Source organism: Mytilus galloprovincialis, chromosome 2, assembly GCF_965363235.1.
Source record: "Mytilus galloprovincialis chromosome 2, xbMytGall1.hap1.1, whole genome shotgun sequence".
NCBI lineage: Eukaryota > Metazoa > Mollusca > Bivalvia > Mytilida > Mytilidae > Mytilus > Mytilus galloprovincialis.
This window is the reverse complement of record NC_134839.1, coordinates 27113107-27221734: the sequence shown is the minus strand read 5'-3', so window position 1 is coordinate 27221734 and position 108628 is coordinate 27113107. Positions and strand designations below refer to the sequence as shown.

Sequence of the window (108628 nt, the reverse complement as noted above, 5' to 3'; positions counted from 1 at the left end):
GCTGTTGTACATGTATTAGTTCTTTGACCCGCAATTGAATAATCATTCAAACTCAATCCAATCCGCATTCATTCATGTGAACTTTAACAACATGAATTGAAATCAACTTGACTGAACAGACCTATAAATAGTCAATTGCACGTGCTCGATATCTATCTATATTTATGTTTATATCGATTGTGTGAGCCATTGGCAGTCTCCGGAGGTAATCTCGGGGGTTAATTAGATAGCGCCTAGAGTTAAATGCACACGCAATACTGATACATATGGGTCATTTTCAAAAAATGTCGAATTTTGAAATTGAAAAAAATATTAAAAGTTACTTATTCAAACAACCCTCTACATAAGCAAATCAAAACAAACAGTACTTTAAGAACAACATATTAAAAGATGCAATCTTAATGATGTCATACAAAAATATGTTGAAACATTTTTTGATCGGTGGTACATTATTTTGTCTATCCTGTTACCATTTTCAAAGAAATTTTGGGTTATTAAGAAAAGGTTTAGATAAAATGTTAAGCTTGTTTTACGTAGACAATTAGATGGTTTTCAAGAGAATAAACTTCCATATATATTCATTCTGTAATATAACAGATTATTTGCCAATTTAACAGGTTGTACTGAAAAATGCCTCTAAAAATTTGTTTTCAAAGGTTGTAAAAATTACCACTAGTAATGCAAGTCTAAGATAGCAATTTATATTGTTCGGCATTTTTTCACCCTTTCAAATAAACCCAACATCAAGTAAATCCCTCATAAGTTAGTTTACTTTTCTCTATATTTCATTGGTAACAGGAACGTACGTTTCTGATATATTACTATATAAAAGTCTATCCTGTTACCTTTTTGTCTATCCTGTTACCGATATCAGTATTGCACCTGCGAATGCTTAATTGGAAAGATTAATACGTTATAACCTTAAGATGACTTCAAACAACGAAATATTTCATTCGTTTTGCACCTATATGTTAAGATAAAAAAAATTAACGACGTTTTTGTCTACAATTGTCTATCCTGTTACTGTAACCATAGCAACCATAGCAACAGGATAGACATAACAGGATAGACAAATTTCTTCGTTTTTGATTGCTGTTGTGAAATAACTACTCCCTTTGGTGAAGTGATTATGTTTTTCTATTGTGAATTTGGTTTCCAACACGTTATTGCACGTTTTACAAGTATACTGTTGGTGTATTTAATCAAAATTGGTGGTAACAGCATAGACATGAAAAAAAGTACGCTATATTTTTTTTCACTAAATGTCTTGAAATTTATTTTCTCTACACTTTCGTTCAAGAAACGAGGCGTTTTAAATGTAAAGATTACTTTGCACTTTTGAGATCAACACTGACTGATTCAATATTCATAGGGAGAATAATTTCACGGCTGATTTAAGTAGCGGTAACAGGAAAGACATGAACCTCCTGTACGCAGATTCAATTTAGTTTGTAGATAATATGTTACATACAATGATATAGAAGCTACGATTTTTCGTTAGAGTAATATTAAACGTTCTTAAAAAGTCCCTTTTGCAGATATCAAGGCGATCAGAAAATCGCAAAAAAATCATTTGAAATGTGTTTTTCTGACACTGTACGCAGACAAATACCCCCAAAATGGGTCTTAAATGCAGTTTAATCTTATCAAAATAGATGTAAGGTGTGTTTATTATTAATGTTCTGAATCACAAATCCGACAAGCTTTCATTTAAACCATTACAACTGAAATTTCCATTAGAAATAGAAAAGTTAGCATGGGTGTACTGAAAATTCGACATTTTTTGAAAACGACCCATATAATGGAGTACATGCATTGCTTGTCAGTTTAGTTTTCGTTTTATTATCTTATAAATCAAATACAAGTCAACTCAAATAGTAATTTTCTTAGTTTCTTAGTGGAACATTATACTCATTTATGTATTGTTTGTCTGCTCCAAAGGTGCGTAGGTATAGAAATTTAAATATTTCCCCAATGTTTGCGCTCACTATCCAATTTCATATTTCTATATCACATACTTATCACGGCTACTATGCTTTTCTCTCCTTGTTTCGGGTAAATTTATTTGCATCAACGAAACATCAAAGAAATTTGCAGTAAGATAACAACATATTTGAGTCTAGATATAACAAGCGACAAGTATTAAATCAATGTCATGAATTTCGTATCATGTTAATACACACAAAATAAATTACTTTTGCTACGGACATTGACAAGATTGTTTAAACGACAAAACATACCGAGATATAATCAAGACAACCGTTCACTGAATCGGTATATAGAAATCGACCGACTGTACATACAACCGTGTTATTAAACTAGTTTTGTTAAGTTAAGTTTTGTCTGTTATATGGCTTGCCTTGACTGTTGAGTATAGTTAGACTCAACAGAATGGATTCCATCGGTCTTTTGTTCGTCTCATTGTCACTTAAACATATCCACGAGTTGTCAGCTGTGCAGACTTTATTGTAATCAGTGTGTTCAGATATTTTAATGAACATAGTTGTGCTAAACCAAAGAAAAAAATGTTTAAAAAAGACAAAATATGTCCTTTCTTACTACTTTTCCAAATCATTTCACATATGGCATATAAAGGGATGTTCCTGCAACTACAAATAACTCATGATCAAAAGTCATTTTATATTCGATTGATATTTATTTACATATGGCTTTTACCTGTACTAAATCTGGAATATGACAGTTGTTATCTATTCTTTTGAAGTGTTTGAGCTTTAGATTTTGCCATTTGATATTGGAATTTCCGTTTTGAATTTTCCTCGGATTTGTTAATTTTGTGATTTTACTTTTCAGTGATCAATTTGCTGAGTTATTTATCGTTAAATTACACATATATTAGATCATTAATGGCACCACAACATCATATACCTTTTTTAACTGTGTTTGTAGATAGATGTTTTTGTGTTCTGTTAAATTGTTCCTTTTAAAATTGTTACACGATGATGACTGCTGTACCCATATTTTGACTATTTTATTTATTATAAAATTGAGAATGGAAATGGGGAATGTGTCAAAGAGACAACAACCCGACCAAATAAAAAACAACAGCAGAGGGTCACCAACAGGTCTTCAATGCAGCGAGAAACTCCCGCACCCGGAGGCGTCCTTCAGCTGGCCCCTAAACAAATATATACTAGTCCAGTGATAATGAACGCCATACTAATTTCCAAATTGTACACAAGAAACTAAAATTAAAATAATACAAGACTAACAAAGGCCAGAGGCTCCTGACTTGGGACAGGCGCAAAAATGCGGCGGGGTTAAACATGTTTGTGAGATCTCAACCCTCCCCCTATACCTCTAACCAATGTAGTAAAGTAAACGCATAACAATACGCACATTAAAATTCAGTTCAAGAGAAATCCGAGTCTGATGTCAGAAGATGTAACCAAAGAAAGTAAACAAAATGACAATAATACATAAATAACAACAGACTACTAGCAGTTAACTGACATGCCAGCTCCAGACTTCAATTAAACTGACTGAAAGATTATGATTTCATCATATGAACATCAGGCACAATCCTTCCCGTTAGGGGTTTAGTATCATACCATCATAACATATATGAGAAGAACATAACCCGTGTCATGCCAACAACTGTTTTTAGAATAAATGTGTTTAGTTCCGATGCAAAGACCTTATCAGTGACTCAATATTAACGCCAAAATATGCAATCTTTAATGACTTGACAACAGTATCGTAATTATATCCCTTCTTAATAAGTCTATTCAAAGGTTTTGTAAGTTTCTGAGGTGAATACTGACACCTTTGTGCTTTATAAAGAATATTACCATAAAAAATTGGATGTGAAATACCTGAACGTATTAGAAGTCTGCATGTTGAGCTATATTTACGAATGATGTCTTTATACCGATGATAAAATTTAGTAAATGTTTTGACTAGTTTGTGATATCGAAAACCCTGGTGTAATAATTTTTCAGTAATACATAAATTTCTCTCGTTAAAATCGAAAACATTGTTACATACACGAGCGAATCGTACAAGTTGAGATATATAAACACCGTAAGATGGTGACAAGGGAACGTCACCATCTAAAAACGGATAAATAACGATAGGAAATGAAAAATCATCCCTTTTATCATAAATTTTAGTATTCAGCTTTATGATTTCATCATATGAACATCAGGCACAATCCTTCCCGTTAGGGGTTTAGTATCATACCATCATAACTATGTCTGTTTAGTTCACGCATCATTGTAAATATAAAGGAATTTGATTAGACTGTCATCAAAGTGAGAGGTGTAGCGCTTTAAAACCAGGTTTAATCCACTATTTTCTACATTTGAAAATGCCTGTCCTAAGTCAGGAATATGACAAGTCTTGTCCATTCGCTTTTTATGTGTTTTGTCATTTGATTTTGCCATGTGATTATGGACTTTCCAATTAGATTTTCCTCTGAGTTCAGTATTTTTGTGATTTTACTTTTTAATACGCCAGACGCGCGTTTCGTCTACATAAGACGCATCAGTGACGCTCAGTTCAAAATAGTTATAAAGCCAAACAAGTACAAAGTTGAAGGGCATTAAAGAAAATAAAATCCTAAAAGTTTTGCAAAATACTGCTTAAATAATCTATGCCTGGGATAAGAAAGTCCTTAATTTTTCAAAAATTCACATTTTTGTAAACAGGAAATCTATAAAAATGACCATATAATTGATATTCATGTCAAGTGCTGACTACGTGGCTGGTGATACCCTCGCGGACGAAACGTTCACCAGCAGTGGCATCGACCCAGTGGTGTAAATAGTATTCAAAGGTACCAGGATTATAATTTAATACGCCAGACGCACGTTTCGTCTACACAACACTCATAAGTGACGATCAGTTCGAAATAGTTATAAAGCCAAACAAGTACAAAATTGAAGAGCATTAAAGACTATATAACGAATGATATGATACAGCTTTTTGGTTTATCACAGTATACAAGCTATTTGTATGCCAAACTGTTCTATTGATTTCATAAATTTGTACTTTTAAGTTCTTAAAATTATATACATATTTGAAAAATTCGATGATTATAGGTTGAGTTTCAACCGGGCAAATATTTTCAAATTTCAATAGGTCATAACTCTAAAAACCTCAATCGACTAGAATATCCCACTTCATAAGCATACCTAACAATGTTCCAACTGTCATATGGATAATGATAAAACATAAAATTTGATTTTCGATGACAAGTTAGGTGTTAGACATAACAAAAGCTTACAGAGGCAAGCTTCAGGCATATTTCTAAAAATAATCAATCGACTGGAACATACTAGTAGTACCATAAAGCACATCTGCATATCTAGATCTCACAATGCACCAAGCTTCATGTAGATACGATAAATCATGTAGGAGGAGTTGTGATGACAAGATCGGCTCTGAAAAGGCTAAATATTCCTAAGTGAAATGGGCATTGGGCACTTAAGTATCATTCTAGATAAACGGAACAGAATCATTAAACCTTGACAAGGAGATGTTTGCAAAGCATTATTAATTATTCTACAAAGTTCCAAGCTAATAAATAATTTTAAAAAAAACAACGTAAAAGCAAAGTGTGTTTTTATTTATATTTTAATATACAGTAAACTTGAAATTCAAGATTATTTTGGAAAAAGCGAATGTTCCTTGCGTTAAAAGTCAAATATTTAAATATTATTAAATTAGTTGTTAGGCTATTTCATAAAAAAGACGAATATCATAATCTGTTTCATTAGTTATAAGCATTTTCTAGGTTACGACTCAGTGGGTACTAAAAAAAGTCTTTTTGTAAGAGTGCTCCATGTACAGGGCATTTGTACATGCCTTTTTGTTTTGTCAGCAGAGCATTTCGCAAGGGCTGCTTTGACATCAATCATAATTTCTTCTAGATGCGTCTTAGTATATTGTTCCTTGAACTTTTTTATACATTCATAGATAAACATAGATCCAAAATTCTTGTGTCGAAAAGCTTTATAACCTGAAATCATATGACAAAAGAAGTAAAATTGTAAGAAAGTTATAACAAACTTAGCGTGATGAGCTTTTTAAAAAAAATCTCTGTATCCGTATTCAATCGATTTCCAAAACAGAAATAGCAGATGTACTCAAATACGCTTGAAGTTGAATATGCCACAATAGCAACTAAAATGTGAATTAAGCGAACCAACAAAATAATGCAACATACATTGTAAGCTTGTGTTTTTCAAAATGATTTAAGAAAAACAATCGACGCACATATCCCCAAGATGACATACTAGTAATAGAGATTCAAGATTAATGATGTTTAATCTAATTTCCCGGTATAACAGGTCCGGAATAAATAAGTTCACCCTTATAAATATCGTAGCGTTGGTGTTGCTTTTGCTTCGGATTTTGTTGTTGTATGTTGTTATATTTTATTTTGTAATGTTTGCTGTACATGGATTTCCATACGTAACATACTTGTTATATAATTTGCTTATTATATTGATGTTTTGGGAGGCGACTTTCCTGATATGGAACTTGCGCTTAGAAAAAAAAGTTTTCATTTAAAGCATTCATAAATTGGTCATGCATAAACGTTAGGCAATTGCTATGTTTCATTGGTCTATTGACATTTTTCGATTATATTGCAGAGTAATAACGACAGAATATATAATTATAAAATAACTTTGTACCTTCAGTAGTTGCATAAGCAATAAGAATGTCTGCATCAGTGGGTGCTGATATTCTCTCTAAAGTGTCATCTTCGTCATCGTCTGGCTGAACAAAAGTATCTTGGATTGATTTCCCTCTACAGCTTTGGATGAAGAACATTTTCGGCTTACCTATAAAAGCATGATACATATAGTTCTTATGTCTATAAACGCTTGATTGCGATTGTTCTGATGTCATTTGTTTATACTTATTTTTCTCTACCATAATTTCACTTTATATGCCCAATTGACTTTAACTATATGGATGATCTGTGTCAGAACTGTACCAGTATTATAGAAATTGTCCGGGAATGAATTAAACCCAATATAAATAAAACATAAGCTACTGATTTATCAATACCCTCGGAGGGTGTAGTCCAATAGCAGTCTCATGTATTATTACTAAAATTAGGAGATATCGTCGTGTTTTCTTACTTACCTACAAAATTTGGTATCTTATCATTTTTAAACAATTCCATTATTTCATCCACAGAAATTGTTATCTTCTTTTTACCTTTATCAGCAGTTATGACTCCAAACTAATGTAAATAAAGGATATTGATATTACTTAACAGAGACGGTAACTTCTGATTTCATACATTTTTTCCTACATTTCTTACGAAAAAATGCTATTTCAGAGGTAGAATATCCCAAGATGGTAACCAAACACCTACTGTCTAATAAATTAAGCTCTTGTTCTACTACACATTTAAATTCCGACTACGACAAGTGGGACATATTCAAACAGCGGTAATGTTGCCTTTATTCATCATGCATTGTCGTAATGTTTTGTTTTTAACCGAAGTTCATTGTGATATTGTACATAATTGACATTATCTGTTTCTCAAGTTTTATAGGATATTTCCGATTAACATTGCCACGAAACTGTGAATTATTCAGTTGATAGACATTTTTTTTAAATAATAATTTAATATGTAGGTAGTTGTGTACAAAAAGCTCATATATGACGTCCCTATGCTTAGAGCACTCAGACTAAGTTTATATTTTTATATCATTAAAACACATGATACGAGCTATCTTCTCATTTTTTTATTTCAGAATTCTTTTATTTTGTTTTCTAGTTGTATACACAATAGTGTCTTTTCCGTGTATTTTCTTTTCTTAATTTTACAATTTTACACAACTTATAGCTTAGTACAGATCTATGTGACCCATATGTTGTACGATATTTAAACAACATATTACTACATTATTGTAAATATAATTATATTTTTCTATATCAGACCCCATCTACCTTAGACCAATGCTAGTCTCATTTGCCCATTTGCCCATATACAAGTGTTCATTTACATGCTAGTTAATAGAAATGTTTATCAAGAAAAAAAAAGTAAAAAATCATACCTGACTACCATGAGCCATTAGAAATACCATAAAACAATAATATGATTTATAATTCCGATTTAGATTCCTTGAAATATTTTCTAGAGTATCAACCAGCTCCGCTTTTGTTGGGTCTGCCATAACTAAATATTCAAATTTTAATATACCGCTCATTAATTCAATAATATTTTTTTCGTCTTTGTCTGCCCCTAAAAATATAAAAAAAAGTCTTTTGGTTAACACTTAGGGTTAAAAGAAATTGTCTGCTTGAAATCTATTTGAAAAACATGGTGGTTTATTCCGTTATACAACGTCGTATAATGCATATATAAAGTAGTACACACTTTAATATAGCTGTGGAGCAAATTTAATGCCACATTACGAACAGTAGAGATAATTCTTTAGAACATTGTTTTAAAGATAGAAGACCGAACGCGAACACATATTTTGGCACTAGAAGGTTATTGTGTAAAGTTTTGGTTATTCTATTGTTTGTTTTTCGCTTTACATTACGATGCGGAGCTTTTAGTTTCAGTCATGAAATAAATTACTTATCACAGATAAATTCTGATTGGTTGCTTTACGATGCGGCTGAGATACATGATCAGCATTTAAAACTTCATTGTAAATCAACAACCACATGTACACATATTACCTTAAATAATGACAAATTGATTGAAGCAGTCCACAGCTTTTAAGAAAGCTCAAACTTGTTCGATGTTTACTTTTAGGAAATGGTGTTGCCTGTTTTTATTTCCTTTGCGGTTTTTGATAGTACTCTTTATATCTTTATCTTTTTGTTAAAGATACTATTAAGATGTAGAAGTCAGTGGTAACTCAGACAAAGGACATAGAAATACCATGGGAAAGAATTACTGAGTTGATTAATCATTGAAAAGGTTTGTCATAGCAAGTTATCATTTTATAAAAGTTTGGATTTCATGCACACACATATTTAAAGCAAAATGAGAGTCTTCTGCTGTCTTTGATCGTGTTTTTTAAAGGGTTTTTGATGAACATAGCATATGGTGAGGAAGCAATGCAAATTAATATAAAATACTTTCTCATTTAAAATGAAACATATTATGTGATTTTAACCTATGGTTACGACTGTTTTTACAAATAAAGAATATAATGTATTAAGATCGTTTCTTTTTCTGTTATACTATTTCACTGTATAATCCTTGCAGACTGTGTAAATTGTTGTCTGTAGCTTCAAAATCGATCAACTATACATTTAAATTGCATTTTTGGAATATAACATGATATAAACTACATTTTTTAAACAACAAAATATAAACTACATTTTTGTGAATAGCATAAATATTTTTTAAATAGCATGATAGAAACAACGCTTTTCTCAATGATTATAAATTTGTATGTTTGTGTTAACCCTCATACTGACTTAACTTACAATCTCTATCTTTCCTAAAGTTTATTATAAGAACATAACCAGTCTGGTTTCCTATACATGCATATGATCCATCTGCAGAAGCTATATCTGGAAAAAAATAATATTTGAAAGACAACTAAACCAATAGTATAGTCATCAAAATTGCAAGTCAGAAAAGGTACAATATTTATTACTAGAAATAAAACGGTGCATCATATAGATGTAACAAGAAATGTTCAGGGAAATGTACGGTCAAAACGGAAAAAAACAGTAGTATACCGCTGTTCAAAAACAGACAATGCTATATGACCAAAAAGTCATACACTAGTAAACCTATTTTGGTCTAAGACAGTCATTTTGATCTAATTTGTTCGTAAAATGATGTGCTATAAATTATTAAATAATTTTCAGTCGTTCAGTGTATTTTAGATTTATCCACTGTGGTAAAGTCAGTACTGTTCAAATAATTAGCTTGTAGTCAAGTGAGATCTGTTAAGTCTTTTTTCTGACTATCAATATTTGATATTTACCTGTACATATGAAAAACATGCTAAATCGTCTGAAAGACTAACCATGATATAATGATGTATTTTTCAGACGTTTCAGATTTTGTCAAGATCAAAACAACTGTTTAAGATTGAAATCATTTACTAGTGAAATGACGAAAAGTCAAATAAGTCCACAAAACACTAGTTCACAGAAAAGTACAGATTGAACAACACGAAACCTTACAAACAACTAGAGTTAAATGAGGTGATGAAAATAAACTGATTATAGATACCAGGATTAAATTTTGTATTTACGCCAGATATAACAGTTCTTGTCTTTATAATGGAACCTTATCATGCTAATGGTCGATAAGTCAATTTGAAGACTTTACAATCGATGAAAAACGTTTAACAAGATCAGTATATCATTTCACAGTTTACCATTTCAACCAAAGGTACCAACATGATAGTAGCTGTCCATTAGTTCCGTTGGTTGAAATCGTTCAACATTTAATTGTGTCAGATCCTTTTTGAAATAACCTAATTGTTGGTTATTGTTGTTAATATTTTTGTCAATAGACCTATTCCTTCGTTCACAAATAAAACATACCTGAAAAGGGATAGAATATACAACTATTTCCCCCATTCATTAATAATTATTATGAAATTATCTTCCTGTCATAAGATATACATGTATAAAAGAGAGAAAAGAAACCAAAGGGAAATTCAAACGTATATGTCGAAAATGAAGTGACAACGCCATGGCTAAAAATGAAAAACACAAATAGACACATTACAGCACAAATTACAAAATAGAAAACTAAATACTGAGCAACACGCTACCCAACAAAATTTTCGTTGCTCCGGAAAGGTAATCATATACATTTATGTAGGATCAGTTACCTTTGGCAGCAGATTCAGGAAGAATGGTACTTTTTCTAAGAGCTCGGGAAGCAGCATCTTGTTTTGCATCTTTCTTTGATTTTGCCTTTCCTATATGCTCTTCCTCTTTCACAATACCATCATTTTCATGAGTAATTATCAATTTACAGACGAATTCATCCTCTTCTTTGTAAATGTCCTCATAGGTATGGTTTATCTACAAAATTAAAAGATTGATACAAAGATTAATCAAATTATGCATTCAAGCAGTATCTCCTTTGTATATCTAGTTCAGTTTTAAACCCCAATAATCAACCTTTAGCCTTATAACCAGTGACATATATTCGTTGACATGCATCTATTTTCTAACATCTTTCCTTAATCAATGATCGTAGTTATCCTCTCATATTTGATGTGATTCCTTCAGTTTTAGTTTGTAACCCGAATTTGTTTTTTCTCAAGCGACTTAATCAGATCTACAGTGTAACTCTTTTACACAATCTAAATACTTTAAAGGAATGTCGTGTCTTGATATTTTCGTTCTACAAATTAATAAAACAAATATTTATTTTTAGGTAAAGATTGCATGAGATGCAATCAAAACCTGATGGGACTGACTTGATATATAAATCTTCCAAGACTAACACGACCTTTTTTCTATACAACATATAGTGCATTGATCATAACATTCTATAATCCTATCCATGAAGATTTCCAGTAATTTATCAATGTAATATATGCTCAGATATTCAAGGTACAAAATGGTGATACACTTATCAAGAAAACTACATAACTTTTGCAAGGTGCAAGAATCTAACAATATAAATGAAGTCATTGTTCAAGCTTTCTTCCTTTGTCTAGAATTGCTGTTTAATCAACTAAAACCAATGCAATATTTAATTTCACTCTCCGCTGATAAATTGAAAATCTTTACCCTCAGTGCTTACAAGCACTTTGATTACCTTTCTGTTTCTAAAAATGGTAAACATGTTTATCGATGCAAAATAATAAAAAAAATATCAGGGAAATGGAAGACAATACATTACAGATGCAATATCATTTAAATGATGAAATGTTTGTTCTTTTAATGTATACTGACCTTATAAAAAATTCTTACCTGCATGTTATTTTGACAAAATTCGCTTAATTTAGAAACTGGTGTCTTATCAATATTTGTTGTTTTGCTATGATATTTTGTATTCATTAAGGCATCATTACAGGCATTATCTCTTGCAGATTTCTTAGTTGCTCCACATCCAGAGTATTCTTCATCTTCAAGGATAACATTGGCAACAAATCCATCTTCTTGTAGATTGATGTCGCACTGCATCTGAACAGTTATAAAAATCAATATAGGGAATTCAGACAATTGTATAGTTTGCAAAAAAAAAAAGGATATGATTGTGCACGTCTTAATAATTTATGATTAGACATTGCATGAAATTTTATATTTCCCTGACACAAAACAACACGACAGCCATGTTCTCTCTTCCTTGTCGAAATGAAAATAACGTTATATAAATGTCGTGCCTTCGAAGAGTTTTCTTAATTCACATTAACGTTCAAACCTAATCATTGAAAGAACTTGTTCAACTAGCTGAATGTGTAAATGGCTATTATAATAAAACAGAGTTTAACTAAATAGAATAACTAATTTAATTCAATCACTTCTTTGTGTTGGAAGCTTATATTTTAGATAATGTCTAAAAACCAATGGATAATTTAAGATAAGCGTGTCATCAATCATGTCAATACCTAAGTACTGAATACTGAGAAAATGAAATAACTGTTTCAAAATTATTAAGTATTTTCATGAGTGCATGACAGATGCAACTAGCTTAAAGAGCAGCAACAGTGTGAACCTGACCTGTCGCCTTTAATCGAATCCAGTGTACATTGATAATCATATGTTTTTAATGCTTAAATTATTTCCTTTTTTGTACTTCAGACAGCTTATGGAAGACAGAATAATTGATTGAATGATTAATCTTAAAATGTAAAATTACTGAAGTAAGTTATTTGTAGTAGATTTTAACGTCGAATTATGTTTTTTTAGATGTATAATTGTTGATATCATGAAATTGTAATTCCTAGAAAAAGAAAAAAATACAAGAATCTGCTGCAGATATAAAATATAAAATTGAGAATGGAAATGGGGACTGTGTCAAAGAGACAACAACGCGACTACAGAACAAACAACAGCAGAAGGTCACCAACAGGTCTTCAATGCAGCGTGAAATTCCCGCACCCGGAAGCTGCCCCTAAACACATATATATACTAGTTCATGTAATCCATGGAAACATGCAATCTTCAACGCTTCGGGACATATACAATCAATAGCAAGATCACCAAATAATGGACTCTGAGGGAAATTAAAAACTGGAAGCCGTTAGTTAAATGGCAAAATCAAAAGCTCAAACATAGCAAACGAATTGATAGGACCTTATCTAAACAGCCAAAACTTTTGAGTCAAAATATAACATTCACACTTTTGATATGTAGTCTTGTAAACATCCCTTGTTATTATTCGACGAAATGAAGCACTATTTACGTTTTACTCTCAATTACAGTTTTCAATAAAATAATTCGTCTTTAATTAAATTCCACGATTTGCTTAGTTTTATTTACCTTTAAGCCATTTTTCGCAACAAGTTCCTCTAGTTGTTTGTAAGGTCCTTTCGGTGATTTAGTTAAAACTGTTGCTTTATCTGCCATCTGCATAAAATAAACACAAAGTGACATTGTTGGAAGCTCGCGGCTACACAAAAGAACTTATAAACAAGGTTATCAATGAGCTTGTTTGGAGTTGATTCTAATTATGAATTATACTGAATGTAGAGTTTCTATTTAGTGTTTAGTTGACGGTTTTAGTCTGTTCGTGGTTTTCCCCTATATTTCATTTGTGAACTTTACATTATTGTCTGGCAGCATTCTCACAGTAGCTGTATCACCAAGTTGTGAAGATCTTATATGTCTTTTCATATAATAATTTACTTGATAAGGCGACGCTGCTTAAAACTCAGCTACTATGCTACTAAACCAAGGGTTCTTCATGATAAAGTTGAAGTCGTATATAGGATATTTTATGAAAGCCGTCAAGGATCAGTAAACTACAATTTTGATGAATAATTAGTATATTCCAGGGGCACAAGTCCATCTTTCCTTTTTCTATTTAATTACACGACTTGTTTTACTTAACATGCAAAGAACAATAGGTTCCCCTTTTTGAAACAGGAAATGCTAGTCATTTTTCTTATGAAGCACATAATTTCGATGGGGTTCCGCTGTTGTGTCATTTTAAAATTGCTATTTTATGTTTTTTATCCTATTGTTTAATTTGGTTTTTTATGACATATATTGACAATTGGAACATAAAAAGAATTCACAAATAATTCATCTCACGTTAACTTTGGCTTTGAGAGTTGTTAATTTTGTCCAGAAATTATTTCTGAATTTGGGAACAGAAAATTCAAGCATGGTTATTTTATCATTTGTATCTGATTCAGTATCGACGCAACCACGATAATGATGTCCTCAGGGACCTACATTCCACCAGCAGTGGTACCAACCCTCTTCTACTGTGAGAAAATAAAACTTTAAATTTGGTTTGAAAAGTGTAGGAACCGGTTGTGACAGACAGGGATTATAATAAAACATTCTTTATTCAGCATTTGACAATGCAAAAATGGGCGAATACTCCATCAACTATTAAAGGAGTGTTTACATTATTGATACATTATATAAAAAAAAGTTGAAATATGGTACATTTAGAACAGGCATATCAGTGGACATTTTCTTAGTTCATGCATTCTTATTTAAAATTTTAGTAGTTTGAAGGCTTGAAACAACATGGAATGTAAACTTTAACCGAGACTTTAACATACATAATGATATATTTTAAGGACTAATATCTCAACGGTATTATTTGGCAGATTCATTTTAATACTTTGTAAATTTTAATTCTCTTGGACAAAAATGGACTTCCCATACCTTATCTATCAACAAAGATGTGGTTGACTGTATAAAGTAAGTCATTAATAGATTTCCAGAAGTCTTATTCGACGGCGAAATAGATAAACAGTCATTCCCAAAAAATGGGTACAATTCGAATGTAGACACTGTTAAAAAATAAATTTCAACTGAGCAGAGAGAGAGTGTTGTTTTCTTCTTTGTCTATATCTAGTCTGTCATTTTTTAAATTTTTACTTACACCATTTTAGTTGTTTTCTAGTTTTAGCATTTTTTGTAAGACAAGGTAAGTATGAACGTATCGGAGGTTAATGTTGTATAAAGTCATCTTAAAAATTGCATTAGAGAAAAACACAAGATTTAAATCCAGGCTCATGTGAAATGGGTTACATTTACCACCATAGCAAACTGATTTATACGTATTATTCTGTATATATTGAAAGCAAATACCAATTTTAAGGTCTGAATTAATATAGTGTTTAAAAAATAATTCAAATAAGTAGTTTTCACAACTTATTTAGTAATAAATTTAAACTAATGAAATGTTATGCTGTATAATATTTTAGTTTTATAATACAGCTTTCCAGGAAAAACCCTATTATTTATGTTTTTAATCACTTGTATGTATTTTTTATGCTTGTATTAATCCACACCCCCATCTTTGTTACGGAGGTTGATATCAAACCAGTATCTGAATGCTGATACATAATAACACTTAACTCTTTAATGCTAGCTTTTCTAAACAATTTAATGACATTACAAACTAAAAAACTGTTTTCTATCAAGTTATATGTTTCTTTTAGTCAAATGGACTTGTTCTTGTCAAAATCTCCGTAACGATTCATAAACTTTCACTCAAAAATATGTTTTACCTAAACCGAATACTGTTCAACTTAATTTGATTAGCTCTATACAGATAATGTCATCTTCCTTCACACCATAATGTATGTATTATACTCAACTATGAAGTTTTGGAGTCAAAATAGTTTCATTTCGAAAATTTCTATCCTCCGTAACGACATTTAAAACCTCCATAACGGACAATTCCAGTTCTTACCAACAGCAAACATATAAATGAATGTAAATATTAGAATTAAATGACAAACAAGACAACAGAATTAAACATTTTTCTTAGTAAATCGTTATCTAAAAAGAGTAAAGTCCTGTTAGAGAAAAAAAACTTTTTTTCCTCAAATTTCTTTCCTCCGTTACGTAAATCAATGATGTCGTCTATGATTGACATCACCTTTTGATTTTTATTAGTGATAATTGATGAACTGATTTGGTATCTATAACAATGTACAAGAATTTCAATTGGTATGATCGTGTTTACATGCATCTTTAGATTTTTTTTATTTGCATAACCTCCGTTACATTGATGAGTCCTAAATAATCTTGAAAATGTTTGCCATAAACCGCAGTTAAAGTTATGATTGTCGTCGTAATTACACTATTTTAAATCTAAGAAAATGGCTGATATAACGTTTATTAAACGTTATAATGTTGCTCACATAATAGGGAAAAAACAAGTTAACCTACCTTTCTCAAAACAACATTTTTTTTCTTAAAATCTGTATTTTGTTTGTCTGTTTTCTTTATAATAAATGATGTCTGCTAAAAAAATTACTTTCGGCAGTGTCGGCAGCCGCTGATACTGATAGAAAAGTCTGACAACTTAACTGTAAATAACTGCGTCACGGAGGTTATTTAAACGGAGGTTAGGTTTATTTACATTATACATGGAAATATGTAACAATATTGTTGAGTTGCTTTCTCAAAACTGATTATTGAGAAGCTTTATGGGTGCTTTCAATGAAATAATCATCATTTTGATTTGTTATTGGTTAGTGCGTTCCAAAATACGCGTTACGTAGGTTGGATTCTTATATGCGACAATCGAAAAAAAGAGAAAGAGAAGATTTTTTTTTATTTTTCGTTTCATTGCAATAAAAGTTAAAGGCAGGATTTTAAAATTTGATGTATCAACTTTGCTTAAAGTCACTTTGGGCATGATTTCCAATCATATAAATATGTTTTGACTGTACCTAAAGATACGTTACGGTAGGTTATACGTTTATCGGCGACATTGGTTTAATGGGCAAATCAAAGTGTATATTATAACTTTTGATTCTAAAATATTTTTGTGGATAAAAATCAATATTGTGTCAAATAAAAAAAGCAAATCTAATCCTGATTTAGATGAAATAAAGTATTTTAATTCACACCGATATTTGGAGTTTTTCTTGGCGACATTCGGAATTCGTGTGATTTCCGTATATTGAATAGAAAATCACAGAAATATATTTACGATATACATCACAAAAGAATATAATTTTATTTTAGTATACATATTAATCACTTAGAACACGAAAAAGATTATCTGTGACATATGTTAAGCTTGCATTTTGTGGTTATTTGCCGGCGACACTGAAATTTTGTAATTGTACCCATTTTTTGGGAATGACTGAAAATCTATTTATAGAAAAGGTATTTTCCTTGATACAATTCTGATTACATGTTAAAAATATCACTGATAATGATGTATAAATATTTTACTTGATCTGTGACTGATACGTGAATCTTTTTATCCTTGGTATGATAAAACAAATGGAGTGGATTAATTAGTGTTATAAGAATCACATAAAATGATGTACTCGTCAGGTGAATATAAGTGTTAAGAGATGCACACACAATGAAAAAGTCCTTTTTGAAACATGAATGTATTAACCATAGTATCATGAGTATCTTATAACATGTATAATAAAATGTGTGTATCAATTGAGGAAAAATATACATACCTCTGTACAATACCATTTAAACTTTTACAAGTTAAAATCTTCCGGTCAATAAAATATTGATCCGAAATTTTCTAAAATTATATGACTGCTTCCTCTTCCGGTTTATAACGTTTATTATAATGTTTGTAAAATTTTGTGGTGTATGACAGATCATGACAATATATAAAAAATATAAACTTCAAGCATTTGATCATAAATAATTTTAAATAGTTACTTCAACTTATAAGGATTAAGATGTTAATTAATACTCAACGCTGAAAGCGAAAACTTCTGTCAGAACGGTCAGAATAAAATTCCGAAGTTTAAAAAAGAGTCATAAAATTGTATTTAATTTTTATTTCATGAAATCAAGGTTCATTAACAAGGATGAGCTCCTGGCACCAAAACTACTGCTCTAGCAGAAATATAGTTACAAACGAACTGGTGAACCGATACAATAAGAGTGTTAAGTGCAGGGGCGGATCCAGCCATTTTGAAAAGGGGGGTTCTAAACCAGAACAAAGGGGGGGGGTCCAATTACATGTCCCCATTCAAATGCATTGATCGTCCAAAAAAAGGGGGGTTCCAACCCCCGGAACCCCCCCTCTGGATCCGCGCCTGAAGTGAGGGGGTGTGTGTGGTAACTAGCGGTTTGCTTTCAGATTTCTTAGATCTGAGGATTATGGTTTCGTCCTATTCCCAATTGTTACATTTTTTAGTATTGATTGACATGCATAGCAGAAAATGTTTAACCTCTCGACGTATCTTGTCTGTGTCCTTTACAAGTGTGTGCGATAACCTCGGTTTTTGTTTTTAACATTGTTTATATCTTAAAATTGAGAAAGGAAATGGGGAATGTGTCAAATTTACTTATTAAATTTGAATTTCGGTAAACCAATGCAGCCTTATTTTCATGTAAACAAAACCTCTTTAAGGAAAAACAAATCTACAGCAGCCATCATATAAAAACTATAAGACTTAGTTCTTTTTACTTTCGACAAAAAAGATATTATAAATTAACTGTTTACAAAACTTAAACTTTTTGAACACTAATTAAGGCTTTTCTACCTCAGGTATAGATTATCTTAACCCAAATTGGCAAAACTTTTAGGAATTTTTGGTCCTCAATGCTCTTCAACTTCGTACTTTATTTGGCCTATTTTTATTTTTTTTTATTCGAGGGCCACTGATGAGTCTTTTGTATACAAAACGAGCATCTGGCGCAAATAAAATTTCAATTCTGGTATCAATGATAAGTGCATTTAAATCAAAATGAAAGCAAATTATCCTCTACCGCTCATTTAAACATCAATAATAGCTAGCTTCAACAGACAGATTTCTTTATAAAAGGGAACAATATGAACCTGGCATGGCCTTATTTGTTGTCACTACATTTTACATTAACAGTCACTGAAGAATCTATGATGAGCTCGTTAAGGAAAATGACATTGGAGATAGATCTCTTTTTCAACAGATTTGATTTATAAACTGATTGAATTAAAACACAAAACTAGATTACTTAAATCAATTCTCATTTTCTACTTTGCTGACGTGAAATTTTCTAGCAATTTTAAAATTGTTTGCATAAACATTGAACAACAAAAAATGTGACGTATAAAGTTTTCTGCCGTCAGACACACGAAGCAATAAATGTGTTTGTAAATAGATGTTTTGTGTTCTGTTGAATTGCTCTTTTTAAAGTTGTTACACGATGATGACTGCTGTACCCATAGTTTGACTATTTTATTTATTGTGTCTGTTTAGTTCACGTATCATTGTAAATATAACGGAATTTGATGAGACTGTCAACAAAGTGAGAGGTTTCGCGCTTTAAACCAGGTTTAATCCACCATTTTCAACATTTGAAAATGCCTGTACCAAGTCAGGAATATGACATTTCTTGTCCATTCGTTTTTTATGTGTTTTGTGATTTGATTTTGCCATGTGATTAGGGACTTTCCGATTTGATTTTCCTCTGAGTTTAGTATTTTTGTGATTTTTTTTTTCTCACATTTACCTACCTGCAATATTCTTACTGTCTGATTGAGATATTTTTTGCCCAGTCCCGGCAATATTGAGATGCAATATATTTTTACTTTTATAAGTATGGGAAGGGATTAAAAAGAATTCACGTGGAGAAAACTTTTTTTAAAAATCATTCATGGATTTCAAATATCGCTTAAGAGTTTTAGTTGTAAAACAAAACTATTTGATTCATATGAAATCACTCGAAAAACTGACATTATCAAGACATTTTGATTTTTTAAACAACAAATTTGTTACGGTTTTGTCGATATGTTTTTCATCATTTATATTTTATTTGCAATAAGTACAAAAAATGTAAAAAGCAAATTGTTTCGACGTTATTATTTCATCTAGTGATAAATTACATCGATAAAGTAAAATGAATTTACCATTTTACAATTCAAATTATCATAATCTTATTATGTAACGTATTTGAAATACGAGTAAAATGCAACAACGTTAACTTCTCGTTGCTGCTTCTTGTTGCTCTTTTGTTAGGCTTGGACGACTAGTTTGGGATTGACTTGGATGCACAAAACCCATCTGTGAAAGATCAAGAGAGTAGTTCTCACATTCCTTTATAGCAGCATCTGGAACCTGTAGGTAGATTGGTGTAGATGTTATTAAAAGGAAAACTCTGTCGCATATAATCAAATTCATGGAAATTAAGTAATACAAATATTTCCGTATTCCATTACTGTATACCTTACAAGAAAATTATTTTCATTTACCCGTGTACATTATTTTATTTGTCAGCATTTTGTCCAAGGTTATGGCTGTCTTTCTGATATTGTTCAACATCTCAGCCCTTATTTTAATGATTTTGTATTTATAGTATCTTGCATAGATAAAATGTATTCGTTCAGTACAAGTTCACTTTTGTTAATATGTCTTTTTTAATTGAATTTGGTCATTCAATTGATATTTTATTGTGTGTCTGACTATGTTGTGATATATATACACTATTTTATCAGATTAGGGTGAAAGTTGTTACCCGCTGCATTTGTTTGGACCTGTCCTAAGTCAGAAGCCTGATGATCGGTAGTTGTCGTTTGTTGGTGTGATTCATAAGTGCTTCTCGTTTCTCATTTTTTTATATAGATTAAACCTTTGGTTTTCCTGTTTGAATGTTTTTTACTAGTTCTTTTTTGGGGCCCTTTACAGTTTACTGTTCGGTGTGAGCCAAGGCTCCGTGTTAAAGACCTACTTTGAACTTATTGGCACTCACACTACAAACCAATAAAGTCTGAAATGGCCTATTTCTATACTCGACTGTACTGATTTTTACTCGACTAGTCTGAATTGGTCTGAATCGTGTTAAAGACCTACTTTGAACTTATTGGCACTGATCATAACACATCTTCTTATATTTATATACCTATCACATTATTGAATAGTAATGCAGCACCACTGAAGATATGAATGAATTTGGTCAAGTAAAATAAATGTCATTGTTACAGACAATGAAATTATTATTTTCGTATTGAGCTACGTGTATATCTGAGATTGCCAATAAACATGTGTTTAGTTGAACAAGCACTTTTGTCGAACATAACGTTGGCGTAAATGAGTCGGTCAAATATTATAAGTTCCAGCATTAATGATATATCCTCCCACTTGGTGCGTTGATTATGTTAACAACCACCCGAAGTTTACAATTCTTTTATTTTTCTGAGTTGTATTTTGTTAAACATTAATTTGTCGTCAGTTTTCTATACATAATGTGTTTATGCTTTGTCTTGAAAACTTTTTTAGTTTTCAAATACGGTATTAAAACAAAATTCATAAACCACTACAAAAACTAAATACTGAGTTCGACAAACCCAATCTAAAACTGTAATGATTTAAAGTACTTCGGAATAGTAGGCAAATTGTTTAGACATTTTATGTGAACACTGTTTAATAGACATTTAGCCAATATGTCATTTTGTTAAGTAACTTCATTTTACACTAGTACTACCTTGGTCAGTGGTGTGTAACATGGATGATGATGCTCCTTGGTTGGATTGTTTGACTTCGTATTGAAAGCCGTCAGGAGAGCCCATCTTCTATTTGGACTACTGTTCTGACCACTTGTATGCATCATATTGGAGTGAAAAAATAAAGCATCTCCTAATAACGAAATGAATACATTAGAGTTCACATTGTTAAAAATTTTCCTATTTATTCATGATTTAAAACCATGATCAGTTCGAGAACACATTTCGAAACATATAGACTTCATTAACGGTTATTTGTGTTGACTAGTAAATTTTCAATGACGTTTAACCAATATCTTCCTACATTTAACTTCAAGATATTATGTCATTGTGTGATTACTGTTAAAGATCCAATGGTATTTTGTTAATGTAATAATCGATTTACGCATTTTATATAAATAATAAGATGGTGCCACTAAACATATAATATTATTCACCATGACTACGTATCTTTCCAAAGGATTCGAGTTCAAAGTGATTTTTGATAATTAATCTTTATTTTTATACACGTTGTATGTTAAACACGGAGCACCTGAGATCAACACCAGTTTTTGGTGGGGTTCTTGGTGCTTAGTCTGTAGTTTTCTATGTTGTGTCTTCTGAACTAGTATTTAAAAAAGAAGATGTGGTATGATTGCCAATGAGACAACTATCCACAAAAGACCAAAATAACACAGACATTAACAACTATAGGTCACCGTACGGCCTTCAACAATGAGCAAAGCCCATACCGCATAGTGAGCTATAAAAGGCCCCGATAAGACAATGTAAAACAATTCAAACAAGAAAACTAACGGCCTTATTTATGTAAAAAAAATGAACGAAAAACAAATATGTAACACATAAACAAACGACAACCACTGAATTACAGGCTCCTGACTTGGAACAGGCACATACATAAATAATGTGGCGGGGTTAAACATGTTAGCGGGATCCCAACCCTCCCCCTAACCTCGGACAGTGGTATAACAGTACAACATAAGAACGAACTATAAAAATCAGTTGAAAAAAGCTTAACTCATCAGATGGACAAAAATACAGTGGACGTGGCCCGGTACTTATACATCCCGACACAAAAAGACACAATGAACAGATCTGAGAGTACTCGCAGTTATCTGACAGCAAGTTCAAAGCCACTAACAACTAATAAAAAAAAAGCATGCAACTAAGACTAAACTATCAATCCGTACACATCCAACATCCAATGGATTTAGTGTAAAGACGTCATAAACAGCCAGAGAAAAACATAAGCTTGTGCAATGCCAAGTTACAGGTATCGACAGATTGTAGTTCCATGAATATGTATATTTAGTTAACTTTTAATTTACTGATAACAAAATCAATATTTATACCAATAAAAACAATATTCAATTATCTTATTACAGTATTGAATAGGTCACCTTTTAGAATAAGTTTACATGGATCATTTCTAAATTTCCGGGCACGGTTAACAACATTTCCGTAAAAATAAGGATTTGTCCGTTTTTCTTCTTATTTTTAGCCATGGCGTTGTCAATTTATTCTCAATCAATGAGTTTGACTGTCCCTCTGGTATCTTTCGTCCCTATTTTTGAAGAACATTCTTTCTTTCAGTCTCTTTTGTGCAACTGTGTTCACGTTGTCCTTCAGTCATCATTAGTTTTGAATGCCTCCTTAATATCATACCCCTTGACATATATTAAGTCTTTTGTGATTAAGATTGTGTTTGTTTGTATAGTTTACACATATTGTCAATATGGTAGCATTTTGTGATACTTATACAATTGCGAGGTTAGCTAGTTTTAATGCCAGTTAAATCCACGATAATTAAATGTACCAAGTCATGAATATGACAGTTGATTTTTTGCATCACATAAGACATAATACTGGTCGTAAGCAAATGCCATATCATATTAACTGAGTATTAAGTAATCGAACCTGGATTCATTTCACACCATACGAGCGGACAACGTTCTTTTATCTGTTCAACTCTTTTAATGTCTGGTATCGCTTGTTGTCCGTGCATCAATTCATGATCGAGTCTGCCACATGTGTGCGAACCTTCCAATATCTTTAAGGTAGCAAATTGTCATATTCAATATTATGAACTAGCAATATAAGATATAAAAAAATAAAACGAAAAAATTATAAGAAATTCACAATGAAGAATATTTTTTTTTTTTAAATCGAAGTAACAATAGTCAAATGTCAATAAATTAAATGTTTCTTATTTATTCACTTGAGTGGATGTATATGAAAAATAAATTCTTATTTTACCTGCAGGCAACCATTTCCTTTTGTGCATTTATCAAGAGCAATAAAAACAGTCATCATATTAGGTAGCAGGCAACCATTCTTATACCAATATCTAAAATATGAAAATAACATGATTATCGTTTGCGTGTTAAGCTGGGAATGGTTTACATTCTGGTTGCTGGACTTTTCGCTGTACATTATGTACTTCGTTTTATAATGCTACTGTGCAGATAGATGGGTGTTATTTACCCTATGTCGGCTTACATTTTATCATTTAGGGTTTATACTCATAAAGTTTGTTTCCTTGTATGAAACCTGTTCGGGATAAGTTTTCCCCTCGCTGCGTGCAAATGTTAGCATCTTAAGGATGTACTTAGGTGAGGTTTTGGAATTTGCGTCAAATGTTCGGACTCCTTGGGTTTTTTCAATACAATACAATGTAAAATATTTTGCCCCATAACACCAATTTATATTTTTATATCAGACTTAATACATGTAGGTCATAAAGAGTCATTTGCCAAAATTTGAGCAGATTTTTTATTTTTTTCCCTATGATTTGAGAACCTAATAAAACCAATACAAAAAAAAAGGTAAAAGTCAGAGTCAGCTTTTTCCCGTCATATTTTAAAAACCAAATATCTCGAAAATGAGCGCCATGACCTATTATTATTTTTAGCTTATTTTGTTCCTTTACTAATGCTCTTCTGACTTATAGCATTAATTTTAAATTCTTGGTTTTTTTAATTTCACAAACCCTCACCTAAGTACATCCTTAAGTTATGATATATTTTTATTGGACTTATCAAAATATGTAATGCGTTATTTGGTTCGTTATTGAATGTTCAAAGGTCAGACAATGTCACTCAGCTCTAAAATAAATTAAACATAGGAAAATGCCTGTACCAAGTCATGAATATGACAGTTGTTATCCATTCGTTTAATATGTTTGAGCTTTTGATTTTACCATTTGATTAGGAACATTCCTTTTTGAATTCAGCACTTTTGTGATTTACCTTTTTAATTGTATAGCGATGGTATCATATCTTACATAATCATAGTGGATCAGGATCTGTTTTCTATTCCAGAGTACATATAATCACCCCTACATTTTAGTGTATTTTGAGTTGCTCTGTTTTTAAAATTCTCTGTAGTGATTTGTAGACTTACTTCTCGTTTTTGTTGTCCTCTCAGGTTTGTTCATTTCGTCGTGTTATCAATTTATCTCAACTTATATGTTTTGAATGTCTTTTTGATATATTTGTTAAATCTGTCATGATGAAATGTTTTTAACTGTTTATATAATGGTAAAATTACCCGTAATCCTGATGCCACAAATGAGAGCCACCAGTAAAAGCCTCTTTACTCACTAATTTTCCATGATAATGGTAGACCTCCTCTCCCATGAGCTGAAATGAGAAAATATAGTTATTGTAAAGTAATTTGTTAAGTTGATAAATCTACTATGAGTAAACTGTTTTCAGCATGTTGTTTTTATAGAATGACATACGCTGTGCGTTCATGAAATAAGTCTTTCCACAATTAAATAGTGTAAGCATTTGTATATTGTTGGTAATGGCCTTAGTGAAAGATTTTGAGATTGCTGATGTATTGTATAGCTGTAAGTACACAAGGCAAACTAACCTTTTCACAGGTTCCTGCTACTTTTTGCGACCTACTAACCATCCCGCTGACATCATTTCCAGGGTGTGACCATACTATTAACTTGGCCTCTCTTCCTTGACCATCAGAAACCTTCAAGGATAGATAAATATTGATGATATTTTTATGTTTAATTACCAATTCAAACTTGAGAAAAACGTGTGAACATTTCAAACATTTATGTCGAATGAATAAGTTATCACCAGGATTGTAAAACGTGAAAGAATAATGGTGACTATTCTCCTTCTTGACGTGAAATCATTCTACTACGATCCTTTACCATTTGTTTTAATGTCGGAGTGGATGAAGATATGTTACATTTTCTTTAAGATTTTGACTAGTTGTAAAATGTTTATTTCCATTTCCATAAAACTGTTTACAAAAACCTTTTATTTACCACGTGAATACTAACATCAGCATAAACATTGATGAATTTTCTACAGAAATTAAAACTGTCGATTTTAAGCTTCCTTTAACTTGTATTCAACTTTTCTAAAGGCTTACGTGAATTGGTGCTATTTTTGGTATGTACAGTATAAACATTCATCAATTAGGTGAATGAGACACAAATAAATCCATTATCAATCACGAGTACAATGTATTACAAAGTGGTGATATCAGGCCAATTGAGGAATGTATATGTATGGCTACAATGGTTGGGTTTTTTTTCGTATAATAGCGATAGAAAGAACGGCTTTAAGGATTTACAAAATTTTATGTATTTCCAAACTTTTAATATTCTAAATGACATTTCATATTTAAACCAGGTTTTATCAACAATATTCTACATGAGAAAATGCCTGTACCAAGCCATGGATATGACGGTTGTTTTAATATTCGTTTGGTGTTTTGATTTTGCCATTTGATAAGGGACTTTCCGTTTTCAATTGTCCTTATAGGTCAATCTTTTTGTTATTTTACTTTCACCCCTCTATATAATTTACAAGATGCATAAACAAATCTGTCAGTTAAATGTTTTAAAAGAAAAATAACAATACATTATTTAAATAAAGCAAACAAAGGGATCATGTTAGATATTACAAGTATTCAAGACGTCAAAGCACAAAATATAATAGATAATGAACAATAAAGACAAGGAAAACATAGTTGTTTAGTCGTCAGTTTTGTATGTTGTGTCTTCTGTACTATTATTTGTCTGTTTGTCTTATTCGTTTTTAGCCATGGTGTTGTCAGTTTATTTTCGATCTAGTATGAGTTTGACTGTCCCTTTAGTATCTTTTGTCCCTCTTTTTTCTACACCACAGTCAATATTGCTATCAATGTTCCTTTAACTTAATTTCTAACATTAATTTATTACCCTCATTTTATTGTCTTCCAGGATCTGTTCTGATGTGGCATTTTCAAATACTTTCTTTACTTTTTCAACCTCTTCATTGTCAAGTAGTCCCCTAACAATAAAAAAATATATTCAAATGATTTTAAAAAAAAATTTACCTTTTCACTTTTGAAATAAAATTAACTGTATTAATTTTACTGTACCAGATGCGTATTCAAACAATCAGTTTCCTATCAATTGTGCCCGAGGTCAAAACTCGTTGACAACCCAAATCTATGTAAAAAAAAAATGAACAGCTGATAATATAAGTTATTTGGTTCGCTACTGACCCCTTACGGATCCATAGAGGGTTAGTAAAATTCATAGGGGGTGAGGCCGGAGGCCGAGTCCCCTATGAATTTTATTCACCCTCTATGGATCCGTAGGGGGTCAGTAGTTAACCGTATAACGAATTTATCGGACGCTGGTCTTTTTCTGCGGCGTTTTGTTGAAAAATAAACAAAGAAACACAACAACATTAATAGATGACGTCGCCATTAACGCGTCATGAACCCCATATGAAACTTACTAACCCCATACGGTCTCATAGGGGGTCACCACGTGACGGCATTTAACCAATCACAACGTGATAATTCATCTGTGGTCCGATAAAATCGAATAGTTTTCAAGTTCAACTACGTTCTTAAGCAAATGATATATTTTTTCATTTTTTTACATCCAGCCTTACGCTGTAAAATAATTCCCTAAACAAATGCTGGCTATAACGATTTATCTAATCACTATATACGTAATTCATCACTATATGACGATTTATATTACATACCTTAAAAAAAATAAAAATAGACATTGCAAATTAAATAGGTTCGAATCGCAAAACCCTTGCTTTGGATATATAAAAACGACTTTGGAATGAACCAACAGAATATATCTAAATTTAATATGTTTATGTAATCAATGTATTTTGTGTTTTGTTACTTAGTATGTTGTTGTCTTTCATTCATGGTTTTATTCCATACTCGCCTATATCTTTTCGTTCATAAAGCACGTACCGTACTAAAATGTAACCATATTTGTCAAAGCTTTGTTTCATCTTTGGTGTAACTTGGAAGTCATCACGGTTAAATAGGTATTCTGCAAAATTAATATACATTTATAGTTTGTGGTGAGAAATACAAGCAGGACCGCAACAAATTACTAAGGAATGAGCCCATATTATATTGAATGTATCTGCGAAAAACTAAACATTCACGAAATTGACCTAATTAACATGATCTAGATATAAAGAGATATTTCCCCAATACTATAGACTTCAGATATATGTTTGAGTATTGTAATGCATCAATTTTTAATTTATATTTGAAAACAAAATTGGGCTTAACATTTATACAAATACTTATTGTTAAGGACACAAACCGGAGTTCAGCTTTGTACTTTCTTTAGCCATTGCTGGAAAGACACTATAAGTAAATAAAAAAAAGTTAAATCTTTTGTTTAATTAAAATGCACAGGAAACAAACATAAAAACTCTATATAAAAAACTTATTCAGTTATCTCATGTAAATAGTTTTCGCTTTTTTTAATATCCGCCTACTCACATATGCAATTCTTTTTTTTTTTTATTTCAGTTCTTGTTCATGCATTTTGTACGCGATTTTCAGATACATAAAACTCATCAATGAGGTCAAACCAAAACAGTAAAAAAGGCCAAGTGCAGAACGAAGTTGATGAGCTTTAAGGAATCATAATTCTGAGAAATATTTGACTGATCCCAAATGTAGCTGATTATTCTCTGTGTTAGTTACTCTTAGACCGTCGATATCTAAACTGATACCTTAAAAAAGTAAAACAAAAATACCGAACTCCAAGGCAAATTCAAAAAGTGATAAGACCTGGGATATCTTTACAAATACTATATTGTTTTCCTAAGCAGCGATTTTAAAAAAAAAAGGAATGATTTCAATCGAGTCGTCGTGAAGTAAACAAGCGCAATAAAGAATTGATTCGTTAGCGTTGGCTTTCAAGTAATCGGTTTTAAGAGTTCCTGATGAAGATAAATCAAGAGAATTGATACGGTCTCATGAAATTTAGAAATTGATGTTTTAATTTTTAATAACTTTAAGTTAATAAAATGCAAGTAGTTATCAAAGGTACCAGGATTATAATCTTGTACACCAGACGCGCGTTTCGTCCACATAAGACTCATCAGTGACGCTCATATCAAAATATTTATAAAGCCAAGCAAGAACAAAGTTGAAGAGCATTAGGATCCAAAATTCCAAAAAGTTGAGCCATATAATGCTAAGGTAATATATGCCTGGGATAAAAAAAAATCCTTAGTTTTTCCAAAAGTTCAAAGTTTTGTAAGCAGGAAATTTATAAAATGACCACATTATTGATATTCAAGTCAACACCGAAGTGTTAACTACTGGGCTGGTGATACCCTCGGGGACGAAACGTCCACCAGCAGTGGCATCGACCCAGTGGTGTAAATAGTTATCAAAGGTACCAGGATTATAATTTAGTACGCCAGACGCGCGTTTCGTCTGCATAAGACTCATCAGTGACGCTCATATCAAAATATTTATATAGCCAAACAAGAACAAAGTTGAAGAGCATTAGGATCCAAAATTCCAAAATAATGTGCCAAATAATGCTAAGGTAATCTATGCCTGGGAAAGTAATGCTATTTATATTAAAGGAAAATGACCTACACCAACTTACCGAGAGGGAAACTCTTACCTTTAAATGTTGTTAATAATGTTTACTTTGATAAATGTAATAAATTCATACACACATTCGTATATGCCTGATAACCTATTAACTTATGACGACAATTATCTCTGTACAAATAGGGCATAACTACGTAGCAAAATCTTTTATCATTCCTACAAAATTTCAACATCGAAAATTATATTTTTGATCTATAAAGCGCGTGCTGTTATATTGGTACTTATTTCCAAAGTAAGAAGATATCATTCCTATCATGATTATTTTGTTAAGAACATTTTTTCTCGGAATGGAAAGGAAAGAAAGGGTTAAATAAATTTGTATTCACCTAAGCGAAACATTAAGTTCATTTTACCATTTCACTGCCAAGATGAACAGCCTTTTCCCCCTGAATGTGTTTAACTCCATGGCAATTTTCAACTTCAACTCTTTACTTTAGTTTAATAAGTTAATAATAGAAGTAATGTGTATGTATTTTGAGTCTCTTCCAACATTATAAACGTGTTTCTGCACATATAAAAGATTTTTTTATAGATAGCTTTATAATACACCTTAAGTATCTTTCACTACTTTTTATTGTAGATTTTTGACGATTCCTTATTAATAATTCTCAGAACCTTAAGTTTCCTTTGAACATCATCAATAATGATCCGTTTGTATATTTTCATTTAGACTTGGGATACATTTGTAAACAAAAAAACTTTTTGATGATACTCTGTAAGTATGTTTTCTAGAAATTTCACACTGGTTTATCACCAAAGATACAACTCAAATATTAGTTTCCCTTCCGCACGAAATTCTTAATGTGTCATAGAAAAAAATTAAAATGAATGCTCTCTTCCATCTGCGTGCAATACCTTACGCACATCACCATTATATTTGCGCGCTAAAAAGTCATTTTATTTGGTGCAGCCTTTGATTATAATTGCGCGTATTCATTTTAAAGGTAAACTCTGGAAAACACAGGTAGAAAGAAAGATAACAAAAATACCATACTCTAAGAAAAATTCAAAACAAAAGTCTCTTAACAAATGGCAAAATCAAATATTTCAAACGAATGGAAACAATTGTCATATCCTGACATGGTGCAGGCATTTTCTTATACGGAAACCATATATCGTATTTATTTATTTCACTGTCATTCATTTAGTTAACTATTTACAAGTACCACTTCCGTAGGTTTAAGTCACTTGTTAATCAACGAAGATAATGAAGAGGGTTTTAGAGCAGGATAAGTTCGTTTTATAATGCAGGAACATCAAGTCCTGGAAATGCATACCGGTGAGAATTTAATTTTAAAATCATCGAAAATTCGAAGAGAAGTCCTGAACACAGAATACATGTATAATAACTTAATATATCGTTTCTAAAGAATAAACGTGTTCAAAATTAATAACTTTCTACATTTTTTGTTATAAATTATATTTATATTTATCTGTGTTACCGGTTAAATGAATGCGCACAAACGTAAACAACACCTGTGCACTAGAGTTAAAATGAATAATCCACATATGAGCACAATTGTAACCCCCTACATCCAAAATGTAAACAACAAATATCTCACATGGTTTAACTTATGAATTCATTTTGGTCTTTGTATGATCTTGTGTCTATGGAAGAATTAAGTCAAGGTATTAAGTAGTATTATTGCCAAAGAGGCAAACATTCTCAACAAGAAAACAAATGGCATAGACGTTACTGATTATAGGTCACCTTATGCCTTTACCACAGAGGAAAATTCATAGAAGCATAGTGAACTAAAAAAGGGCATTACATATTTTTAAATTGATGATTCGTTTGCCTACTTTAGGTAAAATCTTTGAGTTATATTATTATTATCATATGCAATAGTAAAAGGCATCCAAAACATAAATTTAGTATAAAAATGAACGTGCATATCCCCATACGAAATTTTAAATATTGGTTATATATAATATTTAACGGTGTTTTTCTAGAATCTTTAGGAATCATACATTCTCATCAGTTAAACACAGTTACTGCAACAATTTCCAGTATATTTTTATATATATAACAGACATTCTCAACGCACAAGAAGTGGTTAATATACAAGACTACCACCAAAATATAATATATAAATAATTCGTCTCAAAACAGTGTTATATCTTCAAATGTGCGTAAGCAAGTTTTTTATCTTCTCTCAGCGAGATTCAGCCTCTTACATTTTTGACATCGAGGCAATACCGCCTCTACCGTGTCCAACGCCCTAAAACCACTCACCCATCCAGTCTATATCAAAATATAAATTTTGATCGAGCATGACTTTTTCTCATTGGCTTTATGCAGGGTTGTAAAGTATAATAATGTTACTTCTCATGCTGCCTCATCAAATTTGATGTTGATTGCAAGACTAGAGCGATTGCTGTGTATCTTCTACAGTTTAAATGTGATTGACAGTATGTTGGTGAACATTTCACAAACGTATGAACAACAAATCCACATGGCTCACTGGTATTAAAGAGATAATCGTAACTGGAATTACGACTATCCCAATATGGCGACGGCAAACATAGGTAAAATCTTTACAGTCATTTTTCTCAAATGTAGCATGTTTTTGTTTATAGTTACTCAACTGCAAGGTATTTCTATAGCATTACATCATATTTGAATCGTAACGGTACACTGAAATTGTCTGAACGTTTTGAAAATTGCCGTTGAAAAATTCGGGATGATAATCGTAACTCGGAAAAAAAGATAATCGTAATTATGGTATTAAAAAATGAGAAGATAATCAATAATCGTTATCCTTGATTTCATTTTCAAATAGATAATGGAACGTAAATAAAATAAATCAATATCAACTATTTTTTATTTATTTTTAAAAAATTCTTTTAAAACTGACTTAATATAAAAGTTAAGTCTGTAAATGTTAAATTGTGGTGGCTGCTTCTTGTTGCTCTTTGGACAGATTCGGACGAACAGTTTGTGATTTACTTGGATGTAAAAATTCCATCTGTGAAAGATCAAAAGTGTAGTTTTCACATTCTTTGATGGCGGCGTCTGGAACCTGTAGGTAGATTGGTGTAGATTATCATTTATACACGTACGATAATAAAGAAATTTTAATGATGTAAATCAAGTCATTGATAGAGGGCATTATGTTAATATTATTTTTCGGATAACGTACACAGAGAGGCATTTTTTATTTTCATTTTGAAGTAGATAACTCAAATCATTTTATTTAATTTTTGGTTGAACGGGAAATGGTCTTACTTTGATACGCATCAAAACAAAACAGATTGATGACCCAATACTTGAAATAATGAAATCTTCTTCTAGTCTGTTATTGTAAAATTAAAATATTTACTTTTCCGTACATGTGTGTATGTTTATTTTAGTAGTAAAATATATTCTTAAGGAATTTTCGCAACCTGAAATTTAAAACCATATATTTGATATATACGTATATCTTTTGTTAAATAAGACGATAATTTTCGTTTGATAGCAATTTTTGAAGTTTGTGACAGTTTCTAAAATTATCAATTCAGTAGATTTACTTTCCGTCATATCAAATCAATACTTTTACAGGCAGATGACATATATTTTGATTAGGTTCCCATTGATTTGTTTACCTTACAGGGTACGAATAATATTTCGGGCTGCTGCACACTGCAATTTCTACCAATATCGGTATACCACGATCAATAATATTTGCATAGTCATTATGAAAATGTTTAATTCGTGAACATTTTAGAAATAGTACAAAGATGTAATGTTACAGTCCGGTAGTCCGTTAATATGTGTTTTTGTGAATAAACAAATAGTGAAGAATATAAAAACAACATATACCAATGATTGTTTCATATAGTTAGTCTGTGCATAATTTGATATAATTGTAATACGCTGTCTCGATGACTTATAGCATACTTGTCCCAAATATTCTATATTCATATTTCCATTTTGAAATGATAACTGACTTTGACTACCTTGGTGAGTGGTGTATAACATGGATGATGATGCTCTTTGGTTGGATTGTTTGACTTTGTATTGAAAGCCGTCAGGAGAGCCCATCTTCTATTTGGACTACTGTTCTGACCACTTGTATGCATCATATTGGAGTGAAAGTATAACGCATCACCTATTTTAAACAAAAGTCTTGTAATAAATCGTATACATTGAACTTTCTAAATTAACTGAAATCAAGGGTATCTGTTATATTCCCCCGCCATGATGAGGGGATCATTAAAGTTTAAACTTGTCTGCCCGTACGTTCGACTTAAAACAATTGTTTCCGCTCTCAAACTTTAGTTCGTCTCAATCAAATGTTATGAAACTTATACACGATGCTCATTACAACAATACTCAGTTCAAGTTCGATTTTTGGTGTACTCGCTAATACCAAATTAGAGCTATTTCCCTTCATAACATTACATGCAAGCGGGGCATCATCAGTATCCCATGGACAAATTCCTCATTTCCATTATTTGTGTTGATAGGTAATTGTTAAATTGAATAATAATTAATCGCTTTCTGTCATCATTATGATTTATTTTGATTTGTTGTCTGATAACAAATCTAGCAGCCAACGGTGAGTCTAACAATTAATGTGTGTGACTTTCTGTGAACAAGACTACGGGTTGAGTGAAGTTTTTTTTAACTATGACATGTTTTCTAGGCACCAGCGTGTAATATTGTTTTTTTAAGATATGTTATCAATCTTTTGTTTTATGTGTTATATCGACTAACGGTCTATAAGTTTTAGCTCCGGTCTCTGCGTTGTTAGTTCTTAATTTTGAATATCTCTTCAATGTCTTTCTTAGTTTGGTATTTTTATTATTTTACTTTTACCTTGACATATTTAAGTTTTATATATATATATATATGTGATTACCATATTGACGTTAGACATTGATATATCATGTAAACCCAGAAATTGAGTAATCGAACCTGGATTCATTTCACACCATATCAGTGGACAACGTTCTTTTATCTGGTCAACTCTTTTAGTGTCTGGTATCGTTTGTTGTCCATGCACCAGTTCATGATCGACTCTTCCACATTTATGCGAACCTTCCAATATCTACTTACGCAAAATGTGAACATCATTTGAATACAATAATGTAACAATTTTCAGTTTCATTTTGTTTTGGTCGGGGAATGATATTCAGTGTAAAGCTTTTTGTTTGATTTGATGAGAACATTTTAAATACGATGGCGTCTGCTTTTTAAGTTTGAAAAGATTGCAATTTTTTGGAAATATACTATATAATGAATATCACAACAACATTGAGGCTTACAGTGACAAAACATCAAAACATAACTAGCGAGCAGTTTATGTTTTACATTATGAAGAGGATGCGTATGACATATTTATATATACAATATTTCAAATATCATCTAGAACTTAAAGAAGATTGTTGAATTGGAAATATGCACTCCGAAATCTACAAAATTAGTAAAACAACAACTGTATAATTAGCATTATTTGGTTTTTATAAATCGTTATAGATTGGAGGTGTTAGCCAAGAAAAGACCAAAGAAATAGCAAAAATTGACTCTAAATGAAATATACATTTGTGTGTATTTTCGTTGGCGTTGGCTATTTGTTTAGTTTCAAAATGAATGATTTAAGTTGCTTGTCGCAAATAACTGTATAGACTAAACACCAATTGTTCTTATTTTTATAATGGATGACATATAATGATATAGCCTTGCTGTACATTCTGGAAATGCAAAAATGGAACAATTCTATAATCTGTTTAAATGGATGTTAATATCGATGATAACTAGAGAATAAAACATGGAAAAATCTGTATGATATGCCGTATCATCCCGAGATACCAATATCAGCCAGAGGGGCTTTAGGCCCGAGGGATGATATTGGTCGAGGGTGATACGGCATTTGATCCGGATTTGCCATGTTTTATACGCTTTATCATATATTTCAAGAGGAGAGTATATATGAACTGCTATATGATCCCTAGCACCTGGGTTACCTTCATTTCTTCTTTTGTCTTGTTCTTAAAGATTTAAAAGAACTGCTCAACTACTCATTCGAAGTACATGGAATACCTTACAATTTGCGTGCTGTTGTTTTAGAAATATTTTGTTTGTTGTATTATTTTGTGTGTTTTGTATGGTATGTCATTGATTTCTTTTTATAGTTGCATTTCGTGTGTCAGAAATATGAAAACTCGACGTTTCTGACGTCACATTCCAAACAATGACGTCATTCAATAAATTGCGTCACGCCCGAATGACCTTTCATTTAGGATCCAGTATGAGGGGAAAAAATCTGAAGAAGCTTGCATAAATTAAAACGGACTTTATGTTAAAATGAAAAAAAAATGAGTAGGGGTGTGATAAAGGGTATGATAAAGGGTGCGCATCAAAGTTGCGCGATATGGATTACACAGCAGGCTATTTATAAAATATTCAAAACTACTGTATTTACTACTAAATGTATGATAAATGATTTTAATGATTGAGTATACTGAAAATGAGTCATATTATTATTGATTTGAGGCAATAAACAAATGACATGACTGAGACAAATGGTATGGTTTCCATAGAGAAAAAATGCAATAAATGAATTGCTATCGTTTTCTTTTTTACTATTCCTTAAATGTGTGAGGCATTTGAAACACATATCATTTGAGTGTATTTACCTGAAGGCAACCATTTTCTTTCGTGCATTTATCAAGAGCAATAAAAACTGTCATCATATTAGGTAGCAGGCAACCATTTTGATACCAATATCTGGAAAATGACACGATCAATAAGGGGACTGTTTATATTCTGATTGTTTGCCATCCAGCAAATACATTGTGTATTTCAATTCATGCATATCATATAGAATAATACTAGTGAATATGCGTCTACAAATTAAACACGATGACGGCTTCATTTTTGTAATCATTCATAAAATATAATTTTCTTGTGGTATTATATGTTTATGATTGGACTCACTCGCAAATGTGTAACTTTTATAAATACATTATTGAATGTTTAGTAGCGAGATAAAATCATTCACTTTTAGAGGACAAAAACCTGATAACAATAGTTTTGGTATTAGGCCTATATCTAAACTTCGTACTTTATTTTAATTTTATTTTTTACTTTTTTTATTCGAGCGTCACTGATGAGTCTTTTGTAGACGAAACGCACGTCTGGCGCAAACACAAAAAAGTCAATCCTGGTATATATGACAAGTTTATTAACATCTGTTGTATTTAAGTGTGTTTTATCATCATAATAATAATACCCATAATCCTGATGCCATAAGAATGAGCCCCCAGTATTTGCCTCTTTACTCACTAATTTACCATGATAATGATATACCTCTTCTCCCATCAGCTGAAAAGTGGAACTATAGCTAATATTTTGTTAATGAATATTTTTTGAAAGAATTCGCAAATTATGACTGCAAGAGAAAGAAGATACAAAATATATAAGTAATTCATGAATGATATTAGGATACAAGAGCAATGCTCTTATAAAACTCATTTACCATTGATTTATTCATTTAAAAAGATAAATGATTTAACTTCGAGTTGTTAATTGTTTTAGTCAGCGCTAAGACAGAATTTCATGCTGTTTATGTTCCTTAAATGAGACTTTCGACAAATGTTTAATATAAGCATTGTGTTATTTTTGGTAATGGTCTCAGTGATAGATTTTATTGATTGCTGATACATAAAAAAAAAAAGTAAAATCACAAAAATACTGAACTAAGAGGAAAATCAATATTCGGAAAGTCCATAATCACATGACAAAATCAAATAACAAAACGCATCAAAAACGAATGGACAAGAACTGTCATATTCCTGACTTGGTGCAGGCATTTTCAAATGTAGAAAATGGTGGATTAAACCTGGTTCTATAGCGCTCACCCTCTCACTTTAATGACAGTCTCATCAAATTCCGTTATATTTACATTGATGCGTTAAATAAACAGACACAATAAATAAAATAGTCAAAATATGGGTACATATTGTTTAACTGTAAGTACCCAAAGCAAACTCACCTTTTCACATGTTCCTGCTACTTTTTGTGACCTACTAACAATTCCACTGACATCATTTCCAGGGTGTGACCATACTATTAACTTGGCCTCTCGTCCTTGACCATCGGATATCTTCAAATATAGAGAATTAATACTTGGTTATTTATTTAAATAATCAATACGTGAACACATGAAAACACCAAACAACTGCGTTGTGAAATATTTATTCAATACATTAGCCTTAAACTGTTTAAATAACTTTTTTTGCCCCAAGAATTTGTTCAAAGAAGGTGAAAAAAAATAAAAATTTAATCACAGCAATACTGAACTCTGAGGAAAACAGAAAGTACCTAATCAAATGTCAAAATCAAAAGCTCAAACACATCAAACGAATTGATAACAAATGTCATATTCCTGACTTTTCCTATGGAGAAAATGGTGGATTGGACCTGGTTTTATAGCTAGTTTAATCTCGCACTTGTATGACAGTCGTATCAAATTCCATTATAAGGACAACGATGCGTGAACAAAACAAACAGACATGAAAGGAAAAAATGTCAAAATTAGGGGTACATGTACAGCAGTCAACACTGTGTCTAAACCAAAAACGGATGTCAGCACAAACGTGTATGATTATCCCAAACAAATTCATATTGATGATAAAAACCTTATATGATATGATTTCTTAAGTAAATATTAAAACTTCGTGGACGGTATATGGGACAGAAAGCAATTTCTAATAAAAAAAATTGTAGATATTGATTTTTTCGTCATCGTGGCCGGGGGGGGGGGGGGGGGGGGGGGAATGCAATAACAATTTTAAGTTTTTTTTAGATTTTTAAAAACTTTGACTATTCTGTAATTTTTGATTGTAAAAATACCGAATTCCGTGTAAAATTTGGAACGGAAAGCTAGGTTGCATTTCTGATAATATTGACAATGCAATTTCCCATAGGAACTGTACCACTTTTACTATGAAGTTTTGAAAAAAATCTTATCCTAGAATTGAAAGTTCATTTGCACTACAATTTTTTTCAAAGGTCAAAATATAGGGCTGTGCGGCATATTTTCAACGTGTATATGCCCTGAACTTTTCAGAGTTTAAACTAACACTAATTTTCTTAACAACCTCTTCCTCGAATGAAGGGTTACCACAGATTTCAATGTAAACAATATGCACATGTATATTTACTGGTAACATTCCCAAGTTATGTCTCTATGAGATGGTACACAGAGAGCATAACTGGGAACCAGTATGTAAACAAAATTAATTTTCTATGAATATTCTAAATCTCCCCAAAGGAGGGGTGGTTTGAGAAATAGCTGTAGTGCAACCTATAGAGGTTGTATAGCTAGCTACACCTCTCACTTGTTAAAATGATGATATTGTTTATTTTATAATTACCCCACAATTCTTAATTGATGCATACCCAAATATTGTCTGTGAATCGATTTTGAAGGAAAAACAATGATATTCTAATCAAGTAGATAAAGTGGTTCAGTTACAAATTCTAACATTCAAAACCACAAAGGACAAAATAGCTAGTAGAAACTATTACTTACACAAACAACAAAAAATATTACCGCAGTTTTTTCCATATCATTCTTAAATCAATATTACCCTCATTTCATTGTCTTCAAGAATCTGTTCTGATGTGGCATTTTCGAATACTTTCTTTACTTTTTCAACCTCTTCGTTATCAAGTAGACTCCTGCAAATCAAAAAGTTGAAAATTTATATCCCGAAGATGTTATGTTCAACCATTTTTACCTTACACCATCATCATAACACCGTTTTTTGTGTTTTATCTTTTATTTTCTAATCGCAGCCTATATATTGTGTAGCGGTTTATATAGCTTTGTCTTTCACGACTGTTGTTTTTGTGATGATTACATTAAAACCTCTTGGAATGCACTAATAAATGAAATCAAATATTGAATATTTTGTTTGAAGTTTGTGTTTCGATATCGTTTAATTTATCATGTTTATAATCCATTGTTCCAATGTATATATTCGCTCATAAAAAAACCGTTTACCTCACTAAAATGTAACCATATTTGTTAAAGTTTTGTTGAATCTTTGGTGTTACTTGGAAGTCATCACGATGAAAAAGATATTCTGCAAAATAAAAGTTTGATGTCATGCAAAATATAGCAATACAGTCCGGACAGCAATTTGTGAAAAATAGCAAAAATACATAACTCCAAGAAACGTTCACTACGGAAAAACCTTTATCAAGTGGCAAAATTAAAAGATCAAACACACCAAACAAATGGAAAATAACTGTTGTATTCGTGACTTGATACAGGCAAGTAATGAATAAGCGTCTCTTAAATCAAATTGATCAACAAAACCAAGCATTTGTGTTTTTTAAAGAGCGTTCCATGATTTTTCATGATCATTTAGAAATTTGAAATATGTCTACATAAACAAATTCAAACACGGATTTTCGTTGCAAAATTTTGTCATATTCTGTGACATTAAACCACAAGACACAAGTCTTAAATCGAAAAACGATGAATGCGTGCTTAGCAAAAGACGTTTCCCCGGTAGATGTCATTGTTTTCACTCTAATATCTAGTCTGTCTTTAATTAAATAAGGTCAATTATGCCTCGTTATTCTACCTTGAACATTGCAGTTTCGTCGCGTACGTTGCAACGTTTAAATATATATGATAGTGTTTTGTTTGCTAAACGTCCGGTAGCTAATATTTCATTATTATTCGATACTTTCAATCATGAATACATATATCAGTTAATATCAATAGTTTTATTGTAAGAGTAACATCAATATTTTAATAACCAATAGTTTTGTCATAGTTGGATAAAGATTCAATGATTTGAATTGGCTATACGTTTTACTACCACTATGGTTAAGATCACAAACCTGAGTTAAGTTTAGTGCTCTCTGTGATCATTGTGGTAGTAAGACACTCCTGCACTACAATTAAAATCGAATGTGAAATTTGACCAAATATGAAATTCACAGAAAAAACTTGAAAACAATATGATAACAAATATTGCCCAAGGCTCATTTTTTAATAGATTCAACTTGTTAAACATCATCCTGTTGACTTTTTCGCACAGGTTTTGTTAAGTTCCTAGTCAGGACAATGCTACGGAGACAAATAATAACATTAGAAATGCTTAATGAGTGATGCATGCACAATACGGTACAACTTCTAAGTGTATAATTTAAAACATTTAAGAACTGTTTTATGATATATATTCTGACAGTCCTACATGGGGTTATGATTGAAACCGACTGTAGATGATTATATTATGTTGGAGGTCATGTGATCACTCCAAGCTATTATCGCCCTACGACCTATGATATCTATGGTTTGTGGACGTCCGTCATGAATACCAACAATAGATAAACAAGCGCAATATTAATCGAAATCGTATTCATTTTTTCAAAATGATAAACCATGACTGTAAGGGAAACAGGACCAACACTGTTTATAAATTAGAACTTTTACTGTTTAGTCTTCTTTTTTTTTGGTAATATCCATTTGACGTTACTCGGTACTTATACATCTCGTCATTGTGTTATTGTGCTGTGGTTAAATTTGGTATTCTGGTCAACGTTGTCGCTAATATGGTTTGTCATTAAAGTGCGAGGTTTGGCCACAAAACCAGGTTCAACCCACCACTTTTATTCCCCTTTAAAAGTGTCCTGTACCAAATCAGGAAGATGGCCATTGTTATATAGTATTGTTCGTTTCTGTGTGTGTTGCATTTTAACGTTGAGTCGTTTGTGTTTTCTCTTATTTTTGAGATATTGAGATCAGACGTGGCACGGTACTTGTCTATCCTAAATTCATGTATTTGGTTTTCTTGTTATATTTGTTATTCTCGTGGTGTTTTGTCTGATGCTTGGTCCGTTTCTGTGTGTGTTACGTTTCGGTGTTATGTCGTTGTTCTCCTCTTATATTTAATGCGTTTCCCTCGGTTTTAGTTTGTTACCCCGATTTTGTTTTTTGTCCCTGGATTTATGAGTTTTGAACAGCGGTATACTACTGTTGCCTTTATTTGTCGATATATCTTTTTGTTTTATTTGTTGATGCATTTGTTTGTTTTTATAGTGATTAAGATAATAGCACAATGATGACTGCTGTACCCCTTTTTTTTGACATTTTTACCTATTATGTATGTTTGTTTTGCTCACACATCTTTTCCAGTATAAAAGAATTGTATGCGAGGTATCATCAGCTCAGTAGTCAGTACTGACATGATTTAACAAACTTTTCTAAAATTGTCCGTTAATAGAATTTGAAGTTTCAACTCCCTCGGGCAAAGTTGACCTAAATGAATTTGGGTACTTATTTTAGGTATTTTTGTCATATAGCTCTTCAACGGTTTCGGTACTTATACATCCCTCGGATTTCAAATGTTTGACTTAGAGCGTTCTTGATAAAGGTAATAGCAGAAAAGCGCTTCGGACGCATGAAATTATTAAACGTGCTGTTTTCAATTTAATTTATACAAGTGAGAGGTTTAGCTAGCTATTAAACCAGATTAAATCCAGCGTTTTCTACATATAAAAATGCCTGTATCAAAAAGCTATCAAAGGTACCAGGACTATAATTTAATACGCCAGACGCGCGTTTTGTCTACATAATACTCATCAGTGACGCTCAGATCAAAATAGTTACAAAGCCAAACATGTACACAGTTGAAGAGCATTGACGACCAAAAAAAAGTTGTGCCAAAAATGGCTAAGGTAATCTATGCCCGGGATATGAAAATCCTTAGTTTTTCAAAAAATTCAAAGTTTTGTAACAGAAAATTTATAAAAAAAAAATGACCATATAATTGATAATCATGTCAACACCGAAGTGCTGACTACTGTGCTGGTGATACCCCTCGGGGACGAAACGTCCACCAGCAGTGGCATCGACCCAGTGGTGTAAATATAAAGTCAGGAATATGACAGTTGTTAACCATTCTTTTGATGTGTTTGTACTATTGATTTTACCAATTGCTTGAGGACTTTTTGTAAAGAATTTTCCTCGGAGTTCGGTATTTTTGTTCTTTTATTTTTTAAAATTGAAGAATCCTTACCTTTAAATATTGTATATATTGTTTACTTAGTTTACTGTAATAAGTTCACGTACACAATTTTATCTGTCCAATAATCTTTTAACATATGATAATGATTATCTCGCTCAAAATAGGCCAGACGCAACTACGTAGCAAAATATGTAATCATCCGTATAAAAATTCATGTAAGAAAACTGTATTTTGAATTGATATTGCATGCGCTTTTATATAAGTCTACTAACTTTTACCTTTTATGATTATATTTGTTAGGACAAAAATATTTCGGGTTTGGGGAATGATGGAGGGGGTTCATACATTGGTTATTACCTTACCGAAATATCAAATCACATTTAATTACAGAAAGAAAGAAAAAATAAACTATAACTAAAGTAGAATACACTATTGTTAAAATTCTAGCTAATGAACCATTGGTGGCTTTTTGGTCCTTTCTGCTTTTGGGTTGGGCTGTTATTTCTTTGACATATTCTCAGTTTTCATTCACTATTAGCCCAATATAAGTGATTGCTGAACTTTCCATCATTCCGGCAGCCAAAATAAATGCTAAGGTCAGATTTTGCCATTTGATTGGGGACTAACCGATTCGAATTTTCAACGGAGTTCGGTATTTTTGCTAATTTACTTTCGACTTTTTGAGATACAATGGTATGCATATATAACAAAATATTAATAAAAACATTGAAATCATAACATACGGTTAGCTAAGTTGCTGTTTGAGAAGTACACTGAATTACATGACAACCTGGAATAAATGTTTCACCAATTAAATCATAACTCTAAAAATATTTTGTTATCGTTAATATCTTTCAAGTACTAGTAGTCTGATTATCTCCTTCGATTTGAATATTGGGATTCTCGTCGTGAATCTTGAATTATGACTCCAGATGAGAGAAAAACAACTCACCATGAAATTTTAAGAGAAACTTCTAAATACATAATGAGTTTTAACCATTTTACCTAGAAAAAAACATATTGACTTTCATACCACTGTCCCAGGTTAGGGGGAGGGTTGGGATCCCGCTAACATGTTTAACCCCGCCACATTATTAATGTATGTGCCTGTCCCAAGTCAGGAGCCTGTAATTTAGTGGTTGTCGTTTGTTTATGTGTTGCATATTTTTTTTTCGTTCATTATTTATTTTTTATTTTTTTACATAAATAAGGCCGTTAGTTTTCTCGTTTGAATTGTTTTGCATTGTCTTATCGGGGCCTTTTATAGCTCACTATGCGGTATGGGCTTTGCTCATTGTTGAAGGCCGTACGGTGACCTATAGTTGTTAATGTCTGTGTCATTTTGGTCTTTTATGGATAGTTGTCTCATTGGCAATCATACCACATCTTCGTTTTTATATTTCATCAAATGGTTTGCTTCCATGATCAATGTTCAATCCTATCAACTGTTGTCACAGGAAACAAACTGCATCTAATCAGAAGCACGATTTTACTAGTTTGTTATATCAGATAAACGTGTGTAAAAAGTCAGAGGTACGATTTATAAACATTGGTAGTTATCTCAGAAAATCGAATGTACCAAGTCAGAAGTAGGACTTATAAACATTGTTAATTATCTCAGAAAAACGTATGTACCAAGTCAGAAGTATGACTTATAAATATTGTTAGTTATATCAGTAAAAAGTGTGTACAAAGTCAGAGGTACGACTTATAAACATTGGTAGTTATCTCAGAAAAACGTGTGTACTAAGTCAGAAGTATGACTTATAAATATTTTTAGTTATATCACAAAAACGTGTGTACCAAGTCAGAAGTATGACTTAATAAGATTGTACTACTAAGTATGTCTTAGTAAACCATCTGAACCATCTGAACGAAGTCAGAAGTATGACTTATAAATATCAATAGCTTTATCCTGACATCGCTAGTACCAACTCAGATATCATCAGATCGTGGACAGTAAGTCGGAACTGTTTGGAGAAACCGTTTGCATTAAGTCAGGAGATTGACATAAACCGTTTATAACTGCCAGAAGTTTGACCTATGGATAAATAGTTGTCTTAAGTCCAGATTGTGCATGTTGTGAGCAGTGCTTTGCATTCAAATTAAATCACACATTAAGGTTCATACGATTTAATTATTTTTTATTTGTATATTTTTGCAATCATAAAATTAGAAATAGTTCAAGGGAACACAATGTGCACATTTAGCTTAAATAGAAACTATATATGAACGATTCTATTTCACGCCTGTTATAGACATATGAAATAAATGGTTTCGTTAGAAGTCTCGACAAAACATGATACATGTGTGACGTTATTCAGATTCAAAACATATCAAATCTACCACACAATACCTTTGATTCGAATATTTGTCCACTGTAGATAGGTAATAAGTTACATGTGTTATCAGCACATGTACTTATCTAAAATCTAACAGGGTCAAACGTACTCGGTTTAAATGCACACACCATTTAAGAAATTTATGTATTTACTTCATAGTGAATATATATTTGTTCATTGAAAGTTGTTTCTAGTAGGTAAGAAAAATCAAAAGAATTTCTTGCTTTCAGGAGTGTGTCCATTCCTGTCTAATAATCAACATGATCTTTACCTTTCTTAATAACAAAACACCTTTAACAGAGTTTAAAACCAGATTTAATGTTCGTGTATTCCACAATAACCATTTTAAGAGTAAATGTCACATAATTCCGGTCTTCTGGTATAAGAGCTATATGATTGAAAATGATATTGCTTTGACATGCCAATAACAGTAGAAAACAATATGCATTCAATGTTCAAGTGAAAAGTAGACAAGCAAACAAATAATGATTTATACAACAATATGACTTTGAGATATCAAAACGAAACAAGCAAACGGACAAGTAGAATGTATCATACATTAAAACATTGTAGAAGATGATTTTTTTGTTTGTTTTATAGTTGCTATAATTTACGACATGTTCGTGCCCACCGACTGACAAAGATATATTAGACTTAAAACCCATTCCTTGAACTAAGCTAAAAATAAAGATAAAAAAGATACCGACCTCCAACGCAAATTCAAACTAAGGAAATCAAACGTTGTTTTTTTTTTTTGTAATTATTTTATTTTTGATGAAGAAACATGTGAAATTGCATACTACAGTAATCAAACGTTATCAATCAACGGAACAAGTGAAAACGAGTACCATATTCCAGACTTAGTACAGGCATTTTCCAAAAAAAATATGGAGGGTTAAACTAGGTTTTGGCAAGCTTAACCTCCAATTTGTATGCTATGTTTATGAATTCGTTATGTTGACAAACTTGTGGGAGCAACTCTTACAGACATAATAGGTTAATGTGACAATTATTAAGATTCAGCAGCCAGAATTGTGTCAACATACATCACATTCAACCTTGGATTACATCAATAATGGAGAATGGTATGGTATGTTTCTGAATAGTAAGGTTTGAGTTAAATTTTCAAAAAAAGCTTCGTACTCTCAAAATGTTTTAAAATGTTAATTTCATTACTGCAACATCCGCCAAGTACAGTAAATTGTTACAACATCTTGGTGGCAAGAAATGTGAAATTCCGAAATAGACTTGACTAACGAAAAGAGAGACGGACGATACCATAAGGACATTCAAACTGATAGTTCGAAAATAAACAACAACGCTATGACTTTTCCAAAGACATACAACAGATAACAAAACACAACAAAGAAAACTAAAGACTGAGTAACAGAAACCCCGCCAGACACTGGGTGATCTCGGGTGCTCCAGAATAGTAAGAAGATTCTACTTCAGATGTGGCATGCGTTTTGCTGCTTGTGTTAGTAGATAGTGACATGTTTGGTTAACACATTAATTTAAATAGTTTTCATTTATTTATGATTTAATTTTTTTTCAGACTAATTAATAAAAGTGCTATGGAAAAAAAAACATTATTAAAACCTACTGTTGACATTTCTAAAGCTAAAACTGCTCAACCCGTTGTCGGGAGGGGGGGTCCTGACAACTCTAGGCGTGTTATACGACAAGAGAAACCTTAAAATATGCATTGTCTGACATATATACCGTCAACAAGTATTATTTTCTGTAAACATTTACAGACTTTCCATCCTTTTTACCGACCATCATAAAGCTGGATATTCTTTGCTGATGTGTTCAGTTGGTAATACGCCCTACGACAGATATATAAACTTTAGGAATCATAAAGACATTGTAAAATTCCAATAGAAATATTGATGTAACTGCATGAAACAAGACACAAATGAATTGTTACGGTGTATGAAAAATACAGGTTACTTTGTAAGTAATTTATTGTATCAATTATGTTTATGAAAGGAGAGACGTTATGTTTTATTTTTTGGGTTTTTTTTCATGAAATTTGTATCGCTGAAGAGCAGATTAAGCAGGATCCAAAAAAAATGTTTAAGTGGCAAATTAAATAACCTCAGTCAACATCTTTGAAATGAGCAAAGTCTGATTTGAAACTTTGCCGTAGTAAGTCACCGAGGAGTACCGAAAACATGCGTGGTAAATATGAAAAGTGTGTTAATGGACAACTTGCATTACTGTGGTGGCCAGACGAGTAGTACCAAATGTGTGCTTAAGATGAAAAATTCGCTATGGGGCAACTTTGAACATGTGGTGGCCAGACGGGCCCGGATCTCAAAAAATTTATAAGTGGGGGATAGCCTCGGTTAATACCTTTGACATGCGCTATGTCCAGTTCGGAACTTTGCCGTAGGGGGTGCCGTGACCACCATAAGGATTCAAATGTGATTCTTAAGGTACTTTTAATATTAACCACATATGCTTTCGGTATACTTCGGCATATCCCTACGGATATTTTCCTAGATGGAACCATCTAATTTGAAAATATTGACGATACATGTACTTAAGGCAGAGTCCCAACCATATCTAGCTCATTTCAAAATCAACTACATATTTGGTACTCCTCGTCATATACCTACGGCACAGTTCCGAACTGGACCTAGATCTTGTCAAAGGTATTGACCAATGCTATTCTCCGCTTTTCCATATCCACTACACATAAATTAACTGATTGTTAGTTGCTCAACGTCCATATCAACTACACATTCGGTACTCATCGATATAAACAAGTATTAACGGCAGGGTCCCAACCGAATCTAGCTCATTTTAAAAGGTATTAACCAAGATTTGTGCCCGCTTTAATACTTTTCTTGGATCCGTGCCCGTCTGGCCAACACATTGATTCAAAGTTGAACCTTCACGTTCTTTTAACATTAACCAAACATGCTTTCGGTACTCCTTGGCAACTCATTACGGCAAAGTTCTGAACCAGACCTAGCTCGGTTCAAAGATGTTGAGTGAAGTTATTCGCCACTGAATTTTTTTTTAGGTTTCGGGCCCGTCTGGCCAGCACTGAGGTTCAAAGTTGCCCCTCAGTCAATTTTCAAAATCAACTACATACTTTGTAATCCTTGTCATATACCTGAACCGAACTGAACCTAGTTCATTTCAATGCTATTCCCCGCTTTAAAAAAAATCTGGGATGCGGGTCCGTCTGGTCACCACAGCGGTAAGTTGACCCTTAACGTACTTTTTATATTAAAACATTTTCTGGGACCCGGGCCCGTCTGACCACTTCAGAGGTTCAAAGTTGACTCTGTACGTATTTTCTATACCAATCACACATTCGGTACTCCTCGGCATATCTCTACGTAAAGTTCCAAACTGGACCTAGCTCATTTCAAATGTATTGTCCCAGACTATCCCCACTGAAATATTTTTCTGGGATCCGGGCCCGTCTGGACACCACAGAGGTTCAAAGTTGCCATTTTAGCGAATTCTTCATATTAACTAGGCATCCCATACTTCTCGGTATATCCCTTCTGCAAAGTTTCGAACCAGACCTAGCTCTTTTCAAAGGTTTTGGCCGAGGCTATTCGCCACTGAAATATTTTCTGCGATCCGGGCCCGTCTGGCCACTACAGTTTTTGTAACATGTCAATTATTTGAACTGTTTCACAAGGTAAATTTCAGTTTAAATCGATGAATTTGTAATGATGCATGCCGTACAAATTAGTACATGAGGATTTTTGTGAAAATACCTGTTCATATTAAAAAAAAACAAAGAGGTAGCCATTACATGTATATCGAACTGTTTTGATTTTTTTTTTACAGAAATAGATATAAAAAAATTATTTTAGCTAAAATATAGGATATTTGAGGATACCGAATATGGAAAGCGTGTATGTAATTTTTCTATCGTTTATTGCATCTTTTTTTATTCCGTCCAAACTTGGTTGGAATTATATATATAACACAATTCCCCACAACTTACTTAAATCTATTATTAACAATGGTACTTGTACTTTAAATTCTTTTTTATTCTCTATTCCCTATGGTGGCCGGTTAAGGCTATTTCGCGTTTTCGCGTTTTCACCCTTCCTATTCTATAGGGCGAAAACACGAAAACGCGAAATCGCGAAGTCGAAAACGCGAAAACGCTAAATCGAAAACGTGAAATAGAAAAAAAAAAATAGATTCCAAGACGTACAGTTTCTTAAAGGTTAATGGTTCAAAACATAGACACATGAATGTAACTTCTTCCAAAAATTCAAAAAAAAAATCCAGATATAAGTTATGAGGCATTGCGATCTGGTCAGCTAGTGTGACATTAAAATGTTCGTTACCGAATAATCATCAATAAGTGTAACTCATCCGTGAGAGATTACTTGATCTAATCAGAAACTGTTATCACAAAGGTATATCTCGCCTTTTTGTAATTTTGATAATGCAAACGTTGAAACTAAAATAGTAATACTTTAACATGTTATATAAAATATTAAAAGTCAACGAATCATGACTAAAGGTACATGGCTGAACAATCTCTATGGAAATGAGATGTGCCAAATATCATTGACTTATCATTGGTCGTTCCCTTAAAACAAACCTAAACACCAACACTAACTTGGTAAACTATGTAAAAGTTTCTAAGTCAGTGAACCATGATAAGGGGGTGGGGCTTTATGATCTCCATGGAAACAAGACTTGCAAATGCCAATAAATTTGCATACAAAATATCTTTGACTTAACATTAGCCGTTCATCTTAAACTGATCTAATCACAAACTTATACATACAAACTTAGCAAATGTTTAATTAAAAGTCAATAGACCATAACTGAGGGGCGAGGCCAATTAAATAAGATATGCCAATGCTTAAACAACTGCATACCAAATAGCATTGACCTATCACATGTAAATTCACCATTAACTAGACCTAATCACAAATTAATACATTGATGACCCCGCCGACGCCGGAAACAGCGTACCTATGTAATGTATCCGTTTTTATTCTGTAGTTAGTCACCACTTCGGGTTTTTTCATGTATATCTATTATATAGTCATTTTATAAAATTTACTGTTTGCAAAAGTATGAATTATTCTAAATAATAAGGATGTTCTTATCCAAGGCAGAAATCCCTAGCCGTATTGGTCAAAATTTTTTGGAACTTTTTGTCCACAGTGCTTTTCAACTTTGTACTTGTTTTGGCTTTCAAACTTTTCTCATCTGAGTGTCACTGGTTAGTCTTGTGTTGACGAAATGCATGGCTGACGTATTTAGATTTTAAACCTGATACCTTTTGTTAGCTATTATTCGTGTGTTTCTATGTCCTATGTTCTCCCATTTATTTGTACTGTAGTCCTGTCATGCATAAAAGCGGGAGGTTTGGCATGCCACAAAACCAGGTTCAGCCCACCATTTTTTGTTTTAAAATGTCCTATACCAAGTCAGGAAAACGGCCATTGTTATAATATAGTACGTGTGCGTTACATTTTATTATTGTGTTTCTGTTATGTCATAGTTCTCCTCTTATATTTGGTGTGTTTCCCTCAGTTTTAGTTTGTAACCCGGATTTTTTTTTTTCTAAATCGATATATGAATTTCGAACAGCGGTATACCACTGTTGCCCTTATATACCTATGTCTCGCTTTTTGACTCTGTCAAGGCGAAACAATAAAACCATTACTAAAGAGGCATAACTTTTACATCCAAGATACAAAAGATTTCATTAATAAGATAAAGTCACACGACGTAAAAAAAAGAATGCATTCTTATTGCGTATGATGTAACGTGAACTGCATTTGTTACATTATTTTTTTAGACAGTTATAAAAACAAATTATAGAACCACTCATGGGTGGTATATTTTGAAAAATCCTAAAGCCTACTATAACTCATTATGTAGATACCACAAAACCACTAAAAGCGCTCTCTGAATATCTAGACATAGATGTGTGATACTAAAGGTAGTTAAATCTTGGCCATTAAACTTTCACTTGTTTATCACAAGGGAACAAGTTAACTGTCAACTTTGCTCAAGTTAATATTTGCAATGCATAAAATGTAGCTTTGAAATTAACATATATGTTTGAAAGTAATCAATATATAGTTTATATCATATATCAGATAAGTGAATTAGCGGTCTGTAAAAAAATCTGTATTGTCAAGTTTTGAATATCTTAGTTACTCCATAAAGAGGTACTCTTAAATGCAGGAAGGTAATACAGATAAGATGAATAAGTGTTCCGAATAAACAATAATTGAGCTTTCAAATATTCTTCGATGAACTATATATCTAACTTACATACAAGTGTGAACGCACAGGGGTTCACGACAAAAAAAATTCTTTATACTGTGGATTTATTATTGTTTGTGGATAGCAATTTTCGTGGGTTTCGTGGGCACAGGTGAACCCCGAATTCAAATATTCAACGAATAACATATTTTAAATTGGCTGGTATTCAAACATTTATAAAACCGCAAATTCAAATATCCACGAACATGCAAGTTTTAAGCAATCCACGAAAATTGATACCCAGGAAAATAAATGAATCCACAGTATTGTAAATTGCACAATTTTTTATTAAACACACTGTGTCCTCCGAAAAAATTATTGCTATCATTATTTGTGTTTTAGACGGACCGAAATCCTTTCAGAATCACTACGAGTCGTGAAATTGTCGAATTCCACTGTAAATGTTTATGTAACTAAGATTGTGAGATTTTTGGAACGTTTAAGCCTCATACAGTATTTTGGTTTTTAGAAATATCATCAAAATTGGCCGCTGGAAAAAAGTGGCTGCTATCTTGATTGGCTACTAAAAATGGCTGCCAGCTTGAGTCTGGTTCCGGTCTCTGGTGGGGAGTTGTCTCATCGGCAATAATACCCAAGTGCCACATCTTTCAATTGTATATGGTCTACATTTGAAACAGAAACAAGGAAAATACTACATAACAAACGACAATTTACAAATTGAGACAGCTTAAAAATGTTTTTACTCAAATAATCTTGATCATAAATCTCTTACAATACATCATATAAAACATAAACCCATTTCACACCGAATGATAAAATTTTCCGAGTATCCTATTAATAATAGAATATCAGCTTATAAATCACATAATATTTTATTTATAAATCACATAATCTTTATACTCACTTAATCTTTATACTCACTTAATCTTTATACTCCCTTAATCTTTATACTCACTTAATCTTTATACTCACTTAATCTTTATAAATCGTATAACATTTTTAAAAAATGCAAGTTAATTAAATGGGATCGAGTCAAATATACACACGAAAAATCTTTGAATATTATACTTTGTGGTACATAGAGTTATTTTAAAATTAAATGCAGCATTTTTAGCTCTGTCTTGGCTCGGTACATCTAAAATAAAATCTTTTTGTGAGTGTGCTCCATGTACAAGGCATTTGTACTCGCTTGTGTGCCTTCCCTATAGATCCGCTAGCAACGGCAGCTTTGACATCTATCATCATTTCTTCTATATGGGTATTAGCATATGATTCTTTAAACTTTTTCATACACTCGTATATGAATATGGAACCAGCATTCTTTTGTCTAAAAGATTTATATCCTGAAAACGAAAACAAAAAATATTTTAAACCAGTTTCAGTGATTGTTCAGAGTTTCAGAAAGGTAATTTAAACTTGCACTTGCAAGCTTTTCGGCACTGTTACTTCCGATTCAAGGACTTTATGAGTGAATCAATATTAATACCAAAATATCACAGGCATTTATCGTATAGTTTTGTTTCTCTATATACCTTAATATAATGGTATAAAGTGAATCTGCAAAATATGCCATTCTTAATGACCTGACAACAGAATTGTAACTATACTGAGCCAAAAAAGTTTAGCAACTTTTTTTTTTTTTTTTTTTTGTTGTTTCTGGAAAAAATTAATTAAACATCATTGATGTATTCTTTAGTTTTACCTGTAATTAAAAACAGTCGTACTTTTTTCCTGGTGATTGATTTCGCGCCATTTCAGCTTTGCACGTGTAATTGATGTTTTACCTTCTGTACCTGTACTTTTAAAACGATATTAAAAATTTCTTTTTCGCTAACGTTCAGAAACACACCACTGGTAAGAAAAACACATACACGTTTGAAAAAATTGCATGGGGCGTCAACCAGGCGTCCCCGAAAATGACCGTCAGAAAGCTCTTGGAATGGTAGATGCTGGAATGAGTGTTGCTGACATCGTGGCTCGATTTAATGTTTAGAGACTAACAAACAGATATCGACAAATTGCAACTGCATAAGATAGGTCGATATCTCTTAGACCAAAAAAAAAACTGTTTTCAAGAGAGGAGCGCTACCTTCGATTTACGTCAACACCTGACAAGTTTTTTCCGGCCACAAGAGTAGCGCATTGACTAAGGGCAGCCGCTGGTGTGCCTGCCAATCCTTCATTGTGCACTTATGGCATGGCTGAGAAATTGATTTTGAATAACACTATATTCATTTCCGCATTTTGACCCTCCCGCGCTCCATACAAAGAAAATCTTAATGAATGTGAGTGATCAACATTCATGTTGCTTCTGACATGTCATAACCCAATTTTGTTATTATTAAAATTATATATTGTTATGATTTTGCAATAAAATAAAATTTCACATTTTTGTTGCTAAACTTTTTTGGCTCAGTATATGTCACCTCTTCATTAGTCTGTGTAAAGGTTTCGTTAATTGTTTAGGTTAATTCTGTGTTTTATATCACCATAAAAGATTGAAGGTGAAATACCTGAACCTATAAGATGTCTGCATGTTGATTTATATTTACGATTTATTTCCTTGTAGCGATGATAAAATCTAGTAAATGTTTTGACTAGGTTGATGGTGGAGGTGTAAACATTTTTCAGTAATACAGAGATTTCGTTTGTTAAAATCAACTACATTGTTACATACACGGGCGAATGGAACAAGTTGAGATATATAAATACCACAAGATGATGACAAGTGAATGTCACCATTTTAAAATGGGTGTTAAATATATAGATATCAAGATCAAGGAAAAGGCAGTGTTCGTTGTTAGTATTAGCTTTTTTAAAATCAGTTCGGCAGGATAAATCTCTTTAGTGTACATATTGAACTCGTCATTATTGAGAAACAATATATCATCACCATATCTAAACGTATTATCAATTTTTGTATCAGATGTTGTTTGATAGGTCTTAGCTAATTTTAGTCGTCATAAATTGTAACAATACAAAACAGGTCCGTCTTAAATAAGTGATGCATAGTTAGCCCCTATTTGAATTCCGACACTGTTTTGATTTACACTAAATTCATTATATAATTAACTTAATTTTCAGAGTTTTTATTTGTTTCATGTCAGTCATTTGTCCTGAAAAAAATATGTATTTCTTATATTCTATCACATACGATCAGTCATGTATCATTGTCATAGATTTTATATGTACCAGTGGTTTATAAATTGTCTTCGTTGGACTCCGAGTAGCGTATCACGAAAGGTGTCACTGGTTTTATTGCGGTTGCTCATAGTTCCGCAGCACCTTGGTTCACCTCCTGCTTCTTTTTTGTTGTTTAATTTTTTCAGTGTTCAATGGACTGTTGTTAATCTTGTTGTCCGTTTCTTTTGGGCACTGTTCTGTCTGTCTTGGTTTTAATTGCTCACTTGCAATCTTTTGAATAGGAATAACAACGCACGCGTGTATGTGAAATTGCGAATGGAAATGGGGAATGTATCAAAGAGGCAACAACCCGATCAAATAGCAGAAAACATATATATATATATGCAAAGTTACTTAAGTATACGATAGCTATGATACCTTCGGTGGTTGAATAAGCAATCAGAATGTCTGCATCTGTCGGTGCTGAAATTTTCTCTACAGTGTCATCGTCGTTACCGTCTGGCTGTACGAAAGTCTCCTGGAAAGAGCCTCCCCTACAGCTTTGCGAGAAAATCATCTTAGGTTTCCCTATGAATATGTTTTTAAATATTATTAAAATTGTTTCACTGCCAGATATTTATCAACAGTTTTAGTGTCAATGTGATTCAACTGGCCAGCAATGGAACACACCAAATTTATAGAAATAATCTGTACCACTGGAACTTTTTCTTACCTATGAAAGCTGTTTTTTATTGATACATTTATAAACCTATTACTGTGGATTCATTATTATATGTTGGATACCAATTTTCGTGAATTCCATGGGTACAGGATACCACTAATTTAAATGTTCAACGAATTACAGTTTTTCTAAGGTTGTGTATGCAGACTTTACTAAAAACCACGATATTATATATCCACGAAAATGCAAGTTTTCCTCAATCCAGGAAAATTGGTATCCACGAAAATAAATGAATCCACAGTACATAATGTAAACCAGTTATAAATGCATGGATATAAACTAGAAAATAATGCGAAGAAATCTAACAAAAGCTGGTGTACGGCAATTTGAACTATATTAATAAAACCTTTAAGACTCAGATTAAATGAACAATTTTTTTAACGTTATTATAATGAGATAATACAGAATTTTACATATAAACCAACTATGATAAAACAATGGATAACAAGTTAAAACTAATAATTCAGTCTTCCGGCAGTGGCGTGTACCTATTTGTTCGAAGATAAAATTACAAGATACAAAAAATAATATTTTGCATATAACTTACCAACAAAATTTGGGATTTTATCATTTCTAAACTGGTCCAATATATCCTCTACAGTAATAGTGACTTTCTTTCCTTCTTTATCTGCAGTTCTTATTCCAAACTGATGTCAATTTTAAAATAATACGTAGTTAAGAGTCGATAAACAGTTGTGTTAATAAAATTTGTACATCAATATCAAAATAGGTTATTTCCTACAGATTCTACATAAAACACGATATCTTACGCAGATTCGAATATCTTGTTAAAGGAATAGACAAATGATACTTGAAAACAAGACATCTCTTATACTTTCTGATACGAACTAACAGTGCTGGTAAACTGATATCATCAACAAGCTGTGTTTTTAAAAAAAAAAACATACATGGCTTTGTTACTTTCAGACGACGATGTGGTAACAGACAATCGATTGATACTAACTGTGGCTCTCTGCTTACCGACTTGTTCTTTTTTATTCTAAGTAGGCAGACTTCATACCGGAGCCTTCAAGAATCAGGAAAGAATCTAACATCATTCTTTATTCACTTATTGCTATAAAGATAATGCCTGTCCTTGAAATGTTTTAAGTTTAAATATTTTGACAATATATATCTAGATGGTCTTAAAATAAAATAATACCACATATGCAGTTAAGTCTGCCTCATAGTTTGACTAACGCTGCTATCATCGCCATTGTGTTATTTCGTTATGGTCAGTTAATATTGGTGGAGGAAGCCGTAGTGCTTGGAAATAACTAGACCTTCAGTAGGAAAACTGACATCACAGTGGTGACAGGCTAGTGATTCAGTAAGTTATCTATCGATGCTATTGACTTTATATATAACTTAACAATGAGGGTCGGTTGAGAACAACACGTGAAATCATGATTTTTATTTTTCTATTGTGACCTTTTTAGTTCAATGTAGCAACGTTTAAAGGATCGCTTGCGTATGAAGTAAATATGTCCTAGTGAATACGATATTTAAGGTTTTCCGTTTCATATCTTGACTTCCTTGGTAGATTATTACTACTTACAAGAAATATATTACCTCAGGGGTTCCATATGGTAAAGTTGTAGTCATCCCTTTGAAATTTAAAGGACGTCATCACGAGCTAGTTGACCGTATGGAATATCTGTGTCACATTTGACCACGAATATTTTCCACTTGTGATAACAAAAAATCCATTCTCAGTTCCTTTGATTGTATTATTACAGAAGCAACTTATCATTGGATTTGAAATGTGTATTCCCTTTTGGAGCGCATAATGCATACGTAGGCTTATCTTAAAAGGGTTTGTGCCACTCTTGATTAAGTTAACAAATTTCACTTTTGAACTTTTTTTCAATGTATGTGTTATTTCTACCTTTAGGGTAACGGAATTTGTTTAGCAGAGGATTTACGAATTTAAATATTTCTAAGGGTTACACAGACTTTTCTACTATTGTGTGAAACCAAATCACCACATAATACAAATCGTCGTATGTTTTAAAAGGTGAAACACGAAATATGTCACCAGCAGGACATAAAAGAGGGACGAAAGATACGAGACGGACAGTCAAACTCATAAATCGAAAATAAACTGACAACGCCATGGCTAAAAAAGACATACAGACAAACAATAGTACACTTGACACAACATAGCAAACTAAAGAATAAGCAACACGAACCCCACCAAAATTTAGGGGTGATCTCTGGAACTACTTACTGTGGTGAAACACCTGAAATCATCCCGCTGTTTTTTTTTTTTTTGTGTTCGTGTTGCTCACTTATTAGTTTGATGTGTTTTGTTTCATCATTATTGTTAGTGAAATCGTTTTTTCTTTCTTTTTTGCCATGATATTGTCTGCTTTAATTGGACTTATGATTTGTTGTTGCGCCTTTGGAAACTTCTCTCCATGTTAAGAAAAAAATTTATCAGCTTGGGATTTACAGAATAGAGGATAGAAAGTAGGGATGTCAACGAGTACTCGAGTACTCGAGTATCGCTCGGTAGTATCGAGTATTGATTACCAAAATAATACTCGACTTATCGTTTTCATACTATAATGTTGTTGCTTTCTTAAGATAGAACAAAAAAATATGTTTATTGAGTGCGCCTCCCAGGAAATTATGTATTAATCAAAATTAATAAAACTTAAATTACCATTTGATTGTTGAAGTAACTGTCAATCAAATTTTCTCCAAACAGATGTTGGATATGAATAAAAGCATTTTTCCAAGGATTACACTTTTAGCTAATATTAGTCATTGCTGTACTGTCAGAGCATATATTTTCATCAGCAGGACTGTAAGTTACCTAACAAATTTGAGAAATCGCCTCGTCCTAGAAAAAGTTTACAAATAATATTTTTTAAATAGAACAAACACGTAGCACCCTATGTCAACCCTCAGAAAATGATTAAAAGGCACCAATAAGTTATAATCATAATGCATCCTTTTGTTGATCATTAAATGGTTTTTTTACTGTTTCCTAAAACTGTTGTTTGAGTAATAATTTTTCTATAGATATTAACTAATAACTTGATTAGATCATTGCCAAATTACATAATTAGTACATGTAGTAAATGTGCTACTAATTAAGGTATACATATCTTTGGACTATTATCTACTCCTAGGTAATAATAAAGAGGGTTAACTTTCATAAGACAAGGACCGATTTTTTTGTGTTTGTATTTTTAAATATTTTACCGAGCGATACTCGAGTACTCGCTCGGTAAATCCAACGAGTAGTCGAATAGTAAATCTTTACCGAGTTGACATCCCTAACAGAAAGCCAAAACAAAATCTTAAGAATAGAGAAGAATTGGGTGCAAGAGTACAATATATAAAAAATAGAGAAAAATTATATCAAAAGGATTTTGGGAAGTATCAAGACATGCGTTATTCTTTCTTTATTGGTGTAATCTGTATATTCTGTTATTAGCAGCTTAAATAAATTTGAAGCTTAAAGTTGATGATCGAGGGGTTTTTTTTTTTGTATGAGTAAGTTTCTTATGACAATGCAAACTTTACAAACAATTGAGATTGGTAATTTTGTCACAATTCTTATTTCAAATGTTTTGATGAGTCTTAATGTAATATATTTTGGAATATCAGAAAGGACAAGGTATGACAAGGCCCGTTTTTGGTCCCCCTATTTTCTCATTTTCTAAATTTTGTTTTGGAAAGCTACTTATCACGTTAAAATATTCCCTTAGGTTTGAAGTTTGTTTCGATGAACTTTAAAACCATTAATTTCAGAAAATGGGCGAGGTTAGGAGGGGGGTAAAAAGACATAAAAAAAACCATCAAAAGAAGGGGAAATAACGATTTTTGACCATTGCTTCTTAAAATTTAATACCGTGCGCCTACGTGACCCAGAAAAAATTATGGCGATTTAGACAGCAAAAACAGTTCTCATGACTTTGGAATAAAAAAATCCCTGGGTCACGTTGGCGCAGGCACTAAAAAATAAAAAATTGTTGTAAAATCACCTGCAAAATGAATAATAATTACAATATTCAAATAATAACAGAAAGTTAACCAAGTAGCTTTCCAAAACAGAATTCGAAAATGAGAAAATAGGAGGGCCAAAAACAGACCTTATCGTACCTTGTCGTTTCCTCCCGCCAAGCCGGTATGTGTAAAAAAAGAAGTTTAAGCTAAAATAAAAGTCACATACGACAATTTAGACTGATTGATTGGTTGGTGTTTAATGCCCCTTTCAAAACTATTGTATTAAGAATTGAAGTGAAAATACAACTTTCTTGGAAAACTTCAACAATTATCCAGATATGAACAGCTTTGTAAGTTCTGTGATTTAGGACGAAGCACATTTTTTACTTCAATGTACACATTGAACCTGTTTTTATGGATAATGATAAATGAGGACAATACTTTTTTATCCATATTGTGTAAATTTAAAGATAAACTTTGCAGGAAGAAAACAGCAAAATTGTACTCAATTATAATGATCATCTACCATGTTTACCTAGTAAAAAGAACATATTTATTTCAAACTTCAGATTTTTTAGATATAAGAAGATGTTGTATCAGTGCCAATGAGATCTACACGGTCTGCAGCAAGCTAAAAAGGGCTCCAAAAATTACTCGTGTCGTGTAAAACCATTCAAACTTGAAAACCAACCGTCTTATTTACAAATAAAACGTGAAGCTTATTGTTGACTGGCTAGTGGTACAGTTGTACAACTACTTAGACCATTGGTCCATTGACCTCCCCCCCCTCGACATGTATTTCATTTTAACACAATTGTATGATAGTTCTGTCAAATTAAACAATATATGTATTTATTTTTTCAATAAAAATACTAATAACATACCTGACTGCCATGGCCCATTATAAACATAATGAAACAATAATATGATGTATATTGTTCATTCAGCATGTTTGCAATACTTTGTAGCTTCTCCAACAACTCCGCTTTTGTTGGGTCTACAATTACGCTATATTCGAAATTTAAATTATCGCTAATTAGTTCAATGATGTTTTGTTCATCCTTATCAGACCCTGAAATCAAATAAATCCTTTATAGGTTCGTGAGAGATTTGAAAAGCACAAAAACTCAGGAAGGCCAGAACATGGAATTCGTTCGTTTGAAATTGATAGAATAATTATTCTATATAAAAAACATCAAGATACTTGTGTACATTGGTAGGATTTAGAAAAAATGTGGCATATAAAGAGATCTAGTATCAAATGCCAAAAAAAAACCAGTTATCTTATTGATTAGTCTTTCGGAATGATGAGCTCATTAAACATACTTTATTTTATCTATCATATCAGCTGAACAAGGACCATCAGCTCATAATGTGTTCTATTTAGTATCAAATAAAAATTACAAAATACAGGATAATTTTTCCAGTGTTTATAATGTAATATTGATATTACTTCCATGGTTGCTTTTTCATACTCTAAGCTCCAAAATATTATTCCCACACTTATTGTTTCAGAAAGAAAGAAATGAACTTGAATCATAAAAATACAAGTAGTTTCCACTTTCTTTAGTTTCATACCAATACAACAAAATATATTCATATCAAGTAATAACTGCAGGGAAATTTTAGCTGCCTAGGGAGTGTCTTCCCTTCAAATCTAAAAGAATGAGGTTTGAATGGAACAATCTAGTTTTAGTTTGAATTGTTTGACAAACCGACTATATCTTGTCCTTTTCTATTGCAGTCATAGAATTATCTGTATTATGCTGGTAATACTAGACTGTAGTCTGAACCATACTTAAGTTAACAGTCTGAACTTGTACTCGACCAGTACTTAACCATTTTATTCGAGTCTGAACCATGCTCAACCTAGTCTGAACCGTACTCGACCTAGTCTAAACCATACTCGACCTAGTCTAAACCATACTCAACTAAGTCTGATCCATACTCGACCAAGTCTTAACCAACCTAGACCTATTTTTTTGTATCTATCAACTGAATTTTATCAATTTGGGAAATGTTTTTTTTTCAAATGAAATTTGAACAACAACTGGAAATATAGTATTAAAATTATTTAAAATTTCACAATACTCAATCATTATATAACTTCAACACAATATTCAGCAACACTTACATAAAATATAAATGAAACAAGCTGATCAAATAATTTCATCAATGAAATGTGACTAATATTTAAATGTTATTCAAATTTTTTTGAATATTTCAGAAGTATTTTATGGAAACTAGACTTTTTTCACCATTAACTTAGTCTAGTATAAATTTATGGTGTCAATTGAGTTTAGTTTATAATGCAGTGATTTTTTTTTATTAAGGTGATACCTAACACTACAGGGAGATAACTATGTAAAGGCAGCTAAACGTTTTAATTACGTTGTGTTGTAAAAGGAATATTAAGCTTCTCAATGATCAAAATTGCAGTTTGTCAAACTGCTATATAACCAGTGTAATATTTCTGACAAAACGGTTGGATCAAATTTTTTAAATTTTTTATATTTTTGTTAAAGGGTCAAAGTAAATACTTTGACAACATTTTATTAAAATTAAACGAGCCAAATTAATTTTAGTGAAAGTGTTGGGTACCACCTTAATATATATATATATACTATATATATATATATATACGCGGCAAATGAACGTCATAAAAGTTATTATAACGTAATGTATCCAAGCGATGTAATTGTTGTTTCAATGTTGTAATTTATTCCAATGAAGAAGGCCGTAATGGCCGAAACGTATGGGAATTTGTGTTATAGTTTTTATTATATATATATATATATATTATATATATATATATAAGTCTGAAAATTACACCAAACAGTGTTAGAGTTAGATTTTATACTGACAAATTTTTGTCCGTCCCTCAGCGGGATTCGAACTCACACCTTTGATACACTACAGCACCAATCGCTTAGCCTCATGTCCAGCGCTCTAGACCACTCGACCACATCCGCTATATAAAAATATAACTTCAATAGTCGTAGTGTTACCTTGTCACGGAAGGTGAATCTAGAGATAGACATGAGACACGTGTTTTTTAAGCGTGTGTAGATGTTATATTATTATTTTCATACACAATGTATTTATTATTTGTCAGCAATCTAACTCAACAATTTTTATATATTATATAGGATCATGATTCATTTCATTATACAGTCACTAGAAATAAGTATATTTTACAAACAAGTCTAAACAAGTGACAAACCATACAATATACATGTCCACTGGATCTAAGAGTGATATAGATACAAGGTTAATGCAAATATTTATATAAGTCTGAAAATTACACCAAACAGTGTTAGAGTTAGATTTTATACTGACAAATTTTTGTCCGTCCCTCAGCGGGATTCGAACTCACACCTTTGATACACTACAGCACCAATCGCTTAGCCTCATGTCCAGCGCTCTAGACCACTCGACCACATCCGCTATATAAAAATATAACTTCAATAGTCGTAGTGTTACCTTGTCACGGAAGGTGAATCTAGAGATAGACATGAGACACGTGTTTTTTAAGCGTGTGTAGATGTTATATTATTATTTTCATACACAATGTATTTATTATTTGTCAGCAATCTAACTCAACAATTTTTATATATCATATAGGATCATGATTCATTTCATTATACAGTCACTAGAAATAAGTATATTTTACAAACAAGTCTAAACAAGTGACAAACCATACAATATACATGTCCACTGGATCTAAGAGTGATATAGATACAAGGTTAATGCAAATATTTATATAAGTCTGAAAATTACACCAAACAGTGTTAGAGTTAGATTTTATACTGACAAATATTTGTCCGTCCCTCAGCGGGATTCGAACTCACACCTTTGATACACTACAGCACCAATCGCTTAGCCTCATGTCCAGCGCTCTAGACCACTCGACCACATCCGCTATATAAAAATATAACTTCAATAGTCGTAGTGTTACCTTGTCACGGAAGGTGAATCTAGAGATAGACATGAGACACGTGTTTTTTAAGCGTGTGTAGATGTTATATTATTATTTTCATACACAATGTATTTATTATTTGTCAGCAATCTAACTCAACAATTTTTATATATCATATAGGATCATGATTCATTTCATTATACAGTCACTAGAAATAAGTATATTTTACAAACAAGTCTAAACAAGTGACAAACCATACAATATACATGTCCACTGGATCTAAGAGTGATATAGATACAAGGTTAATGCAAATATTTATATAAGTCTGAAAATTACACCAAACAGTGTTAGAGTTAGATTTTATACTGACAAATTTTTGTCCGTCCCTCAGCGGGATTCGAACTCACACCTTTGATACACTACAGCACCAATCGCTTAGCCTCATGTCCAGCGCTCTAGACCACTCGACCACATCCGCTATATAAAAATATAACTTCAATAGTCGTAGTGTTACCTTGTCACGGAAGGTGAATCTAGAGATAGACATGAGACACGTGTTTTTTAAGCGTGTGTAGATGTTATATTATTATTTTCATACACAATGTATTTATTATTTGTCAGCAATCTAACTCAACAATTTTTATATATCATATAGGATCATGATTCATTTCATTATACAGTCACTAGAAATAAGTATATTTTACAAACAAGTCTAAACAAGTGACAAACCATACAATATACATGTCCACTGGATCTAAGAGTGATATAGATACAAGGTTAATGCAAATATTTATATAAGTCTGAAAATTACACCAAACAGTGTTAGAGTTAGATTTTATACTGACAAATTTTTGTCCGTCCCTCAGCGGGATTCGAACTCACACCTTTGATACACTACAGCACCAATCGCTTAGCCTCATGTCCAGCGCTCTAGACCACTCGACCACATCCGCTATATAAAAATATAACTTCAATAGTCGTAGTGTTACCTTGTCACGGAAGGTGAATCTAGAGATAGACATGAGACACGTGTTTTTTAAGCGTGTGTAGATGTTATATTATTATTTTCATACACAATGTATTTATTATTTGTCAGCAATCTAACTCAACAATTTTTATATATCATATAGGATCATGATTCATTTCATTATACAGTCACTAGAAATAAGTATATTTTACAAACAAGTCTAAACAAGTGACAAACCATACAATATACATGTCCACTGGATCTAAGAGTGATATAGATACAAGGTTAATGCAAATATTTATATATATATATATATATATACAACTCGTCTAAACATCAACCCAACAATGTTAGATCTGTAAATTTGCTTTCGCAAATTTTTGGTTCTTCTCTCGCCGGAATTCGAACCCATGCTACTGTGATATCGTGACACCAAATCGCCTGCACTGCAGCCGTCCCGCTAGACCACACGACCACCTGGGCTCTCAAAAAAAAGAGCTTTCGCTGGCCGTGTGTTACCTTTCCTCGTCAGTTTTAATCTAGCGGCGTACTACAGTACATGATATATAAGGCATGAAGATGTTATTGTTACAGATCAGCTGAATTATCTATAGTAAAGGATCCTACAAATTAATGTAATATATGAGTCTGAAAGATTGTGTAACAATACCGATAAATAGATGGAAAACAAAACACTAAAAAGTGTTGAATATCATTGCACAAAGATGGAAAATGAACAGATGATATAAATTATACAATAATTGCAAATATTTCGGCTCAACAAATGGCCTTCTTCGGTGACAAACGTTTTAACAATAACGATATTCAACACTTTTTAGTGTTTTGTTTTCCATCTATTTATCGGTATTGTTACACAATCTTTCAGACTCATATAATTTTTCCTGTTTGTGTAGTATTGTCAATTTTGATGATCCAATACCTATTAAGTTTACTGGTTGGTAGATTCTTATAGACTCTCTCTCTCTATATATATATATATATAGCGGGACGGCTGCAGTGCAGGCGATTTGGTGTCACGATATCACAGTAGCATGGGTTCGAATCCCGGCGAGGGAAGAACCAAAAATTTGCGAAAGCAAATTTACAGATCTAACATTGTTGGGTTGATGTTTAGACGAGTTGTATATATATATATATATATATATATATAAAACGTCTGTATAGTAGTCAACGATTTTCCCCACGAGGGCGCTGGATCGTTACGAGTAACGATACATGTACACAATAAATAAATTATATAAACGCCTAAAAAAGTGTACACAACAACTCCAAATACAAAAAAAGGTAACTATAAATGTAATTATTTATAAATATTTCGGATAACAGATATCCTTCGTCAGTCAGATTCTGATGTGAAATGAATCATCTTTGAGTCTCGTTAGATTAAACTTTTACTAAATCTTGAATTTTATACAATAAAAAAAGTCAAACCGAACATCAGTAAAGACGCTTGCGGGATGTATAAGTACCTAGCCACATTCTTCTAGTTATACTTAGTAAAAAAATATTATTACATTTTTACGGCCGTTTGTTCACGATGTTTAAATATTCAGACTCTGTTGTAACTTCTTTACTCTCAATTTCAAATATTTAGATCGTTCAGTGCTGTCTATTTGGTAATTTTACAGACGTTATCATGCGTATACATGTTATATCATCATAATTGTCGTTCCCGATACAGTTTTAGAATTGTGCTAGTTCACATCGCACATTATTATTTGTATTTAAAGCATATATATGAGCTCTCTGTTGTAATAAACCATATAACCTATGTCATGTTAACATTTTTTTAGAATGGTGCAAGCGTCTTTACTGATGTTCGGTTTGACTTTTTTTATTGTATAAAATTCAAGATTTAGTAAAAGTTTAATCTAACGAGACTCAAAGATGATTCATTTCACATCAGAATCTGACTGACGAAGGATATCTGTTATCCGAAATATTTATAAATAATTACATTTAAAGTTACCTTTTTTTGTATTTGGATTGTTGTGTACACTTTTTTAGGCGTTTATATATATATATATATATATATATATATATATATATATATATGAGTCTGAAAGATTGTGTAACAATACCGATAAATAGATGGAAAACAAAACACTAAAAAGTGTTGAATATCATTGCACAAAGATGGAAAAACTGAACAGATGATATAAATTATACAATAATTGCAAATATTTCGGCTCAACAAATGGCCTTCTTCGGTGACAAAAGTTTTAACAATAATGAGATATAATGTATAAGGTGTAAACATAGATCACTAATAATACAGGTAAGTTTTGGTCGATTGATTTTAATCCAAAATCCTGAATATAATAATATAAACACTAGACTGTAAATTTAATTATTTCTTTCTATTGATTCCATCTGGATGGAGGACACCCAGTGTTTTTATCCAAAACCTCTCCCGATTTTCTCTTTGCCTATGTTGCCATGTACAATCCTGTTCGATCACAAGGATCTTCATGTGATCAAAATCTTTCAGATTGTGATCTGGTAACCTGAAATGTTGGCTGACAGGAATATACGGTTTTTTTGTGAGGTCACTCCTGTGGCCATTGAGGCGTTTGTGAAATGGCTGCATAGATTCACCAACATATTGGAGACCACATCTAGGACACTCAAGAACGTAAATCACGTTTGAGCTTTTGCAGTTGACATTGCAGAAGATCTTGTATGTCTTTTCTGTGGTCTTACTGTGAAATGTTGATGAATGCTGCAATTGGTTGCAACATTTGCAGCGCTTATCCCCACAAGGCTGACAATTACCTACAGTAAAGTTAGGTTTGGAAAGGTCAGCACGGACAAGTATATTTCTCAGGCTGTTAGGTTGTTTGAAGGCAATCATGGGAGGCTCAGGAAAGATTTTGGATAACTTCGAATGTTTCTCGATTGCTGTCCAATGATCACGAATGGTCTTGAAACTATTTCTCAGGCATGGATGGTAGGTGAGCACACATGGGATTCTTTTACTTTTCTGTTTATCTTTGTAAGTTAGCAGACTGCTTCTGGGGATTGATTCCGCTTTTCGAAAACTATTTTTGATGTTTTTGTGTTTATATCCCCTTCTTTTCAAATGTCCTTTAAGCTGCCCCAGACGTTGTTTTGCAGTGTCTTCAGAGGAGCAGATTCGCCTTATTCTTAGAGCTTGGCTGTATGGAATGCTCTTCGTGCAGTGTGGAGGATGGCAACTTTCAGGCGACAAGTATTGATGAGTATCTGTAGGTTTAGAGTATATATCTGTGTTTATTATACCTACAGAGAGGGTGCTAGATGTATCAAGGAAGTTTATGGTGGAATTAGATGTTTCATGGGTGAATTTGATGGTAGGGTGTTGATTGTTAGCATTTGTTATAAAAGTTTGTAATTTTTGGTCTCCCTTGTCCCATTTCATGTCAACGTCATCAATAAATCGATACCAGGAAAGCGGTTTTTCGATGGAGCACTCCAGCAGTTGCTTTTCAAATTTACCCATGAATATATTGGCATAAGATATATATATATATATATATAAGTACGTCTGAGTCAGTGACAACCCTACAACAGATGTATCCATCGGATCGCCATCAATGATGGTGATACATGGCTGTGTACATAATGTATATACAACTCGTCTAAACATCAACCCAACAATGTTAGATCTGTAAATTTGCTTTCGCAAATTTTTGGTTCTTCCCTCGCCGGGATTCGAACCAAAAATTTGCGAAAGCAAATTTACAGATCTAACATTGTTGGGTTGATGTTTAGACGAGTTGTATATATATTATACGAGTTGTATATATATATTATATATATATATATATACAACTCGTCTAAACATCAACCCAACAATGTTAGATCTGTAAATTTGCTTTCGCAAATTTTTGGTTCTTCTCGAATCCCGTCGAGGGAAGAACCAAAAATTTGCGAAAGCAAATTTACAGATCTAACATTGTTGGGTTGATGTTTAGACGAGTTGTATATATATTATACGAGTTGTATATATATATTATATATATATATATATACAACTCGTCTAAACATCAACCCAACAATGTTAGATCTGTAAATTTGCTTTCGCAAAGTTTTGGTTCTTCCCTCGCCGGGATTCGAACCCATGCTACTGTGATATCGTGACGCCAAATCGCCTGCACTGCAGCCGTCCCGCTAGACCACACGACCACCTGGGCTCTCAAAAAAAGAGCTTTCGGTGGGCATGTGTTACCTTTCCACGTCAGTTTTAATCTAGCGGCGTACTACAGTACATGATATATAAGGCATGAAGATGTTATTGTTACAGATCAGCTAAATTATCTATAGTAAAGGATCCTACAAATTAATGTAAGATACAGTCACAGAAAATAATTATATTCATAAGTAAGACGTACTTATGAATATAATATATATATATATGAAATATAAAGCAACTTAATAATTTTTTTAAAATGAGACTTTTGTTTTATTTTGTTAAACTAAATAATTTAATATAATCATTATAATAGAATTTCCATAGCAATCATTTATAACCTTTGTAAAAAAGGAAATGTGTTCCATGGTAACAGTAAAAATTTATTTCAATTAAATTTAAGTATTTTTTGTCAAATTAAGGACAATGCATACAAAAGAACTTTAATATGGTTTAATGACCTCAGTACATGTGTGTTTTACAGGTAAAAAAAAGCCCTATTTTCTTAAACTCGTGTATTTTTTATCTAGTATATCCGAAAGGCCTTGTTATTTCAGTTAAACAGGATGTTGCAATTTTGAATAAATGTTATTTAGAATTAAATACCTCTGACCAGGAGTGATCGTATTAATGTGTTTATAGGTTTGCCCCAAGCAGAGGTAATACTTTATACTTCCCACATAATCAGATAAACACTTTTGTTAAATTTTTTAATTTTATCCCTTTTTGATAATTTGGGTTTAAAGGCATAATATTTTTTTCCTTATCAGTGACCTATGATTTTATTTGCTCATCCTTTAACAATGCGATGTAATGGAAGGTTGTTTTTTAAGATGAGGTTTATCAAATGAAAACACGCATCTTGTGTTACAAATTCTACGCCTGGTATCTTTGATGAGCTTTTTCAACCCTATGTCGATGCATGTTGATGTTTCGTCCCGAGGTTATCGTTAGCCTAGTATTTTTTCTTTAAGTTTTTTGTTTTCCAAATTTGTCATCATCCTACAAAGGCATAGTACATCTAAGATGCATTTAGTACAATGCTCTTCAACTTTGTACTTGTTTGGCATTATAAATGTTTTGATATGAGCGTCACTGATGAGATTTATGTAGACGAAACGTGCGTCTGGCGTACTAAATTATAATCCTGGTACCTTTGAAAACTATCTAGTACAATTCTAGGTACTTTTGCTTTTAAATGCTCTTCAACTTTGTATTTGATTTGACCTTCCAATTGATTTGACCCTAGTCATTGACGAAGCGTGCGTCTGACATTACAAATCATGAGCCACCTTGTGTCTTTAAGTTTTTATTTTATTACGCTAAAATTCTTTTCCAGACATAAAGCTTATTTGCTTACACAACTGACTGCATACTTACAGTCTCTAGTTAACTTAAAATTTATTATAACTGCATAACCGGTCTGGTATTCTGTACAAGCGTATGACCCAGCAAATGATATATTATCTGTAAAAACAAGAATCTTAATTCTTTATTTTTCTTAAATGAAAAATGTCATCGACGGATTATGAGAATCACAGTAAAGTTATCTTCTAAGTCACATAAAGTAACAACATTAGTGAAAAGAAATCAACAGATTTGTAGTTATTTCCAAATGAAAGGCAACATAAAATCATAACAAGATATCGCAGGAAAACGCACGAATGATCAACAATAATCGACCATTCAGTATGTCAAAAGAACAAAGAGAGGGAACATACCAAAAACCCTAAGTAATCAAAATATGACAATGCTTAGACCAAAATTAAAATGACAATAAGAAAATTGAGTCCAAAAACACTAGTTCACAAAAGCAAATTGAACAACACTGAAACAATAAAAATCATGTGGTTAGAATATGTAAACAGTTCTTGCTTTAATAATGGTAATTGTCGTGTTGCTCATGGCTACGAAGTCGCATGCAATGACGTCCCAATCGGGAAAAAAGAAATCAGTACTCAAGTTATTTAAAACTTCAATATTACCATTTGGAACACTTGGTTCGATAGATTCTGTGAGAAAACAAGACAATTATCTATATTGGTCAACACTTAGGTTGTGAGTTCGAACCTTTATCGAGACAGGTGCATTCGACCCTTATTTGATCAATAGGGTAAAGGCAACCAGTCACAACAAAAAAGTAGATTGAGAAACAAGAACCCATTCAAAAAACCTGGGGAGCTCTGGTGCTTACGATATTTAAAAGTTCAATCATATTTGGTGACGGCATAAACCTAAAAAATGAATGTTTGTTGCAACTGCAAATTGAATATATCGCACAAAAAAAAAGTTCAGCATAATTGAATAACAAAAAAAATGTTTTTTTATCATTGTTTATGTCAACCAATATTTTGTTTAATACAAACGCAACGGGCTGAGCCATGAGTACATACTACGCCCGTCGCCAACTGGACAGTTTTCGACAATTTTTCAACTTATAATGTTCCATAACTCCGCAATGTCATATCAGAAATTTATAATAAAAAAAAATACTTAAAGGGGAGCTTATTGATACTATTGGTACTATTTCCGAAACACTGGATATCTCTCTTTTTTATGAATAAAGTCTCAATACTACAAAACATGAGTTTTAGTCAGAAAATTCCGTAACTCATAGACGTAAAATCTGCTATTTATAAAGATCGAAAGGGATCTAACGTCAATAGATATAAACAAATCACAAATGTTTCATGAAAATTGGTGAAAGCGTTTTCGAATTATTGTCCGACATATTGGCGACATAAGGACGGAGAGACGGACGGACAATGATATTCCATAAGAAGTCCCGTAAACGGACGTATAAAAAGGGGAAGGGCACACGTATTTACTTTCCCCATTCAGCATACTAGCATACTATAATTTGCTTTCGTGCAAGAGATATATAAATACATTGTTACCTAAAGCAGAAGAATTACAAATAATGGTACTATTACTCAGAGCTCTGAAAGCTGCATCCTGCTTTGCATTTTTTTTTGATTTTGCTTTTCCTATGTGAATTTCTTTGCTATCAGTACACTCATGAGTGATGTTTAATTTGCAGATGAAATCTGTGTTCTCCCGGTAGACATCTTCATAAGTATGATTTATCTGCAAAATGAAAGTTTAATACCAAGAATAATGTAAAAATCAATTCATGCCGTATGTTGTCATCGTATGTAGAATTAACTATGTATAGTGTGAAACATATCATATAACAGTTGTTACATTTCCAGAAAAAAGCTTACAAGTAAAGCTTAGGAATACCTTAGTGGTGAGTAAAGGACAAAAAAATCATTCTTTTTGTCAATTAACGTTAAGACATCAATCAATTCGTTTTATTCGGTAAGCTACTTGCTTTAAACATGTTTATATATGTCTATTTTTTGTGAAATATTGATACCATTATAAAACTAAAAATCTTTTTATTTTTTTTAAACAATTATTCTCTGAAGACTTGTAGATAAATATAAATAATGTATGGACTTCTCGATTGGTTTAAGTTCGAAAATCGTAAATCGATTAGGAAGAGCCAAATCATGGTAGAAAATTGAAACTGAGGACATCGCATGAACTTAAGAGTAACAAGAGCGAGGGTTAGCGTCTCTAGCTATGCATACATCACCACCATGCGAATTCAAAAACAAAACTAGATATGGACAATGCCCCACCCCCCCCTTTTTTTTTTTGTTTTTGCTCTGTCATATGCATGAGTATGTATAGTTCCACATATTTTAGATTTGACGAACAGTGATGTTGGCATACAACTTAAAATTGTTACGCTGTTTGTAAGACAAAAATAAATGACCCACCTGACCATAGGAAATTATAAATTTAACATTATGTATAATGATGTAACTATAGAAGGAAAAACCATGATCTCTGTATGCAGCTAGTATCAACTACCTGTCATTTTCAGAATATTTGGGGGAAAAAATCAAAATCCTGTGACCATGCACACCTCCATCATGTGTATGAACATCCTACAAAATATTAAAGCTGTTTCACCAAACCTGTAGGAGGAGATAGCCGTACAAACTATGATCTCTTAATGCAGCTTGTACTCCAAAAATGACTAAGTCTATGGCAAATAAACTCATCATAGATACCAGGATTAAAATTTTATATTCACGCCAGGCAAGCCGTTCTCGACAAAACTGTGTTTAAACACTTTTTTCGAATAAATTAAACACTGAGAATTAAAAAAATCACACCGAGATTTAAGAACCTAAAATAACACAGTGAGATTTTAAAAAGACTCACTGAGATTAAATAAATTGAAAAACACACACTTACATTTTAAAATTACAAAATGAGATTTCAAAAATATACACTGAGTTTAATATGCAAACTACTTATGAATATGCATGAGATGATTAATTCAACAAATTAATATCTTGGTCTCCCGAACTCTTGTCATTTTAATGAATGCGGTCCCTACAACCAACATTGGTAACAACTGTTAACCTGATTTCGCAATGTAATCTTTTATATTTTTGTTTTACGTATATAAGTAAGACTCAGATTGACGTCCGGTCTCTAATCGACGTCCGTTCCTCAAATCGAAGTCCAAATGAGACGTCATAATAAAATAACATTCCAAATCGACGGCCAATTTTATGCCTATCTAATCGACGTCCATTTCTTGGCATTCTCTAATCGACGTCCGATTTTGAGCCTTTCTAATCAACGTCCGTTTTGGACACAGAACACAAAACTGAACTGAACAGCTCGTGTTTATCTTTTAAAACAAAAAAGTTATGTGTTTCTATCGAAAGGAAAAATATGTCCACAAATCAGTATTTTGAGGAAATATCCGAAATTTGAACCTCAATTTACTTAAAAAGTAGCACAATCATGAAGGTATATTTTTTATAACATATTTGATTTAATCAGGTAAAAAATAGCCTACATGCAAATTTTCAATATACCTGTATCGTATGCCCTTAAAAAGAAAATGTGTGTGCGTGGTTTTTTTAATTAGTTACATACTACACTAAGTAGGTAAACAGGTTGTGATATCAATTTTTAAGTTTTAGAGATTGGTATGATTTCCAGAGGGACAACTATACACCAGAGTTCAAATAAAATGGATGTGAGCAAATTGAATTATAAACCATACGGCTTTCAACAATGATAAAAACCCATAACGCAAAGGCTATAAAAGGCCACAACATAAAAAATGAAAATAAGAAACTTAACGGTCTTATTTTAAAAAAAAACAATTCAAGAAAAAATATGACAGACATAAACCATCGAAAACCAATGCAGTACAGGCCTATACAAGATATGTCGGGTTTAAACATGTGCGTGAGCACTTAACCTAGAACAGTGGTGTAACCGCACAAGATAAAAACATTATGCCAATTTCTTGCGTTCACGTGTTAAACTCAGAAATTTGTTGAAAAAAAACTTACAGAGTCCGAATTATAATACTCTCAGAAAAATTGGCTGTGCTTCTTTATTTTGTCTATTTATGAAAACTGAATAAAGCTCCTAGATGTCGTTTGGTTTTCTTTGTCGTTGGGTTGCTTACTCATTTCATACACTTACATGCAGTCACATTGGACGTCGATTAGATAATCAAAATATTGGACGTCGATTTAAGAATGTGACGTCAGATTTGGACGTCGATTTGAGGAACGGACATCGATTTGAGGAATGGACGTCGATCTGAGTCCAACATATATTCTGAAATAGGCACTTCGGGAAAAAAATCACTGCGTTGTACCAGACACAAGTTGTTTCATTTTTCCTTTTTTCATATTCAAATTTAGAAAAATTTCCAAGTCCCAACTGAATCTTTTTTCACAAAAAAAATTTATACTCAAAAATGTTTTTTCCTTAAATTTTTTTTTATCAAAAATTATTTACTCAAAATTGTTTCTCGTTTTGATATAGATTAGACCGTTGGTTTTCTAGTTTGAATTGTTTTACAGTAGTCTTTTTTTGGGTCCTTTATAGCTTGCTAAGGAAATAGAAGCCAAATTAGGAAATAGAAACCGAATAAGGAACAGAAACTGAATAAGGAAATGAAAATCGAATAAGGAAATAGAAACCGAATAAGAAAAAAGAAACCGAATAAGAAAAAAGAAACCGAATAAGGAAATGAGAATCGAATAAGTAAAAAAAAACTAAATAAGGAAATGAAAATCGAATAAGGAAATAGAAACCGAATAAGGCAATAGAAACTAAATAAGGAAATAGAAACTGAATAAGGAAATTAAAATCTAATAAGGAAATAGAAAACGAATAAGGAAATGAAAATCGAATAAGGAAATAATAACCGAATAAGGCAATAGAAACTGAATAAGGAAATGAAAATTGAATAAGTAAATAAAAATTGAATTAGGAAATGAAAATCGAATAAGAAAATAGAAACCGAATAAGGAAAAAAAACGAATAAGCAAATAGAAACCGAATAAGGAAACAAAACCGAATAAGGAAAAAGAAATCAAATAAGGAAATGAAAATCGAATAAGGAAATAGAAACCGAATAAGGAAATGAAAATCGAATAAGGAAATAGAAATAGAAACCAAATACGGAAATGAAAATCGAATAAAGAAATAGAAACAGAATAAGGAAATAGAAACAGAATAAGGAAATAGAAACCGAATAACAAAATGGGAACACAAATTGAGAAAAAATATTTGGAGGAATTATGATTTAAATAAAAAAAAAAGACAACTACCGATCATCAGGTTTCTGACTTAGGACAGGTGCAAACAGATGCAGCGAGTTTAATCGTTTTAAAATAGGTACCAACCTTCATCCTTACCCGAAACAATAGTGTTACATCACAACATAGAAAGACACACTATAAACTATCAATTTTAAATTTTAAACTCAATCAGAAGACATATAAACACAAGTGAGCATACACAGAACGAATAAATTTCATCTATGACACAATGTAATACAAAATCAATAAGGGGTGAATAAATAAAGGCAACAGTAGTATACCGCTGTGATATGTTTAATAATTTCAGTTAACAATAACCTTGCCGTCAAATAGAATAATGTACACAGGTAAAAGAAAAGGTTGTTGGAAGGTATACAGTATAAATGGAGAACGGAAATATTTTTTACAAAACATAGTACGAGAAACAGATGCTGAAGTTAAAAATTTATATTTAGTTATTGACTGTATGTTTTTCCTGTGCTTTTTGTATGCACTATACACTGCATGAAAATGAATATGTTCGATTCTGTGAAAAGGTCTGTTTTTTTGGGGTTTTTTTGTGGATTATAAACTGCAAAGAAACGTATTTTCTTAAGTATAATCATAACAGGACACATCAATAAAGTTGGAAGATTTCAATCTGAAAAGATCTAATTAGAATCGAAGTATACTATATGTACGTAAAATATATTGGTTTTCGATATATAGTCTGTATGTATTGTATGGATATTCTATATACGTATTTTCCATGTTTAGATGATGCAATGCTTATTTTCCATGTTCAGATGATGCAATGCTTATTTTACATGTTAAGATGATGCAATGCTTATTTTCATTGCATCGTCTTAACATGGAAAATGCGTATATAGAATATATATACGTATAAACAGTATAAAATGACTGAATAAATAGTCAACGATAAATCTTACGGGGCGATTGATCATATAATTATGATACAGTGCACTACAAAATATAATATATAACAAGTAGAACCCAGTCAGTTGTCATAGAAGGACATACATCTACTCATTTAGATTTGCTATCGGGAGTTCCACAAGGGACAGTTTTAGGTCCTCTCCTATTCCTGACATATATCAGATGTATGCTTTACAATTATAGTCTCAAGGTATTATTTAATTAACATATCGTCCCCTGTCAATTATTAATTGGAATGAGTGTCGTAATATCATCCACGACTTACTCCGTACTCACTGTTTGAAATGGATAAAACGGGGAAAAGCTGACAAAAAATCTTTGTACTCTTTTTTTAATTCAGTAATGAACATAGTTGATATATACTCAACATTTTAAAGAACATTTTACTCTTTTAAATAAAACAACAACCATAAAAACCCTATTTCTCATATCAAACATAAACTAAAAGAACTAGCCAAGGAATTTGTTTTTGCCCCGGCCGATAAAGCTGCTAATAATATCATTATTGTTTGACGTAAATTTTACATTGAGGTTCTGAAAAAAGAAATCACCAATTCACCAACATTCCAACTGACTTCATTTTCAGAAAACGACATCTGTATAAACAAATGACATGTTTATAATTTCCTTATTATTTGACGGAATAGAAAATCCTAAATTGTCGTAATTAGAATTGTCGATTATACAATGTGGTTGTTTTGTTGGTGTGTTTCGTTTTTGTTAACTCTATTGTCCGTCGGAGATGAATAACAGTATTTTACAATCCAAACAATTTAGGCCCGGTTTAGATGACAGAAGGTCCATACAGGAAAGTTGTTATTAATCAATATACGAGACTGGATACATGAACGTTCACATACTTTAGGTTTCCATCCAACATATATACATTAACAGTTCATAAAGCATATTTACAAAACAGTAATCATGGCAACCGTGAACATACATTTACCCGCCACTTCTCGTAGATCGAGAGCGGGCGAACCGGTGCGTCACATGGTTCTCTCTGTTTTTATTCTTTTTTTTTCGTTTTAAAAGTTACCTTTTTAAAACATGATCATAGAAACGTTTTGACCAATGAAAATAGAAAAAGGTACTTATAAACAAATAGTTTCCAAACAATGAAACATTTTAAAAGCAGATTAAATTAAGACTTCGTGTTAATTGACATTATTCACTCTATATACAGTTTGGGTGTTGACAAATAAATTACATTGATGACCATTGTTGTCAAAAAGTATTCTCACGACCTAATCCTAATCTTAATCCATAAATATTTTCTAGTAACGCTAAAACGACTTATACATTTCTTTTATAAAATTATTTAAAAAATTGATCAAAATCTTGTTTTACGACTAAAATGCACTTCTAGAGTAATAAAAATATTGAAACTTAATTACTCATAAAAATAATGACTGTTGATACAAAACACGGCAAAAAAAGAGGAAAATGCTAAAATTCACAATTTCACGCATTTTTACAACATGACACAAACATAAACTTTTAGCTACCTCTTTACAAGCAGAACCAATTACAATGAAAGTCCCAACTATGTACTTGCTTCTGAAGCTACACAAAACACCTTACAAAGAGAGATTTATTTCGTCTTCAAGCCATTGTTCCACTACTAAATTGTATATTCTTCTTACCAGTACACTTGGTACAATAAAAAACCTGATAATAAATTGTTCAAATAAGGCCTTTGAAAATAATGGAATTAATTACTTTTGGAGTGTTAAAAACTCGTTGGAGGTACTTGATAAATTGCATGCTTATATTGGTGATTTTGAATCTGTTCAAAGTTTTGATTTTTCTACCCTATATACCACTTTGCCTCATATTCTCATTAAGAAAAAAATCACACACCTAATTAAATGGGCAATTAAAAAGTCAGAATGCGAATACATATGTTCAAACTCTTTTAGGTCACATTTAAGTAGCAATAAACAAAAGAACTATGTCAATTGAACATGCTTTGATACTAAATCTGCCCTTGAATTTTTACTAGATAACATTTTTGTTCGCTTTGGAGATTCCGTATATCGTCAAGTTATCGGAATTCCAAAGGGGACTTACTGTGCATCACTTATTGCGGACCTATTTTAGTACTGCTACGAGTTACAATTTATGACTATAGTCAGCAAAGACCCACCGAAACAACATCTGATACAAAAATTTAATAATACTTTTAGATATTTGGATGATATATTGGCTCTTAATAATGACGACTTTAGTATGTATACTAAAGAAATTTATCCTGTTGAACTTACTTTAAATAAAGCTAATACTAACAATGACCACTGCTCTTTCATCGATCTTGATATATATATCATTAACGGAAATCTTAATACAAAAATTTCCGATAAAAGAGATGATTTTTCATTTCCTATCGTTAATTATCCATTTGTACATGGTGACGTTCCCTTGTCACCATCTTACGGTGTTTATGTATCTCAACTTCGCTCGTGTATGTATAACAACGTTTAAATAAATAAATAAATAAATAATCTTTATTTCAAGAGGATGATCCCATTAGTAAAAACTAATCTTCCTGCGAGTTTTAGATTTTAGCGAGAGAAATTTATGTATTACTGAAAAATTATTACACAAGGGTTTTCGATATCACAAACTAGTCGAAACATTTACTAAATTTTATCATCGCATACGGTCAGGTATTTCACATCTAATCTTTTATAGTTATACTCTTTACAAAGCCCAAAAATGTTAGAATTCACCTCAGAAGCTAACAAATCCTTTAAACAGACTGTTGTCAGGTCATTAAAGATTGCATATTTTGGCTATAATATTGATTCACTTATAGGATATTGGCATCGGGATTAAACACATTTATTTTAAAACCAGTTGTTGCCATGACACGGGTTATATTTTATGATGGTATAATATTAAACACCTAACGGAAGGGATTGTGCCTGATATTCATATGAGGAAGACATAATTTTTCAGTTTATTTGAGGTCTGGAGCTGGCATGTCAGTAACTGCTAGAAGTCTGTTGTTATTTATGTATTATTGTCATTTTTTTTATTTTCTTTGTTACCTCTTTTGACATAGGACTAGGACTTCTCTTCAACTGAATTTTACTGTGCGTATTGGTATGCATTTACTTTTCTACATCGGCTAGAGGTTTAGGGGGAGGGTTGAGATCTCAAAAACATGTCTAACCCCGCCACATGTTTGCGCCTGTCCCAAGTCAGGAGTCTCTTCTTGTGTATATTTCGGGGTTTAGTATGACGTCCATTATCACTGAACTAGTATATATATTTGTTTAGGGGCCAGCTGAAGGACGTCTCCTGTGTGGGAGTTTCTCGTTGCATTGAAGACCTATTGGTGACCTTCTGCTGTTGTCTGTTCTATGGTCGGGTTGTTGTCTATTTGACACATTCCCCATTTGCATTCTCAATTTTATGATTGGTTAACGGGACAATAATTGGGATTCAGCAGTTAAAATTTATAAAAATACATTGTACATTGATAACATTTCAAAATTTAATTTATCTGCCCTGAATCAGTCCTTTCCAAATGAAATACACGTCTGGCTAAATAAATGTGTGCGCAACAACAGACATAGCCTTGTGGACACGCCGGATCTACCAGGATGGGTTCATCGTCAATCCCCTCATTCTTGCGTTTTATATTATAAATGAGTTTGAATGTTTTTAATCTACTAATCTACTGTTGCCTTTAAAATATTGAAATGGACCGGTTGCCATGCAGTAATTTTCTTTCTATTTAAAATAAAATAAGAAACTTTCAATGCTTTTAAAATAATATGATTTGACTCGTTCGTCCAATATCCATTAGATTTCGGTATTTGACACCCTTTAAAAATATTAGTCCAGTACTGAAAACATTTCATTTATCAACAGCATTGCGATATCAAATTTCAAAATTGGATTCTAAATTAAATTTCGAATGTTATCATGCTTCTTAATATATTAAGAGAAATAAATTTAAACCAACTAACTATAAACGCACCAAATGGTCATGTGACTGTTTCGATCCACTAAAAACTCACTCTTATACAGGTGAAAACGATGATTTTCATATGATTTCAACCTTTAATATGAAATTAAACAGACCTAGAAAAATCTAATTGCACGAGTTTGCTATCTATATATATATGTGTATATTGTGTATTTCGACCGTATTCGGAGGTCAACTCGATAGCTAATTAGATGGAATTTAGACTAGAATACACACACAGCGATTATACATATTATCCAGCCTATGCCTTGTAAATTGTTTATTTTATACTTTTTATAATTTGGATATACATTTTAGTATGTTATAAATCAAATATTAGAATTTGAGTTAAATCGCCGAATATACATTTGACAGCTAATGCCCCTTTAAACTAGAAAAAACGTTCAACTTCTTCAGATAAATACTTAATACTATACGTGATAACGTTATGCTATTACCGATAGAAAAATTATCACAATATTATTAAGCATATACAATTTCATAAAAATTATGTCTTGTTTTTATTTTTAATCTATCCTGACTTGTATTTTGAATACTTACATTCCTGTCTTTTTGACACAGTTCGTTTAATTTTGTCACCTGTGTCTTTTCAGTTTTGATTTCGTTATATTTCGTATTCATTAAGCCATCATTGGCAGCATTATCCTTAGCGGTTTTTTTGCTAGATCCAGAGCCAGTGTATTCTTCATCTCCAAAGATAATCGTGGCAACAAACTCGCTATTTTCCTGCTTAAAATCGCACTTTATCTACATAGTAAATATAATTTGTACATGAATGAAAGTCAGTCAAATGTATAACCACAAAAAGATATATATTTGGATATCAAAGTCTACGTTTTTTAAATGATTTAAACATTTTCCGATACGCTAGCGCTGAATGTTATTAAGTGACTATATTACTTTTTGTTTTGTTTCCAAGGACAATACACGTTCTTCCATTGTTTGTTTGTATTCGAATATTGTTTTTACTTTTTTTTTGTGGTTCAGTTTTGCTCAATTCTATATTTTTTAACCATATCTTTGAATTAAAATTTTAATCTGTTCTCTGGTTTGCTGTTCTTCCGAAAAAAAAAGCATATTTAAAGCATCCAAATGCCGAATACTAGATTGATAAATTCATTCCCCGAAAAGTAACCTTCCATCGTTCATTTTATTTAATTTTTTTATATTGCTCACTGATCATTTTTCAAACAAAATAGAGACCAAAACAGAATTTATTTGGAGTTTACGAAGTGAAGTTGAATCGGGTCAAGTGCAATTTGAGCACCTGAGATTACCCCCGGTTTATTTGGTGGGGTTTGTTTTGCTCAGTTGTTTGTTTGCTATGTTGTGATTTGTGTACTGTTGTTTGTCGTTTTGGTCCTTTTCCTTTTTTAGCCCTGGCAGTCAGTTTATTTTCGACTTATGATTTGGAAAATCTATTTGGTATCTTTCGCCTCTCTTCTAACATTTGCTTTCCATTAATTCCTTTGTTTTTACTTACACCTATATATGAAAGACTGAATACCAAGTACTTGATTGGATCTTAAGATATAAGAATACAAATGTATTTCGATGAAAAATTGTCATAACATGATTATATATTTTTATGTATTATTGTGACATCTTGTAATAAATAATCTAAGAAGAACAGACACTGATTGGACTACGGATCAGAAATGAAAATTATCGTTCAACCATTTCCAGTGTGTGTGACATCATCAGATTTGTTAAAAAGACAAATACAGAAATTTTTCAACACCATCTAAACTCAGATGAGACTAATTCTAAACAGCCAAAACATTAATTTTACTTGCACCTTAGGTAGCTTTAGCATTTCATTTATAACGAGGCATGTAATAAAACAATATAGAGTTTGGAACAGCTAACCCTTCCAGAGCACATGAAGTCACCCCTAGTTTTTGTGTGGGTTCATACTGCACAGTGTTTTGTTTTCTATGTTGTGTTTTGAGTACTGTTGTTTGTCTGATTTGTTTTTCTTTTAGCCATGGGGTTGTCAGTTAATTTTCGACTTATGAGTTTGAATGTCCCTTTGTTATCCTTTGCCTCTTTTATCTGATATGAGATATTGTATATTTTTAATATCTCAAGTTTGTTTGGAACGAAATTAAGCACCATTCAAATAGGTGTATTTAAGGTAATATCCAAATATTATGATATGCAAAATTACATTTACCTTCATATGATTTTTCTGTGCAACTTCTTCCAATTGTTTAAACCTACTTTTTGGTGCTTTGGGTATAGCAGCTGCTTTCTCTGCCATCTGCAAAAAAAAAATTCTAGTTTTAAGCTTAAGGCAAGAATTCAAGATTTTATTTCAACATCCCAGGCACAAAAGTGTGCAAAATAAGCAAAACACAAAACATAATTTCATACAATATAAAAAAAAAGCAAACTAATCTACAATGAACAATGTTAATACAAAAACATGGGGAATAGAGAAGATACTGGACTAATTTTTTTTATTGAACAGAGACAAGTTTTAAGTAACTCTGCATGACATAGTATAAGCATACCACACACTTCAGCTCCGCATGGAATATTCAAATAATATTGTGAAATAAATCTTTTTCGGAGATCCATTATCGTGTCATTTTGACAAATAAAAAGACAGTGGAACTCGGTTCCAACTGAACCATCTGCGCATTTTTCACATTTACGATTGTTTTGGGGAATATTTCTTTTTCTTCTTCTTCCGTTAAGGAGTTGACCTCATATTTATATTTGAGTGATAAACTAACTCCGCTCGGTAAAACAGGATTCTTCGCCATTAAATAAAAATTAAATATTAACTAAATAATTAAAACTATATACACTGTACAATTTGGCAAGCTGTTGTCTAGTTAGGCTGCATCCGGGTGCAGGGCACACTAGCTAATCTGGCCCTAAACTCTTCGAGTGTTTGTGCAGCTGCTACTGTGTCTGTCAGTAGGTTTCAGTCTCTTATAGAGCGTGGAAAAAAGGAGTTGTTGTAAACTTCCGTTGTTGCTCTTATCTGTCTAATGCTATTGCCACCCCTTGTTCTGCTATTCTCAGGTGTGTAGTAGATATCTGGATGTATCGCTACTAGTTGGTTCTTTATCTTGTAGCAAAGTACGAGTTGCTGTTTCATTCGTCTATGCTGTAGGGGATAACACTGGAGTTGGTCTAATAGTCCAGTGACACATCCTGGGGAAGTGTCTGTGTGCTGGTTGTTTACAAATCGTGTTGCTTTGCGCTGTACCCGATCAATGTCTTTGATCAAGGTGGTATGATGGGGTTCCACACTGTGGCAGCGTACTCAATCGATGGTCTGATGAGTGCACAATAGGCTTGTGTTTTTTTACAGACGGCTTACAACGGCCCAGGTTTCTGCGGAGAAAACCGAGGGTCCTTGTTGCTTTTCCTGCTGTGGTGTTATTAATTTGCTTATTCCACTGTAGGTCTTGACTAATGGTAACTCCAAGGTACTTTCCGTTATTAACAACTAGTCCGTGCAAGGTGAATGTTATTTGCAGGGTGTTACGCTTGTTAGATATCCTCATTCCTGTGAGCTTTTCTGGATGGAAACACATCTGCCACTTGTGTTCCCACTGTTCCAGAGCAATGAGGTCTCTCTGTAGAGTTGCAGCATCCTCATGATTTCTAATTTCCTGTACACCAGGCTATCGTCCGCAAACAACCTTACATCTGAAGATGTACAATCTGGCATGTCGTTGATATATGTCATAACGTCTAAGTGGAATTATCCCCCCTTAAAACAATTTCCATCATGCATATGATACCTATTGTTTACAGTTAATTAAGGTCAAATGTGGTTGGGCTTTCAACACCTATAAATAGCTGTTTGAAAAAATAAAATAAATATGTAATTATGAATTTAAAATCTTGGGCAGATATCAATTGTTAACAGATATATGTACTTTTTGATTGCCTAAGTAAGTACAAAGTCCAAAGACAGAATAAAATATATGCATGTACTTATTTAGACAAAATTATTTCTGGATAATTAAAACAAGGTGAACTAAATTTATGATGTGAACTCTTTTTCGCATATACATGTAAAGAATCTGGAGACCAAATAAAACAGAGCTGATTCAAAGTATGTACCTGAAATGGAAGACTTAAAGTCAATATTTGGTAAGTTTTCATAAGACACTTTGTTGGTTTTACTAAATTGTAATACATCTAATGTTACATTATATAATAAATGAACACAGATGCCCCCACTGGCAAAAGAGACTAGTTGTCAGGCATAATTCATGATGGCAAAACATAAAAAAATATTTGGAACCGTGTTAGTGTAGTGAATCTCAGAGGTACTCCTACTCTCAGGAGAAGTTTATCTCCTTAGCCATGCGCGTAGCTACGTTTACGTCAAAACGCCCGTGCGTACACTTGAATTTGGTAAAAAAAAACATTTTCCTATAAATAAAAATAAAGGTATTGGTTAACAGTACATCAACATTCTAATTCTTTCTTCGATGGCTTGTAATTGCGAATAAAAGTGACGAAAATTAGTTTCATATTATTACTGTCAAATTCTAAATCTACCGTTAATTCTATACTCTCTCTCTTTAATTCTTTTAAGCAATTCCTTATGAGCTAAGATTCGATATGTGGTTTTCATTTTTTGTCGAGCCATTGACATTTATGTCGCGAAAGCGAGCTATTTTGATCGTAAATTTCGTCGGCATTGCCAATATCATAACTATGTACATGCAGGTTCATTACGTTGTTTTAGTTTTAAGATATAAATAACTTTGTTAAACATTTGTGAAATTTTACGGTAGCTGGACAAAAACTGTTTATGCTCAAACGAGTATCCAGAGCATAATGACGAAATTATATATGATGAGTTTTCCCGTATTTTTTTTATTTTTTTTTTTTATCTTTTTTGCCTTTACAGTCTGACGTTAAAATTTATTACATAACAATTACTTTGTTAAACCTTCGTCGAATTCACTTAAACTTCCTTGAAGTGTTTTTTTTCATGGTTAATTTCAGAAGCCATTTTTTTTTTCGTTCCTATTTTAGTTTTAGCGCGATTTAAGTCAGACGATCTGGTCACCGTTTAGTAACATATTGCAAGCTTTCAAATACTTGTAAGATCTAGTTACGTTGTTAAATCAGATCGACAGATGCAGAAGCCATCGCTCTGCTAGGTTCAATTTCAGATGAAAACATTTTACGAAAGAAGTCGAGAACACTTTTCTGCGATTAATCCATCTTGTTTTCATAAAGTAAAATAATTCTAAATGAAAGACCACGCATACTGCTTCGGTAATGATTGAAGGTTATCCACGGCTCCCTTTAATCATAGTTTACTCCAAATTAAACCAATGACCGTAATTAGATTCATTCTAAATAGATTTTTATACTGTGCACCACTTATTGCGGACCTGTTTTTGTATTGTTATGAGTTACAATTTATGACAAAAATAAGCAAAGACCCATCGAAACAACATCTGATAAACAAATTTAATAATACTTTTAGATATTTGGATGATATTTTGGCTCCCAATTATGACGACTTCAGTATGTATATTAATGAAATTTATCCTGTTGAACTTACTTTAAATAAAGCTAATACTAACAATGACCACTGCCCTTTTCTCGATCTTGATATCTATATCACTAATGGAAAGCTGAATACTAAAATTTATGATAAAAGGAATGATTTTTCATTTCCTATCGTTAATTATCCGTTTTTAGATGGTGACGTTCCCTTGTCACCATCTTACGGTGTTTATATATCTCAACTTGTACTATTCGCTCGTGTATGTAACAATGTTTTAGATTTTAACGAGAGAAATTTATGTATTACTGAAAAATTATTACATTAGGGTTTTCGATATCACAAACTAATCAAAACATTTACTAAATTTTATCATCGGTATAAAGACATCATTCGTAAATATAGCTCAACATGCAGACTTCTAATACGTTCAGGTATTTCACATCCAATTTTTTATGGAAATATTCTTTATAAAGCACAAAGGTGTCAGTATTCACCTCAGAAACTTACAAAACCTTTGAATAGACTTATAAAGAAGGGATATAATTACGATACTGTTGTCAAGTCATTAAAGATTGCATATTTTGGCGTTAATATTGAGTCACTGATAAGGTCTTTGCATCGGAACTAAACACCTTTATTCTAAAAACAGTTGTTGGCATGACACGGCTTATGTTCTTCTCATATATGTTATGATGGTATGAAACTAAACCCCTAACGGGAAGGATTGTGCCTGCTGTTCATATGATGAAATCATAATCTTTCAGTCAGTTTAATTGAAGTCTGGAGCTGGCATGTCAGTTAACTGCTAGTAGTCTGTTGTTATTTATGTATTATTGTCATTTTGTTTATTTTCTTTGGTTACATCTTCTGACATCAAGACTCGGATTTCTCTTGAACTGAATTTTAATGTGCGTATTGTTATGCGTTTACTTTACTACATTGGTTAGAGGTATAGGGGGAGGGTTGAGATCTCACAAACATGTTTAACCCCGCCGCATTTTTGCGCCTGTCCCAAGTCAGGAGCCTCTGGCCTTTGTTAGTCTTGTATTATTTTAATTTTAGTTTCTTGTGTACAATTTGGAAATTAGTATGGCGTTCATTATCACTGGACTAGTATATATTTGTTTAGGGGCCAGCTGAAGGACGCCTCCGGGTGCGGGAATTTCTTGCTACATTGAAGACCTGTTGGTGACCCTCTGCTATTGTTTTTTATTTGGTCGGGTTGTTGTCTCTTTGACACATTCCCCATTTCCATTCTCAATTTTATTTAAACACAAAAATAGATTAAACATAAAAAATAAATTATATTGAATCTAAAAAATGTTGTTATTGGTGAGTTTTCAATGACAGGAATTTTATGACATTCTTTATTACTCTAAAAATTCCGGAGGCTTGTCCCTGCTTATCAACTTCCAGTGTATTTTGTTTTGGCCTGGAACCGTTTTGGCATTCAGACCCATTACCGAGGTTCGGACGTTCACGTAAAAATGAACTAGCTACGCCACTGTTAGCCGATGGTCTATGTCAGAGGTGTGTTACACAGCTCCTACAAGAAGTCTAGATAATATATAGAAGCCACGATAATCTGACAGTTATTGTTGGTAAGGTATCAGCAAGCCCACACAAACACTTTACTGGTGTCAGATGTAAAAGTAACTGACACAGGTGGAAACAAGTCTTTTCAACGCGAAACTCGTCGTGTTGAAATTTTGATTTTCGCGGGTCAAATTTGTCAATCCTGTGAATTAAATATTCACGCATTATTTCCACACCATTACCAATAAAAATTTGAATCATTAAATTAAATATACTCATTTCACTTGAATAAAGGTGAAAACAAATGAAATATAAACCGTATGACCTGAATTTCAGTTTGTTACACGAAAAGGGAGACAATTATAAAAACAAAACAAAAAACCAGTTTGTTACACGAAAAGGGAGACAATTATAAAAACAAAACATCAAAAGATTGAAATTGTCTTTTGGCAAATTTTTATGTAATCTGAGTCTATGTACTGGCCAATTATCGAAATTCAAAAATATAATTTTTGAGACAGTAGTGCTGTCCTAGTGTATGTTGTTTGTTTAATTTAAACTAATAAAAAGTATTAGTAAATAGACATAATTGAGCAATTTGCAGATACTATTACAGTGTGTGTATTCGATTTTTCTTGGGGTATATAATAATAGTATACCACATTATATATTCAGGTTGCGTTATATACATGTCAGTAATTGAAGATATATAAATTAATTTTACAAAGCAAGAAAGATAATAGTTTGATGCTATATATAAACAAACAAAACAAACAAACAAATAATTTATAAGGGTCTCACCTCTTTAAAACATTTGATGTAAAACACAATATAATATAAACAATTTATAAAAGAGCCACTCTAAAAAGAGTTTTGATCGAGAGACTGTAAAAACACAGATTTAAATACATTTATATTACATCTATAACATATATCAATATATCTTAGCATAAAACACCATATTATTAAAAACCATTATATACACTTATTACGAGTATAAAATACACTTTTTCTTAAAACGTACTTCATGGCAGATTTTGGCTGTAAAACAACAAACTCTATCATCATGAAACATAAATAAAAACTTTTCTTCATTACTTAAATTACTAAAACTACTTTCTATATTACATACACTGTTCAAAAATATCGTTCGCAAATCTGCATATTCTGGGCATTCTAATAAAACATGTTTTTTATCTTCAATTATATTCAAATTTTTTCTACAATTAAAACAAAACCTTTCATTTACATCTATACCTTCATATCTGCCAGTTTCAATTTTAATCGGAGTCACACCTGGGTCAGGATCCCTAATAGACCTTGAGATGGGGAACTCAGATGACGTAATTAAAAAAAATATTAATCCGCCATACAATTGTGGATGCTGTGATTTTAAAAATGGACATAAATGAACAATAAGAACTGTTTTATAGAGCTGATGTGATGAGAAAAGAAATATGTAGATTTGACCTGAAATAAATTATTAGAAAGGACAATTTTTTTATTGAATTTTATGATCAGAATTTTAGGATTATTTCATGAGGAGAGTGACATTTTTCACCATCTTCCGGGGTCCAGCAATTTGCGAAAAAAGTAATCTCACTTGCCACCCCGAAAATTTAACCAGACATGTATAAATGTATCAGCTTCGATATGAGCCATCATACATGTTCAAGTAAACGATATGGACTGAGCAACGGAGGAAAACGTTACCATTACCGCCTATGGAGAATTAATTGTGAATGTTTACCCACCTGCTCTAAATTTAGCATATGAAATTCTATATTTACCGGGCATAGTAATACTTAAATATTTTTCAGTACAATAATTTGATTTAAATAACCTGTAAGTACGCAATTTACTGCTTTCATTAGCTAGTAAATTTAAATGCCAATTATATATATATATATATATATTCAAAATATTTATATAAGTCTAATTGTTGTACATTGAAATAAAGATTTATTATTATTTTTTCTACATATATACTTGGTTATTATATTTATCTGTGCTGTGTTTTTTGGTGTTATTTTTGTTGTAGTCGTCTTCATACTATAGATGTAAATATATATTTATGAATAATCATATTGATTAAAGTAAATTTTTTGATTGAGCATACTTGAGATAAAGCATAATAGCATTAGAAGATAAACTGAATCTTAAATAAACTATTTTTTTTATGAATATACATGATCGTGTCAGCAGTGCTGGCCGTATTTAAAATTAATTGAGTAGCGATGCTTGTCGTGTTAAAGAATGAATTGTGTTTAGTGAGTCAGCTGTGCTGGCCGTATTTTAAACAATATTATTATTTTTTTTCTGTCTTAGTAAAATAAAAATAATAATAGTTGTGAAATTGGCAAACAATTTACAGTTAATATACAAATTGGTTATATTTAATGCTGTCTTAAAATTTATTTAATATAGAGGTATTCATTGTGTATTAAATAAATGTGAAGATGTCGACAATTAACATCAACACTGCGACAAAAGAAGTGTTAATGGGAATTAGAGACATAGGGGAGGCCAGAGCCAATCTAATTATGAAAGCAAGAAAAATTAAAGGTACCTTGACATTAGAAGATCTAAAGATGATAGAAGGCGTACCAAATTATATTTGGGACGCATTGATAAGGCAAAGCACAGTTGAAGTTAGTTCAGAGGAAGTAACTCAAGAAAAGCAACCAACAGCACAAGACGACTTTTCTGCAATATTAGAACAGTATAAGACAAAGTTGTTAATTGCAGAACAAGACAAAGTCCATTCAAAAAGGGAATATATGAAAGAAGTCGAAGATTTAAAAGTAACATTTGAGAAGCAATTGATGTGTAAGTCAGCAGAGATAGAAGAATGCCTTGCTGAACTCCAACACACAAAAGATAATTTGCAAAGAGAAATGGAGAAGGATCAGCTGGAAAGGGAGAACAGTCAAAAAAAGTTGAGTTTTGAAAATACACAAATTAAACAGGAAATGAGTGAGCTACAACATCAGTATGAGAGCACAACGGCAGAAAAAGAAGGTGATTTTTCAGGACGAATGGAGAACATGCAACGGGAACGTCAAACATTAATGGATATTTCATGGAACAGGCTCAAGAGATGAATAAGGAAAGAGAAAGGAGTAAGGACAAATATAAGCAGATGAAGCAAAGAGATGCAGAATATGACAGGAAATTAACTGCATTAAAAGAGAAATTGCAGCATGTTAAAACATCACGACATATTTTCGAAATGCTAGCTCCAGGAGATATAATTAGGGGTAAAGTAACCGAGATGTCAGCCAGCTCGTGGTATAGTGATTCTGCAAAGCTTAAATCCAGACAAACACTAAGTTCAGATAAACTTGGAGTTTCAGCAGAAAGGGTAACTAACAATGGGAAAATATCAACATCAGGGAAGGGAAAAGATGACGCGATCTCTAAGGAAGTCAAATCAAATCAACGCTCTGGACCAACACCACCAAAGCTAGCCATATTTGATGGGAAATCTGAATGGAAGCCTTATTTCATGCAATTTAACCACATAGCTAGAAAGTATGAATGGTCTAATGAACAAAAATTAGATCGCTTAATTGAATGCCTCAGAGATAAGGCTCTGAAATTTGTGAGTACTCGCCCAGAGACAGTTCAAAAGGACTATGACATGTTAGTTCAAAAGCTGAGTCAGAGATTTAGAAATAAAGATTTACCTCACACCATTAGGCGTCAATTGCAAGAGGTTAGACAGTTTGTTGATGAGTTAATAGAGGAATTGCTGAAAGAATACAGGAATTAGCAACAAATGGTTACCTCAATACGCCAGACAATGTAGTTGATACCATAGCTGTTGACGCGTTTTTGAAGGCGTGTACTGACAAGAAAGCAGCGTTATTTGCCATGGAGAAAGACCCAAATACCATGGATCAAGCATTACAATAATTAGTTCCCAATTTTTTTCTTTCATTCGTCACAAACTAATATCTGCAACTTATCAATCAGTACACACGTCTTTATCTACACAATGTTTTGTAATGAAATATTTTCTTTAAACAAAATAGATAATTATCTGAAGATATAACATAACATAATGTATGGCACAATTGTTTTAAGCCTTCACTTACATATAACTTCCACTTCAACAGATGGACAAAAGCCAACTTCAATTTCTAATTTTCAACCATAATGAACAATTTAAACATGTAAACAATCTTGAAATGGAATACAATGTATACACAATTATCACCACAATTAGTATATCTGAATTAGCAAAACTATTCTAAACTATGACATGTGTATGACTCACTGTACAATTTCTATAAGTTTACAATAAATCTATAAACGTAGAGCTTGATTAACTATCTGATATCCAGACCGTCCTATTATGGTATGGAACCTTGTGCAAAAATGTCTTACACATTCATACACCTGTACTTTTATTGTTTGTGAAACAATTTATTTTATATGAACCAGTGATGTAATAATAAATAACCAAATTGTTTTATTTGGGATACTTCGGACATTGATAGGTCCAGTTTAAAAACCAAAAATCAAAAATTTACAATATTGTTAGATTGCATACATTAAAGAACACCAATTATTAATCTTTTGAAGAAATCAAACAAAGTTTAATGTTGGACCCAGATGTAGACCAACTTTTAAAAACCAAGCACAAAATAAAACAAACAATATAACTTTTAATGAAATCAAACATTGTTCAATTTTGAACCCCAATTTAGTCCATCTTGAATACTGTGCCCGAAATCTAAATCTAAATCTATCTAGATACACGCTTAAATTCAGCATATCAAAGAACCCAAACCATTTTTTTTCTTAAATGTTAAACGAAATAAAATTTTGAATCCTTTGAATCTTAATGTAGGCCAACCATGCCCAAAATCAAAATTTTGAATACATACCTAGAATCGGCATATCAAAGAACACCAAGAATTGGTTTTTTTAAATAAATAAAAGCTGTATTTTTGGACCTTTATGGAGCCCAATTAAATACAGGCCTAAAACTTTAAAGAAAATTACACAATTGGATTCTGAATATCAAGGAACACGATTAATATGATATAAAAAAAAAAATAACAAAAAGTCAAATTTTGGACCCTTTTTACCTTAATATGAATCATTTCGAAAACAGATCCTAGAATTCAAATATTAAATACCTAATTAGATTCATCATGTTAAAGACTCCCAAGAATTCAAGAACTAACAACCATTTAAATTGCTAAAAAAAAATAACGATGTATACTAAGTACAAGTTTTGGCCCCTTTTAACTAAACCAATAGAGTATAACCCCTTTAATCAACCCAAAACGTTATTTTATGGTATAACACATTATAGAACAACTATATAGCAATATATATACTTATACTCAAGTTATTGTCCAGAAAATCAGAAAATCCTATATGTTTTTCCCCTTTTCATACCCTTATAAATCAACGGTTTGGACCATGACCCTACAATCAATCCCAACGTTTCTTTTGAGGCATGAAACCTTGAGGTGAAATTTCATATAAATCAAAACTGTAATACATAAATTCATGTCTTAAACCATGAAAAATGAATCTTTTTTTAACGTTTTTTGGTACTAAATTACTAAACGGCAACAACAATATCCCACAAAGTAAATCCCAACTTCCTATTGTAGAATGGAACCTTGTACTTAAATTGTATTCAGATCTAAACAGTTATACTCAAGTCTTTGTCTCTGAACCAGACAAATAATTGTTTTGGTAGGCCCTTTTTTATCCCTTATTCCTAAACAGCTTCTATAATCCCCCCAAATAAAATCCTACCTTCCTATTGTAGTATGAAACATTGTGAAACAATAAAGATTCGTACAATTATACACAAGTTTTTGCCTGCAAACCAGAATAATAGTTGTGTTTTGCCTTTCGACACTTATTAATTAAACGATATGGGTCATGACCCTAAACAAAATCATTCAAAACTTTCCTTTTAAAGTTTGGAACCTTGTGGCAAATTTCATTGAAATCTATACTCTCCTACACCAATTATTGTCATGAAACATGAAAAACGCTTGTTTTTTGCCCCATTTTTTTCGCCTTTAATTCCTAAACAGCTACGATAATAACCCCAAAATAAATCCAAACCTTTCTATTGTGATACGGAACCTTGAGCTCAAATCAAATGGAGATCTATGCACTTATTATCAAGTTATTGTCTGTGAACCTGGAAAAAAAAGTTTTTTGTTAGACCTTCTGCGGCTCCTAATTCCTTAACGGCAGGACAATAACATCAAAAATTAATTCAATCCTTCCTATTGTGTTAATGAACCTTGTGATTAAATTTTGACCAAATCAATATTTCTTTTACTCGAGTTATTATCTTAAAACCAGACAAATAATTGTTTTACCCCTTTCTGGCCCCTAATTACAAAGCCGCTAATACAGCAACCCCAAAAAATTAATCCCGACCATCCTAGAGTGGAATGAAACCTTGTACTAATATTTCTTACACAATCATATACTCCAATTATAGTTATTGTCTACGAAACAATTTATTTTCCCTGAACCAGTAAAACTGACCTTGTATGGCCCCTAATGACAAAATCACAAGACCAATAGCTCTCAAAGCAATCCCTACCATCCTTTTCTGGTATGGAATCTTGTACTAAAGTTTAATAGAGATCCATGATTTTATACACCTTATCGATATTTGTCCTCAATTACTGGACATAAAAAAAGTTCCAGTAAAATGTTGTCGTCATAATAGGGAATATCAAACTTCTGTTTTGTTTTTAAGTTCGGTATTCCATTATATGTCTTATTATTCATAGTGCCAATAATGAGCAATTGAAATGTCCAAATAGTTTTTGGAAAGTCTTGTTCTTTATCTGCAGGTTATCTTACACTTGGCAGATTTGAGATATCTTTGGTGATTTCAGATATATTGCCGTTTAAAATTTTGTGAGGAGGTGGAAATCTAAATCAACAACAGCTAGAATCTTGAAACATCTTGGCCATATGTTTGACTGAATAACAGAAAAATTTGATAAAAAACAAAAAAAAAAACAATCATTTTCTATATTCATTTAGTACTGATAAAAAAAGAGAACATTCCTGTAAAATATGTATTGTAAGAAGTAATAATAGAGGTCATATTTTACTTATAACACACACAAATAAACCTCTCTTATTCAATGTCCTTGTTATCGATTAATATTAATAAACTGCATAATCTACTTAAATTCTCTCGGTGAATAAACATGTTATATATATTATGTTAGTTATACAAACAAAGACATATCCTACTCTGCTTCTGTATATTTAAATATCGACAGAGTAAGTGTGAGCTCTTATCCTTAATTTACATAATGTTGAACTATCACATTTGGATTTGAATTGCAACATATGAAGGTCTTGTATTTGGTCTTGGTTTATATAGTATATAAAATTGAAGTTTTTTTTATTTTGATTGATGTCAGTCTCTTGCTGTTGAAAGGCTTTGATTAATAATTCTTTAATGTGTTTTCTCAAGGTATTATTTTACAACCAAAATGTCTTCAGCCGCAGACGTATTTAAACACCATAACATATTTAAAAGGGCATGTGATTTGGTATTCTATCATATATTTAATTATTCATAATATTTTTTTAAACGTCTTGTATTTGCAAATTATCTTACACTTGGCAGATTTGAGATATCTTTAGTGATTTAGAATGAATTGCAGTTTAACATTTTGTGAGGAGGGGGCAATCTGAATCGGCAAAAGCTAGAATCTTGAAACATCTTGGTTATATGTTTGACTGAATAACAGAAACATTTGATGAAAAACAAAGAAATATAAGCAGTTTGAAAGTTTCATATTTACATTGATTTTGAAGTTTCATTAGTTCTATTTATAAAATTGATATGGCATATTGCCAACAAAATATAGTTGGATTGAATATTTAAAATATTGGATTAATATATGTTTCTATACTCTGTATGTTTCTTGACCCATGCAAAAAAATGGATCAGAAGTGACAATTATTAGAAGCAGCATTTAATTAACAAAATCAATTAAAACATTTATATCCTATTATACCACTATGATTTAATCGATCTTACAAGTGTAACTTAACTCTTTATACTTTTTGTGTCTAATACTGTATAATATAATTTCACATGTTTCATCTTGAAAATTAAAAAAATTACCAGAGAAAACGATGGTATTAATCGTATCATAAAAAGAAGTTAATAAGGTTTGTTTCACAGAATCATTATATTTCACAGAGGTATATTTACCATTTAGATCAACAATATTGATCGAAAACATACATACCATTTGACAACACAATAGAAAGAATAGAAAGAATAGAACAGTTATAAACTTCCGGTATTTGGAATGCGAACGTATTCTGCCTTTAGAATAACGAAATTCCCTTTCCTATATATAGTAGTGCTATCTTTAGCGACAAACTTGTAAGATCAAAAGTCAGATAACTCTAAAAAATATTTCACACTTAACCTGAAGTGCAATTATATTTGGTCTTGTTTTATATAGTATATAAAATTGAAGTTTTTTTTCATTTTGATTGTTGTTAGTCTCTTGCTTTTGAAAGACTTTGAATAATAATTCTTTAATGTGTTTTCTCAAGGTGTTATTTTAAAACTAAAATGTCTTCAGCCGTAGACGTATTTAAACACCATAACTTATTTAAAAGGGCATGTGGTTTGGTATTCCATCATATATTTAATTATTCATAGTGCCCTTAAAGAACTATTGAAATATCCCAATATTTTTTAAACGTCTTGTATCTGCAAATTATCTTACACTTGGCATATTTGAGATATCTTTAGTGATTTCATATGAATTGCAGTTTAACATTTTGTGAGGAGGGGGCAATCTGAATCGGCAAAAGCTAGAATCTTGAAACATCTTGGTTATATGTTTGACTGATTAACAGAAACATTTGATGAAAAACAAAGAAATATAAGCAGTTTGAAAGTTTCATATTCACACTGACTTTGAAGTTTCATTAGTTCTATTTATAAAATTGATATGGCATATTGCCCACAAAATATGGTGGGATTGAATATTTAAAATATTGGATTAATATATGTTTCTATACTCTGTATGTTTCTTGACCCATGCAAAAAAATGGATCAGAAGTGACAATTATTAGAAGCAGCATTTAATTAACAAAATCAATTAAAAAATTTATATCCTATTATACCACTATGATTTAATCGATCTTACAAGTGTAACTTAACTCTTTATACTTTTTGTGTCTAATACTGTATAATATAATTTCACATGTTTCATCTTGAAAATTAAAAAAGTTACCAGAGAAAACGATGGTATTAATCGTATCATAAAAAGAAGTTAATAAGGTTTGTTTCACAGAATCATTATATTTCACAGAGGTATATTTACCATTTAGATCAACAATATTGATCGAAAACATACATACCATTTGACAACACAATAGAAAGAATAGAAAGAATAGAAAAGTTATAAACTTCCGGTATTTGGAATGCGCATGTATTCTGCCATTTTAGTATAACGAATTTCCCTTTCCTATATATAGTAGTGCTATCTTTAGCGACAAACTTGTAATATCAAAAGTCAAATAACTGTAAAAAATATTTCACACTTAACCTGAAGTTTAATTATATTTGCAATAATATAACTAGCACAATAGTCAGTCACCAAAGTTGGTATCCCGGTTCTTTTTTATAAATTCACAGTTTAGAATATGTTAAAATATTGGAATTCCTTAGGGTTTTCTACTCAAATGAATAGATGGACTTGACCACATCTGACAGTTCCTTTGGGTATGATTTTCAATTTTTAGTCTTATGACCGCTTTGATTCGATTGCTGTGTATCTGACTTATGTTGACAAATGGTTGAAGAATTGCGATACAAGCTTGGTATTAGCTTGGTATTTCTGACGAGTTTTCTACTTGTAATATTTTCTCATGTATCAATACCTACTCGATAGTTTAGTTTGACTGTCAATTATTTTCCTTTCTTTTCAATTACACAGTTCAATGTATACTCAGACATAATTAGGCTTTAACGATTAGACCTTTATAGACAAATCACGGGTAAGACGTATTAAAATAAAATAAAATCGTATGCCATGTCCACATTAAGATAATGTAGAAAAGAAGTGTAGAGTTGGTAACCTCAACACGTAATCTTAAATCTACTAAAAGAGAAGTCGAATATACTTAAGGACATGCGCTGTTCTTTTGCTTTTTGTGTGGTTTTTTTTTGTTTTTTTTTTTGCATGTACTGATTTTGTGTCATAGATAGATACCCCTATCCTTTGTTTTTCTATGAAAGAACACAAACAGACAAAACCAGTATACAATACACAACATACAAATGTAAAATTTTATAGTGTGACGAACGGAACTATAACTTGAATGAGTGTAGTGATTATGAATTGAATATTCATAAATATTCCAATGCCGTTTTTAAAGGCTTCAAAACAATAAATGAGGCAGTCTGTTTCCTCCTCTCTGGCAACGCTTATTACTCATTCCAAAATATCCCAGTGTATGAAAAATATTAAACAAAAACACCTTATAGCTATGAGCATACCCGATCATGATAATATTACCCGGAATCCTGATGCCATAAGAACGAGGCAACAGTGTTGGCCTCTTTACTGACCAATTTTCCATGAAAATGATATACTTATTCTCCTGTGAGCTGAAAAGTAGAAAAATTGTTAATTTTTCATATTTGTTTTTAAGAAATATGTATTTATGACTTCAAGAATAAGTAAATACTAAGTATACAAGTAAATCATCAATGGGATTAGGTCCCACGAGCATAGCTGTTATAAAAAATCAACCAAATGTATTTATTCATTCTAAAAGATTATTGGTTTAACTTCTGATAACTGTTTAGTCGTGATTCGATAGAATCACATGCTGTTTATGTTCCTCAAATAAGACTTTCAACAATAAAATAATATGAGGATTGTGTTATTTTGGTAATGGCTATAGTTATATATTTTACAGCTTGTTACAGTCTTAGTTTGATGTTGCAATAACTACATTAAGTATATAATTGAGACTTACTTTTTCACATGTTCCTGCTACTTTTTGTTACCTACTAACCATTCCACTGACATCTTTACCAGGGTGTGACCATACTATTGATTTGGTCTTTGTCCTTGACCATCGGATATCTTCAAGGATAGATAATTGATTCTTGGTTTAGTTAAATGATATAAATTTTTTTAAATGAGAACACAACTGCAGCTGATCAGATATGATTGTTTGAGGTCAAAAAAATTGCAATGTATAATATGGTGACTACTGCCCTACTGGATGTAGCACTATATTTAAACGACCCTTTACCACTCGTTTTACTATCAGGGGAGATAAAGAGTTGATATATTTCCTTGAGGATAACATGCTAGATATAATTAAATAGCCATATTCATTACTTCATTTTATTTCCTACAATTTTAATTTGGAAATGTATTACAGGTTTTCACCAGAAGTCATCGTGGCGGAGCTAAAAGCAATAATTTAAGAATTTACGTAATCTTCAGTTTTTTGCAAAACCTTAACTTTTCTAAAAATAAAACAAAATATTAAAAATACTGAATTCTCAGGAAATTATAACGGAAAGTCCTTACGCAAATGGCAAATCAAAAGTTCAAACCCATCAAATGAGTGTATAACAACTGTAATATTACTGACTTGGTTTATTACATAATTATCCATCAATTCTTCATGGATACATACCAAAATTTTGTCTGTGAATCGATTTTGAAGGAACAACAATGATATTCTAATCAAGCAGATTAAAGTGGTGCAGCAACACATTAAAACATTTAAAACTTCAAGGGACAACATAGTAAGTAGAACATATTACTTACACAAAGGACAAGACATATTATCACGGTTCCTTCTATGTAATTCTTAAATTGAAGTTACCCTCATTTTACTGTCTTCCAGAATCTGTTCAGATGTGGCATTTTCAAATACTTTCTTTACTTTTTAACCTCTTTGTTATCAAGAAGTCCTCTGCAAAGCAAAACGTTGAAAAGATATATTCCAAACATTTTATAGTCAATCATTATACCTTACACCATCATAATAACAACATTTTATTTTGTGTTTTATCTTTTATTTTTCCAATCGCAGCCCATATATTGCGTAACGGTTTATATAGCTATGTTTTTCACGCCTGTTGTGTCGGTGATGATTACATTAAAACCTCTACGAATGCACTAATAAATGAAATTTAATATTGAATATAGTGTTTGAAGTTTTGTGTATCGATATCGTTTAATTTATTATGTTTATAATCCACTGTTCCGATATATTTATTCGTTCATAAAGCATATACTTCCCTTAAATGTAACCATGTTTGTCAAAGTTTTGTTTAATCTTTTGTGTGACTTGACATTCATCACGGTCAAACAGGTATTCTGTAAAATAAAATTTAAAACAAAGGGTTTGATGTCATGCAAAATACAACAATACAGGCCGAACAGCATTAAGTGAAAAAAGTAAAATACGTAAAATACCAACTCGAAGGAAAGTTTAAAACGGAAAACACTTGATCAAAATGGCAAAATTAAAAGTTTAAACACACCAAATGAATGGGAAACAACTGTCATATTCCTGACTTGGTACAGGCAACTCAACCAAAACAATGAATAAGCGTCTCTTAATTCAAATTTATCGGCAAAACAAACACTTGAGATTTTGAAAGAGAATTCCAGGATTATATGATCATTTAGAAATCAGAATTATGTCTACATAAAAAAGATTCCAACACTGATTTTCGTTGCAAATTTTTGTATATTCTGTGACACTTAACCACTAGACACAAGACTGAAATTGAAAAAAAAGCAAAATCGATCGAACTGTTTAACTGATATAGGTTCCTGTAATCTACATCCTAATTATTCAATAACATTGATATAGCTCTTTATCTTTCAGTTTTTGAGTTAAGATTTAGTCATAGTAATTTTGTTCTGTTTAATGAGTTTTGTATGATATTGTTTGTCTGTTGGTCTTATTTTCTTTTTTAGCCATGGGTTTTTCATTTCATTTTCGACTAAAGAGTTTGAATGATCATCTGTGATCTTTCGCCACTCCTTTATTGCATAAATGTACAAAATTAAACCTTGTAACGTAATCTAGATACACAGATAATTTCTTAAACTATAGATTTCAGAGATACGTTTTTTGTTTTATAATGCATCATTACTAATTACATTCAAGAAGAAAACATATTTGAATTCGAAATAATTTTTACACAAACACTACCACTATGGTTAAAGACACAAACCCGAATTTAGTTTGGAACTTCCCGTAGTCATTGCTACAGTAAGACACTCCTGTAATACAGTAAAAAAAACTTTTGTGAAATTTTACAAAATATTAAATTCACAGGAAACCCTATTTCAAAAGCATTAAAAAAATTTGCGTCAAGTTCATTTACTGGCCATGGCAATGCTACTGGGTATAACGTTAGTAAGACTTAGGAAGCGATACATGCACAATACGGTACAATTATATATTTGAGGGGCCTCGGTGGCCGAGTGGTAAAAACAGTTAATATTGTAATCACTAGCAAGTCAAAACTGAGGTTGTAAGTTCGAACCCCGCTTGTGGGTGCCATCGACTGCAATCTTAATTGACTAGGAATGTCAGTTTTCCTATTGAAGGTCGGTGGTTTTCTCCGGGCACTCCGGCTTCCTCCCTCAGTAAAAACTGGCCGCCACGAAACAGCTTAAATGCGGTGCTTAAAAGTGGCGCTTAAACACCAAAACTCAAAATCAATCATATACTTTAGAACATTTAAAAACTGTTTTATGATAGATATTTTGACAGTTCTACACGGGGTTATGACTGAATCCGAATGTACATGATTATATTATGTTGTAGGTCATGGTATCACTCCAAGTTATAATAGCCCTAAGATAATTATGATATCTATGGTTTGATGACGTAAGGAGGTTAATAAACTCATCACAGATATCAACAATAGATAAACATCCGCAATATAGTTCGGGATCGTGTCATCATTTTTCTCAAATTTATCAAACCATGGTTTTAAAGGCAAAAGGATCAACATCATTTGTAAATTATTACTTTTACTGATTAGTCTATTTTTTGTAATATCCGTTTGACTTTACTCGGTACTTTTACATCCCGTCATTGTGTTATTGTACTATGGTTATTTTTTGTATTCTTGTCTTTCGCTTTCGCTAATATGGTTTTCCTATATGCCTTTTGGTTTGGTTTTGTTTTGTTAACACATTTGTTTGTTTTTATAGTGATTAAGTTTATAGCACAATCTTGACTGCTGTACCCCTTTTTGACATTTGTAACTATTATGTCTGTTTCTTTTGTTCGCACATCTTTGTCAATATAATAGAATTGTATGCGACTGGCATACAAGTAAGAGGTTTAGCTAGCTATTTAACTAGATTTAATCCAGCATTTACTGCATATGAAAATGTCTATACCAAGTCAGGAATATGACAGTTGTTCACCATTCGTTTTATGTGTTCGTGGTTTTGATTTTTTCATTTGCATTTTAACTTTTTTTTAAGAATTTTTTTCGGAGTGTGTTATTTTTGTGCATTTACCTTTTAGAGATTGAAGAATCCTTACCTTTAAATATTGTATATATTGTTTACTTTCTGTACTGTTATAAATTTACGTACACATTTGTATCTGTGCGATAATCTTTTAACATTATGATAATGACCTATTTCAGTAAAAATAGGACGGACGTAACTACATAGCAAAATCTTTAATCATCCGTATAAGAATTTAAGTTGCTGTTTGCGAAGTACACTGAATTACGTGACAACCTGAAAGAAATATTTCACAAATAATGATTTTTAAATTAACTCTAGAAATATTTTTGTTATCGTCGATATTAAAGTTTATCTTGAATATAGAATTAAGGAAAATGATTGTTCTGTATATGAGTAAACTACACAAATAAAGTTAAATCACAAAAATACTGAACTCCGAGAATAATTAAAAACGGAAAGTCACTTATCAGATAGCAAAACGACATGATTTTTTAAAACGCTCTTTTAAGTAGTTTGATAATCGCCTTGGATTGAATATTGGGATTGTTGTCGTGAATCTTGGATTATGACTACAGATGAAAAAAGAAACACACGATGAAGTTTTAAAAGCATATTGAGTTTTAATATTTTGCTTTAAAATACATATTATCTTTCATCAAATGGGTTTGTTTCATGATCAATGTCCAATCCCAAACACTGTTGTCACGGGACTTTTGAACACACTGCATCAAGTCAGAAGCAAGCTTGTTAGCTGTCCCAGGCAGACGTCTGCACCATGCCAGAAGTATGACTTATAAACGGTGGAAGTTATATCAGAAAAACGTGTGTACAAAGTCAGAGGTTTGACTTATAAGCATTCATTTGGTAGTTATATCAGAAAGAAACGTGTGTACCAAGTCAGATGTTTGACTTATAAAGAGGTATGACTTACCCTTCTTTTCCCTAGTTTTAGGTGCGGTTTGTGTTAGTTATTCTTTAGTTTTCTATGTTGTGTCATATGCACTATTGTTTGTCTGTTTGTCATTTTCATTTTTAGCCGTGCCGTTGTGCTAAGTCCAAAATTGGTTTAAGGATAAATAGTTGTCTAAAGAAGTAAATGGACCAAGTGAAGATTGTTAGCAGTGATTTGCATTCAAATTAAATCACACATTCAGGTTCAAACGATTTTTACAAAATTGTATACTTTTGCAATCATAAAATTAGAAAGAGTTCAAGGGAACACAATGTGTATATTTAGATGGAACAAAAACTACATATGAACGATTCTTTTTCACGTGGAAATGAATGAACACCGGTTATGGCCATATGAAAAAATGGCTTGTTTAGAAGTCTTGATAAAAATTGATACATGTGTGACGTTATTCAGATTCATAACATATCAAATCTTACACACAATACCTTTGATTAGGATATTAGACCACTGTAGATATGTTATATGTGTTATCAGCATGTTACTCATCTAAATTTATCTAACAGAGTCAAACGTATTCGGTCTAAATGCACACATGATTAAAGACATGTATGTATTTACACTATAGTGAATATATATTTCTTCATTGAAAATTGTATCTATGTAGATAAGATAAATCTATATAATGTCTTGCTTTCAAGAGAGCGTCCATTGCTGTCTAATAATAAAAATGATCTTTTCCTTTCTTAATAACAAAACATCTTTAAAAAAAGAGGTTAAAACCAGATTACGTGTTCGTGTATTTCACATTAACCATTTTAGGAGAAAATGTCACATAATTCCGGTCTTCAGGTATAAGAGCTATATGGCCTTGCTTTGACATGCCAATTACAGTAGAAAACAATATACATTCAATGTTCAAGTGAAAACAATACAAGCAAAAAAATAATGATTTATACAATATGACTTTGAGATATCAAAACGAAACAAGCAAACAACTAGAATGCATCATACATTAGAAGAGTTTTGTTGTTGTTTTATAGTTGTTATTATTCACGACATGTTTCTGCCCACCGACTGACAAAGAGATAAGACTTAAAACTCATTCCTTGAACTTAGCTAAACATAACGATAAAAAAGATACTGACCTCCAAAGCAAATTCAAACTAACGAAATCAAACGTTATAAATCAATGGAACAAGTGGAAAACAAGTGCCATATTCCAGACTTGGTACAGGCATTTTCCGAAGAAAATGGTGGGTTTACCTAGTTTTTGGCAAGCTAAACCTCCCACTTGTATGCCATGTTTATAAATCCGTTATATTGATAAACTTGCATAAGCAACTCTTACAGACGGCTGTTGTCTGCTCTATGGTCGGGTTGTTGTCTCTCTGACACATTCCCCATTTCCATTCTCAATTTTATAATAGGTTTATTTGACAATAATTAAGATCCAGCAGCCAGAATTGTGTCAACATACATCACATACAAACTTAGATAACATCAATAATGGAGAATGGTATGATATGTTCCGTACTGGTTAGGTTTGAGTTAAATTTTCCAAAAAATGGCTTCGTAATTTCAAATATTTAAAAATTTTAATTTCCTTTACTGCAACGTCTGCCAAGTAAACATGTATATTGTTTCAACTCCATGGTGACAAGAAATGTGAAATTCCGAAAGAGACGAAATTAAAGAAAAGAGAGGCGAAGATACCAAAGGGACATTCGAATTTATTCGTCAAAAATACACTGACAACGCCATGACTAAAAAGGAAAAAAAAACAAAGACATACAACAGATAACAAAACACACAATAGAAAACTAAAGACTGAGTAACAGGAACCCCACCAAACACTGGGTGATCTCGGGTGCTCCGAAAGAGTAATAAGATTCTGCTCTAGGTGTTACATCTGTTGTGTTGCTTGTGTAAGAAGATGGGGAAATGTTCGGTAAACACAATTATTTAAAGGATTTTCATTTATTCGTGATACATATATCAATAATTTATAATTTTTTTCCAGACTAATTGATAAAAGTACTATTGACAAACAGACATTAAGAATGCCAACTGTTGACATTTCTAAAGCTAAAAGACACAGGTCAGAAGTTGCTCAAACCGTTGTTGATGGTTTGGAAAACACTGGATTTATGTTTATAGAAAATGTGCAGGGATTGAACTATGATCAACTTTATGAATGCTGTCAGTGGTTCTTTATTTACCAAAAAGTAAAATCACAAAAATACTGAACTTAGAGGAAGATCAATTGGGAAAGTCCATAATCACATGGCAAAATCAAATAACAAAACGCATCAAAAACGAATGTCGTTCAATGTGCGTACAAACAATTTTAAAATTTTTATGGGAATGTTAGCATACAGGGTTAAAAAATTAAAAGTATGTAAGAATAAATTTAAGAAATAGACCGAGATTTAAACTAGTCCAAAAGTTATATATAGAATTTATAAGAATCCAAAAATAGTTAATTCAACTACGCGATTGAATGATTTTGACGTTTGCGGTTCAACGTATATTGTAATTCATAATAGAAATATATCATAATGACATATAATAGAACAATATCATATTGACGGGATCTTTTAAAGTACAGAGTCACGTTATAAGAACAAAAGAAATACAAAAAGTCACAATTACAAAACAAACCACAAAAAAATGAAAGCCAATACAAACACATTGACGAGATGTATAAGTACCGAGCCACGTGAAACGGATATCACATGAAACCATTCAACAGTAAAAGTAATATTAATAATAGAACAAAGACAAATGAAAGAACTATAAAACACGTTGTTAAGATGATAAACAACATCAGTACGCAGAATCTATACATCAAGACCATCGTGTATTATTTGAGAAGTTGATACGGAATATTTATCAACAAGGTCTTGGTACCTTCCGATGAACTTTTTTAGAAAAAGAACGAGACGTTCTTTGACATACCCCTGTTTCATCAACTTTCTACTCAGACACTGATGACGTTTTACAAAGTCTGAGTAGGAGCTGCAAGCTCTTAAAAATATCGAATAAGTTGGGAAATATATATCCCATATGCAGGTGAAGTTGGTATATTGCTACTAAGGTGGGGGAAATTTATAATTTCAAAATTAAAATCGTCTCGTTTGTCATAGATTCTGGTACTGAGATGACTGTGTAAGTCAAATTCGAGATATGTCTAAAAATGAGGCGGAGGAAGCCGTGTCTGTTGTTTCTTTAATCTCTAGTTCTGGGGGATATATTAATGGAACCCAATCAGAAAAGTTCGGATTGTTTATGGAAAAAACATCATCAATATATCTGAAAGTGAAATTAAATAATCTGGCTTCTTTGATTCTCTTGTTTTTTACAAGTGTCTGGAGGAACTCCGATTCATATGAAAATAAGAAGAGGTCGGCAAGAAGAGGCGCACAGTTTGTTCCCATAGGAATGCCGACAATTTGTTGGAAAAGTCTACCTCCAAACTCAACAAATATGTTGTCGATAAGAAACTCCAGCATACTGACCACTTGTTCTTCTGTGTAGCATATTTTACCTTTTTGTTTGTCACTATTTACGAAATATGCCTTATGAAATCCCAAAGTAATAAATTTATAGCGTATGCTACCATTTTTATGTTGAAAGGCATTGTGGATTATTTCTTTTAGGCGATTTTTCAATTTCACATGGGGAATGGTGGTATACAGGGTTGAAAAATCAAAAGTTTTGATGGAACTAATTTCAGAAAAAGACTGAGATTTAAAATTGTCTAGAAGTTCTTTAGAATTTTTAAGAATCCACATATGGTTAATACCACTACGCGAGTAAACAGTTTCACAGTATTTCTGAAGACCCTCCTTCACTGCGGACAGAATTTTAGTCAATCTAATGGACAATTCTTTAGTGGAACATGAAGATGAGCCAGCAATATACCGTTGTTTGTACGGAATTTTATGAAGCTTTGGTATCCAATACAAACAAGGTAAGTCCTCCGGTTTGGTGTTCAATGCAATGTTTATTGAAGCCATGAAGGACTTATGATTTTCTAAAATCTCATCCTTGTCAAATGATATGTCTTTGTATGTGGGATTACCTGAGTGCTCCTTTATACCCAATTCTTTTACAAGACATTCGTAGTAATACGATTTACATACAAAGACAATATTATTTGAAGCTTTGTCCGCAGGAACAACAACATACTTATCATGAAGAGTTGATAGACATTTCATGGCGTCTTTGTCTCTGAAAACGGACTTTGGTCGATCGTTCACACAGTTTTTCAACTTGTGAATGCGACGTTTTATCAGAGACCTGATAGTTTTAACCCATTCTGACAAAGTGTCCAGTTCAACTTCTTCTCGCTTAGCCCATGCTCTGGCGTAGTCCTCAATGGAATCCATAATTATTTTGAAGTTATGGTTCCAATTGATGTGTTGGGGTTCTCTAAACTTAGGACCATGAGAAATCACCTTTCGGAGATTTTCATGTTGAATTATGTTTAGATCCCCAGTTATAACATGACCAGAGGGGCTGTAATTATAAGGCGAGTGGGAACAGTCACATGTCGTAGGTTGTTTTAGGTATTGTTCTAAGTCAAGGTCCTGCAATGCTTGTTTATAGTTAAATATTTTAGGTCAATGGTTTTGGTGTAACTGTAGGATACAATAGGAACAGACTGATTTTGAAAATAAATAGGAATTTTAGATGTTACCTCCTTGTGATGTAGAACGTTGCAGATATTGATTGCATCAATTCCTCTATTGGCAAAATCAACAGGAAGGAATCTCCTCTTTTCCTCATGTAAAGGTTCCGATCTTACTGGTTTGAAAAGACGGAAAAAAGCTACATCACTAATAATACTGACTAGTCTGTATGTTGCAGAAAATGTATTGGTGCCTCCTTTGTCAAGTGCATAATCTCTCAAACGTTTTAGAAAATTACCTGGCAGTGAAAAGAGAATAGTTCTTATGTAATGTAACCCTAGTGGATGATGAAGATGTGAAAGAAGGTCATCAAAGCTCCCAGATGGTGATCTAGATTTGGAAGACTTTTTTACATTAGGCCGATGGTAATGTTTTTGCCCATGACTACGTTGTTGTCGTAAGGTAGTATTAAATAAACTCATTACATTAACATCACTGCAGGCAGGACTTGACAAATTTCCTACTCCTTTAATATTGTCATTGCAACCATATGGCATTGCAGTCCCTAACTCCCTTATCCAGAAATTTTCTCTATCTTTGCGGAAAGGAGTACTTAGTACAGGGCTATTTGTGTGGTGATAAATTTTCTTAACGGAGACAAAGAAAACGCTGCTAAGAAATATATGACACTCAGAAAGTAGCAATGTATACCAAGGATATTTTCCAGTAGGTGAAAATGAGCCAAGTCAAAAAGAAGGATTTGACTTCGGACGATATGTTGATCCAAATGACCAAACAATTGCTCCTGGAAATTGGTTTTATGAAAAATCTGTCTGGCCAAACGAGGACGGAACATTTCTTTATAAAAAGTGTTTGCTTGAGACATACGAATATATGCACGAAACTGCTCTAGAGATTCTACTTGCAGCAATAGGTTTAGGTATAGACGAACATGCCTTTGAACCAATATTTTCTACCAAGCCTATGTCAACGTTTAGGTTGATCCATTATCCACCTTGGGATAAAAAAAAACACCAGAAAATGCAGTGATTGAGGACGGAAAGTAGTGACAACCCCGCACCACACGGACTCTACCTTCTTAACTTTATTAACTTCCTTTAATTATAAAGGACTTGATATTTTGGCGCCGGACGGTAGATGGGTAGAACTTGAACCAAGGCCAAACACATTGGTAATGAATATTGAAGATGTCTTTTCACAAATGATAGTCGGTCGTTAAGGCTACCCGACATCGATGGTGACATTGGAATCAACTTCTTGTCAAAGTACGGTTCGGAGGGACCCGACCATGTTGTTGAAAAATATGGACCTTGGGCTATGAATACATGTACTATGAAACATGTTAAGAAATTCTTTGAATATAGGCACCTACCCAAATTTTAAATTCTGAATCATTTAGTGCAACTTAATTAATCTCATTCACTAGGTAGTCTCGATAATTTATATATTTGATTTGCTAGACTTCTATTTTACTGTCATTAAATTAGATACAAAATGTAATAACTAATTCAGTACTTTTTTTTTTAAAACAATACAAATATTCATGTTATTCTGGAGACTTAAAGGAGCACTAGCTACGAGATATATAAAAAATCAAAAGTATGATATTTTTTTTGTTCAACCATTAATGAAAGTGAAATAGTGAAATAATAATTTGCTTTTATCACCTAAAATGGTTCAATTTTGTCAAATTAAGCTAACACACTTTGATAATGAATTATTCACTTGCAAGTGAATAATTTGACCTCATTATATCCTTATTCATGTGAACTCCAATTTAACCCCGTAGAAAGAGATAGAATAACGCATGCATTGTCCGTGTACGGGTATTCAAAGGAAAAGAATGTCAACATTGAAAGTGAAACAAAGGTAAATAATTTTATTAACTGATTCGATCCACACAAAATTATTCTCTTAAAAGTAAAAACGACCATAAACATCAATTTTTAATCTATATTACAACATTTAACAGACCTATAAGAATCC

General features: G+C 32.1%; 4 protein-coding genes and 1 pseudogene across 7 annotated transcripts; 1 reads left to right on the top strand and 4 right to left on the bottom strand.

The window, feature by feature from the left end:
- Positions 1 to 5569: 5569 nt before the first annotated feature.
- LOC143063284 (caspase-14-like) lies at positions 5570 to 17656 on the bottom strand. 2 transcript variants are annotated; one of them, XM_076235340.1, is made up of 9 exons: positions 17550 to 17656; positions 13411 to 13497; positions 11899 to 12111; positions 10803 to 10998; positions 9433 to 9519; positions 8040 to 8227; positions 7117 to 7216; positions 6660 to 6809; positions 5570 to 5980 (listed from the first exon to the last, which is right to left on the bottom strand). In XM_076235340.1, the coding sequence occupies exons 2-9, from the start codon at positions 13495 to 13497 to the stop codon at positions 5757 to 5759; spliced, it is 1245 nt and encodes a 414-aa protein (XP_076091455.1). In that variant the 5' UTR covers positions 17550 to 17656; the 3' UTR covers positions 5570 to 5756. The 2 variants fall into 2 exon arrangements, with proteins under 2 accessions (XP_076091455.1, XP_076091454.1); XM_076235339.1 differs by lacking the exon at positions 17550 to 17656 and adding an exon at positions 14185 to 14306.
- A 2170-nt stretch (positions 17657 to 19826) lies between these two features.
- Positions 19827 to 29528, bottom strand: LOC143063280 (L-proline trans-4-hydroxylase-like). Of its 2 annotated transcripts, none has more exons than XM_076235335.1 (10): positions 29463 to 29528; positions 28137 to 28180; positions 27773 to 27854; positions 26745 to 26835; positions 25409 to 25519; positions 25082 to 25173; positions 23789 to 23879; positions 23450 to 23582; positions 21514 to 21665; positions 19827 to 20150 (listed from the first exon to the last, which is right to left on the bottom strand). In XM_076235335.1, the coding sequence occupies exons 2-10, from the start codon at positions 28165 to 28167 to the stop codon at positions 20013 to 20015; spliced, it is 921 nt and encodes a 306-aa protein (XP_076091450.1). In that variant the 5' UTR covers positions 28168 to 28180; positions 29463 to 29528; the 3' UTR covers positions 19827 to 20012. The 2 variants fall into 2 exon arrangements, with proteins under 2 accessions (XP_076091450.1, XP_076091451.1); XM_076235336.1 differs by having other exon boundaries at positions 29445 to 29467.
- Positions 29529 to 32263: 2735 nt separating this feature from the next.
- LOC143063279 (L-proline trans-4-hydroxylase-like) lies at positions 32264 to 102504 on the bottom strand. 2 transcript variants are annotated; one of them, XM_076235333.1, is made up of 11 exons: positions 102473 to 102504; positions 43174 to 43220; positions 40302 to 40355; positions 39451 to 39532; positions 39035 to 39125; positions 37435 to 37545; positions 36673 to 36764; positions 36077 to 36167; positions 34356 to 34488; positions 33395 to 33546; positions 32264 to 32475 (listed from the first exon to the last, which is right to left on the bottom strand). In XM_076235333.1, the coding sequence occupies exons 3-11, from the start codon at positions 40330 to 40332 to the stop codon at positions 32338 to 32340; spliced, it is 921 nt and encodes a 306-aa protein (XP_076091448.1). In that variant the 5' UTR covers positions 40333 to 40355; positions 43174 to 43220; positions 102473 to 102504; the 3' UTR covers positions 32264 to 32337. The 2 variants fall into 2 exon arrangements, with proteins under 2 accessions (XP_076091448.1, XP_076091449.1); XM_076235334.1 differs by lacking the exons at positions 43174 to 43220; positions 102473 to 102504 and adding an exon at positions 42482 to 42550.
- LOC143062011 (caspase-3-like) lies at positions 52043 to 81773 on the bottom strand. Its single transcript, XM_076233863.1, has 6 exons — positions 81687 to 81773; positions 80047 to 80257; positions 59722 to 59909; positions 55425 to 55524; positions 54574 to 54723; positions 52043 to 52355 (listed from the first exon to the last, which is right to left on the bottom strand). The coding sequence occupies exons 1-6, from the start codon at positions 81771 to 81773 to the stop codon at positions 52123 to 52125; spliced, it is 969 nt and encodes a 322-aa protein (XP_076089978.1). The 3' UTR covers positions 52043 to 52122.
- Positions 102505 to 104035: 1531 nt separating the features above from the next.
- On the top strand, positions 104036 to 108025 carry LOC143062009 (uncharacterized; annotated as a pseudogene).
- The last annotated feature ends 603 nt before the right edge of the window (positions 108026 to 108628 follow it).

What these genes read in the sequence shown, in the direction of transcription:
- LOC143063280 (XM_076235335.1), bottom strand. Translation starts at nt 28,167, where the DNA reads ATGGCTAAAGAAAGTACAAAGCTGAACTCCG. An exon ending in AAGTACAAAGCTGAACTCCG is followed by an intron (nt 27,855 to 28,136) that starts GTTTGTGTCCTT and finishes TTAATTTTGCAG; the next exon opens with AATACCTATTTAACCGTGAT. An exon ending in TATGGTTACATTTTAGTACG is followed by an intron (nt 26,836 to 27,772) that starts GTACGTGCTTTA and finishes TTTTATTGTTAG; the next exon opens with GGGACTACTTGACAATGAAG.
- LOC143063279 (XM_076235333.1), bottom strand. Translation starts at nt 40,332, where the DNA reads ATGATCACAGAGAGCACTAAACTTAACTCAG. An exon ending in GAGCACTAAACTTAACTCAG is followed by an intron (nt 39,533 to 40,301) that starts GTTTGTGATCTT and finishes TTTATTTTGCAG; the next exon opens with AATATCTTTTTCATCGTGAT. An exon ending in AAGAAAATGGTTGCCTTCAG is followed by an intron (nt 34,489 to 36,076) that starts GTAAATACACTC and finishes TTGCGTAAGTAG; the next exon opens with ATATTGGAAGGTTCGCATAA.
- LOC143062011 (XM_076233863.1), bottom strand. Translation starts at nt 81,773, where the DNA reads ATGGCAGAGAAAGCAGCTGCTATACCCAAAGCACCAAAAAGTAGGTTT. An exon ending in TCAAAAAGACAGGAATGTAA is followed by an intron (nt 59,910 to 80,046) that starts GTATTCAAAATA and finishes ATTTGATTTCAG; the next exon opens with GGTCTGATAAGGATGAACAA. An exon ending in TAAAATCCCAAATTTTGTTG is followed by an intron (nt 54,724 to 55,424) that starts GTAAGTTATATG and finishes ACATATTCATAG; the next exon opens with GGAAACCTAAGATGATTTTC.
- LOC143063284 (XM_076235339.1), bottom strand. Translation starts at nt 14,259, where the DNA reads ATGCTTGAATTTTCTGTTCCCAAATTCAGAAATAATTTCTGGACAAAA. An exon ending in CTCTCAAAGCCAAAGTTAAC is followed by an intron (nt 13,498 to 14,184) that starts GTGAGATGAATT and finishes TATTTTATGCAG; the next exon opens with ATGGCAGATAAAGCAACAGT. An exon ending in TTTGTCAAAATAACATGCAG is followed by an intron (nt 10,999 to 11,898) that starts GTAAGAATTTTT and finishes TTAATTTTGTAG; the next exon opens with ATAAACCATACCTATGAGGA.